This window comes from Pholcus phalangioides, unplaced genomic scaffold (genome assembly GCF_987345545.1).
Source record: "Pholcus phalangioides strain wild (caught in Gottingen) unplaced genomic scaffold, Ppha-v1.0 ptg000014l_1, whole genome shotgun sequence".
NCBI classification, from domain to species: Eukaryota; Metazoa; Arthropoda; class Arachnida; order Araneae; family Pholcidae; genus Pholcus; species Pholcus phalangioides.
In genome coordinates this window covers 11,630,121-11,774,299 of record NW_028301607.1, presented here as the reverse complement: position 1 = coordinate 11,774,299, position 144,179 = coordinate 11,630,121, and the positions used below count along the sequence as shown (strand labels likewise).

The window sequence follows — 144,179 nt, the reverse complement described above, 5'->3', positions numbered from 1 at the left end:
TTATAAAACTTACAACATAAATTTTTCGAAAAGAAGAGATAAACATACTATACTTATTTAATATGCATCAATTCAGAAATTAATGTTTAGGCCAACAACAGAGAGCGCTAGTGTTTTCTTAGCACGCGGAATCAATGGAATCAATACGTTTTTGATCGCTTTTCCAATTTCTTAACGAAATTTTAGCATAATTTTTACATATGGTTACTGGTTACTTAGATACAGTAAAACCTCTATTTTGCGCATACCGGCGTAAAAGAAGGGTGGCTGTTGATCAGGGGCTTGAAACGCATACTTTTTGTTATAAAAGGCAAAATTAATATTTGGCCGTAAAAGAGGGGTGATCGCATCCGAGGGGTGTCCGTTAAGAGGGGTTTTACTGTAACTTGTGTGAGAAGTTTCGAAATCCCTTCCCATCAACTACAATGATGAGCATCAAGATGAGGACGTTGAAAATTCAAGCCCTTTCATTTTAAGGGCAATTGCAATCACACTTTCACCGCCATCTACACCCTCCTTTCATACTATCTTCAAAATATCTTCCGAGGTCAAAATAGTTGTTCTCTTATAATTATTTTACTCATTTCCACTGAAATTTTCGCTCATTAATACTTATGAGTTTCTGGCACTCACGACCGTGCTACAAACTAGCTACGGTCAACGCTCGTTACAAAGACCTCGTTGCTCAACTATCGGTAAATATTCCTGTCGGTTAATTTTCTTATCGGTGAATTGCGTGGCCGTGAATTTATCGCATAAATCACTTACGTCAGAGTAAATTTTCATTCTTAGACCCTGCGCATACCCTTCAAATGCTAAGAAACTGGAATTTTTTGAAATGCCGATTCTTATTCTTACGTTCATTGCTACTTACGATTCTTCCCTCATATTGACTATTGGGGAAAAATAATAATCGTAAAATTGCTTCCGGGATCTGATCTTCTTCGAGAAATGCAAATAACAATAACTCACCAGCATTTTTAGGTGAAATGGGACAAAAAAGAAAGAAAATCACTAATTTGCATTCAAGGATTGTTTTAACAACGAATCATGGTCAAGGGGTCATACAACCGTACAACCCCTTGTTGTTATTATTATTTCATTGTTGATGCACCCACTCACAAAGTCAATGATCGTCAATACACACACACACAACATGCGTCATGTCTGAACGCTCAGCAAAATAACTTCATTATAATAACAAGAAAGAAGTTGCTATTCAACTCGAAAACGGTAGAGAAAAAAACAGCAAAAAATATATTATATGGTTGTGCTCTCCTGCCCCCGAGGGTGCCACCGGCCACGGTCGACGACCCTTAGTGCGTTTGGGCGACGCCAGATGGCGAGTCGAACCCGAACATGGGCGTGACGTCACATTCTACAAAAAACCACATCGCGAGAGGTCGGTCGATTTTCGGGGCCCTCAACAACTTAATAGTATGAACAGGTGACCCGGCGGCAACACAAAATAGTACGACGTCTTTTACAGGCAATGGAAAGAGAGGTCAGGCAGTGCAAGGTATGTACGGTCGCTTTCTTCTTTTTATGCTAATTAGGCACATCGGGTACAATCCAACTGGTAATTATGGAATATAATCAATAGCGGGGGGAAAATAAATATCATTCATAACAATCGTTAAGAATTAGATAAAATGATTGCCAGTTGAACATCTATAACAGCAAAAGGCGATTACGCTTAGGATTATTCATTCCCCCTCGGTATTATGATACAGTAAAACTCCTCTTAACAGACACTCCCCTCTTTTACGGCCAAATAATAATTTCCCGCTTATATAATAAAAGAATGAATTTCAAACCCCCTGATTAACGGTCACTCCTCTTTCACGGGCGAATGTTTTTGTTCCACAGGTGTCCGCATCAGGAGGACGCGATTACTTCATCAGGGGGACGCGACGGGCCCCCAGCCCTTATGGGGATAGATGGCCCGCACAAAGGCAGTTAATCTCCGAAAATTTTCTATTCTGGTTCTGGTGTCCGCAAAAGTGAGGTTTTACTGTAATTTGCCAATTTTATTTGTCCCTAATTTGATTATAAACACAGGGCCGTCTTAAGAGCATCATAGACCCCTCCCGGGAAAAGAGAATTTTCCTGAGGGGGGGCCCCTTCCTGGCAAGAAAAATACCTGCCTACAAATTCACATGCATGCATACTGTCGAAAATTGTAACCAGATCTGATTATCACGACGGCCCGCTCTGCACTTGAGTTCCCTGAGGCGTGCCCGGGTGCCCCCAAAATGCGTTAAGACGGCACTGACAGGGCCGAGTACCAGGAATTCGCGGGCCTCTACAATATAGTAAAAATCACTGTTAATGGTCACCCATCTTTTACGGGCGAATAATAATTTCCCCGTGCATAATAAAAGTATGCATTTCAAACCCCTGATTATAACTGCCACGCCTCTTTAGCGGAAATTTTTTTTTTGTGCCGCTGGTGTCCGTAAAAGACAGATTTCACTGTATCATCGATACATACGATAAATTAAATTTTTTTGCAGTATGAAAAATCGATGCAGAGGGCCTCTCTAGAAATCATGGCTGCAGGGCCCTGTCAGTACGCGTACGGTTATTAATAAGGCACAAGAGCCGTCTAAATAGCACCATGGGCAGCCGGGAAAAGTGGTAACATGGGCAACATCACCCATTGGAGTTGCGATGGAAGGGTCCAAGGGGGGCGATAAAAGAATTGGGTTCAGGATAGGATCCTATGGGTTGGCTTGATTTGGGGGCGACGAGAAGAAAAATAAATTCAATGAAGTGGACGAGATGGAACAAAATGTTTGGGAAACTATGGGATAGAAACGTAGATTTTTCTTACAAAAAAATTTAGTACAAACTTTTCTTCCCAAGTTGGCCTCGGCTTAATATCCGGAAAGCCTCGATTTTTTGTATGTCGCCAATGAATGTTTACGGTTTTGAAGGAAGCAAGTTCTCCAAGGGCTGTTTACGGTTCGAGAGACAGCACGCTCTCTAAAAGCAGTTTACAGTTTTGAAAGTAAATTGCCCGCTCCACAATAATTTATGAATACTGTTTACAATGCTGGACCCCCCCCCCCATCCTTCACATGCGACACACACACTGCTTACAATCTCGAATATAAAAGACATCTGGGAGCTCTAATCCAGTGATTCTGGCCCGGATTCATTTATTTTTGTAAGTGGAAGGTCCGGTCAAATGCACAACTAATGGAAAATGAAACGGCAGGTCAGTCGTGACCCGGTGTCCCGTATTTTATTTTCCGGGACAGTCCCGGTTATTTCTGTTCTTTTGGCCGTCCCGACTTTTTAGCGAAAGTGTCCCGGTTTTTCCCCGTTTTTTGAGCGAAGCTTACTTGAATTTTTATTCTTCATTGAAGTCAAAGAATGAAATTATTTTCCCACTCATAAATTATATTTTGATAATTACAATTATAAATAAGAATATTAATCTCTGACATTTGTCTTGGTGAACGTTTTATTTCATGGAATTCATTTAAATACACTGCAATTTGCAGTAATGCTGTATTTCCCGCCATTTTGATTTTTTACAAAATCCGTCAATATTTGGCAGCTTTGTTTATTTTTGGCGTCATTTTTGGCAATAATTGGCGATGTACCGTATTTCCCCGTATTTGGAATCCCAATTTCCCGTATTTCTTTCGAGGAAATATGGTCAGCCTAGTTATGAATGATGTAACGGCCCAGTACCGGGCGGGGGACCGGCGGTTGAGAAACACTGCCCGAGGCCCCTATGTTTTCTTTGTATAAGCCCCCTCCAATTAATATGCATTGATTTCTTCACAGATTTCTCGCTGTTTATCAGTTGATGGGTGGTACTTAGGGTGGTGCAAAGTCGACTATTCATCGGACCCCGATGGAATAATTTAGATACGCATTGTGTGATGAATGGATATACGGAAGTGGGTGTGGCATTGGAAAAAAATTATTGGAGCAAAATTTTGTTTTTTGTTTCGATGGTCGTGGGTGACCGATTGAAGTTTCTTGGAACCGAACTTGGACTCTCTTGGAACCTAGTCTCTCCCAGCGACTGGAATAGAAATTCGTTGATTTTCATGTCTGTCAAATTGTAATTTGCTCGTGCATTTTGAAAGGCTCGAGTTTTGAAAGGCTAAATTTTTATTACTACAGTCGAATCCCGTTTTAACGAATACCGTTATAGCGAAAATCTCGTTTTAACAAACTCCGAATAAGCTTACAAGTTAAAGTTAAATGCTAGGTAAGCTGGAATTCCTTTATAACGAAGTGATTCCTCCGGTATCTTGGCGTTCGTTATAACGGGATTCGACTGTATTGGGATTTTAAGGGTTTTCCTATCTTTCAACATGGTAATAAAACTTTCTTATGTAGAAATATTAATAAATATATTATTTTCATTGATTTATTTCAAATTTTTACCACATATATTTGATTGTATATGCTATGCTATGCGAGTAAAAAAATTTACATATCTCTAATTTCAAATTTTCACAAATTTTCAAAAAAAACAATGCATTAAATACAGCTTGGACGCATGATAAAATTCCATGAAATCAATGAAATTTAATAAAAAAAACTCAAAATAAAGGAAACTTGAAAATTTTTAAAAAGTATTAGAGATATTATATGTGAAATTTTGTACCGGCATAGGATAGCACACACACAATCACATATACAGTGTGTGGTAAAAATTTGAAATAAAGCGATGGATAAATAATTTTTCTACATAAGAAAGTTTTCTACCATGTTAAAAAGCCGGAAACCCTTTAACGTAGACGAGAGGTAGTCGCGAACACTGCCTGTATCCATCATCAAAAGAAGAGCACACTTATGGCAAGTTTGGCATACAAATGCATGAAATCAGGATGATTTCAATCTTTCAAGGCAATTTTTACGAGGTGTTTGACTTGGGACGTTGATCATAGTGCTCGCGAGCACGAAATTGGCACTCTAGGTGCTTAGTGCGAGCAACGGGTTGGAGATGCCTGACATAGACCATTTTAGGAAGATGCTAGTGAGAATCGATATTTTTACTTTTCAACTAGTTCTAGGAATAACGCTATGTTGACGTGTGTCAAACTCTTATGGGGTCATTTAAGTATTACGTCAGCATCGAGGAGGACAGGGATTTCGGATTTGCTGACTTTTGATGACAAGGGGGAGGAGGGCGTGGATTTGAAGGTTTCTGACGTCATCAACCACCCTTTTTGAAAATATGAAATACTCTAAGCTGCTGACGAAATTTTGCTGACAAGGGGGGGAGGGTGGTCAGTCTTTTGCTGACAGAGGGGGGGGGGGTCAAAAATGGCTAAAAATCTGCTTACGTAATACTTGAATGGCCCCTACCGAATTCGAAGTGTTGAAAAATAACATTGATCCGAGCACTGAAATTTTTTTTACTGAAATTTTGAGCTCTCAAATAAGAAATTTAAAAGTTTTTATAGAACAATTTTTTTCTCTTTAACTTTTCACCCAAATTTTCTTTTTTTTTATCTGAAAAATCAGACTTTTCACCAAAAAAATTCTATCGTTCCTTGCTCCCCCCCGAAAAAAAAATTCGTCAGCTTTCATCCTAAAAAAAATTTTTAAATGGGTTGGTGCACGCAAATTTTTCAAACAAAAACCACATTTAGGAATTTTTCATATTTTAAATACTACAAACATTTCTGCGTCTAACTGCGTTCGAGTTTCTGTTCTAAACTGCACTAGAAGTATTTTTAAAATATTTTAATACACATATATGCATATACAGTCAAACCTCGTTAATGAGTCACTCTTGGGAGAGCTAAAATATGACTTAGTAAGCGGAGTGAATCGTTAAACGGAGTAAGCCACAGCTGTGCCAATTCCTGCCTAAGGACAATTGGGACTTCCAAAAAGTGACCCGGTAAGCGGAGTGACGTGTTAACCGGGTGACGCACTAACGAGGTTTGACTGTACACATATATGCACACATATAATGCCTCCCATGTGCTAAGGATTTCCATTGAAATGCTTTTTTCTCAAAACTATGTATGTATGTCTCTTTGCATGCCTCTCAGCAATGAAATTTTACATTTCTTAATGAGAAGATTTCTCATTAAAACGATTTAAAAACAAATTATGGTGCAAAATATAGAAAAATGTTGGTGATGTTTGAAAAAGTTTCATGTTTTTGAAGTTAAAATTCGGGAAAGAAAGCATTAATTAAAATCCTAAAAGCTCCCGTTATTTGAGAAGAAAAAGTGAAACTTTAAAGTGGATAGAAAATTTGTAATTGTAGGCAGGGGAATAGGAAAACATGGGAAGCCAAGATCGTGCACTAACTCCCCTTGATCACCCAAAAATTTCAAACTCCCACCTCCTCGAAATTTCAAAACTTTTCAGCCCCAAAATGTTCCAAAAATTTCACGTTCACTGTCGCGAATGTGAATTTCCAATTGGTTTGAGAAATATTAATTGGTTGATTTTTCTTTTATTAATGTATGAAATGTGTCGTGCACTTTTCACCCACCCTGTATGTATATCATAGCATGTTGTTACTCGGACTGAATACCCATAATTCGTCTCATAAAATGTAGACTGTGGGTCAAATGCATGGAGAGATATGGGTTTAAGGCCACCTTGACATATATAAAGAGAAGAATTTACGGTTGCTATTCACAAGCTAAATGCTAAATAGGCAGACGGACAGAGAGAGAGAGAGACGTCATTAAATTCATATTTTGACAGGTATCCAAAGAAGCAGGGCGCTGCAATATCCAATACTGTGTCATATTTGTGGATTGTCACGTCGGACGATGTGAACATACGATGCATTTCACTTCAATGTCATCCGAATGCCACCTCATTTCGATTTCGTGCATTACACACAGGACGGGATTGGAGGACCCCCATCTTGCATATCGTCCCTGTGCATTCGAATATTTTGCAGGCCTACAACACGATACTCACAAAACATGAAAATTCAAGCATTTCCATCCTTACTTCAGAAAATGAAAGCCAGGTGGCAGCATGAACACGAAACAAGTGCAACTCGACAACATAAATACGTTAGGGCCAAGCATACACTCAGAACACACATTCCGGCATGTGCCGATTCGTTAGGAATGTGTACGAGGTACATGTTCGGTTAAGTAGTAGTAGTAGTCGAATATTTTACGTCCCCCATGCCCAGCAGAACTTTAAAAGGATTTAGACTGCACATGCCTGAATACAGTCATGCATACGAACAGTACATGCATGAATAATGATGTCTCGATGATGCATGAATGATGTGATGGAGAAATAAAAAACTTATCGGAGTTAATGAAAATTCCTATTCAATGAAAGAAATAATTTCAGAATAGATAATATTCTTCAGAAATTCCGGATGATCTCGCCGATCCGTTGAAGACACCACTCCACGTTACATCAAGTCCTGGCGAATCTGGCATTCCCTCTATCTGAAAGTTCTAAATATGCTTCATGTAATGTTTTAATTTGGTCTACAATATATCGAAAATGCTGGTGACCCCTGCTCCCAGCCAGTGGCGTATGAAGAATCGACCTTTAGTGGAGGCACAAAGGGCTTGGTGGGATAGCACAAAAATTTTCTTCCCGAGAAATTTTGACTCTTACCACCCTGCAAAAAGTATTTAAATTAATATAAATTGGTTAAAATGGCATATAAACGGTATTTTTTTTTCAATGTATCAATTTTCTCACCAAGACATTAATTTTTTTCCTAATTTTCAGTTGGGTTTGTGCGGGGGGGGGGAGGCATGGCCCACCTGTGCCCCTTCCCGCTTACGCCTCTGATTCCAGCTCATACGTGCTCATGACTAGAAAAAAAGAGTCGAAGACATCAAGCTTTTGATATACACGTGCTCATGATTGGAAATGTGTAAAACACTTGCTCTTCGTACATACGTGGTTATCACTCGAAAAATGTTGAAAAAAAACCTGCTCTTGGAACATACGTGCTCATAACCCAAAAAGTTGGAAACCCCCTGCTGTTGGTATATACGTGTTCATGGTTCACAAAAACTTGAAGAGCCCCCCCCCCTCCCCCCTGTCTTAAAACATGCTCATGATTCGGAAAAAAGTTAAATATTTTCTGCCCTTGGCGTAAGCATGCTCATGACTCGAAAAAGATTGAAGACCACCACCCCCCCCCCCGTATAGTTGGTATTATTCCATATTTTAAATCAGTTCAATGAATAGATAAATAAATATTCAATTTTCTTCAACCCTCCAACTGGCATTGACGAGATATCTCGCCTTCTCAAAAAAGCCTTTTATTTTAGCAATGAGAAGCCCAGATTTTTGTAAAGTAAATTTCTCAAAAACAAAAATTTCCAATGAAAATATTGAACAAAGTTATCACTTTAAAACCGATTAACTAATGGTATTGGTTCATTAATAAAACTAATTAGATAATTGATTATGAATTTGACAATCAATGCGTGTAAACGATGATTTCGTCACTGTGTATTAATATTCTACTCGGAGGGTTTCACTGCCGAGGAAACATTAATACTAGGTAAAGCGTCATCATAAAAGTTGCCGCATATTTTCTCGCATACTCATGATGAATGACATGACGCGTTTATGGGGGGGGGGGTGGAAGTTAGGTGATAGTTAGTGAAGGCAGGGTGAATATATATGCGAAAAGTGAGCGGGAAACTCGGAAGAGCTTTCACTAGAACGTTCAACAGTATCAATCATCCTGGAGGAAAACTCCTCCGGCTGCATGAGATCTTCTGGAGCAAGAGACCGACCACCACCACGTAACACTTACAAACTCTTACACCAAGAAGATTACGTTTCGTCCCGTCTTTTAGGGGAAAAAGAGTTATTGAGTTGTATGAGAGTTGTTTTCCGAATGCGAGAAAGAGACATTCCAGACCAACGTTCAATGACACGTGGTGTGATGGATCTCGATCGATCAAAAGAGTCATCATGTGTCGACAGTTCTACATATTCTCACGTTTCGAAATAGATACGTTACGGTAAATCGATTATTATACATCATAGCCGGTTATTATGCACATTGCTTACTTACCAATCGTCCTGGTTAGTTTGATAAATTTATCACTTTTACCGGCGATTGTGCATGAAAACCAAGTTTCGTTGGTAAACTTTGATAAATACTCGAAATTTATAGCTTTTATCTGTGATTATGCATTAGCTTTTGCTTTTATCTGTGATTATGCATTGGCTTTTGCTTTTATCTGTGATTATGCATTGGCTTTTGCTTTTATCTGTGATTGCAACACCCTGGTGCAATTGGTGAATTTGATAAATATGAAAACAATTCCAAATGATTCTAGTAATAGTCTAACTGTAAGTCATAGATTCCCAAACTTTTTGTTCCATCGCCCCCTTCATCAGAATTTTTTTTGTCTCATCGCACCCCAACTCAAGTGAACCCATGGGATCCCGTGTTAAATCCGTATCTTCTATCGCCCCCCCCCCCTGGGCCATGCCATCGCCCCCGGGGATGATATTGCCCACTTTGAGAAACACTGGTATAAGCAATAAGTATGTATGGTGAATATAGTAATCGGACCCCAATATAATGATAACAAATTTTACGATCGTAACACGATATAATGATACAATACATGTATGAATTAACATGTATATTATTTCCTATCATATTATAAAATATCATATTGTACGATTCATCATGTTTACCACACAAAGACGCGACTCTTGGGTATTATGCATAATTGCCGGTAAAAGTGATAATTTTTTAGCACTTATTAAATTTGCCCACGACGCTTGGGTGCTATGCATAATTGCCGTAAAAGTCATAATTTTTTTAGTAATGATTGAATTAATTTACCAACGAGCTTGATTACTATGCATAATCACCTGTAAAAGTGATTAATTTGTGGAAATTTATCAAATTTACCCACCACCCTAGGGAGCTATGAATAATCGCCGGTGATTAATTTAGGGAAATTCATCAAATTTATCACAACGCTTGGGTAAGCCGGTGAAAGTGATAAATCCAGGGTATTTATCAAACCCACCAAAATGCTCGGTGATTATGCATAATAAACGGTTATTATGTATAACAGCTAGAATTACTACATTTTACGTAACAGATGCATTCTTACTAAATTTCTCATAGTAGAGTCACTTCGGAAAAAATTTATAATGTTTGAAATTGAAATTTAATTTAATGTTTGAAATTGAAATTTAATTTAATGTTTGAAATTGAAATTTAATTTAATGTTGCAGAAGGGACATATAATTGATGCACTTCGTATTATCAATTATGAGTAATAATGGCTGATATATGTTTCCAAGACTTCATGTTACTGGTTGTCATCAGTAACGTCATATTTTCTCGAAATGGTCGGCGGGCCACAACAAATAGCTCCTAGGACCGCATCCGACTCGCGGCCCATGTGTTCAAGACCCCGTGTGTAGTATTTAATCAGTGTTACAGTAGAACCTCTCGATAATGAACCCCAAAAATGTTGTCCGCTAACGGGGAGTGTCCGGTAACGTGGAGGTACGATATCCAGTCGAACCTTGTTTAGACAACAATTGGTTCCAATGTATTTTAATGTCAAAATGTATATGTTACTGTGTGCGTGTGTAAAAGTATGCATATAATCGCCAGTCGTTTCGATGGAGAAAGTTTGATTAAATATCACTACATTTAACCACTTTTACCGTCGATTATGCGTAATTCCAAGTACAATTGAAAAGTCCGATAAATAGAAGCATTTATAACCTTCCTTCTCTTTATTAATTACTTTTACCCGTAAGAATTGAAAAAAACTAATGAAAGTTGTATATAAGTTAGTTTAGATATTTAGGTTCACGCAAAAAATATTATTTTGACTGTATTTCGATTAGTTTTGTTGGAAAAAATATTTTCCCACAACCCTACCAAGTGGCCATTTTGCCCGACGTAAAAAACAACTGTTTGATTGCATTTTAAAGGATATTAATGCGTATTCTCTCCCATGAAAGCAATATTATCATTCAATACAAAGGTTGTGAAACTTTTTAGTATATTTTAAACTCATTTTATATAACTGAAATTGTTTAATTCATTTAAAAATTATTGGCGTTTAAAAATTATTTCACACAACATTTTGCTAGCTATCGTATTTTATTAATTTATTTACAAAAATCACAGAAGACGAGATTCCTCGCAACCTGCACAAGCCTCGTGTGCCCAATGTAGACAGCTTGAGTATCTGATCCACCCTTCATTTTGTTTGGACTTTGAAAAACGGTCTCCACAGAAGAGGCAATCAGCATCACAGAGTCCTCAAAGGAAGCACGATTAGCCACTTTGGATTTCTGTTTCCCCTTAACTTTCTCCTTCTTTACCTCGTTTTTCCTTTTACACATCTTTTCCTTTTTTAATTCCAGTTTGAGTTTCTCCCGTCTTTCATTTTCTCCCTTTCCTTCCTTCGCTATTATGAGATCATTTTTATAAGGGCTTGATGTCAAAACTGCTGCTGATCCCTTTTTTCGTTTGGTGATATTTGTTTCAGGGATTGGGACAATATCATGAGGGCTTACAGCAAATGCTGTAGGACTACTGGGCTTGGTGAATGGGCTTACAGCAGATGAGGTGCTAGGCTTGGTGAGTAGGCTTATAGCAGATGAGGTGCTAGGCTTGGTGAGTAGGCTTACAGCAGATGAGGTACTGGGCCTTGATGAGTCTCTAGACATGAAAAGAAATGCATTGCTGGAATCTCCCGAACCTACTGTGAATTCTGTGCTGTTGTTACTAGAAAGTACAGGAAGTGCAGTATTGGGTTGAAGGTCTGTAGATCCGAAATCCGTCAGAACAGATGGAGTTTCCTCTTTACCTGGGGCCCGTGCCACCTGATGATCTTCAGCTGGTAGGCAGGCGACAGAGAGATCATGGATGTCTGTGGTAGCAGCTGTAGCGAAATCCACTTCAGTAAATACATCTCTGTTGATTGGGACTATACCACATCTTCGAAATCCTTTTACGGCAATGGTCGGAGTAGCTGCATTCAAAAAAGCCTCACCAAGAAGTCGCGACACCTGATATTGAGTAACTAGCCTACCAGGGTTATTTCACAAGAATCTCTCAATTGCTTGTACATAGTAAGTGTTGAATGGCCCCATGAAAGATACATCCAGGGGCTGCAGCTTGTGACTAGAATGAGGTGGAAGGAAAACTACAGTGATATGATTATTCCTAGCTTTTTCAATGAAGTGGAGGTTCCTCGTGTGTGTAGCGTGTCCATCAAGTATTAGCAATACTGGGTCTTCTTTGGATGGTTTGGCATATTTCAGGAAATGATCAAACCATTGGGAGAATATCTCAATTTGCATCCACCCTGAAGTGTGACAAACAAAATCTGTCCCGGGTGGAGCACCATCTTTAAGTTCTTCTTTCATCCGCTGCCTAGGAAATATGACAAAAGGAGGAATAAAAATTCCCCCCGCTGGCATACAAACTGCAAATGTACAGAGAACACCTCTTTCTGCAGATGTGAGAGAACCAACTTGACGTCTACCTTTAAGTGCAAAAATCTTTGAGGATCTTGACTGAACAGTTGAAAGTCCAGTTTCGTCGACGTTGTAGACCCTATGAGGAGGATACAAGTGACTTTTCTGCACATCCTCTAAAATGTCGAAGAATTTTGTGACATTTATTTTGTTAAAGGCTTGGGCTCTTGCTGCTGAGGTCGCCTCTGGTTGTCTCAAGACAATTTCAGGATGGCGCTTTCTAAAGCCGGTGACCCAATCTTTCCCAGCAATATTTTTGCCATGGTTGAAGTTATTAGAAATATTGTTCTGTTCTGACAGTTGGTAAGCAACGCTACGTAAGTCGGCTACTGTAATTCCAAAAAAAAACAAACCTCCATATCCAAAAGATGATTCACAAGCTGCTTTTCTTGTTCTTCATTAAAGACAGTTCGATAATGTCACAGATATTTTTTGTTGTCAGTAGCATACTGGCTTTTGTTTAAAACACGACGTTTCAGAGTGTTTCTTGGCACATTAAACCTTTTAGCAGCTGTTTGCCACGCCATACCATCTTTTTTCACGGCATCGATAGCTTGTTGCATTTCATTAGGGTCCCAGGACTGCCGCGGGCTCTTCCTTTGGTATTTATACACCATAACCGTGTCTGCAACCAAAACAAAATTTGTTATTGCTTGCCAAAATAAGCTTGGATTCGCAGAGATTAAATGAAACACATCGTTATGTTTGAAAACAACATAATGATTAAAATAAATCTCTATGATTAAAATAAATTTCGATAACTGGGAGTCTTTTTGTTTCTGTTATCAAGTCCAGGTTCTAGTTATCGAGATTTCGCTATACATATAGGCCTATATATATATATTTATTTATTTACCATCGTAAATGTATAAATATTTTTAGTTATTGAAATTTTGTATAAAAATGTAATTAGAACAACAATTTATTTACATATTTTGTAGTGACCATGATTGAGGGCAAAATGGCCACTGATGACCACTGCTGTGGCCATTTTGCCCTCTTCGGCGCCATTATATAAATGTGACTCCACAGCATAAACGACTAACCCTAACTCTTACTTCGACACATATATTTGTAGCTTAAATCTTGTTGTTTCAAGGGGTGAATACTAATCGCATGTATTAGGTACTTGTATTCAGTTAAAAATATAAATGAAGCATGCTTACCTTAGATCAGCACGGTGAAAAACAAGAAAATGTTGAATGATTTCCAAACAAATGGTCCGAACAGCTTCCAACTGCCGTATGACAATGATGGTGGGCAAGCGGAGCAGTTGAGGGGTTTGACGCTTTGTGGCAGCACCTCACGGGGAGAAAATAGCCAGTGGCAGTTTTGCCCGCCATGGCCATTATGCCCACCTTTCCCCTACATGATACGAGCCCTACACATATTTTGCAATAAAACATGTGTGAAGATAAAAACAATTAATGAGAACATTATCAGCATTATAATGTTGGCTTTCTTCACACGCTCAAAAAACAAAACCAACACATTACCATTCGAATTCACCATTTTGGACCATAGTTATATGCTCAGCTAATAAATTAAGTGATTAATTGACGATTTATCACGTTCACCAACACGATCTCTGGATTAAACAAAATATCAGTAGTATTTGGTAGGGGAAAAAACCCTAAAATAGATGTACGAAAAATTTATTTTCTCATTCAAGCTTTCGTATTTTGTTTTCGAATGAGTATTAAGAGCATCTTAAACTAAACTGCGACCCTTCGGAAAAAACTTACTTTCCTACATGTGGCTTACTTGTTATACGTACATCCCAGCGGATGCTTATTTATTTATTTATTTATTTTGCTTTTTTTGAAAATTATGGTAATTTTAATTTGGTGGGAAATCAATTGAAACTATATACACTGAAATGCCAAAAGTCATGGGATACCTCTTAATATCGTGTGGTGGGACCTCCTTTTATCCGGCGAAGTGCAGCAATATGACTTTTACAGACCCATGACTTTTGGCACTTCAGTGTAAGTATAAACATTAAGTTTAAATACGGAAGCCAATCATAAATCTGTTTCATTTCAAAATCAGTGCAAAATAATCAAATTAAGCGTAAATTTATTTTTTTTTGGAAGTTATCTAAAATTGATGAAATTTTATGAATGATGAAACAATAAATAAATTAGTTTTTCGTAATTTAATTTAATTAATATAACTGTATAAAAATCTCAATTTTATTTTAATCGTTAGTCAAAAGTAAAAGTTAATTTGAACATAAAAGTTAACTGAAAAATCAGAAACAGATTGTAAGTGGAAAATAAAAGTGAACCGCGCAATTTAAATAGATTATTAATTGTTAAAGTTAAGAAATTAATTTTGTAAAATTTTAATGAAAATTAATCATAACATTTAAGTAGAAAACTAATCGTAAAATTTTAATACAACATTAATTGTTGTATTATTATAAAACATTTTTGTATTACAAAAATAAATTAATATAATAGTTTAATAAATTACATAAATATAATATTAAATTACATAAATTAGGAAACTTTTTTTCGGCTGAATCACTACATCGGAAAAGCAGAAAAATCATAATTTAAAATTGAAACAACGTCTAAGAGAAACTGTGTGCTCAGATGGCCAAACGTTACGTCAAATTTTTATAAATTTTACGATGGCAAATTTGTGAATAATAATTTGCCAATATGCGATGATGTGGCTTTTGACTTATTATAATCGCCTCCGTTTGTTCCCTCGTAAACTGAAAGAGAAAGACAAAATTTTGCCACTTTCCCAAATTTTAATCAACGAGACTCCGGAACGTGAAAAGCTCAATTTATTTTAAGAAAAGTGGCTTATATATAACATTTTGCCATTTGAGCCCAGAATTAATTTACATAAAATCAATTTTAAGTATTTTACATATTATTTAATGCATAAATGAAATACTTACTAGTTTCACGTGATAATTGTTTATGTATCTACCAACACAGGTCTGCAAAAATATTCAAATGCATGGAATAGTTTTGGTGATTTGTATGTTTTTCGGGTTGCTAAAACCGAAAATAATCTTAGTTTTCGTCCCATCATGTACAGATTTCTGGCAAATTGGGGTTGGCTTTTTACACCGGTAAAGAAAGAAATGCGGAGAAAGGATACTTTTATTACGATAGATAGTGAAAATATCAAACAGTTTTGACATTTCTATTAGTTTGCAGTGTTGAACAGACGATCTGTGTTCATCTATTTTTCTCAAAAAGTAGAGCCAATATGACTAAACCAATAACAGATTCAGAATCAGCGCCCCAATATCACCCTGGAATCACTGAATTTGGCAATGATTTAACATATTTGTTTAAAGTGCACAGTTTCAATGTGATTGGAATGCTGCTTAGGGCGGTATTCACCGACATGGTTTAAACCAGTGATTCCCAACGTGGGCGTTAACGTCCCCTTGGGGGCGATGGAAAGTTCCAGGGGGCGGTAGAAGCTACGGGTATAACATAGGATCCTATGGGTTAGATTGCGTTAGGGGGCGATGGGAGAAAAAAATTTCTCAAGAAGGGGACGATGGGACAAAAAAGGTTGGGAACCATAGTTTCCCAACCTTCTTTCTCCCATCGCCCTCCAACGCAATCTGACCCATAGGATCCTATGTTATACTCGTAGCTTCTACCGTACCCCTGGAACTTTCCATCGCCCCCAAGGGGGCGTTAACGCCCACGTTGGGAATCACTGGTTTAAGCTATGGTCGACAATTTTTTGACAAGAGATCGACACGGATTGGTTAAATTCAGGTTTTTAACCAATCTATGTTTACCTCTTATCCAAAAATTGTGACTACTGTTTAAACCATGTCGGTGAATACGGCCCTTATGGTATTAGTATTAAAATTTGACTTCCACTTTTTCTCAAAAAGTAGAGAAGCCAATATGACAAAACCAATGACATATTCGGAATCAGCCCCCCAATATCACCCTGTAATCACTAAAGTATCTTTGGAAATGATTTACTGTATTTGTTTATAGCGCACAGTTTCAGTGCGATTGGTATGCTGCGTACGGTATTACCATTAAAATTTAATTTTCACTTTTTCTCAAAAAAGTACCGGTGCCAATATGACAAAACCAATGACAGATTCGAAATCAGCGCTCCAATATCACCCTGAAATCACTGGCAATGATTTAATATATTTGTTTAAAGCGCACAGTTTCAATGTTTTTTGCATGCTGCTTATGGTAAAGTAGAGCCAATATGACAAAACCAATACCGATTCGGAATCATCACCCTAAAATCACTGAAATATCTTTGCCAGTGATTTGCTGTATTTGTTTAAAGCGCACAGTTTCAATGTGATTTGTATGCTGCTTATGGTATTACTATTGAGAAATTTAGTATTCACTTTATCTCAAAAACTAGAAGAGTGATGGATATTTTTTGAAATCATTTTCCCAGTAATTAGAATCCCAAAATTTATATAAGAAACACCAATTAATTCCAAGAAAGTTTTTCCATCACAGAACTGTGTAATAATTAAATAAATTGTATTAAAAAAATTAAAACATTACGTATAAAAATTAAATTTCAAATTACTGTTATTTTAAATCAAGTTATGAGTTTTAAAAACTATTCCATTTCAATCGTAATAATAATTTACCTAAAAGCTCTTGAAAATAATATCGGTATTTTATTTGCTACGAAACAGTTAACTTTTTAGCATATTCAGCTCATAAAGTTTTATACTAACTCAAATTTATTTACTCGTCGTAAAGAGCATATCGAAGAGTTATAGCCGGTATAGAATTGCTATAAAAGTGGATTTTACTCGTATGTACGGGAAAAGTTTTTTTTTGCTCTAATGTCTCTACCAATCATTTCTCTTCTTTCGGAAATAAATATTTCAAAAAAACTTGCAGTTTTGTGAAAGTTTATGGCAGCAGCGAATTCACTCTCGGGTACTTGAGCCGTAATAAATTCCAGTTGTGAAAAGTACGGAATTGACGATATTGAGGCGCAATGTGTCTTGTTTTATGGCAGAACCAACGCTCGATCGGGGAAACGGTTTCTATAGTCACGTTCAGCGTCTGGTTGGTTATGTTTCTTAATGTACATGCCTCGTGGCGGATAAATCGAGGGATTCGTAACGTAAGAATTTATTTATGTATTTACGCTCGTTTTATTTGCGTAAATCTCTGTAATATTTATGGGAAAGATCTCTATTTTTTTTTTTTTTTTAATTAAGTAACCAATGCGTGGATGGATTTTATATCGTTTTTTTACCACGGAAGGGTATCGTTTCGGACACAGCGAATGATTAGTCGGATGAATATTCAGCCTTCATCGTTCGTGTCCGGATAATTCGCTGACAAACAAAATTCAGCAGAATTCCACGATATTCACCGATAGGAAAACTCACCGACAACAGTTCGACACGACACGAGCGAGTGAGCGATTGAGGGTTTTTTTTGAGTGAAGTAATGGGCATGAGCAAGAGCGACTAAGTGAGAAAATGAAAGAGTGAATGAACAATAAAGTGACCAGATGAACGAATTAGTGAGCGAGAAAGGAATGGCTGAATGAGCAAGGAAATGTTCGATCGAGCAAGTGAGGGATTGAATGGGCACTCGCTAGTTCACTCATTCCCTCATTCGGCCATTGCTCGCTCACTCGCTTGCTAAACCACTAGCTCACTCACTCGTGTCAAACAGTTGTCGGTGAATTTTCCTTGCGGTAAATTTTTCGTAAATCTTCATCGTTAACGCTGGATACTCATTCCAATATACAGTATAGCCAGTCGCTTTATTATAAAACATATCCTATGGATCTCCCTCAGTAAACCCTCTTTAGGATTTTGAAAACCACTGCTCAAAGCTAATCGGTTTAAACCATAGTTTCCCCAACATTTTGTTCCATCGCTCCCCTTCTTCAGAGAAATTTTTCTCTCATCACCCTCCAACTCGATTGACCCCATAGGATCCTATGATCGTTATACCCGTAGCTTCTACTGCCCTCTTAAGCCTTTCCATCGCCCACCGGGGGAAATATTGCCCAATTTGGGAAACACTGATTTAAACCAACTCTAATGATGGTTGGTATACAAGCCAATGGCTTGACTAAGTAGGATTCTCTAGTCCTGCCCATTTTTGTGTGACCAAAGGGCAACAATCCTATACTAAGAATTTTCAACTTGTTACCCATAAGGGGCCATTCAAGTATTACGTCAGCAGATTTTTGGCCATTTTTGATTCCCCCCCCCCCCTTGTCAACAAAATTTCGTCAGCTCCGCGTCTGACCTCCTAACGCATATTGGGATGAGAGACGTACGTGGTGGGGGGGGGGGCAAACTTTTTCCAGGGGGGCAGAGAACATATACTCAATGTATATATATATATATACACCATTTTTAGTGTATTTTCAAAAGCCGGGGGGGGCAACGGCCCTTCCCTGATCCCCCCCCCCCCAAATGACGGGCCTGGGGGGGGGAAGCAATAAAATATTTATTTTCGATGCTTGATGCAAACAAATATCTAAAAAATCTAAAAAGAATTAAAATAGCGAAGGAAAATACATTTTATACGATCCACCACCCCTAAGCCATTTTGTAGGGCTATTGATAGGGTGCGTAGGTTATTGATAGGGTTGACCCTATCAATAACCTATGCAGGCCGATTCTGCTTAAGCCCATTGTTTCATTACCCGTCGAGAATATACATGGGGGGAGAACAGTGCCGTAACTAAACAGGTGCACGCGCACAGGGCGCACCTGGAGGGAGGCCCAGAATGACCCGTTCAGGCCCATTCTGGGCACAAGAATGGGCCAGAAGGGGGGGGGGTATAAATAAAAATTCTTGCACTACTATGCACAGGGATGGCTAAATACTGCATTGATGGAGAATGACTACCTCCGTCTAACACTGCTGTAGCGAACTTCGCTATGTATGCACGGTGGGGATCTCTCTCTCTCTCTCTCTCTCTCTCTCTGTCTCTCGTGTAGATAGCGATTTTTAGCTCGCGTTTCAAGTTGTTTACTAATTACTGCTTTAAGTTAAGCATAAATTAAAGGAGATAGGTATAGATTGCCGTTGCTAGTTGGTGTGAAGCACCGAGCTTTGACAACACCATTTATAGCAGAGGACCTCCGCTCTAAGCTCGCTGAAGAAGTTATTTTACTTTAGCATTGGACATACGGCAAAAAAGGTAAAAAGATATCGCATGCGTCGGCCCGCTATATCCATTGGCTACAGGTGAGGTGAAATAACTTCTTCAGTGACGTCACGAGCTTCGCGCTGAGGCCTTCTGTTATGGATGGGGTTGGCTTTGAGCTCTCGTCTTCATCACGGTTTCCTCTACCACTCCTCTCCCATTCAGATGTATTTTTATCAAGGGTCCTTAACCTATGGGCCGCGATCGAAACTTGGTTCGCAGGGGTTTCCGAGATGAGTTCTGCGAATGGGAATGACCAAAAGAGGGATCAGGTCAGTGAGCACCAGAAGTTACTTTGAGAGTTTGCAAGCATATGAGTGATAGAAACAGTGTGCAAGCATGTTTGTGACGTGACCTAGACAGAGTGCCACTATGTGAATGACCAAAATAGTGACGTAGAGACACTTACAGACAGAGGTATTCTTGAAATATGACTGAAGACCCAAATTTGATTCGCAAGGGGCTAGACGAGTCCTACAAATCCACTTGATGCGTCACAGTTTTTACCAATTTCGAAAAACAAACACCACCATTACCACTAGTCGCGAATATTGGTCTTATAGTTGATTTTGGGTCGCGGCTGAAAACGTTCAAGAACCCCTGATGTATGGTATTTAGGCCTTTTTTCCAAAAAATTTGGGTTCGAATGCAGTTCAGTTATGCCTTTCTGGAAAAGGTTTTCAAGGCCCGAGATCTTCAAGTTATTAAGAAAATTACTCTGTGATAATTGGGTAATGTTTTAATTGGAGGTTGCTGAATTTTTGAAATATATGGACATCCATATTTATTTATGGGCATCTTTTTCTCAACCACCTCATTGGATATTTTGCCTGTTGTGGCGTTGTATTTGCTGAGCCAAAATTTTACTGGTCAACCGTTGATCCTAGAGGCATACTTCAGATGACGTCTTCAGACCTTAGATACATCATTTCAATGTTATATGCTTAATAATTAGTAATATTAATAGCTTACATTATTATAATTACTAATAATCAGTAGCCGCCCATTTACTTATTCGAATATGAGCGTTACGGTTTGGTTAAACAAATTTCAATTCGGGTACATAACTAATCCGTAATGGCACAAAATCGAAAACTAACAGTATGTACATACATTTTCGTACTCTTATACATGTTGTGAGATGTTGTCAGTCATGCTTTTTTTTCCCGTGGTCAAGTGGTGCTGCCATCTATTGTCCACAGTTATTTTTTGGGGAAGCTGCTGTTGCTGTTGCAGATTTTGAGAGCTTAGGAAAAGTGCGTACGAATTCCGAAAAAACCATAAAAACATTACTTCAGCAAAAAAATGCTTTAAAAAAACTGCTGCATTTGCTCAATCATTAACCTTCACATTAATTATCATTAAAAGAAATATGTGAATGAATTTTATGAAGATAGCCATCTATCTTTTAGCTAAAACTGACAGATTTCATTAGAAATCTCTCTCTCTCGCGGAATTCCATGCGTAAAAATGCGACCTGAACGCCAATCTTTCGCGTTAATTAATTCCAGACAGGAAAGTCTCTGCGACATCTGGGGGTGCTGATAGTCATCTTTGAAGATGATGCATTCTTTTGGTTGGTCGGAAGAAAAGAGATACCGCCTTTATGGAAGTATATCCCCCCCACCATAACGCTCTTTGATCTTTCTTGGAAATCACCAGAAGACATCGACCGACGGAGACACTTTGGCAGCCAGCTGTCGCTAGCTATAACGCTTTCCCACCTAAGCCGCTAATGGTATTAAGTGTCAACGTGTTGTTATAAGCAGTTGAGTCCAACAAAGAAGTGGAGGATTCGGGAATGTGGAGCGGCGAGAAAATGTCAAGGTTATTAATTTTCGATACTTACGAGTAGTTCACTGATTCGAATATGAGCGGCGGCACAAAATGGACGAAATAACAACAACAAAATACTTGTACTTCGGGTAGTCCCACATTCTTCTTGAGGCGGTAAACAATAAATTTCCGAATTTGTAAATGACATTTTTTGAAGCTTTGCAAGTCAAGTGTTTTGCTGATTTTCAGTTCTCCAGATATTTGAATTCTTCAACCAAATCCTGATTTGAAATTGCCAAAAACTTCTAGAATCAAATTTTCAGGATTTTCCTGACGCGGGTGTGCAATAGAAACGGGGACGACATGACCATAGAAAATATTGCTATCTCAGTGAGTCTCACACCGTTGGAAGCGGGGGTTATTAACAAAAAAGAAAAATGCCGAAACGCTGAAGTTCGGAATCGGGAATAAATTGTAATTTATACAAAAATTGTGACAATAAATTTTAAGTTTAAAAAGAGTTCAAAAATTTGATCCCGTTGACAGCAAAAAGTTCGTATTGACCAGGGATGTCAAACTCGTGGTCCCCGAAGGAACCAGCGAAGACACTTGACACCTCAACAAGATCCAATTTTTTTTAATTAAAAAAGAAACAAACTAATAAGTAATTTTGTTTTTAAAAAAGTGCGAATTTATAGATAAAATCAGCTAAATATTCGCGAAATATTTCAAACCGTTCAGTGACGGCTCCTTGGTTTAGGAATAGATCATAAATTCTACATAATTTTTTCCATCTCAAATATGTACATGAATGAATGAACGCAAGGGGCTCCGCCACTGGACTTATCCCGTTGCCGAGATCTCTTCCAGCTTCCGTGGCAGAGCCCGGAGCAAAGTGAGTGTACCTAACAGTCTGAGTGTGTAGCTAGTGTTGTATCTGATATTTCAGTGCTGCCATCTATGCTTCAAATTGTGAGTGAAGTGTAATGATTGAATATTTGTAATGTTGTAGGGCTGTTGCTCTCTGTGGCGAGACTTTTTAACGGGAAGATCGGATCGCATTTGCGCCTTGAAGTTGGGAACCACAGAAAACCAACTTCAGCCGACCACCACTGTGGCGCCGGTGGGGTTCGAACCCGGATGCTCGCGATGCGAGTCCGTCACTATGACCCTCAAATATGTACAAGCATTTCAGGATATTTTTGTATCGAAGCATATGTTGGAGGTCGGAAGAATAACAGCAATGGCTGATAATTCGCGTGAGCAGTTGGAAGTAATAATCTTAAATTGCATTGCCTTTCAATTGTGCTCGACGAAATTTCGAGTGGACGTGGAAGAACACTCGGAAAACGAACACACTCAAATGACTGCTTCTTCGATCTAATATGAACGTCACCGGAGAATCTTTAGAAATGTTTTCTATTTACGAAACCACAACAATGGATGATATTTCTGACATCGTGGCAAACCGTATCATATCATGCACTTAGGGAAAATATCAAGCTCTTATGAACAAATTCATAGAAGTTAGAAAGAGCGGTTCGCGCCAGCAATGGCCAACGAAAATGAAATTTTTGTTCAAAACTTACAGCGAAATTAAAGGAAATGTATTCAGATATTCTTAAACCGCAATCTTTCCATTGCGTCATTTATCATGCCCGAGTGGCATGGTGGTAAGATGTTCGTCTACCATCGTGAAGGTTGTTGTCAGGGTCCCGGGTTCGAACCCAAGGGAGGATATAGATAAGATGTTTTCCCGTTTAAGATGCGACCACCGATAGACAGTGCCTTCACTTCCAACCCATCTCACTAATGGCAGTAAATTGCGATATGGCCAGAGTTGGTGTTGGCGAAGATGGTTTAGATGCGTCATTTATCAGCAGATCCTTTGATGGAAAGAGTTCCAAAGTGATCGCCACAGGCTTCAGAGAGAATGCAACTTACTTCAAACTCTTTCCATCAAAGGATCTACTGATGAGAACTCTGTATATGCCTATCACTGCGAGCATTAAAGAAGTTGCAAACCATTGTAAAGGAGTAAACGTATCTGGAACGCATTGTTTGGGAACCACGGTAACCAAAGTAAACGTTCGGAAAGTGATTGTTGAGGCCGAGAAAGCATTGTTGCCCGACAGTTTTCTGCCAATTTCGGGCATTTTCCCAGCTCGACGAGCTTTTAAGGTAGCCCTTAAATCGTTCAAGTCGGGGGCCCTGTTTGTTATATATGCAAAAATTGGCGACGATCGGTCAAAATTTAGATTTGTAAGAGAACACACACATAGCAAATTAATTTCATACATATATACAAACTATAATACCCGACGCTACTCGGGTTTACCCCATGCACTAAGGTGCGTATCTAGGGCGATGTATCGGCGGGCTGGCTTATTGTATAGGTTTGTGAGATTGTAACATATTTTACGTAAAAAGACAATTTTTCCCCATATTATTTGAACTCTTGGGAGGGGTGATCAGCCCCCCCCCCCGCCCCATCTACTCCTGCGGATATACCATCTACTCACGGATCTACTCCTGCACGTACTACTGGCAGCATTAAATAAGTGGCAAACCATTAAAAAGGAATATACATGTCTGAAACGCATTGTTAGGAAACCACAGTAACCAAAGTAAACATTCCAAAAGTCATTGAGGAGGCCCAAGAACCTTTGTTTTCCGACCGATTTTTCACCCATTTCGGGAATTTTCCCAGTGCGGAGGAACATTTAAAGTAGCCTATCGTTCAAGTCTGACCCAGTTTCATATATATGCAAAATTTGGCGGCGATCGGTCTGAAATTGTAGATTTGTATAGAGAATATAAGTTTTATATACATTGATATACCAAGTTTTTCATCAAAATACCTCCATCAGAATGGACGCCACATACGTTTGATTAATGTCAGTTTATTTATACATATATATATATAACCATCATGTATACAAAATATATATTCAAAGATGGGTCTGTGAGAGACCCAACCCGTACGCTCACGTACATTTTCACACCCATACACTCACGGGTAAAACCACAGCATCATCTGAGTAAGCCTTGCTCTCTAGCAAGCCTTACAAAGATAAGAACTGAAGGAGATGTTCAATATTTGTCGTTCGAATAATGAAATTAGCGAATGGAACAATAACGAGTGGATTTTTCCCCCTCAGAGGTAGACGAATTCAAGAACTTATTTTCATCCCACGCCATTTCTGAAACGACAAAGGACTTCAGTTTCAGACAATTCACGTCCCAATAATCCAAATTCGACAACAAAGGAAGACGCCTCCCCACCCTCGAAGCATCTTTCGAATTCATTGCAGCGATAAAATTGAATTACCAACTTCAATTCTAGAGGGAAAAAACAATTCGAATTGAAGTTTTTCCGAAAAATTCCGAATCGGAAAGTGAAGAGAATCTAATCTTCGAAAGACGTGGAATCAAAATATTCTCCATCCAATAGGAGACGCCATCTATAGAGAAGCCACACTAACGATAATATTTTTCTTAGATAAACATTACAAAGGTTCTGTACGAGAATATCCTCGGGCCGGAACTTCACTAGATTAAAACGATGATAATTATACGATTTTTCTCCTCATTGGGTATTGAATCAAGGGGGATTTCGATCGAGTTATTAACATCCGCCATATTTATTCAAGTCTCTGTCTAGAGTAGTCATGATTTTTAGAGTTTTATATCATTTTTACGTCGTTTTTCCCGTCGACTACATATTTGACTAACTTTCAAATTAAAACCTTGTACATAAGGTTTTCCAAGTTAAATATTTATGTACGAATAATTAGGGTATTTTCTCCTACCTTTCTTGGTTACTTTTTTCTATGAAATGGTACTAGATGGTACTTTTGGTACTTTTTTTGGGTATGGTACTTTTTTTTTTGATGGAAAATGTTTCGAAATCGTGTAGAAAATAATTAATTCTGGACTGCGGAAGGTAATTTTTTATGAAAAAGTCGTTTTAATGTCAAATTTTGAGTGAAATCCATGATTGCGAAAAATTCTATTGATATATATATTTTCACATTAGATTTAGCTAGTGATGATGAAGGTTTGATACTAAGATTTAAAGGGTATGCTCGTTGGTAGAGCCCGACGTTTAGGCACTAAAAATGGTCGTAATAGGCAGGCCCAAAAATACTTAAAAAATGCATTTATAGTTAATGGGAAGAAGGAAAAATGATTTAAAGGCTAAGGTAGTTAGGGTCCGAAAACTAGCCAAAAAAATCGGTTGCACTTACTCTGTGTCTACTTTTTAAATATCAGTTTATAGTAACTGCATTATTATATAAGTTGAATTGATTAAATGCCTAAAATAAAATATTAGTTGTTCCTCAAAATTAAATTAATCTTCCAGGGCCATCATTACCAAACGCGGAGCCCGTAGAGAAAGTGATCTGGTGGGGCTGCTTCGAGCTACGAATATTTCCCGTTAATTTCTTGTATTATTTGGAATAATCATTTTTATAGCTGAAACACAAATAACTTGTTTTGTTGTAAAAAATTTAACTTTTTCTTATATATTTATATTACCACTTATGCAGGACTTTTTTAAGCGCGGGGCCACACCTGTCACACACACCCCTGAGGGCGGTTCTGTTCAGTTCGATCGAATACTAAATATGTATGCAAAATAATTTGCCACGGTTGTTTGTATACAAATACAAATACAACGCCACAACAGGCAAATTGCCCAACGAGGTGGCTGACTCAAGAACATTATGGATCCCCGAGCAATTTTTTGGAGTCCCTACCTACTACTGCTACACCACACATGCACCCCCCCCCCGCGGAACCCCCCAACGAACCCCTAACGAATCGGTACATGCGGGAATGTGCGTGTGCGTGTAGTGCAACCTGACGTAAAGTTTGTTTCTGTGTAATGCTTGTTATGTGTAGTGCTGTCATCTGCCCCCAGTTTTTCTAACTATGAGTGAAGTGTTATGGTTGAATTATTTTACCGTTGTAGGACTGTTGCTCTCTGTGGCGAGACTTTTTAACGGGGAGATCGGCTCGCATTTGCGCCTTGAAGTTGGGAACCACAGAAAACCAACTTCAGCCGACCACCACTGTGGGGTTCGAACCCGGATCCTCGCATCACGAGTCCGGCACTATAACCACTCGACCACCACAGCGGCATTTATAGTGCATTTATAGTGTAGAAACAAAATCAAAACAACATGGGCCGCCCCCCAGAGCCCTGTCTGCTTTTACCCCCGCCTTGTGTGAGCCATGACGTCAACTGATAACCTCTTGAGAAAGTCATCGGTCAGCTATGCATATACAATGCAGTCCAATGTATGAGCAAGCCATGTTATGTGGAGCATATGGAGAAACAAACTTGTAACGGTCCGCGTTCGTCTGAAACGAAAACATTCATGTCTAACGCCATCCGGTCAAAGCGAAGTTAATGCATGGCAACAACAAGTTTCCTATCCCTCAGGCTAAGAGTTGGACACCTTTTTAAAAAGATCAATTCTTTTGCTTTCAATGCTCAAAATATCCAATTTCTACGGAATATGGCCTCCGAAATTTACGCATTAAGGAAAAATTCAAAAAAAGGCATTTTTACAAGAAAGTTTAATAATAGCCAAAAAAGGGCATTTATGGCATTTTGCCTGAACTTCCGGGCTCTACTCACTAGTTACACTCAAATCTGTTGATGTACGCGTGAATTTTTCAAAATTTCATTCCACATATCGTGCATTAAACACTGCAATTACGCATATATATATGTGATAGACGTCAGATTTGGATTCATAATCTTAAGCAATGTATAGAAGGATATCAAATTAAAATTTTATAATGATGCAATCAATAGATTTTTGAGAAATCATGTTTCTCAAACTCAAGTGAAATGTCAAAAATAGCATTCTTCGTAAAAATCGTGTTTTTAAAAAGTTTTTAATTCACATATTACTTGTAAAGACGCAACACTAAAGTGGATGTAACTTCGGTTCTAAGAGCCATATAAACAAAACAAGGCCTGTTTTGGATTCACAATCAATGGGGCTCTTTCATAAAAATGAAGATGAAAGAATCGATATACATTTTCTTCCGAAATGATGTTTTAAACACACAACACACACACGCGTAGTCGGATAACTTGAAAGAATTTCATTATGAAAGTAAACTCCTGATAGGTGTATTGGAAATTTTTGCGATTTCTGTCTTGAGAAGGTATTTCAGCGGGCTTGATAAATACACTCGTATGCAGTTGGGGAAGGGGGTCTTCGATACGTGGCCCTTGGAGCATTCTGCCTTGGCCCACCGAACATTTTTTTTAAATGACTAAAAAGTAATGTTGAAAAACGATTAAATTAAAAAATAATTGGTTTACTCAGAGCCACTCACGCTTATACTTCGTTATTTATTAATTCTGAGATACTTTCCAGATTCCAAAAAAACGCTGTGAATTTGATACGCTACCGGGGCCGGGCCGTCTTCACAAGTTGGGGGACCCCTAAGCCAAGAAATGTTTTTTGGAACCACTTATATACACTGTGTCCCATAAATCCTTAAATAGTTGGAAAATTCATAAAAATTGAAGGAATTGGTATATTTGAATACGGTTTGCGAAAAAGTGATTCTCACGGAATAGCGATGAACTCTCACTGATTTTTTCTTTTTTTGGATACAAAAAAAAGTTTTTGTTGGTACAAGTCCAGGGAAACGAAAATCTTGCTGGAGTGATCAGACTTGTACCTTCCTTCTATCTCTTCTGTGTCCGAAACGTATGTTTACCTTAAGCCGGCAATGCGTGGCTGAGGTAAAACATCCTCACTAATTGTGCTTTATCCACCAATGTCAACATCGTAACGGAAACCTTATGTATAAGTGGCAGTAACAGAAAAATTCAGAAATGAGCTCTTAATCATGCACCCTGCATTTTATAGGTAATCTCCGATCTGCATATTTCCAGTGATTTGCTTTTCATCGAGAAACGCTCTCTACCTACAAAAATTTGAACTAATTTTGTTTTTTCTACCAAAAATAAAAGTATTTTGACGTGAAAGTAAACTCTTGAGTCTTTCTTGAGAATTTTTAAGCGGCTTAATAATTATAATTGAGTGTGTGCTTATTGTTATTTTACTTCACGTCGGAATTAAGTCGTATCTACAGTAAATGGATTAATTAAATTATGGCTGTTGCTTACAGCTCATAAGCCGGGTTTTCTTCCCAGGAGCAGTTTTCCTGCGCCGCGCGCAACGTGATTGATCTAGCGCGACACGCCATCCACCCACCAATTAATAAGATCAGTACGACTGTTTTCCTACGGAGCTTAATACGGCGCTTTACGTCGGGGCGTGATTGGCGGACTGCTTCTGGAGTAGTCAAATCAGCACCTGCTAGAGATATAAGGCCTCGGCACTGTTTGCCATAAACGTCAATCAGACTACCGAGCGAGTTTTCCACATTTTGAAACACGGCATCCTATTTCGTTTCTTCTTATTTTGGCGTAGAATCTTCCTGATTGGCTCACAAATACCGCATAGTGATTGGATGTGGGGTATAGAAATCACCAATTCTGAGCCCGACCATTTCTTTTCCTCACAACGATGATATTGGCACGAGCAGGGAATTTTTCCCCCTGAATATTCTGAGGGAAAATTGACTACTTATTGGCGTCACACAACAAGCAGACTGCTTCTATCTCTAGGAGGTGCTGGTCAAATGCGCCGCGCGTTTTGCCGATGTTCTCTTCACTCTCGTGTGTGTTTTCTTTCCTTTCCCTTCAAACTGGAGCATGCAGACGGCAAAGTAGCTGATGCTTTTCCTGTGACACAGGGGTACAACAAGAAACGGCGACTTGACCGTAGCAAAAAAATTGCTACCGCAGAGAGTCCCCCATCGAGGGGTTAGCGCACCAACCTCTCGATGAATACAAAAAGCAAGCCTGCCGTTCGGAACCGGCAATAAATTGTACGTCCCGGTCTAATTAGCCCTCGTGTTCAAAAAATGGCTGTGGTGCGACAAAAATGATCAGAGTAGCTGATGCCAAGGCCATATACTATAATATAGCAGCCCTGATCTAATGCGCCACGCTAGGAAAACACAAACGCGTAGCGTGATTATGTAACACGTTTCCTGCCGACGCGAAATTATACAGGAAAACCAGCTTTAGGACAATACATTTTTAGGACGCTCTTTCTGCTTTGCAAATTGATTTTATAAAAACAAGGTGATTGTAATTGGACGGACACAACTCGGAACCATCCGTAGCTCGAACAAGCAAACAGGATGACACCAGAGATTGTTTTTTCGGCCCGAAATATACTGAGAAATTGGATTTTCTGTATGTTGTGCCGAAACGAATATTTGGAAAGAAAAGTGATTTGTCTCCACCGGGAATCGAACCCAGGTCAACTTGCATACCGGGAAAGAGCGCTAGCCAATACACCAGAGACCGATTTTTCAATTTCTTCTAACACGCATTATTAGCGTGAAACGCTGAGTGAAAACTGGTTAGCCCACTTGCCCGGTATGCAAGGGGAACCGGGTTCGGTTCCCGGAGGAAGCAAATCACTTTTCTTTCCAAATGTTTGTTTCCGCACAACATCCAGGAAATACAAATTCGCGGATGGGGGGAGGGGGGGCGCTGCTAATGACGACCTGAAAAGAATGATTCCGCGAAAAAAAAATGTTCAGTCCCAAATGTAACCAACAGGGGGGTGGGGGATGTGGGGTCAGTGCGACAAAAGAATGGTCTAGAGCAGCGGTTCTCAACCTTTTTTTGACCCACTGAGCACTTTCCGCTATGTAATTTCTATGACGGAGCTACGCCTGGGCTTCGCGAAGCGCCGGTTGAGAACCACTGATCTAGAACATGTGCAAACAAGTGAATGGCAAAAAGAGTTACCTAAAAAATGTCGGAATGTGGGAGTGACCAAGAGGGTGATACAGGGAGCGAGGTCAATGAGTGTTCTAGAAGGTTTGCATGAGAGTGACAAAAAAAAAGGAAGTGACGGAAGAGTGAGGAACCATCGGAGTGAACGACCAAACGAGTGACTTAGAGAGTGTGTGAACATTTGAAAAGCCCAAAGAGTGACACATATGAAGTAAGAGACTGGTCAGTGAGTGATAGCATGTGAGAGTGACCAAAAGAGTGGAAAATCTACACGGTTTAAGTGAGCTCTCTGTACTCCAGAGATAGTGACAAATTTGAGAATTTGAGTGGTCAACAATGGGAGAACGGTCACACATAACTTTGTGCAGCCCACAGATGACGAAACCATAAACCCGCCTCTGTTACAAGTGCATCTATCGCACACCGTTAAGGGTTGCTCTGCAGTAATCATATAATTTTGAAGCGAGGAATTAGTAAATGAGACAAACGAGAATTCAATAAATGAATAAACTTCTGGAAGGACATGTGTGGGTCTACCGCAAAACCATTTGTGGGTCTACCCTAAGAATGCAAAGTAGAGCTTTTTTGAACAACCTGAAGCCAAATAGATGACCTTCAAATTGTAAAAATGAGAAAAGTTCTAAATTTCTGGCGGCAAAAAGCCCTTGAAATCTATCTCAAACTAAAACTGAAAAAGTATCAAAATTCTGCGTTTTTTCCATGTTGAATTTCCATGATTTTAATAATTTTCACAAAAATAAAAATTCCCACAAAATTCTTTTAATTAACTCTCAAAAAACAATTTTTTTTTCAATTTTCTTTACATACTTTTTCTCCTATTTCTTTTTCCCACACAAGTTCTATAAGAAATTTTTTTTTCGCTCACTGTACAGCGAGTCTCATATTAATAAATGCATATAAAGACGAATGAAAAGGTGAGCAAAAATATTCTCGAACATAAATATCTTCTCAAATTTTCTAAAAGTGAGATAAAATTCACAAAAAATAATCTAAAAATAATAATTTACCTCATTTTCTTCTTTTCTTTAAAAATAAAAATTGGCTCGAATTCAAAGAAAAATCCCCATTTTTCACTATAGCGAGATATCTACATTATAAAAGGAATTTAAAGTCTTCTTTTTTTTAGTTTCAATTTACTTCAAAAAACAACAAAATAAATTTATTCAAAGGAATTTATGGATTTCCTTCATATTTTTATGAATATTTTTCAGATTCAGTTGTAAATGATCTTAAGATTACGATTCTATGTATATTTTCATTTTATAAAATATTTATATATATTTTTGTGGAAATTCCCATTTATCCATAAAAACTATTTGCTCTGAAATGCAAATCATGTTTTTGTGACTTTTTTTGTGTGTACTTTTTTGTTTAAAATGGATTTCGTTCACTATTTTTCTTAATTCTTATCCTTTTGTATGAAGTGAAATTCGAGTTTTTCGAAAGAAATATCATTTCTAGGTATTTTTCTCTGACTTTTTCCTCGTCGTAATCGACAAAGGGAGGATTTTTATGTACGTTTATATTTAAATAACTTTATTTTGTGTGCGTTCGTATACAAGTAAGCATGTCGGTGACGTTTTTGAGACGGCGCAACAATGCGAATCGACATTGGGGGGTCTTTTGTAGGGGTCTGCAATTGAGCAAACTTCAACTACTGTGTTTTCAATTTTATCGCCATTATTATTGTTACAAAACATATAAATCAAACAAAAATATAATAATCTATCAAGGGATCCTATAGTATTATACTAGCGGACACACCAATTTCATAAGGGTACAGTCATTTTCAATAGTGGAATCGAGTATGTAATTTATGTGTATAATACATCCATTAAAATGAAAAACTAACGGGAAAATAGAATAATTCTGTGGTGTTTGGTCAGAACATGATAATCAGAACATAACTCCAAAATCACATTTTTGAGATATATATAGCATTTTCATTGTCATTTAAAAATCAGAAATAAATCATACGCACAAATGAAAATGTCATACGTCAGAATGTGTTATACGCACGTATTTGTGCATTTATCTCACTTCTAATTATAGTTATGGTTAACAAGACCTACTACTAGATCAAAAAGACATTTTTTGGAAATATCACGTTCTGACCAAACGCCACAGAATTATGAACACAGAAGCAAAAGGGGGGAGGGGGGAGAAGAAAACAGAGTAAATATCTATAAGCATAATAGGTTGTTATATAAATCATGATTTGCACAAATATTGCTATTTATTAGTGAATCTGGCGTATGCAATGAAATTAGTGTGCAATCATTATAAAAATGAAAAAAATAGTAATCATAACAGTAATAGCATTTTATTATTTACATTAATTTTATTTACAATAATAATAATAATAATAATAATAACCCCAGAAGGCATGAAATGCACTTAACTGGAAGGAAAGGAAAAAAAAAATAATAAATAATAATAATAATAATAGTCAGTACGGGAAGCACTTCGCATACGGAGCCAGGTCGAAATCCCCAATATTGGAAGCAAATCTTGCGTAGGAGGCACATACAAGTTCTGATGGAAGACTGTTCCATATTCTTGCCACACGGCATCTATATCCGTGGAAAAAACAATCCCTTCTAGCCATTGGTACTCTTATTTGGAAGCGATGCCTACGTAGGTTAACTCGCCTGTCTATGATCTCAAAGAAAGGCTCTCTCGATGGTAGATAAACATTTTGGTGAACTAGTTTGTAGCACATCTTCAGATCCGCAGCGATTCTACGCCATTCCAGCGAGTGTAAACCCAGAAATTGAAGTCTCTGGCAATAAGATAGACCGCTCATGCCAGGTATTCGTTTAGTAAACGACCTCTGTGGCTTTTCGAGGAGCTGTATGTCCTTGATTTTGTAAGGGCTCCATACTTGCGAACAGAACTCCAGGGTCGAGCGAACGTACACACAGAAAGCATATGACAACGTATGCGCATCACACTTACGGTATGCCGTACGTAACATATATGAAATTCTATTAGCTTTGCAGACTATGCCATGATAATGATCAGTGAAATCCAGAATGCGGCTCATTGCAATACCTAAATCCACGCATGTATCCAATTGCTGTAACGTTTCATTACCTAGTTGGTAATATTCAGGATCGGTGCGTCTACAATTAATGTAATTATATTTTATCTGTAGCTCGCGAAAAGAGCGTATGTATACTTCTGTATATATATATCTATTCTATAATATAAAATCACAAACAAACTCGAAAAGGGCCTGTTGCTAAGCAACCGAGTGACGGAAGTGGGTGAAATTTTTGAGTGACGGAAGTGGGTTCGATTCATATATCGATATTCACATTCATATATTCATATATCGATATTCACATTCATATATTCATATATCGATATGATACATATCATATATCGATATTGGGTCGATATTCACATATCGGGACCCATTTGACCCATGCTATGTGCATGTACCAAGAGGCTCCTACATCCTACAGCAGAGCCCTTAGGCTGGAATTCGTTGTGGCCCCTGTCAGCCCTTCCTTTGTGGGGGGGGGGGGTCCATGCCGAGAGGTATATATATGTATAATATACACACACAACAGCAGTGCTCCCAACACAGGGTCGGGGTACCCGGGGAAGATTTCACGTATAAGTAAAAAGTTTTCATTTCCAGGGGCCCTTGATGGATCTCATTGTTTTCTTGCTGCTTTAACGTTGAAAAATTTCGATAGCGGAAGCAAAAGATATATCCAGTCTGGGGCCCCACCAAAAGTATGCGAATTGGTGTCCCGGGTAATTGGTTGGGGGGTCCTGGATTTTATTCGTTGGTAAAACGAATACAAATGGAAATTTTTCATGGCACTCGCTCCGTGGGATGGCCGACAAGCTTCCAAGTCGGGGCCCATGTTTACAGGTTTCATTTTGGGTGCCCTGGATTTTATTTGTTGGTAAAACGAATACAAATGAAAATTTTTCATAGCACTCGCACCGGGGGATGACCGACAAGCTTCCAAGTCGGGGGCCCCATGTTTACAGGTTTCATTTTGGGGGCCCTGGATTTTATTCGTTGGTAAAACGAATACAAATGAAAATTTTTCATAGCACTCGCTCCGGGGGATGACCGACAAGCTTCCAAGTCGGGGGGCCTATGTTTACAGGTTTCATTTTGGGGGCCCTGGATGAATCTCATTCTTTTCTGTTGTAGAATTTGCAACAGCCGAAGCCCGAGATAAAGCCAGTCTGGGGCCCACCAAAAGTACGCGAATTGGTGTCCCGGGTAATTGGTTGGGGGCCCTGGATTTTATTCGTTGGTAAAACGAATACAAATGAAAATTTTTCATGGCACTCGCTCCGGGGGATGACCGACAATCTTCCAAGTCGGGGGCCCATGTTTACAGGTTTCATTATGGGGGCCCTGGATTTTATTCGTTGGTAAAACGAATACAAATGAAAATTTTTCATGGCACTCGCTCCGGGGGATGACCGACAAGCTTCCAAGTCGGGGGTCCTATGTTTACAGGTTTCATTTTGGGGGCCCTGGATTTTATTCGTTGGTAAAACGAATACAAATGAAAATTTTTCATGGCACTCGCTCCGGGGGATGACCGACAAGCTTCCAAGTCGGGGGCCCCATGTTTACAGGTTTCATTTTGGGGGCCCTGGATTTTATTCGTTGGTAAAACGAATACAAATGAAAATTTTTCATGGTACTCGCTCCGGGGGATGACCGACAAGCTTCCAAGTCGGGGGCCCTATGTTTACAGGTTTCATTTTGGGGGCCCTGGATTTTATTCGTTGGTAAAACGAATACAAATGAAAATTTTTCATAGCACTCGCTCCGGGGGATGACCGACAAGCTTCCAAGTCGGGGGCCCTATGTTTACAGGTTTCATTTTGGGGGCCCTGGATGAATCTCATTCTTTTCTGTTGTAGAATTTGCAACAGCCGAAGCCCGAGATAAAGCCAGTCTGGGGCCCCACCAAAAGTACGCGAATTGGTGTCCCGGGTAATTGGTTGGGGGCCCTGGATTTTATTCGTTGGTAAAACGAATACAAATGAAAATTTTTCATGGCACTCGCTCCGGGGGATGACCGACAATCTTCCAAGTCGGGGGCCCATGTTTACAGGTTTCATTATGGGGGCCCTGGATTTTATTCGTTGGTAAAACGAATACAAATGAAAATTTTTCATGGCACTCGCTCCGGGGGATGACCGACAAGCTTCCAAGTCGGGGGCCCCATGTTTACAGGTTTCATTTTGGGGGCCCTGGATTTTATTCGTTGGTAAAGCGAATACAAATGAAAATTTTTCATGGCACTCGCTCCGGGGGATGACCGACAATCTTCCAAGTCGGGGGCCCATGTTTACAGGTTTCATTATGGGGGCCCTGGATTTTATTCGTTGGTAAAACGAATACAAATGAAAATTTTTCATGGCACTCGCTCCGGGGGATGACCGACAAGCTTCCAAGTCGGGGGTCCTATGTTTACAGGTTTCATTTTGGGGGCCCTGGATTTTATTCGTTGGTAAAACGAATACAAATGAAAATTTTTCATGGCACTCGCTCCGGGGGATGACCGACAAGCTTCCAAGTCGGGGGCCCCATGTTTACAGGTTTCATTTTGGGGGCCCTGGATTTTATTCGTTGGTAAAACGAATACAAATGAAAATTTTTCATGGCACTCGCTCCGGGGGATGACCGACAAGCTTCCAAGTCGGGGGCCCTATGTTTACAGGTTTCATTTTGGGGGCCCTGGATTTTATTCGTTGGTAAAACGAATACAAATGAAAATTTTTCATAGCACTCGCTCCGGGGGATGACCGACAAGCTTCCAAGTCGGGGGCCCTATGTTTACAGGTTTCATTTTGGGGGCCCTGGATTTTATTCGTTGGTAAAACGAATACAAATGAAAATTTTTCATGGCACTCGCTCCGGGGGATGACCGACAAGCTTCCAAGTCGGGGGCCCCATGTTTACAGGTTTCATTTTGGGGGCCCTGGATTTTATTCGTTGGTAAAACGAATACAAATGAAAATTTTTCATGGCACTCGCTCCGGGGGATGACCGACAATCTTCCAAGTCGGGGGCCCATGTTTACAGGTTTCATTATGGGGGCCCTGGATTTTATTCGTTGGTAAAACGAATACAAATGAAAATTTTTCATGGCACTCGCTCCGGGGGATGACCGACAAGCTTCCAAGTCGGGGGTCCTATGTTTACAGGTTTCATTTTGGGGGCCCTGGATTTTATTCGTTGGTAAAACGAATACAAATGAAAATTTTTCATGGCACTCGCTCCGGGGGATGACCGACAAGCTTCCAAGTCGGGGGCCCCATGTTTACAGGTTTCATTTTGGGGGCCCTGGATTTTATTCGTTGGTAAAACGAATACAAATGAAAATTTTTCATGGCACTCGCTCCGGGGGATGACCGACAAGCTTCCAAGTCGGGGGCCCTATGTTTACAGGTTTCATTTTGGGGGCCCTGGATTTTATTCGTTGGTAAAACGAATACAAATGAAAATTTTTCATAGCACTCGCTCCGGGGGATGACCGACAAGCTTCCAAGTCGGGGGCCCTATGTTTACAGGTTTCATTTTGGGGGCCCTGGATGAATCTCATTCTTTTCTGTTGTAGAATTTGCAACAGCCGAAGCCCGAGATAAAGCCAGTCTGGGGCCCCACCAAAAGTACGCGAATTGGTGTCCCGGGTAATTGGTTGGGGGCCCTGGATTTTATTCGTTGGTAAAACGAATACAAATGAAAATTTTTCATGGCACTCGCTCCGGGGGATGACCGACAATCTTCCAAGTCGGGGGCCCATGTTTACAGGTTTCATTATGGGGGCCCTGGATTTTATTCGTTGGTAAAACGAATACAAATGAAAATTTTTCATGGCACTCGCTCCGGGGGATGACCGACAAGCTTCCAAGTCGGGGGTCCTATGTTTACAGGTTTCATTTTGGGGGCCCTGGATTTTATTCGTTGGTAAAACGAATACAAATGAAAATTTTTCATGGCACTCGCTCCGGGGGATGACCGACAAGCTTCCAAGTCGGGGGCCCCATGTTTACAGGTTTCATTTTGGGGGCCCTGGATTTTATTCGTTGGTAAAACGAATACAAATGAAAATTTTTCATGGCACTCGCTCCGGGGGATGACCGACAAGCTTCCAAGTCGGGGGCCCTATGTTTACAGGTTTCATTTTGGGGGCCCTGGATTTTATTCGTTGGTAAAACGAATACAAATGAAAATTTTTCATGGCACTCGCTCCGGGGGATGACCGACAAGCTTCCAAGTCGGGGGCCCATGTTTACAGGTTTCATTATGGGGGCCCTGGATGAATCTCATTCTTTTCTGTTGTAGAATTTGCCACAGCCGAAACCCGAGATATAGCCCGTCTGGGGCCCCACTAAAAATCTGCGTATTGTGTCCCCGCTACTGGATGTGGGGCCCTGGATTTTATTCGTTGTAAAATTGATAAAAATGAAAAATTCTCACAGGGGGGTGTCCGACAAGCTTGCAGGTCAAGGCTTCATGGAAATGTTGGCAGGTTGTAATTCGGTGCCCCTGAATGTATCTCATTGATTTTTGTGGTTTAACATTGTAAAATTTGCAACACATCGGTAGCCCAAGATATATCCAGTGTGGGGCCCCACTGAAATTCAGCGAATTGAATCTGGGGACCCCCATGGGGAAGTTTTCTGGGGATACTTGATGAATCTCATTTGTTTTTTGTTGCTTTATTATTATTTTCATTAAAATTCGCTTCTTCAGTAGGCTGGTGCTTTCACACGTCCCTTTCCCCCTTTCCATAGCACGCTGATGAAGTGGGACGAAATAAACAAGATATGTCCGGGAGAGAAGAGGGGGGGGGGTTGGCCGCCAAAGGCGGCAGGGGGGCAGAGCCCCCCTAGTATATATATATATTTGATATAGAGCTGAGGAAGTCGTTTGGGAGATTGTTATAAAATTTTGGAATGAGATAAGTCAAATAGTTTTTCTTTACTGTTTTGTGTATCAGAGGAATTTGCAGGGCATTGTTGAACCTGGCTGATGATCTCGATGTATTTAATGGTAGGCAAATATGATTTTGTTTTTTTTAAGAATTACAGATTAATAGGCTTGAGGTCACAAGGCACATTACGTGAGTCCGACGGTCACATTTGGTACGCGGGCCATGGGTCCTGGAATCTTGGCTGACCCATTGTAGTCCCATTTCCTCTGAAGAGAAGAGAGGAATATAGGAGAACTATACCAAATTATTTTGACTCAATAATTTGGGGGCTAATTAGTCCCGTATTGCTACAAAAACACAATTTTAAATATTTTTAAGAAATTGTTATTTATTTCAAATATCTATAGCCTTGTTTATTTTTCTCCCTCCAGACAGTGCGTCTGTATATCATAGGGCTCTTGTTGCTGCTCTTCACCGTATCCAGCGAGGCCGGCAAAGATGAATCCGACGGCTATTACGCTTTCGAAGAGGCCTCGTCCAGATACCAAAGACCGCCAAAAGTTCGGAAACCGCCTTATATGAGAGTCAATTTTCCTTGTCCATCTGGTGGTGGGGCTGCTGGTGGTGGAGTCGGTGGCGCCACCGCCGCCGCCTCTTGGAGGTCGTCGCCGAAATTCACACTTTGTGGTGATCTGAACAAAGGATTCATTCCTCTTAATCCATTGGGACAAGATTTCGAAGGTGAACCTTACCCTTTGTAAGTGAACTTTTTTTATTTTATTTTTGTCGTAATTCATGACTGGCTTTACTCAAAACTATTATGCACTCAGAAATTCCTGAAGGGTTTTAAGAATTTTGTGGCGATACGTCATTCAAAAATAAGGGAAGTCCCATTTTATAAGACGTAGAGTAGGCAAAATTCGTATATATCATGCCCAGGTAGTCTTCAACAAGTGGCCCGTGGGCCAAATGTAACTTGATGTTCGGGGTGTTGATGTTTGTCCTTCCCTTTGTAAGCTGTACTCAAATGAGTACAGTGTCTACGTAACCAGGATTATTGTGCTCTTTTGCCGAATGGAGCAAACGTGATTTAGCTGCCCCCCACTACTTTAAAATTCGATAATTTTAGAGCCTTTTGTAGTGCCCACCTCTCCCCTAAATTTTGCTGCCCGGAGCAGTTACCCCCCCCCCCCCCAATCCGTATTTCCGGACTTGTAGGTACAAATTGGTTAATAAAATATTTTGTCTTCATTAACTTCCCTTCTGTTGAATAATCATTAGTAACATCGATTATTTTTTCGTCCGAGGCATTGAAGGAAATGTATTTGCGATTTTGATGACAACATCTTTAATAATTTATTATCTGAAGATTTACTACTAGAATTATTTGACTAGAATAATAATAATATTTCCAAAGCAACAACTCGAAAATTTATGAAATGCCCCCGCCAACCCGTCGCTGCTGATCGCCACTACGCCAAATCAAATCGAAATGTCTCATTTGGAGAGTGAAAATCCCAAGGATAAGTCGCCATCTGGTGGCAGTGTCAACAATTGTGAGCTTTGGCTTGAGTTTGGTCTGACTGTCCGTGTACGCAGGGCCATCTTAAGAATATCATGGGCCCCCGGGCCAAGTGGGTTTTCGGAGGCCCTACCTGATAAATCCTAGAAAATTTCAACCGGATCTCATTTTTGTGAGGCCCCCCTCATCTCTTTAGGCCCCCGGGTGGGCCCATGCGTTAAGACGGATCGCAAAAGGCAGTTGAACTTCCGTTCTTGAATTCATTTTCGCATCAGCCCAGCTGTTGAAATCTTCGTAAAAAAAGCAAGAAAAACAACTAACAAACAACATTGCAAACAACTATGGTACTATGGTTTGCTTGCAATGAAGTCACCAAACTGTGAATTGAACCTTTTCTCCCATTTGGTTTAAATTTCATTTTTCTGATAAGCCGAACTTCTACAATTACCAAAATGTGATGAAACCACGGAAGGGGATCACTGGAGCGATTTAGCCGTACGAGCTCTTGGCGTTAAAAAAATAACTTACGGCGCCAAAAACGAACCACATTTCAACTAATTTTGGAATTTATTCATTCCATTTAATTAAAGTTTGAATAAAAGTAATTTGAAAAGTAAATCCAAATTTTTAGGGAATCATGTTAAAGATGATTTATGATCTCGCGGACAAGCGAATATACATCGTTATCGTGTTGTTATGATGTTTGCATTTTGCTTAAATCATAATTACCGAGAGGAAAAAAATGATGGATTTACCGAAAGTTTTCGATCGGATGAACAAGAAAACTTTTAATTAAACTCACTTATTTTCGGTCGATATTTCTTATTCTGATTGGCAATAAATCATCGCCGCAATAAACAAAAAAATTCATGTTTCCAGAACTTTCGATGAAACCTTGATCTATAGAATGTTTTGTTCTCCGAGGATTCCCAAGAAAAGAAATTCTTTCATTCATATGCCTGGAGAGAAATATGAACTGAAGAGCCAAAAAAACTGGCACAGGCATGCGTATGCAAATAAAGAGATATGGAACCAATCAGAGTACGGCGCTGCGGTCAGCAACGCCTATATAACACAACAAGTGTCTGGCATAGTTGTTAGATCGGCTACTGCCGCTACAATGGCAGGTTAGCGAGATTTGAGTTTGAACGTGGTGTTATAGTCGGTGCACGAGAGATGGGACATAGCATCTCCGAGGTAGCGATGAAATTTGGATTTTCACGTACGACCATTTCACGAGTGTACCGTGAATACCGGGAATCCGGTAAAAAATTAAATCTGCGACATCACTGCGGCCGGAAAAAGACCATGCAAGAACGGGACTGACGAGAATCATTAAACGTGACAGACATGCAACCCTTCCGCAAATTGCTGCAGATTTCAATGCTGGGCCATCAACAAGTGTCAGCGTGCGAACCATTTAACGAAACATCGATATGGGCTTTCGGAGCCGAAGGCTCCGAAAGTGTACCCTTGATGACTGCACGACACAAAGCTTTACGCCTCGCCTGGGCCCGACAACACCGACATTGGACCGTTGAGGACTGGAAACACGTTGCCTGGTCTGACGAGTCTCGGTTCCAGTTGTTTCGAGCTGATGGACGTGTACGGGTATGGAGACAACCTCATGAATCCATGGACCCTACATGTCAACAGGGGACTGTTCCAGCTAGTGGAGGCTCTGTAATGGTATGGGGCGTGTGCAGTTGGCGTGATATGGGATCCCTGATACATCTAGATACGACTCTGACAGGTGACAGGTAGTAAGCATCCTGTCTGATCACCTGCACCCATTCATGTCCATTGTGCATTCCGACGGACAATTTCAGCAGGACCATGTGACACTCCACACGTCCAGAATTGCTACAAAGTGGCTCCAGGTACACTCTTCTGACTTTAGACACTTCCGCTGGCCACCTAAATCCCCAGACATGAACATTATTGAACATATCTGGGATGCCTTGCAACGTGCTGTTCAGAAGAGATCTCCACCCCCTCTTACTCCTACGGATTTATGGACAGCCCTGCAGGATTCATGGTGTCAATTACCTCCAGCACTACTTCAGACATTAGTCGAGTCCATGCCACGTCGTGTTGCGGCACTTCTGCGTGCTCGCGGGGGCCCTACACGATATTAGGCAGGTCAACAGTTTTTTTTGGCTCTTCAGTGTATATCACACACTATTTTTAAATACAATCAATTAATCAAGTATTTTAACTATTTCATGCAATATAAATATTGTAATTGCAGTAATCTTTTCCTCCTAGCTTGGAATATACTTGTGAGTCCTTTTAATGCAGGGAGCTCTTAATCTTCGTTCAAATCCACTTGCAGTCAAGGGTTCTTGACCTTATGTGTCAGGTTACGACCTAAACTTGATTCACAATCAGGCTTTCCGAATAGACGTCATAATCATCATCAGCATCACTCCTGAGGGACATATACTGGGGTGATCCCCCATAGAGATCAATGTTAAAATTGCCGATTTTAGCGTAGAAATGCGAAAATTTAGTGGGGTTTTCCGCCCCATCAGTAATTTTAAAAATTGAATTGAATCTTTGGTTTTCGAAATATTGAGCTCGCTTAGACATACGAAGCCTAGAAAATTAAATATAAAATAATGAGACAGACCCACTTTTGAGGTGGATATTCATGCAATAACATTTATTTCAAATTTTTATTTATATCTTTTCAAGTGCTAAAAGGAGAATTAATTTCCCCGTATTGTCTTATATTATCCAATTGCGTCAATTCATACAGTTCAGAATGTTTTGAAACTAATAATTGGCCCATATAAATTACATTGAAGAAATTCCGCAGCTTTAATCAAGCATTTTTTGAAGGAAAAACAGGCAGATCGATAACTTGAAGATAACTCTGCTTCCGAGATGGGTCGTACAAATTCACTAACAGCCAGAGATTCTTGAGCGTTGGGCCACGATCCAAAGTCGATTCGCGGGGACTTCCGAGAAGGGTCGTAAAAATTAACTTACAGCCAGGGATTCTTGAGCTATTTGTCATGATCCAAATTTGATTCGCAGGGGGCTTCTGCGATGGGTCGTTCAAATCCACTTATAGCCAGAGAGTCTTGAGTTATGCCCGAACCCCGCAAGACATCGTACACTGCTCAAAACAATTAGGGGAGCAAGCAAAAAAGTGAAGAAAACCGTGCGAGACAGCCACGTATTGGCATACAATGGATAGTACACGCGTATCAATGCGCAATACAGAAAAAAGACGCAAAAAAAAATTTGGAATTAAGCTTTAATTCTTTGAAAATATGGAAAAAACATGAAAAGATGATTTAGGGCAACAATTTGGTTACATGTAAACGATAAAAAAAAGTACTGTTTAGACATGATGCATGAGTTTTAATAGGGCGTGTGGTCTCCTCGAACAGCTAAGACTGCTGCACACCTGTTTGCCATGGATGCGATGAGGTTATCGATCAGAATTTGGGGAATACTGTTCCACTCCTCAAGAAGTGCAATCTGCAAGTCTCGAACAGTAACAGGCGGCCTTGGTCGCGCAGCAATGCGTCGTCCGAGCATATCCCAAACATGCTCGATTGGATTCAGGTCAGGAGAGCACGCTGGCCATTCCATACGCTGTATTGTTTCAGTTTCAAGCATGTTCTCCACCAGACGAGCTCTATGCGGTCGGGCATTATCATCCTGGAAAACAAAGGAATCTCCAATGGCTCCAGCGTAAGGGATGACATGAGGTCGCAGTATCTCGTCTGCATACCTTCGGGCCGTCAAAGTGCCATTCCGAATGATATGCAGGTCCGTACGTCCGCCTATGCTGATTCCACCCCATACCATCCAACCAGCTCGTCTGTATTGTGACCTTTCACGAACGAACGCGGGGTTATTTCGAGTGCCCCTGTCCCTCCATACCAGAACACGTCGGGTGTCACACTCCAGACTGAATCGGGACTCGTCTGTAAACAGCACTTGGCTCCAATCATGTTGCTCGTAATCTCGATGTTCAGCAGCCCATCTTCTTCGGGCCGCACGGTGGCGTGAGGTGAATGGAATGCAGACCATTGGCCTACGTGCATAGAGCCCTCCCTCATGCAGCCGATTAAGTACTGTTTGGCTGGACACCCTTCGTCCTGTTGCCAAGAGCAACCGTCTTTGCAGCTGCGTAGCATTCTTTGTTCTGTTTCGACGGGCTGTTAACCGTATATACCGATCATCAGTTGCTGTAGTGGCGCGTGGCCGACCTTGCCCTATTCGACGTCTAACATTTCCTGTTTCTTGGAATAGATTCCACAGCCTTGCAACAACACTTCTGGCGACTCCAACAGCGTCCGCGACACTACGTTGTGTTTGCCCGGATTCCAGTCTGCCTATAACACGCCATGCCATGGATTCTGGTAAATCACGTTGTTGAGATATCCTCAAGTCACCTTGTCTCAAAAAAAAATACTGCGCAATCGAATTTCACAGTTACGGCAGTAAAACAGACGTTTCTGCAACATCCCGATTTCTGCCCTTATCTCCTTTTTCTGGTTTTTGACGTCGTGAACTTTGATTTGCATATGAAGTTTTCTTCTTCCGTTTCCTGCTAGGCTTTAAATTATGGATGATTCATTTTATGTTACTTATCGGTATACATCTTTGCGTAATTTTGTTAAAACCATGTGCTTCCCCTAATTGTTTTGAGCAGTGTAGATGAATCGCAAGGCATAGTAGGGCCGCCGCTACGCACCCTGACCAGCAGGGTCATCGTAGATGAATGGTAAAACTTCATTTACGGTCCTCTTATAAATGAACTTATTGGGTCACTGGTTTCATTAATTTTTCGAAAAACACAAAGCCGTCGTGAACCTGTTTCTGTTGTTGGTTTTGAGTCATGGATGAAAAAGGTTAAGAACCCGAGTTCTATAAAATGCAAGACGTACGATTACCAGCTCATATCTGAACTTTCTTGTTACTGGCGCTTGCATGTGGTTTTGATTGCGATTGACAAAGGTGGATAAAATGCTACTGGTGAAGTTGTTTTTCCTCAGCCATCAAATCGTCGGTTGCAGCTTCCCAAACGTTTTGGACATAAAAAAGAATGGAGAAAGGTTCATGTCAAGAATTGTCTCGTGCAGCGCCTTCTGTCGACAGAAACCTAATCTCATCTACTTTTCTGTGCTAAAAAAAAATCCCCCTTCGTGAGAGTAACTTTTTGGTAACCGCAATCGATCAATTCCTTCAATTTTAATGAATTTTTAAACTATTTAGGAATAATTAAAATATTCTTCTTAATTTCCTAAATAGACAAAAACATTTCTCAACTAACCAATATCGATTTCAAAAAATTAAAATACAGGCATGGCGATTCTTGATCTGACTAACTATTTAAACAATTGATTCAACAATAATAAATATTCCATAACTGTTTCTAGATTTAAAAAGAGCGTTTGATTTTGTGGATTTGAACATTTTAACAAATAAACTATTTCAAATAGAAGTCAGAGGAAACATACTTGAATGGTTTAAATCAAACTATTGCAACAGGAAACACGCAGTTATAATTCAAAAATAAGTTAGTGCTTTTTCAAGAAGTGAAAAAAGGTGTACCTCAAGGTTTTGTTCTTTGTCCTATATTATTTTTAATACATATAAATGATTTATGTAACTTCTGATCACATGGAAAACTGATAACCTTTGCAGATGATAGAATGCTTTATGTAGAAAATACTGTTACAGAAAATTTAATTAAAAAAGTGGAAGATGATCTAACAAATATATACAGTCGACGTTCCTTATAATGACAACCCCCGCTACCATTCCATTGCAACAACCAGTGGGATAATTCCAAAAAGTTTTCATAGGTCGACTATCATATATGCTTAACTTTTGATTTAACGACCCTCCCAATATAACGCCCGTTTTTGACGAGACGAAGTTGTATCGTTATATCGAACGTCGACTGTATTAATATCTAGTTAATTTAACATAAATTAGAACTCAAAAAACAAAATTTACCCATATGAAGACAAGAGAAACATAGATCATAACACAAACATACATCTAAGAATGCATAATCATTGTCGGTGCGTGGAGAACAATGCCATTTCCAAAAAATAGATACTGTTTTACAATTATTTGGGTACCACAATACAGAATGACCTTAAACGGAACTGGCACTGTGGTATTTTAATAAAAAATGATCAGAAAATATGCAGTGATTGTTTCCAAAAATGAAAAATTTGATCGATCAATTTTTTAAAAAATTTATTTTACGCATGGATATGTTAAATTTTCAATTATGCAATCATTGCCTGGAGCAGATTACGACAATATTCGGAAATTGATAATATAGATAATAGAATAAGACCTCAAATATTAGTAGATAGTTCAAAATACAATGCCATACTCTACCTTTGAGACAAAACTTTTTGTACAGAGTTAACAATTTTTTACAATTAAATGAAAATTAATTAACGAAAAATCAAAATAGAACTACAAATAGATATAATGGAGTTTATCAAGTGCTAAAACCGAATAAAACATTATATAAGAAGAGCTTATCCTACATTTATCCTAAAATATTAAACCTTTTTCACACTGAAAATCAACTTAATAATAATATAAACATAAATCATGTAATATTTGACTTCGTTAGAAACACAGATTATACGAAACAATTTTGATGAATGTATTCTAAGAGTATATAAAAACGATATTGAACAGAGTACTAGTAAAAAGTGCAGTAATGAAAAATAGAAATGATGTATGGTAATTATATTATAGTGGCTTCATTCTGAACTTTATTCGAAAATATACATAAACGAAAATACATTTGAACACATATCTAATAATAAATATAATAGCTGCAATAAATAAATATATATATACCGTATATACTCGTGTATAAGCCGACTCCAAACCGCAATAAATTGAAAACCCGTGTATAAGCCAATCCCGAAAAATCAGTGCATTTCAGAGAAAACAATTTTTTATATTTTCATGCAAAATTGATAGCTTACGGAAATTTACAATAGAAAATGATTCAAACTTTTTAATCCGTTTCTTTTGAGTCTCCAAGCTTATGGTAATCCAACAATTTCGTTTTTATCTTCAGTCTCATCGCCACTGTCGCTTTCAAATAGGATATCATCTTCAGTTCCGTCCATCGCATTGCTGATGCAACGTTTTTTGAAGGATCGGATGATAATTTCGGTGGAAACAGAATTCCTCGCCTCATGTACCCATTGGCACACTACGCCAATGTCAGGTTTCTTCAAGGCACCACTTTTTTTTTTAGTTTCTTTGTTATCGGAACTCATCCATGCGATCCACAAATTCCTCGAATAGTCTCTGAGAGGCTTGTTGATGCTCACAATGTACAATCAACGTTAGCCACACACACACCACCAACCAATGATGTTTTCGATTTCTTTGCCTTGGATTTGACATTATCAGTTCTGTGGGGTTTGAACATATCCCATACCAATAATGCCGGTGCCAACACTGCTACAAAATTGACAATTGATGGCGTGATTGCGGGGGTTGACATTTTCTCATTAAAAACTGACCCGAGTATAAGCCGACCCCCCCCCCCCTTGGAGAACGAGTTTTTCCACAAAAAAACTCGGCTTATTCACGAGTATATACGGTATATTTATTTATTTAATAACAATTCCTTTAGGCCTATTTGAAGGACTTTTTAGTCCCTTGAGGCTACATAGTGTTTGTTTGTATCATGTGATGGATATGTATGTGGTGTATATGGATATGTTTGTATTATTTTATGTATGTATTTCGTTTGTTATATATTGGTATTTGTGTAACATATGTCTAAATTTGTGTATTATATGTTTGTATTTGTAGAATAAATAAATAAAAGTAGCACTAATAATATTGTGAGATCAGAATTGATGGAAATCTGAAATGGAATAATTCCAGAATTGATGAAAGAAATACGTAATTCCAAAATCAATGGAAACTATTTTCAGAATTAGGGGAAAATAATTCCAGACTTTATGGCAGTAGTAATTTCAGAATTCACAAAAATCCAGAATTTATGGAAAATAATTTTAGAAGCAGTGACACGAGATAATGATTTCTCGATGCAATGTGCAAAAGAAACACTTTTTTCCGATTTTTGTATTTTTAGAAGCTGTTAGTTTGCTTCTTTGCATATTTGACGATCTTAAGGAAAAACAAACATTACATCTCAGCATTTCTAAAATGCAGTTTAGGAAAAATTCTTCAAGCTATTTATGATCTAAAAATCCAAGATCAATTTGATAAGACATAAATGTAAATAAATCTAAATCTTGAAGACTGTTTTGAAAACCAAAATATTTCGAAATTCTTTATTAGAAAAATAATCATGAATTTTTTTTTTTATACCAAAAAAATTTGAAAAAATATTTTCACATTAAACATTTTCTAACTTTTTTATTTTAGAACAAAACATTTTCAGAATTTTTCGAATGAAAACTAAAACCCTAGAAAAAATGAAAAAAAAAAAAATTTTTGAACCAAATTTATAACTTGTGGCATCATAAATTTTAAAAATACTAACTATACGAAAAATACTAAAACTTTTTAAATCAAAAATCGTAGAACTTTTTGGAATCAAAAAAATGTAGGATATTTTTTATTAAAAATAACAATTTCCAAACATTTTTTAACAAAACTTTAAAACTTTCTGAAACCATATAATTAACTTTTTTTTCAAATCAAAAATTTTAGAAAATTTCTGTTAAAGATGAAAATTTTAGAAATATTTTTCGAAGTAAGTTTTTGAATTTTTTTTAAGTGAATTTTTTTTTTAAATTTTGAAATAATTCTGAAGAAAAAGTTTAGAACTTTTTTGAAATAAAAATATTTGAATAAATATTTTGATTTTTTTTTAACGAAAGATTTTCAAATATTTTTTAAACAAAGGGAATTTGTTAAACCAAAAGCCATAAAACTATTTGGAAAATGAAAAGTTTTGAAAAAGTTCTAGAGGTACAAATGTTTTGCAAACTTTTAAATTTTAAACTTTTTCAAACCGACAATCAAACTTTTGGAAATGAAAAATTTGAGAAAATTTTTTAGAACACTTTCTCAAAAACAGGAGAAATAAAAAACTTAGAACTTTTTTCCTTAAAACAAATATTTTAGAGCATTTTTCTCAAAAATAAATATTTTAAAACATTTCTTTGAAACCAAAAATTTTAGAAACATTTTTGAAACCAAAAATTTTAGAAACATTTTTGAAACCAAAAAATTTTAATTTTTTTCTCGAAACCAAGAAATTTAAAACACTTCAACGCATCCAAAAGTTGAATCAATGAAATATCATGTTCAATATAATATCCATGCAACTGATGCTTAATAAAAAAAATTGTTAGATCCCGAATGCCATACGCGTCCAATTAAACTGGATTTCTCCGGTTGAGGCGGCCTAAATCTCATTAAGAGCAATTGATTTCATGTCACTCATTGTTCTCCGAAGCGAGGAAAGGCATTCTCCGACATGGTTGCTAACGACATGGTTCTACATTCCGATAACGCTTTTGTTTCCGGAGACCGATTTCATCTACCATGTTGAATTGAATATTCGCTTACGTATGTATTAATAATAATCAGATTTTGTGAAAGAAAATTATTTAAAAATACTCAAGTAAATAGTTTATATTAGTATTTCCCTCTTTGATCATTTCAATACAGCTCTGGAAATGTTTTTTCATGAATTATGAAGATATTTCTTTTAATTATTTGAAATTAATTTCTTTTTAATGAATATCTTTTGCCGCGCGACATATTTCTTTATGTTCTCATACATTTTTGTGGAGTCTAATCGGGTGTTCCAACGAGCCCTAGAGTCGCAAAAACAAGGGCACGAAATTAGTTAACGCTCATCTCAATTAGGAAATTCTTAATTTCATTAATTCTGGATTTTCAATTATTCTGAGAGATTCGGGCGCGGTAGCCCAGGTCAATAAGATACTCGCCTAAAGTACCAAAGGATGTTTAGAGGTGTCGCGAGTTCGATACCCGGTTCGTCCTTGTCAGAAAACTTTCCTGACACAGGGGCACAGCAGAAACGGCGGCATGACCACAGAAAAAATTGCTACCGCAGGGAGGACCCTACCGAGGGGTTAGCGCGCCAACCTCTCGATGAGTATAAAAAACAAGCCTGCCGTTCTGAATCGGCAATAAATTGTAGGTCCCGGTCTAATTAGCCCTCGTGTGCAGAAAATGACCGTGGTGCGACAAAAATGATCAAATGATCTGAGAGATAATTACTATCTTTAATTATGAAATTTTAATAATGCTAAAAAGTTGATAATTCTGATGATTCTAAAGCTTTAATAATTTTTAAACTCTAATAATTCTAAAACAAATTCTAATTTTTAAGAATTTTGAAATTTTAATTCCTATGATATGCAGTTATAAAATTGTAAAATTTTTATGGTTCTGAATTTTGAATAATTCTGACATGATTACTTCCATTAGTTCTGACATAATTACTACCATTAATTCTGACATAATTACTACCATTAATTCTGACATGGTTATTTCCATTAATTCTGACATGATTACTTCCATTAATTCTGGATTTTGGATATTTCTGAAATTATTCATTTCATTTATTCTGGATTTTGGATATTTCTGAAATAATAATCATTCTGAAATTATGATAATTCAAAAATTATGACTTCCATTAATTTTAGATTTTGACAGTAATTGTGAAATTATTGCCAAAAATAATCCTGAATTTTCAAGAGTTCTGAAATAATTACTTCCATTAATTCGGGGTTCCCATTAATTATGAAATTTTTTACTTGATTAATTCAGAATTTCCAATAATTCTAGCACTTTCGTTGGGCCTTGATTTTCAATAATTCTGAAATTATTTCTCTCTATAATTCTAAAATTATGTTTGCCTTTCCCCTCCCTCCCTCCCCCCCTAATTTTTCTATTAAATTGGGTCACAAGGGGTTCCCAAAGGAATCCTCGCTACCAACTGCCCATGAAATCATCAAAAGGGCCCTGTTCTTACGATCGTGTGAAGCTAGTGAAATACAAATTGCGTAATTTCTATCCAGTCTCCTGGGTTTTCAAATTTTCCTAGTTGCGCCGTGTGAAGGAGAAGGGGTAACTCCAGTCTCCTGGTCTCCAAGCTACTGGAGATAGATTTGAGTGCCTCCGTGTGAAGAAGGCATAAATTTGAAGTGAGCATAACTCATTAATGAGAAATCTGATGAGTACTGTCTTGACTGTTGAAAATTAGATGCTGTATTTTCACTGGTGACTCTAATGTGCTCTCATTTTTTATTTCAGTGACCTCATCAAGAACAAGACACTCGTTTTCTTCTCGAAAGCCCTACCGTACCTAACTAAAGACACGCTCCTACCAAAAGTGGCAAAATACGGTTCGAACCCGGTCCAACAGTATTCGTACCTCGGAGATTACGGTAGCCAGACCCCTACGTCATACTACCACTACCGATTGAAGAGAGACGTCAACTCGTCATCCGAAATTCCAGGTGACCATCACGTGGACAAAGCCAACAGGTTACTGGATGCTTTCCAGTTCAACAATGCGAGGCAGGCCTGCGACCAAGGAGGTGCTGGTGGCCTGTAAGTATGGTGACAACAGATTTTTTTTCTTCCGGTTTCCAGTTGATTTACGGAAAATTCATCGACAACAATTCGACGCTGGAAAATTTACCGAAAACAATTCCCAACCACACAATTTATCGATTGGAAAACACACCGCTGGGAAAATTCCCCAACAAACAATTCACTGCCACGCAATGCCGTAACAAACAATTGACTGCCACACAATTTAGCGATAAACAATTCACTGCCATGCAATTCAGGGACAAACATTTCACTACCACGTAATTCAGCGACAAGCAATTCATTGCCACACAATTTACCAATACAAAAACTCACCGATGGGAAAATTCCGTGACAAACAATTCACTGCCACGCAATTCCGTGACAAACAATTCACCGCTACGCAATTCAATGACAAACAATTCACTGCCAAGCGATTTACCGATAGAAAAACCCACCGATAGTAAAATTCTCCGAGAAACAATTCAGTGACAAACAATTCACCGCTACGCAATTTGCTGATACAAAAACTCACCGATGGGAAAATTCCCCGACACAATTTACTGCCACGAAATTCAACTCCACAAACACTGCCATGCAACTCAGTTACAAACAATTCACTGCTATGCAATTCAATGACAAACAATTTACCGATACAAAATACAAAAACTCACCGATGAGAAAATTTCCCGACAAACAATTTACTGTCATTTAGCCGCAAAAAATTCACTGCCATGAATTTCAGTTACGAGCAATTCAATGCCACTCAATTCAGCGACAAACAATTCATCACCACGCTGTTTACCGATAGGAAAACTCATTGCTAGGAAAATTCATCGACGGAAAAATAACCGACAGCGATTCACCGATAGGAAAATTTGCCGTCAGGCAAATTCACCGCATGGGAAAATTTCCCGACAAACAATTCCTCGATGAAAAAATCACCGCTGAAGAAGGAAAATTATCCGCTAAGGAATTCATCGACAATAGTTAGTCATCAGTGAGGGTATGACCGAGTGATTGAGGAAGGGAATTAATATGTGAGCGAGTAAGTGATCGAATGAACTAATGCATGAGCTTAATGAAATATTTATTGTGTGAGTGAATGACCATATGAGTGACCCAGTGAACGAGAGAATAAGTAACCGTATGAGCGACCGAGTGAATGTGAGGATAAGTAACCGTATGAGTGACAGATTGAGTAACCGTATTAATGATCGAGTGAGTGAGTGAGATACCGAATGAGCTTGATTGAGTAAGTCACCATACGAGTGACCAAGTGATTAAGTGATAATATGAATGACTGAGTGAATAAGTGACAGTATGAATGACCGAGTAAGTGAGTGACGGTATGAATGACTGACTCACTCACTCATCCGATCACTCATTTGCTCTCTCTCACTAACAACCCCCGACTCACTTGATCAATCACTAACTTGCTCACTGGCTCACTCACTATGTCACTTTGTCGTTGAATTGCTTGTCGGTAAATTTTCCTAGCGGTGAGTTGTCGTGTCAATGACTATGTGGTGGCGAATTTTACCAGTGGTAAATTTTCCTTCCGGTCAGTTGCGTAGCGGTGAATTTTCGGCGATGAATTTTCTGTACATGTTTTTCACTTTTAGTGTAGCATCATTGTAAAAGCTAAATATTTGTTGTATGAATTTCTAGGTTATGCACGCTGCAATCTCTGATGTCCAACCGGAAAGTCCAGACAGCACTCGTCAATGCCGTGGCACAAGGAATATCAACCATAAGCGGTTCCGGTGGAGGCTCAGCGGCACCCCTGTCACCACCGTCTTCATCCGGTTCGTCACTGTCCAGCGACTACCCTGAATCCAGTTCGTCCATGACCGAATCGCTCATCAACTTGGTCGGGACGTTGGCCAGTATGGGTCTCTCGGGCTCGGTCAAGAACGACGGCAACTCCTTGGGCAACAGCGACGAGGAACCGTCGTCTCTGGCGCACGTGATGTCCGTCCTGACCGGCGCTTCGCCTGGCAGCCACAACGCGCTGTCCCTGGTTCTGAAGCTCATGGCCAGCGAGGCGTCGCCCTTGAAGGCCATCGTCGGCGGGTTCCAGAGGAGGAGGCCAGCCGCCGAGGACAACGAGCCCTCGGTCAGGAGGCCCAACGACGCTGAGTACGACCTACCTCCGACTCCGTGCCCGTCTTCAGAGGAATACGTGACTCCGGCCTTCGCGAGGAACTACCAGGGAGTCTGGAAGTACGTCGTGCAGATACCTCAGGAAGGTTACTTCACTCAGACTGTCCAGCAAACGAAATGCTTGTAAGTATGTTGTAATGCAGCGTTTCTCAACCCTTTCCAGCCCATGGTCAACGTGGTACTCCTTTATACAAGGCCCCCCAACCTTCATCCAAGAGTGAGACCCAAAGGCCCTTTCCAATTGTCGAATTTTATCGAAACTAAATTTATGAAGAACAAAAATTAAATAAATAAGATCGATTTTCGGAAACCTTGGCTAGTCACGGATACAGAGAAGGTGAATATCCCTCCGAAGAGCCGGGGGGAATACGGGAAAATATGCAAAATACGGGACAATCCAACGAACCAAGCGTAATAAATCGACCCTCTTGACAACACATCGTCCTAGTTCCGTGCCTATCCTGAGCTAGTATTTAGTGAGCTCAGGGCCGTCTTAAGAGTATCATGGGTCCCCGGGCCAATTGATTTTTCTGAGGCCTTACCAAACAAATTCTTGAAAATTTCAATCAGAACTCAATTTTGTGAGGCCCCTCTTCACGTGAGGAGCCCGGGTGGGCCCATGCCTTAAGACGGCACTGAGTGAGCTTCCTTTTTTTTTGGGTGGGGGGGGGGGTTATGCATGGCCGTCTAAACATCGTGGGTCCCCGAGCAAAGCGATGCTCTGTAGCCCCACAGTTTTAGCTAGAAGTAACAACTTATATGTTTACATTCTTACATCTAAGAATCCTAGTACCAAATCTTGTTGTGTAGGCACCTTATTGATATGAAACTCCGGATCATGCCCACTAGTTTTATGTACAGCTCTTCTCTGGATTCTGAAAGTAGTCACCATTTTTTCTCACCATATTTCAATTTGAAAGCTTCATTTCTGTCACAGCCCCGTGAGGACCGCGAGGCCTGGGATATTCTAAGCGACGCCCTTATAGCCCAGGTTGAAAAACACTGTTAGGCTGGGATTACACTGTAAAAGTTTTATAAAAGATCATTTATAAAACTCGAAAAATGCAACCAATAAGGTGATCGATTGCATTTGCTAGAATGTTACCAACGCTCTTATTGGTTGCATTTTTCAACTTTTATAAAAGCACTTTTATCAAACTTTCATAGCGTAATCCCGGCCTTACAGCGAACAAACTTTGAATTGGCAGTCACTCATTTATTAGGTAGTTAAAGCAACCCAATCGACCTGAGTTGACTTTAACGCCTTCCCAAACTAAAATGATTTAGTGACTGTGTGATTGACCAAGTGAGTGACCGTATGAATGACCATTTGGTTTACCTTATGAGTGAATTGGACATTTCCCCCCCCCTCCGGATATTTCACCTGCCTTGAACGTATGAGTGACCGTTTAGAGACTGTATGGATTACCCTGTGATGACCAAGTGCGTGATTACCGTACGAATGACCAAGTGAGTTACAGTATGAGTGACCGCAGAGGAATGTGGACGAGGTATATGTGGGGTTTAGGAGTAAGAGTGACTAAGTACGTGACGTATGATTGACCAAATGAGTGATCGTCATTCACTTGGTCACTGATGCGGTCACTCACTCCTATAGTCACTCACTTGATCATTCATATGGTCATTTCCCAAGCATGCAGTCACGAACTCTCACTTACTCAAGCGGTCACTCACTTGGTGACTAATATGGTCTTTCACTTGATCACTCACTTGGTCACTAATATGGTCTTTCACTTGATCACTCACTTGGTCACTAATATGGTCTTTCACTTGATCACTCATTTGGTCAATCATACAGTCACTTACTCCCTCACCCACTTATATGGTCATTCATACGGTAACTCACGCAATCATATAGTCACTCAGATAGTCTGTCACTCACTCGGCCATTCATATGATCAAGACAGGCAAAATGTCAGGGGTGAAATTTCCGGACCCCACTTTATGGGGCATAAAGTATTGGTCAGATGGTGAATATGGACATAAATGTGGTCCATACTTTATGGACGAATGTTAGGCAGGGTGAATGATCACCAGTGCATGAAAGCCACGGATATGTGACCTTCATGATAACCCGCCACCCGGCAGCGTCGTGGATACGTTATGACTTAGCTCAGGTAAATGATCGTCAGGGAAAAGAAGCCATAGATATGGGATTTTCATGGCAATTAAGTCATATGAGAGCGTTTCTGATATAAGACTGTCAAGAAAGATAAATCATCACCAGGGCAAAGAAGCCACGAATGCGCTAATTTCAGGGAGAACGAGTCATGTGAGAGAGGCGGGATGTACGAATTTAAAGCAAGGTAAATGATCATCTGGCAAAGCCATGGATATGTCACCTTCATGGCTAATGAGTCACGTAAGAGCATCGTAGGTATAAGACTGTTAGACAAGGTAAATGAAGCCATCAAAAATGGAATTGTCATCAGCGCAAAGAAGCCACGGATATGAAAACTTCATGAAAATGAGCCACGTGAGAGCGTTTCAGCGTTGATATGACGGTTATGTCAGGTGAAGTAAATGATCACCAGGGCAAGAAAGTCACGGACATGTGACGTTCGTGCTACATGAACGACGTGAGAGCGTCACAAACATACGAATGTTAGGAACTTACTATACATTAGATCATAACATACATACTATACATTAGATCAGTCAACTTCACCTTTAACGCTGGGGGAGCCCTCACGCCCCCCCCTCCCCTCCCCTGTATCTCCGCCCTTGTATTTCCCGTATTTGAGTATAATTCTGGTATCTCCCTCATGTTAAAATTTTAACACCCTTCGTTGCTGTTGTTGTTGTTACAGGCGAAACAGGTGCGAGTTCATGGACGGGATCTGCCACGAGTCTCCACGTTGGGTGAGCCTACTCGTTGCCGAGACCTATTATCCGGACACTTTCTTCCCGACGGTGTCTCCGGTTCCGGCAACGCAAGCGCCTCCGCCGATCGAGGACTTCTACAACTTCCAGCAGTACCTGAAGAGGCGGGTCGGTCAAGCCGACGCTGAGCCCGAATACGCCTACAGGTCGAGGAACTATCCTCACGAACAACAGAAACAACAGCAGCAGCAATGCGACGGCGTCGACCACATCGGATGCTACGTGGTCAGGCTTTATTACGATTGGTTCCTGATCAACGGGTCATGCAAATGTTGGAAACCATCGCCGAAGAGGATATTCACGGGCCGGTAATTCTTTGAATGGGGGGAAAAATCGTAAATTTTTCAGGACATTCGCAAAAAATGGGTATTTATTTTTGATCTGATTATTTTTCTGTTGATCGGAAATTTAAATTTTAGTCGATTTACTTTTTTTTTTGTATTTATTTTACACTTTTCATCCACAATCGCACGCATTTTTTTTTCCCTTGTGTTAAGATGTCTCGTAATCCATGTACAGTGATTGTCATTAAAATTCATGTTCATTTGGTCATGCTTAAATAAATGACTCTTGTTGTATTCAATGATCACATTTTCCAGATCCACCAGAACCGTTACCTGATTCATATCTCGCCGGTAGTCAGGACTGCTACAGAATGGTTCTTGAAGTGTTTGACGCGGCTCCCAGGAGCATCGGCAAAACACTGTCAAAGGGTGATATTGATGTGTGCCTACATGCTCACCAATAGGACCCCTACCAGCATCTCCTAGAAATAGCAGGCCTCCATACGCTGCTCTTGACGTCACTCAAGTAGTCAATCCTCACTCAAAATATTCAGAGGGAAAAAAAATCCGCTGCACGTGCTATATAGCATTATCGTTGTGCGGAAAAGGAAACGGCACAGAGTTGGCGATTTTTATGCCCCACATCCAATCACCGTGCGGTGTTTGTGAGCCAACCCGGAAGATTCTACGCCAAAGTAAGACGAAACGAAATAGGATGTTGTGGTTCAAAATGTGACAAACTTGATAGGAACGCTCATGACGTTCAGATGAACTTGGCAATCTGTGCGGAGGCTTTCTATCTCTAGGAGGTGCTGACTCTACCCCGACACGAAAACGTCACTCATACATGTCTGTAAGTCAAGGTAAATTATGACCTTGGCAAGGGAGCCACGGATATTTGACCGTCAGTACAGGATAGTTACGGGTTAAATGACAACCATGACAAGTGAGAAACGGGAAAATGTTGCGGACATATCGCTGCTAGGTAAGGTAAATCATTTTTGTCGCACCACGGTCAGGGGCACCACATGACCCGGGCGCCCCACTGTCATTTTCTGCACACGAGGGTTAGTTACACCGAAACATACAATTTATTGCCGATTCCGAATGGCAGGCTTGTTTTTCATACTCATCCAGAGTTTGGTGCGCTAACCCCTCGATGGGGACTCCCTGCAGTAGCAATTTTTGCTGCGGTCAAGTCGCCGTTTTTTGTTGTACCCCTGTGTCAGGAAAGTTTTCTTAAAAGGACCACCCGGGTATCGTACTCGCGACACCTCTAAACACCCTTTGGTACTTTAGGCGAACATCTTATCGACCGGGTTACCGTGCCCAGGTAAGGCAAATGGTCACCATGGAAAAGAAGCCATTTATATGTGACCGTTAGGACAAGATACCTACTGGTTAAATGATAACCATAACAAGTGAAAAAAGGTAAAAGTGTTGCGGGCATATAGTTGTTAAGCAAGATAAATGATCACTAGAGCCAGCAAGCCATAGACACATGGTCCCCACAAAGGGGGAGCTGACAGGGCTCTAGCCCTAGAGCCCGGAACAGTTCTCATCATCTTTTGCTTTTTTCACGATATAAATTAACTACAGATGGGGCCCGTGAAAAGTCTAACCGGGGCCCCGCTCCAGGAGGGGGGGGGGGCGCTATGCATAGACATGTGACCTTCAAAGTAAATGAGTCACGTGAGAGCGGCGTGGATATACGACCATTAGGCAGGGGAGCCACGGATATTTGAGTGTTAGTACAAGATAGCTACAGGTAAAATAATAACCATGACAGGCGAGAAATGGGAAGGTGTTGCAGACATATAGTTGTTGGGCAAGGTGATCCCCAAGGTCATAGAAGCCATGGATATGTGACCGTTAGGGAGAGAGAGCTACGGGTTAAATGACAACCATGGCAAGTAAGAAACGGGAAAGTGTTGCGGACATATCGCTGTTATGTAAGGTAAATGATCACCTTGGCAAAGAAGCCATTTATATGTGACCGTTAGGACAAGATGCCTATGGGTTAATTAAGGACCATGACAAGTGAAAAAAGGTGAAAGTGTTGCGGGCATATGGTTGTTAAGCAAGGTAAATGATCACCACGGCCAGCAAGCCATAGACTTGTGACCTTCAAGGCAAATGAGTCACGGAGTCACGTGAGAGCGCGTGGATATACGACCGTTAGGCAAGGTAAATGATCACCAGGGCAAGGAATAGATAGATATGGGACAGTTAGGGCTACATAGCTGTGAGTTAAATAATATGATGATCACCATGATTACTGAACTGCGAGAAAGCGTCTCTGATATATGGCTTTTAGGAAAGGTAAATGATCGCCTAGTCATGGAAAGAATATATAATATATATCTGTTCACCAGGTCAAGAAATATATGCATATATCCATATGTGACCAATGAAGCATCACAGTTATTTACAGGACTGTTAGCAACATAAATGATCAACAGAGCCATCAAACCACGGTCGGAGATAGTCGAATATTTATAAGTCGGTTGGGCAAGATAAGTGTTCATAAGGGCGAGGGAGCCGCGGATATGTTACCGATCAGGCAAGATAGCCACTGCTGAAACGATCACTAGAGCAAGTGTCACAGGTACACGATTAATAACGCCAGAAAACCGCGGGTATATGCCAATTTGGGGCAAAGAGGTGAAAGTTAAATGGTCACTTAAGCAAAGGGCCACCGTAGATTATGACTAGGGCAAGAGAGCCACAAGTTATATGATACTTTGGGCATGGGAATTACGGGTGAATAATCACTCATGTAAAAAGACAGCAATTATTAAATGATCACTCAGACAGAAAGAGAGGCGTCGTGTGCAAATGATGACTCGGAAGTAGCAGCTACGAGTGAATAGAGCCACGGATATGGACGATCACTGAGGAAAGCGAGCCCTGGATTTGAAAAAATGGAGCCGTTTTTAAATGGTAGTGAAGAAAGGTTTTCCTGGGAGCAGGTTACTACAGCACGTGCAGCGTGAAAACGCTGATTGGTCGAAAAACCTGAATTTCAGGCTTTTAATCAATTAGCATTTTCACGCTGCACATGGCGCAGAAATTCGATTCCTAGGGAAACCCGGCTTTAGGACAAAAAAGCCGTGGTTGCCGAAAATTTTTGAAAACTACTGGTGTTATAATCTTACAAAGTTATTTTCTGCACTGAACCACGCGTACTTCTGTGGTTTCAGTTCGTTTTGAACCCGTTTAGCACTTCGCTCGCTGCGTTTTTTTTTTTTTTGTTTTTTTTTTGGCAACACTACATGGACCTTTCAATATATATAGCCGACAAGGAGAGAGAGAGAGAGAAAGATTCCAAGGGGGTCGTAACCCGACCTCGAAAGACGATTGCTTCTGGGTTTAGGACATAGTTTCCCAACCTTTTCTGTCCCATCGCCCCCTTCAGAAATTTTTTCTCCCATCGCCCCCCAACGCAATCTAACCCATAGGGTCGTATGTTATATCCGTAGCTTCTACCGCCCCCCCCCCGGAACATTCCATCTCCCCCAAGGGGGCGTTAACGCCCACGTTGGGAATCACTGGTTTAGGGCATAGTTTCCCAACCTTTTTTGTCCCATCGCCCCCCAACGCAATCTAGCCCATAGGATCCTATGTTACACCCGTAGCTTCCCCCCCCCAGGGGCGTCCACGTTAGGAATCACTGGTTTAAGGCGATACTTGGCGTGTTGTGTGTTCCAGAACTGCTGTCATCTGGCTTCTGCATTCAGAGGTAAAAACTCAAGAGTTATATCAACTGTACGCAATGTGAGCGCAGTAAGCCCAGGTGGAAAAGATCCTTAAGTTCCAAAGGGTGTTTAGAGGTGTGGCGATTTCCATCAACACTATCTATAGCAGAAGGCCTCCGCGCGAAGCCTCTGACGTCACAGAAGAATATCATCCTACCTATAGCTATTAGATATAGCAGGCCGACGCATGTGCACTCTTTACCCTTTTTTCTAGTACATCCAATGGCTATAGGTGAAATGACCTTCTTCAATGACGTCACGAGCTTCGCGCTTAGGCCTTCTGATATAGATGGTGCTGGTGTTCGATGCCCGGTTCACCTTTGTCTGAAAGTTTCCTGACCCAGGGGTACAACAGAAACAGCGGCATATGTCCGAAAAAAATTGCGACCGCAAGAAAGTCCCCACACCGAGGAGTTAGCTCACCAACCTCTCGGTGAGTATAAAAAAGGCTGCCGTTCGGCAGTAAATCGTAGGTCCCGATCTAATTAGCCCTCGTGTGCAGAAAATGGCAAAGGTGCGGCAAAATGATCAATGATCAATTTTGAATTCTTGATTGCTCTGACGCTAGAGATCCAAAACTATAGGATCTTTCCTATGATGTGGGAGGCTCTGCTTCCCGAATTGGGTGATACTACATTTATTTACGCATAGTGCTCTGTAGATTCTAAAACCACTCCTTGTTGGGGGCGGGGAGATTGTAGAATCTACAGAGACAACATGGGATCCCCATGGGTTGCGTTGAATGGTACGGGGAGAGGGGCCGGGCCCGCTGGGATGCGGAATTTTTTTTCTGAAATGAGGGCATGATACAAATAATTTTTCAAGACTGCCACAGACGTTCTTCCATCCCTCACAAATCAATAAAATACTTTCACGGTCACGAATACCTTCAAGTCATGGGGGAACAAAAGAAGAAGAAGAAGAAGGAAACACGACTGTATATCGATCACATACATTCACATTAAGACATGAAAGTGAAGTGAAGACACTACTTGGCAACGCGTAAACGCTACGTTGCCGTTCCCGGATGTAAACAAAAGAAAACAACTTTTACACTGTTTTCTCTTCGCTTTCTCTCTCGTCCTGGGTATTTATATTAAAGTCTTTGAGCTGTTTCAGAGGGAGAAAAACACAAATTCGTATCAACGTTAGAATAATCCTGATAATTCAATCATTTCACGTTTCCTCTGCTGAGAAATATTCCTGATTTTACAACATTCCCGATGTGAGTATTTTTTACTTATAATGAGGTGGAACCTCCCATAACGAACACTCCCCGTTAGCGGACACCTCCAGTTGAGGGACACATTTTTTTTTTTAAATTCCGTCAAAACGGGTCTCTCAATGTATTTCACCACCTGTTAACGGTCACTCCCCATTAGCGGACAAAATTTTCGGTATAAAAGGGTGTCCGTTATCAAGAGGTTCCACTCTATGTCTCATTTCAGTGATTCTCAAAGTGTGCGTCGCGGCTTGCCGGAAATATTGATGAGTTCTTGCTCTTAGTGCTTTGAAGTGCTTCTTTTATGGATGAAGAATATGTACTGGACTATTTGGGGGAGCATCGGATGAACTATGACTTTGGCAAGGAAGCGAAGGGTCCCAAAAGTTTTCGAAGCACTGTCTTATTTCGTTAGTACAATACATTCATATCATGAATTTCTTGTCCTCTAAAAGCCTTGTTTAGACCTGAAGTGTCACGAAATTGTGTGTAGGTAGACTAAAGCCTTCTACATTACTGCTATCTCCATCTAGGAGGCTTTGAGGCAACAGCATCAAATCTGGTGCTTAAGTATCCGGAACCTGAGCCAAAACGCCACTTTTGGCTCAGGAAAACTTAATCTCGTATTCACAGGCGGAATTAACGGCAGACGCATCGGGCGAAAGCCCTCGCCCCCGACTTCTGAAAGGCCGTGAAAAACCCAACTTTACATTTTTTTTTTTTTTTTTGCAATTTCAGGGGCCTAACACTTTCTTCTGCGCCCGGGGCTCAACCGCACTTAATCCGCTGCTCCTCGTATCTTTTCTCGTACGTGTATACAAGGTGGTAACTATCGATCGATCAATAATCATATGCGTGATTCCTTGTGGAAAAACTAATATATAGACATGTTTTACATTTTTTAGGATAGGATGAATATTAAGGGAGTTATAACGTTTTGAAATTTTGTGACGAGCCATTTTTCTGACGGTCAGTTTCACGCCAAACACCGAATGAAAGTAAATTTCTGCCTTAGCAGGGCAAGGGGGATTGTCACTTCCCGAAAAATTGCACTGAAATATTCAAAACCCGTTAATGACCAAGTTCGGTCTTCTGTGGCGATTGACGCTTTTTCTCTTAGTGTAGTGTGACGTTGTAACCTTGTTATTACGTAGTACCTTCGTTCACTATATTGGCAAATTTGTCTCCAGATTTGCAAAGTGTTAGCCAAATGAGATCTGTTTGAAAAATTGTTCTCCCAAAACCAGCTTTAGGTTGTGAAAACGTGGCGAAGGTGTATACAGTGAATTGTATTTTACTGCGTGATCTTTTTTTTTCACCCTGTCTTACGAATTAGATCGCATGTTGATCAATAGAACAAGGCAATATTTTTTGAGCAGTTTTAAAATTTCATTTGGCCCATATCAAAGCATACAAAAAGACCCCAGCTCGCATGAACTTAACACGGGTCAAGTCAGCCATTAAATCTTGTCAGATTCTATCTCAAACCATGAAAAAAGCTCTCACCCCATCGGTTGCGTTTTGCGCCAGGTTTTACACACTGCCCAAAGTCCACAAACCCGACACTCCACACCGACCCATAGTCTCAAATATCGGCACTTCCTCTTACAAGCTTGCGAAACACCTCGTCTCAATATTTTCTCACCCATCTCTTGCAATAACACGCACACTACGAGAAAAATTCAATTGAATTCGCACAGAAACTCCATACCTTCAACCCCGTCAACACAAAAATGGCCTCTTTTTACGTCGTCTCTTTTTACGAATATCCCTGTAGAAGGCGCTCTTCGAGGTCTGGAGACCAGACTTACCGAATTCCATTTTTCCCAATTTGAAATCTCTGAACCTTACTCGGGTCTGTCTCAACCAAAATACGTTCTCTTTCAACAAACAATAATATCGCATGACTGAAGGCCTTGCCATGGGAAACCCTCTCAGTCCTGGGTATAGTGTATATCTTAGTGACATCTACATGCACTTTTTTGAAACAAAACTCTTCCGTGAAATTCGTTTTCCTTTTTATGTCAAATATGTTGATGATTGCTTCGTTCTTCTAGACCGTAACGCTAACATTGACCATATTCTAAATACTCTCAATTCCATTGACCCCTGCATTCAATTCACTATAGAGGAAGAAAACAATAACCAAATTGCATTCCTGGACGTATTGGTCACTCGCCACGAACAAACTTTCTCTACCACTGTCTTTCGCAAATCGTTTGCTGTTTCTCTACCCCCTCACAACCTCTCTGCACATCCTCCGGCACAAAAGTATGTTAGTTCTACACATACGTGAAGCGAGTCATTAATATTTGCTCTTTGCCGACGTTACTCGATGCTGAACTGAATATCCTTATAGCAATAGCAGTCGGTCGTGGCTACCGTAGCTCTCTCATTGATAATCTACACAGCAAACTGATTAAAAACACTTCCAAAACCAAGCCTAAACTTGAGCACAAAAACTTGATCATTTTGCCTTTCTTCCCAAAAACCAGCCAACGCATCGCTAAAATCTCTCAACAAAAAGATCCCATTGACACACTCAACAACTGGGGCATCTACAGCATTTCATGCCAATGCGGTTTATCATATAGGCCAAACTAAACGTGTCCTAAAATACCGTTTAAATGAGCATAGAAGATACGTAATCAACCAAGACATTAACCGCTCATCCATAGCCCAACACTGCTGGTCCTTTGACCATAAATTTGACTTCTCTTCTGCCAAAATCATCCAAAAAATGCCCCTCACGATTTCTTCGAATCATTCCACATCAACAAAAACACAAACCAGTTGGTCAATGACCTATCTGGCACACCACCCTTCTCAAAAATCTGGCAACAGTTTCTACAATAATTATTCTTCTCCATCAGCATCACTATCACGTTCTCGGTTGCGATTGGCTCCGCCATTTTTCTTTTCCCGTCCTCCTCCTCTACTCTTTTGTTGCCGGTTCATTTTGAATTTGACTCTTGTCTACAACAGCGAGTAACTCCCGCTATAAGGAGTTTTTTCAATACGTTCTTTCTTCGTTTTTCCTGCTACTGATGAAGGAACTTCATATAGTTCCGAAACGCGTATAGCCGTGTTCTTTTTGGAATTTTGGGTCAATCTAACCTCGATTATTCAATTGTATAACTTTAAGGGATTTTGTGCGCCTAAAATTTCCTAAAAAACGCATTTTCTCTCTCGAATTTTTCCATTTTCAAATACTATAAAATTTTCTTCGTGTAACTGTGTTGAAGTTTTTGTAATACCCTACTGCACCAGAAGTATTTATGAAATATTTTAATACAAACTTCTGGCAGGTATTGCATATGCTAATGTTTTCCGCTAAAATGCTCTTTTCTCAAAACTAAGTTTTTCTTAGATAAGGAATATTTTTTCGAACACCATTCATTCAAATGTCTTGAAATGTCTCTCAAAACTACAGTGTTAGATTTTTTTTTCTAAACTTATTTTACAAAAAATTTTTATGGCACAAAATTTGGTGAATTTTGAAAACTTTACATGTTGTTGAAGTTAAAGTTTGAGAAAATAAAAATCATTAATGGTCACGTTAAATTGCATAAAAATATCCATAGTATTTGAGAAAAAAAAATTGAGCATCTATATATATACTGAATAGAAAATTTTGTAATGTTCCTTCAAGGAAGATTTTTCGCTTTGGAAAGCATGGGAAGCCAAGATCGTGCTCCACAACCCCCTTAATAAATATTTCATTCAATTGAAAATTCAAATGCGAAAATTTTTGCGTCCATTGGGTTTATTTGATTTTACAAAATAAAACATTAGCGAATTATAGTGTAAACCTAAACAAGAAAAAACACTTTGAACGCGATTGTCTCAAATTACAGTTTTTGAGCTCTCATCTGTTAGAAGATTAAAAAAAAACTACACCAAAACTTCTGAAATTTTGTAGAAATATTTACACGACATTCTGTTAGTAAAATGAGCTTCGAAGTTCGATATATCGATCCATACATTATAATTTTTAAAAATTTGTAAATTTCAGAAATTTTAATTCGGTATTTTTTTTTAAATACTTTGTTTCATTTCTAAATCTGAGGTTGGTTTTGCTAACACATGGTGAGTGAACATTTCTGGAGAATGAATTTCAAAAATTTTGGGGCAGTAGTTTCTTTTTTTTTTCTTTTTATCTCACAGATAAACTCGTAAACTGCAATGTGAGAAAATCTTAATATAGTCGAATCCCGTTTTAACGAATGCCGTTATAGCGAAAATCTCGTTTTAATGAACATGTTTCTAATCCCCCAGATAAGTTTACGTAAGAAGAAAGTGCAGAAAAAACCTGGAATTCCTTTATAATGAAATTTCGTTATAACGAAGTGATTTCTCCGATACCTTGGAGTTCGTTATAACGGCATTCGACTGTATAACAACCGCCTAAAAATTTAAAAAGTGCACACACACAAGCATTCACACGCCTACACGCACGCGTATACACTCTAGAGAAGAAAAAAACTGGATTTTGCCTTCTTAATTTTCTCTCACGGTTAATGGAACATTGACACCTTCAAAACCGCCAAGTTATACAGGGTGTTTCAGAAAGAATCATCCGATTTTAAAAAATTGTAACTACTCAGCTTTTAATCCGTTTTGATAGAATAATATATAGGTCGAAAGAGGGAAATCTCGAGTTTCACGCAGCTGCCGAGAGCTAACTCGCTTCCTTCGGCCTCCACTTCAGCGTTTGTCAAGATTGGCTTTTCTGAAAGTTCGAAACCGATTCGGATTAATACATTTTTCAGCAGGACGGGGCACCACCACCACACTGGAGCTTGCACGTTCGAGAAGTTTTGAACAATCGCATTTATAAACGATGGATCGGCCGTACGGGACCTGACGATTCAGTTAAGCATCACTGGCCTCCAAGATCCCCACGGACCTCAAAGTGCGATTTCTTCTTGCGTGGCTTTATAAGAGACTACTTTTTTGTGGCTTCCTTTCCAGCTACGTTAGCCGAACTGAAATACGCATAACAGCAACCGTGGATGCAAACATGCTCGCAAAAGTTTGGGACGAATTTGACTACCGTATATGCCGCGCATATCCCAAGGTGGACATATTGAATACCTTTAATTTGGTTTGTAAAAAAAACTTTATGATTAGCCATGCAAGATAAAATTAATCTTATGTGTCTGTGTTCACTATTGTTCGTAATATACGCATTTCAAATCGGGTGATTCTTTTTGAAACACCCTGTACGTTTGGTGTACGTCCGGTGAATTTCGCAGTATTATGAAGCGACGTAATCAATTTTTGTGAAGCGTTATAACTCCTTAATCATTGGTCAAATCAAAAGACACTGAAAACACTTTTCCCATATTAGTTTTTCACAAGGAATCACGTTCGTTATTATTGGGTGGTCGATAGTTACCGCTTGTACGGCCAGTGGCAGTAATACTAGCGGAATTGATAAAACCGGGGCCGCTAAACAGCATCACGGGCCTGATTAAGTAACGATGTGGCGTCCTTAGCACCAGCCTAACAAATTGGCACACGTCTGTGCATTCGAGAATCTCTGCACTGTATCTCATCACTCTTGGTCCTTTCATTTACGGCCAACGACGCGTGCCATGCATTATCACGGAACTGGGTAAAGTTCGTCATTCTGACTCCTTCGATAATGGCCTGCTGAAATGCTAAATGTTAAGTGGTGACGGTAGCGTAGTTGCATCTGACTCCATATGAATGGGACGTAATTGTAGATACATTATCTTTAATTATGATGCTATATAGAAGATATTATTTACATAGTACATATATTAAGAGAGAGAAAGACGACGTTGGTGCATCTCGTGTGAGAGCTGGAGCTGAACTGATGTTCTCACACACATGGCCCTTCGGACCCTCCGAAGGGGCATCCGGTCACGTGATCATCTCGTGTTTCAGTACAGAATGTACTGAGATTCTTTCACGTGACCAGAGCGTGCTTGTTAAGAGAGAGCCAATGTACAAAGTAAAGTAATAATAATAATACATATAAGAATATATATTGAGGCTCTACAGTACCCCCTCCCCAGTGTCAATGTTGGACACGATAAAAATCCGTGAACCGGACTCGACGTCCAGATCGTGTGGTCACTGGTGGTTTCGATTTCGTGGTCGAGTTCTCTGACGTAGAGTCGTTAGTTTGCGTTTTCGCCACCAGCGGCGTTGTATTTTCCGAGAGGGAGAATGCTGGTTTTAAGCGGTCGATGGAAACCGAAACTGTTTTGCCATTGATGTCAAGTTTGAACACTTTTTCATTTTTGTTAATGACAAGAAAGGGACCATCATACGGTCTCTGGAGGGGTCGACGGACACTATCACGACGTAGTAATACGCGAGTAGCATTCATCAGTTCTGGATACACAAATGTAGCACGTTTTCCATGATGTTTTGTTGGCGTTGGACGGAGCTGCTGCATGTGGCTCCGTAACTTATTTACGTAGTCACAAGGGTCAATGTTGACATTCGTTGAGTCGAAAAATTGGCCGGGAAGACGCAAGGGTGCACCAAACACGAGTTCGGCTGGCGTACACTGCAGGTCGGCTTTTAGAGCGGCTCGGTAGCCCAGAAGTATAGTTGGTAATACTTCGGTCCAACGTTCGGTGTTATGGCATTTAATGGCCGTTTTTAGTGGTCGATGAAATTCCTCAATCAAACCATTCGCTTGAGGATGGAAAGCGGTAGTTCTAGCTCGTTCGGTGCCTAGAAGTTGTAGGAGAGAGCGGAAAAGGTGGGACTCAAATTGTCGACCTTGATCAGTTGTTATAACTGATGGAGCACCATAACGGGATACCCAACAATTGTGGTGGAAGCAATCGCTGACGGCGGAACGACACTAATTTCACTGCCCGTGTCAACGAGATATTTTATTCCCGTTTTACGATCGTGGATGAACAACCTGCTGGTCTCTGAGCTCATGTTCGCCATGCCAGCTATGACGGAGCTCCTTCGTTTTTTGGTGCGCTGAAGTTGCACGGTGTAGTGCAGCGCCGAGCATTTTTACCGAAGCGATGATGGTAGTAGCACATTCCGGAGGAATTTTTCCTGTTTCTGGAACTGGAACTCCTGTTGAAGAAGTTGTTTCGTCCGCGATGGGGTGAACGTCCACGTTGTTGAGAGGAAAGTTCATCCAATTTTCTGGTGAGCATTGCGATTTGTGCACGCAAGTCATCTTGATCCGGCGGTGGAGAAACAGCACAAACGGATGTATTTTGGCTTATTTCCGCGATTTTGTCAGCCAGTTCCGCGAGTTTATCCAGTCCATCACTCGATATTGAGAGGACAGTTTGGATTTGAGTGGGAAGACGTTGCAGCCACAATGTCTTTAAGAAATCATCGGTTAGTCGAGATCCCGAGAGTTGGCGCATTTTTCGTAGCAGCTGTGATGGTTTATCATCTCCGAGTTGAATTTCTGTGAGCAACTTCTTGATTTTAGCAGATTCAGTTTCTTCAAACTCCTGTATCAGCCGGTCCGAAAGAGCCTGGAATTTCCCGGTCTCAGGAGGATTGACGACAATATCGGCAACCGCATGTAGTGTTTCTGAGTCGATATTAGCGACGAGAGCGGCGAATTTGGTATCATCACTTGTAATGCGGCTGAGGAGGAAAGCTTGCTCGCATTGCTTCACCCAGAGAGAAACGTTTGTCTTCCAAAATGGGGGAAGGCGGAGAGTGACACTGGAAACTTGGGGAACGGTATTGTCCCCTTCTGCTGCGATCATCCTGTTGCTTGAGAGAGAAGAGAGCCAAGAGGTCAAGCGGAAGTGACCTTACGAGGGAGGATGCTCCGTGGTCCACTGTTGCTGGGAGAAAAATCCTCTGCTGCTGCTCTCACCGTAATGGCGTCTTTTGAAGAATATTCAGAAGGCATCATTATTTGCGTTCAAACGTCTGCGGTCACCAATGCTGAAATGCTAAATGTTAAGTGGTGACGGTAGCGTAGTTGCATCTGACTCCATATGAATGGGACGTAATTGTAGATACATTATCTTTAATTATGATGCTATATAGAAGATATTATTTACATAGTACATATATTAAGAGAGAGAAAGACGACGTTGGTGCATCTCGTGTGAGAGCTGGAGCTGAACTGATGTTCTCACACACATGGCCCTTCGGACCCTCCGAAGGGGCATCCGGTCACGTGATCATCTCGTGTTTCAGTACAGAATGTACTGAGATTCTTTCACGTGACCAGAGCGTGCTTGTTAAGAGAGAGCCAATGTACAAAGTAAAGTAATAATAATAATACATATAAGAATATATATTGAGGCTCTACAGGCCAAACGATAGGTGGTGGTGACTAAAAACATCCAATATCAAAAATCTTTGGAGTCTAGGGTTTTCAGAGTATAGCGAGGATGCATGGATGTGTTTCGAAATGAATAAAGCTATTTGGCAAACTGCAAGGGGGGCAAAGATGGCTCAGCCATATCGTACAATAAATGCACCATCGGAGCAGGAGTCACTCCAGAAAAAAAAAGTGATGGGGGGGGGGGGGAACGAACAAAAAGTAATGGTTATATCCAGTAAAATATAGAACGTATGGTAACCAAGTTACCTTTGATCTCCCTAATCATCCCCACTCCGTGAATCTGCGCTTACATCGGAGCTTGATATTAGCTGTGATTTCTACTCTGCTGAATTGGGGTGGAGATATACGCCTCTGGTTCTTGTTACTAGTAGCCAGGTACCCTAATTCAGTGGCACCCCCCCCCCCCCAGGTTCACTAATGAAGAAATTGCTTCAGATTTCTAAAATTTTGAAACTTAATGTCCTATTTTATGTTAAAATATTTTGGAAATAGATTCGCTGAAGTCCATGAATTGAAAATTCCATGCAATTTCTAAATTTTACTGGGATTTCTAATTTTTTTTTTCTTTAAATTTGGATTTCTGAAATTGCTTGTCCTCTCTCTCGCTCTCTCTGTCAAGCTTGAAGACTACGAGATGACTCATCATTACAATCCCAATTTAACGAATCCCAAGACCATCGATGCCACGGGATATATGCCGTACCTCCTCAGGAGGGTAAGTGCAGTACAGTTTTTCCCTTTTGTTTGTTTACGCCAATCGTCACCAAAATCAATTTCGAACTTCGAAAAAAGTGTTCATTATCTTCCTCGTTTAGCAAAAGAGGGCGGAGAAGGAGAACAAGGACTCGAAAGCCAGCAAAGCCTTCACGGACCTGACGATGCACTACGTCAAGCAGAAAATGCACGACGCTTTCGTGGGGTACGTTCACGAACACAACAAGGACCTGTTCCGTAGCAAGTGGGAGTGCGAGGCCGACAAGAGATGTCTCCACGAGAGAGTCAAGTTCGAGATGGACAAGATCATGGAGGACAATTCGTCCAAGCTCAGGGACCGCAAGCTCAGGTGGAAACTCATTTCAAACAGCATCCATTTCCATATGTGTATGTACGTACATTAGGGCAGTGGCCAGAAATTGGTTTTTGGGGAGGGGGGACGTGTGATGGAATAATATGCTTAACCATGTTGTTTTTTTAGGCACCAGTCATTTTCTGATATTTCGGGGGGATGCTCCACATCCTGGAACAGGACTCCTAGGCCAAGAACTTAGCGGTCCCGCAGACACAGGCGGATTTATGGTTCTGTCGCTCTCCTCCCATTCTAGTCTTGGTTTCTTGACCGCTCAATCCTCCAACTCACCGCCCTGTGCTAATACGCTTAACCTCCCCCCCCCCCACCCTTAATAATAAGCCGGTGTATAAATCACTCTCTTTTAGTTACCTTGCGTAGGATTTTGGTCACTTTCTATGCTCACACACACTCTAGATCACTCTTTTGGTCAGTTCTATGCTCATACATTCCGTAGGTTACTTTTGATCGCACACCGACTTACACTTGAGGTTAGTCGATTTCTGTCACTCTTTTGATCATTCACATCCTTGCACACTCTCTATGTCACTCTTTTGTTCACACACAGATTGCACACTCTTTTGTTCACACACAGATTGCACACTCTTTTGTTCACACACAGATTGCACACTCTTTTGTTCACACACGGCCTGCACACTCTTTTGTTCACACACAGATTGCACACTCTTTTGTTCACACACAGATTGCACACTCTTTTGTTCACACACGGCCTGCACACTCTTTTTTCCACTCATGCTTACACACTCTCTTGATCAGTGGTTCTCAAACCTTTCGAAGTCCGCGGCCGGAAAATCATCCGGGCCGCGGACTTCGAAAGGTTTGAGAACCACTGATCAAGAGAATTTTTGTTAAGTTGAAGGCCTTTTCACACAAACAAATAACGGGAAGCAAATGGGGAAATTAAACGTCAAATCACTCACAACTCTGACTCGTACTAGGGCACGGCAGTAGAGAAACATTGCTCTAGATCAGTGTTTCTTAATCTTTTCCTGCCTATGGCCCCTATGGACCATATTTTTTTTCTTGTGACCCTCTTGTCTTAGCCAGGGCCCCCCTCCACATAAAAGAGCGAGACCCTTCTTATTGAATGATTTTTTGATAAAATTGATATTAACGAAGAACAGCTTAAGTATTTACTTATTTTCGCAAATCATGGTACCACAGCTTAACAGTAGAACCCCCTCTCCCCCCCCCCTGATATCAGGGCCATACCAATATTGGTCTGTTTTAAGATGGCCCTGCTTATATGCAGGGCCGTTTCAGTAGTATCATTGGTCCCTACTTTCCTGGGAATACTTGTGTACAAATTTACAAACTTATTCTAGAAAAAATATGGTATCAAATCTCATTACAGTGGGGCCCCTCCTACGCACTCAACAAAGCTACGGGTTGTGAATGAGTGGGAGCATGTGTTAAGACGACCGTTACTCTATGAGCAGTTCTGCTTCACTTGAAAGCAGTCACTCTTTTTTCCTCACCGTACTTCACTCGAAGCTCAATTTCTTTATCTGATTTTTTTTAAAGCTAAGCAGCCCGTCATGGCTCATTCCCCTCCACTTGATGACCCATGGCCCCCTCGGAGTATCTCAGGACCGCAAGGGGGCCATATAGCCCCAGGTTGAGAAACGACTCCTCTAAATAACTCGTTTGGTAACTTGGGCAATTCCATCGCTCTTCCAGAAAAAATGATTATTTATGGAGGGCAATATACATTTTCGTGCCCTTCGCTCATCCTATTAATTTTTTTTTACTTTTCATTCCTTGCATCTGCCGTCCCTCCGAAATGGGCTGCCCTGGGCTATATAGCCCGCTAAACCCCCACTCACCGGTAAACGCGCGAGATTTCTGGATTTTTTTCTGAAAAAAGAAAACCTCACAATAGTAAAATTAGTCCTTAGACCTCCGGACGGAGCCCTGTCATCCTTACCCCCTATATGGGGTTCATGATCACTCTCAATTCAGTGGTCATTCGAATTTTTAAAAAAAACAAAAAGCGTACACATGAATTAAAAAATTTCAATGTTTTTCCCCTTCAATGGCTGCTTTTTCTTTCCCCTGGTACAGATCACATCGAAGGTGGTGCTGCCATCTATATTTCATTCGCCTCCTTACGAATAATAGGACGGCAGAAATGCTAAAATAATATAATTAAAATACTGTATTGTCACCACACGCGTTCGGAAAATTCGCCCATTTGTCTACATCTTCGGATTCCGGAATTATTCTTTTCTTTGCTGGGGGAGAATTTTTTTCCCCACTCTGAAGCAAACATCTCTTCATTGATATGAGATTTTTGTGTTCCCCCCCCCCCCGTTTAGACCAAAGCCGCCCTTAGGGGTGTGCGACGGTTCCGCGGTTCGAGGGGGTTCCCGCATTTAACAGAAGAACATTAATAAAAGTGAAAAAATACGATGTGCTATCAAATACATTTTTTGCCGAAGTGAAACGTAAGGTGTCCGATATCTTTAACTGATTAGATTCTGGAGTTATTTCTTTCACGGAATTCTGGAATTATTTCTGAATTTCGATCAATACTGGAATTGCTTCTCTCACTAATTCTGAATTTTCATCAATTCTGTGATTTTTTCCTCTGTCATTAATTCTGGATTTTCATAGATTCTGGACTTATTTCTCCCATGAATACCATTTCTTCCATTTTCATACACTCTGGAATTTCTTTCTCTCATTAATTCTGAACTGCCATCAATTCCGTGATCTTTTCTCTCACTAATTCTGAATTTTCATCTCATTTCTGGGTTATATTTTTCATTGATTCTAAGATTTCCTTTCTCTTTCATTAATTCTCTGCTTTCATTGGTAAGTAGGTATTTTTCATCATTCCTCTATACTCTGTGATAATTCATGAATCTTTGGATGTCCGATTCCTCTCTCTCCCACAGCATATACACAATCGGAATAAAGGAGCCCCGAAATTATTTTCGCACCGGACCCCGCGTACGATAAGTTCGGCCCTCGTTTAGACCCTTTGACAAATCACCCTCAAAATTCCCAGAATACAAGTTGCCTCCAAGCAGGGCAGATGCTATTCTAACGATGGCTCAGCTTGCCTTAGGAAAATGTAAAAAAACAGTCCGAAAAAGGGAGAAATCTGGGGGAAGAAAACCGCGTAACATCTATTTCGGGAATACCGTTGTTTGCTCACCAACAGCTAATCCAGTAAACTGGAGTGGGAAGAGAGGGAGGGGAGGTTACATCATCCATTCAGAAATAAAACAAAATAGGATGTGCAAACATCACTCACTGCTCATTCCTGTGGCGAATTGCCTCTGGAAAAATAAAAAAAGCAACTCTCCCGAAAGAGAAAAAAACCTTCTGAGGGCATAGCTTAAAGGCTATGGAAGTTATCAGAAATGCCAATAGGTGCAACTGAAAAGGGCCAGAAAAAAAAAAAATTCGCCATGCTCTAGGCAGAAGTCGCAAAACAATAAAACTAACCTCGACGGATGAAAAACATTATTCAGCAAAGAGAACCGCGTATCGTTGTTTGTTTTATTCCCCCCGGTGCAACTTTGTTTTTGTTGTGAATAATTAATGACCGGTTTTTTAAGTTTAGTAGCGCCATCTTTTGCAATAATTTTAAAATACTTTAGTAATAGAATGTAAGCAGACATTCTTGTTTTTTTTCAGTTTATTAATTCAATGATTTTAAATTAAAGTAATATTTAATTAATTTAGAATAATAAATTTAACATGCGATATTGATTGAATGTATGTTATTTGTATAATTTTGTTTTTCATCATAGTGATGTTAAACCCATTTGGTGGCGTTTATTAGTCTTGGATCAGGGTGGCGTTAGTGGTGCAATTTCGGTATCTACGCCGCTCCTCTACCTAATTGAATTAGATAGTTATGAAATTAATTTCGTCACTAGAAATAAGCAGTTTTTTAACCAAGAACTCTACTGTTGGAACCGATAGTTCAAATGATCACAAATTTAATTTTTTTTTCACGGTACTTTTATGTTGTCGCGGGCCGCACAAAATCACTTCACGAGCCGTATGCGGCCAGCTGTTGGCCACCCCAATCTTAGATTACATGAGGAACGCTTAAAATGAATTCTTAAATCACGTTCGTAAGTTCACTTAACATCAAATCGTACGGAGACGCTTAAATGAAATCTTGAATTGTATGGCGACACTTAAAATAATATCAGAAATGGGGACATGTCTCATAAATGAGTGGGTGAGTTAATCCCACGCTTGGGATCCGGAAAAAAAAATAATTCGGGAAACCGGAAAATATGAGGACAAAAGCGTGAAATCTGAGGGGAAAAAAAGCACAAGGACACCTAAAATTAGATTTCAAACGCTTGTGGACACTTCTTTGGTATACCAAAATGCTTGGAGGCACTTGAAATCAAAAATGGGGACATGTTTCCTCATAAAAATGAGTGTGTCAGTACCCTACACACTTGAGATCCGAATAAAAACAGAAAAAACAATTCGGGAAACTTCAAAATGAGAACAAAAGGATGAAATCTAAAAAACGTAGGAGAACGCCTAAATTATTAAATCAGAAATTAGAACATGTTCTCATGAATGAGTTCATCTAGTAACTCTGTACACTTGGGTTTCCCTAGACCAGCGGTTCTCAACCGGTGCTCCGCGGAGCCCCAGCTCGAGAAAAATACAAAAAGCAGTAAATTCGGAAAAAATAATTATAAGTATTTTTGAATAATAATATTAAATCAGTTTGATGAATGAATGAAAAATAGGGGCTCCTCCACAGAAATTATATACCAGAAAGGGCTCCGCTAGTCAAAAAGGTTGAGAACCGATTCCCTAGACCAAGCATTAAGGCAGCACTGGAGTTCTCAGACTGCACAGATCATTATTTCTGCAAATATCAAGGTAACTTTTCCTATTATACATATTAGATTGAAAGACATCCTGGAAAAGGAGTCGGACAAGTTCGAGGGTGAAGTGAAAGCCCTGGAGGAACCGGCTGTCAAAACCAGGCAAGACATGCTCGAGCGCTACCAGGAGATCATGACCAAGAAAGAGTTTGAACGCAGGAAGCTTGCCGAAGCCAAGAAAGAGCAACAGTTCAGGTGACCATCAAACGGCCCTTTTTTATCTTTTACAAAATTGGTGTAGATTGAGGGTCTCTCAATATGTGCTCCACGGAACCCTTAGAACCACGTAAGCACATCCCATAAGGGATCCGCGGCCGCTCAGGACAATAGAATAAATGAGTAATTTTGTGAATAAATGAAAAAAGGACCTGTACGGCTCTGTCATAGAAATTGTAGGCTTATAATGACTCCACGAGTCAAAAAAACGTTTTTAAACGGCGGTGTAGACAGACCAGAGCCGTAACTTTCTTTTAAACCGTACACAGCCCCCGCCGCCACCCCTAGATTAACGCCCACGGTGACTGCACTACCATTTCACCATCGGAGCGCCGAAGCTATGTCTCGCACGGGTTATGACTACAGGCCCGTTTACACGAGACAAGTGCTTTAGTTGGTAACTTAATTTTAACTTACCGATTCTTCTTGAAAGTGTCCACACGATAAGTGGTAAGTAGACGCTCATTGGATAATTTTTACGGAGGTAAGCAGGAGTTAGCGCATGCGCGCTTCAGTCTACTCAAATCCACGGAGAGAGAGAGAGAGAGACGCAACGCGCGGGAGAATAATAGTAATAATTTTTTATTTATCTGGCATTCAGAGAGGTGCTTTTTTTTAAATATATAAATCCTCCCCACCTGATATATATTTTTGAATCTTCAAATTTTTTCAACTCATGAAATCACGTCGACAGAATATTCCATAGCTTTTTCCAACATCGAATAATTTTTAGCTTGTTTGTTAAGGTAATTTTCATTTCAATAGTTCAACAAACATTCATGGCGAAGATATTTTTCAACAAACTCTTGAAGGTTGTGTCCTCTGGCCACCTCACCATCCAATATTTCCACGGAATTCTAGCGAAACTTCAGGAGACGACGGAGTATGAACAGGTTCACGCTTGAGATCAAAATAAACCCCTCCGTGAGAGAGCAAAAAGACCCCTCCAAGAGAGCGGCAGATCACGCCCACTGGCGCATGCGCATAGGTCTACTTAACCGGAAAAAATAGATCTGTTCGTATTCACTTACCAACTAAAGCCGTGTAAACGGCCCTTATCGTCTGCATACATTGTATCCAAGTTGGCCGCGCATCGATGGAGACTCGAGCACGTTCTGGCAGGCCCTTCAACATCCAGAAATGAGATCGTTATTGACCAATGAGGACCGTGGTAATGAAGAATCAACGATTCAAGATCAAGAACTTGCAGACGAAGCGGGCCATTAGATCCGTTCATTCTACTTTGACTGACGGTTTAGCGTTCAGGAGATGTGATGTCAAAGTCATGCTCACCGTTTTCTATGACTCCAGCAGGATGATTCATCACGAGTACGCACCGCATGGCACAACTGTCACCAAGCAGTACTTCCAAGAGGTTCTGCGTCGCAATTTGCAGCTCCATAACGATTAATGCAGGTTTTTTTCTGCCATTTTGTCAAAAACAAAAACGGAACACACGTGGCGTTCACTTATACTTCCTTTCTCATCGGCAGTTTGCGGCAATCGCAAGCTTCTGCGAGTAGGAAAAACTTCAAGCACGCGCAATAGGATCGCGCACATATTTGCACCCAACCACGCTTCCCTAGCTTCATTGGTTCGCACATGAAAAATTATGGTCGGATTCTTTTTGAACAAACCCAGTAAATCCACCCCTGCATCACCTTAGCAGAAAAAATTTGAATGAGGGGAATTCTCGTTGCTTATGAAGTTCAAAACTTTTGCAAAAAGATTTTAAAATTTGAAAAACCGAAATTTCTATTATCAAAAATGCAAAAACGTTTTGAAAACTCCAAACAATGAATGACCTTGTCTGAAATAGTTATGCGACTAGCGGCGCTGACCCATATCACAAAAGAGGCTCGCGATACATTTCTATACCAATGAAGTGACTCTTGACCCCGTTTCTATACTAATGAAGTGACTCTTGACCCCGTTTCTATACCAATGAAGTGACTCTTGACCCCGTTTCTATACCAATGAAGTGACTTTTGACCCCGTTTCTATACTAATGAAGTGACTCTTGACCCCGTTTCTATACCAATGAAGTGACTCTTGACCCCGTTTCTATACCAATGAAGTGACTCTTGACCCCGTTTCTATACCAATGAAGTGACTTTTGACCCCGTTTCTATACTAATGAAGTGACTCTTGACCCCGTTTCTATACCAATGAAGTGACTCTTGACCCCGTTTCTATACTAATGAAGTGACTCTTGACCCCGTTTCTATACCAATGAAGTGACTCTTGACCCCGTTTCTATACCAATGAAGTGACTTTTGACCCCGTTTCTATACTAATGAAGTGACTCTTGACCCCGTTTCTATACCAATGAAGTGACTCTTGACCCCGTTTCTATACCAATGAAGTGACTTTTGACCCCGTTTCTATACTAATGAAGTGACTCTTGACCCCGTTTCTATACCAATGAAGTGACTCTTGAGTGAAATTTGACCCTTGTCCCCCCCCCCCCCTGGTTTACAGGAACAACTGTCCCGAGCTGCGTGCACTGATAAGCGAGAAAATCTGCAAGATCGTCGCGGAAGAAGGCAAGAACCTGAACGAAGAAAGAACCATATTCACCCAGCAAAAGCTGGACGAAGATAAGATGTACGCCGAAGCCTGGAGGCTGGACGCGGAAGCCAAGGAGAGAAGGGAATTCGAACAGGATCGCTTGAGGAAGGAGAAGAACGTCCAGTTCAGCAAGAGCCTCTTCGAGCAATTCCAGCACGATCGCTCTTCCAAGTCCGGTAGTCTGAAGTCCCAAGAAGACGAAGCTCAATTGGTGGTAAGTAACTCATCACCTATCTGATTAGCATTGTCTAATGTCACTGGTGATGTACCAACTCGTCTTCCTTAAGCAAATTACAGTCTTAGAAGCGTAGCGGCCAAGTGGCGTAGTGATAAGATGTCTACTACCGTGAAGGTTGTCGTCACGATGCCAGGTTCAAACCTGAGGGAGGATATAGATAAAATATTTCCCTAACGAGCTTGAGGTGACCACCGATGGATGGCGCCTTCATTTACAACCCAACTCATTAATGGCAGCAAACTGCAATATAGCGATATGGATTGGATATATATATATAGATAGATTGCAATATAGCTTTGTTGTTGACTGTAGTCTTAGAAGCGTGTGGTGCAGTGATATGGGATGTTCTACCGTCAGGTCCGTATGGTCGGTTTCAGGAATTGTCTAAGAAATGTTCTTCATCAATCGTACCTGGCGTGACCAGCGATAGACGGAACCTTCCCGATATGCCCTCGTTCAAAGTCCCCCACCATTCTCAAGACGAGGATGAAAGTAAAACGTGACATTTTGTCAGTTAAAGTACCTACCAAACTATCGTGGGGAGTAGCAGATGAATGATGAATTGGGGAAGAGTCACGCGTGACAGAAGTTTGAGAACCACTGGACCATGGTTTTACATCCTGTGAGTTATGACCCGAACTTGATTCGTAAGGGCTTCCTAGACAAATCGTACAAATCCACTTACAGCCAGGGATTCTTGAGGTATGGGTCACACGGTCCAAACATTCCAAACTTGATTCGGAAAGATTTCCTAGACGATCGTATGAATCCAGTTGCAATTTATTGGCAGGGGCTTCCTAAATGAGCGTTCTAATCCTCTAACTGCCAGTGATTCTTGAACTGTGAGCCATGACCCAAACTTGATTCGCAGAAACTTCCTAGATGAGTCCACTCACAGTACGAATCCACTCACAGTCCTGTGATAAAAAGCGCTTTTTGCGTCATTGGTTTCATTAATTTTGAAAAGCAAACAGTCCCGTGGGTCGTTAAGCTGATTTTGTCGTTGATTTTGGGTCAAAGGTCAAGAACCCCCTGGCTGAGACATTTTACGTACCGTTCCTACTTTCTGATAAGCGCTGTTTGAGGCGCGGATCCGAGGCGATGGGGGTGGGTCGGGGGGGGGGGGCAACTAAGTGTTTAGATTTCGTAGTATCGTCCTGTATTGTATGGAACAGACCAATGTTTCTCGTACTACCCGGATCTGCGGAAGGGGATGGTCTCCTTCTTCTGTATCCGCACCTGCTCTGAAGATTAAAAAGTAGTTCTCACTTTTTGGACAGTTAAATTGGCAAAAATACCCCTTAACTTATTAATTTGTATTCAATTCCTGCTCTTTGATTGGCTGATTGACTTTTTTCCCCCTTTTCGTCTGGACCAAAGAAAGAACAGCAACGTCTGTTTGAGCTTGAGAAAGAATGGGAGCTGGCAGAGAAGAGAATGAAGCAAGAGAGGCAAAAGAAAGACCTGGACAAATGCCTGAAGAGCAAGCTGAAGAGAAGAGCCAGGGAGGTCCAGGAAGACTTGATGCTGGACTTGTACTTCTTGGATAAGATCCTGAACGATGACAGTGAGGCGCAGAAGTTGCTGGACAAGAAGGTATGTGTGCAATTAGAGGCGGATTTATATGGTTTTTCCGCCTGTGGGCTGCACAAAGTTTACCGCCCTTCTCGTTTAATTGATGCGATTATTTTCGTCTAATTTTGTTGACCATTCATTCCCCGAATTCTCCTCCCTGTGCCCACCCAGCCTCCAACCTTGTAATTACTCCAATGTCTCTAAGTCACTTTTCGTCACATATGCTTGCGTACTCTTTTGATCATTCCCATAATGCTCAGGTACTCTCAAAATCACTCTTTTGGTCATTCACATTCTTGCACACTGTTTTGGCCACTCAGATGCTTGCACATGCTTTGGGTCACTCCTCTGTTCGCTCACTGACCTGGTTCCTCGCTTTCTTGGTCATTCTTTTGTTGATTCACATGCTTGACACATTCCCTACATCACTCTTTTTGTCACTCTCATGCTTCGCACTGTTTCGGTCACTCACGTGCTTGCAAACTCTCTCTAGGTTTGGTGACTCACTCACTTAGTCACTAATTCTCTCGGCAGAGGCGGATTTTTCGTGAGCAATATAAGTTTTCTCACCCGTCTCCCATTCTACTGATTTTCTTCAGCCCTCATTCCTCAAATTTTGCCGCCCTGGGCTATATCCCGCCTGTAAATACACCACCGTGTACGTCGCTATGACCACTCGACCACCATAGCGGAAAAAATATGAGTCAGCAAACCACTTATTTTGAGATACATTATATGCGTTGTGCATCGTGTTGGACTCTCATCGTGAGAGTACAGGTTCGAGCTTCGTTGGCGATCGGTTAAAGTTGGTTTTCTGCAGTTTCTCAACTTCGAAGCGCAAAAGTGATCCTGTCTCTAATTTGAAAAAAAAAAAAATCTCTGCGGGGAGAGCAGAAGCAGAGTCCTCCAACACTATTCTTGAATGACAAAAAAATTCGAACATCTGCCCTTTTCACTTCAAAATATGACGGCAGCACTGGAACACGAAACACGCATAATTCTGACAACTAAATACCTTAAGGCACACATACACTCAGAGCACACGTTCTGCCACGTACCAATTCCTTATAAATTCCGCAAATGAATCAGGGAATTAGAGCTTTTCTAGATATTGTACCGAGACGAACTCGGAAAAAATAGGCATCTGGTATCCACCGGGAAACGGACAGAACACTTCTTGCAAACCAGGCAAGTTCACTACCATATGCACCACTGGAGACAGGACCTGAGCTTTCTTAACAGCCTCCCGTCCCCCGGGCAAACTGATTTTTCTGAGGCCCCCATCCCTAGAAATTCCTGCTTACCAATTTGCATGCTTACTCTCGAAAAATCTCGAAAATTTCAATCAGATCTCATTATAATTGGGCCCCTCTGCACCTGGGGTCCAAAGGCCCTGTCCGGATGCGCCAATGCGTTAAGACGGCACTCTGGACACGACCCTGCCTCACACTTAATTCCCCGAGGAAATGTTTACAAGGTGCATGTATAGTTACGTAGTAGCACTGGTAGATTCTCTGGAATTGTCAACAACACGCTGTCACTGTGTGTGTGTGTGTGTGTGTGATGTGTACTTCATTTTCTTTTCTATAAAAATCTTCTTAAATTGTGGGTTTCTTTACACTGGTAAATGTCTCATTTGAACAACCCTTACAATAATCTCTGTCAAATGGTCTCCTTTTACAGTGTTAAGTTCTCATGAAATCGCCAGAAGAAGCCAATCTTCCTCTTAACGTGTACAAAAAAGCATCTTTCCCCCCCCCCCTTATTTCCCTTTAGAAAGCCCTGAAGAAGGAGCAAGACGAATACCTGGCATACCTCGCGTCTCAGGTCCAAAGCGAATTGGACTTCGAGAAGGCCGTAGACCGGTTGCAGGAGCAGGAAACCAACAGGATGTGGGAGAAACGCGAGAAAGAATGGGAAGCCGAGAGGAAGAGGAGAGACGTTCTCAACAGGAAGAACATCAGGCAGCTGCACGAACAGATACGCAACAAAAGTAAGCAACGGCATTAGCCGATGAACAACGTTATTCATGACATTCGTAATATACAGCGAAGTGTGACGTCAGTGTCATAGCTGTAGCCAATAACTGTTCCCAACGGTAAGGCCAGTCGTCCAATGCAAGCTACTGCGAGCGAAAACAAGTCGCGTGTATGCGCAAACCACTTGTGAGTCTCACGCATAAACGTGACTTGTTATCGCTCTTAGTAGCTTCCAGTGGACGACCAGTCTCTTGGACGTCACATGGAGTGGCAAAACCAGTTTTTTCTTCAATGATGGATGAGTCCACTTTCAAGGGCGGGGGGGGGGGGTGCCTTAGTTCAAACCAAGGGTGTTGTACCTTTAGGAGAGGGCGGACCACTTTACTGATTTGAGAGTATGTCGTGGTCCACTTGATTCAGTGGTCCGGAACAACGCCGTTATTTTAGTGATCTGTAAATGTGCCGCAGGTCACTCAAGTGTTCCAGAACTGTGCCGCATGAACTGTAAATATGCTGCGGAACACATGAATCTGAAACTGGGACGTGTGATCACTTAAGTGATCGATAAATGTGCCGCGGATCCCTCAAGTGTTCTGTAATTGTGCCGCAGTGATCTATTAATACGTGCGGATCGATTAAATGAATTCTGGCAATGTGTCGCGGGCCACATTTACGATCTAGAACTGCAACGCGGTTCACTTGAGTAATCGGGAAATGTGCCGCGTACCACTTGAGTGATCTGGCAATATGTCACGGGTCACGCAAATGATTTGGAACTGCCCATGTGTATTACTACAATAATAATACCATTAGGCTGGTCGTCCACTGGAAGCGACAACACGCAGCTAGAAACGCGGCCGCCATGGATATTTTTTAGAAATATATCCAGAGGACCTGTATTTATCAAGTCCATAGCATGAGGCATCTGCTACAACTACTTAACCATACGATGCATCTCGTACAAATTCCTTCTCTGGGAGGGTTTTTCAAACTGTGCGCCGCCAGTCTTTGTCAGGGGTGCAGTGAAACGGCGGCCCAGCGAAGGTTTTTCGAAGAGATTCTTTGGTAAACTGCCCTGGACAGTCACAGATAAGCCTTGAACATCACAACCCCTGAACGGCAATTATCAAACCTTGCAGCTTCCATGTTTAGGCGGAAAGGAGGGAGGGGAAGAGAGAGATAGAGAGAGACCAAAGGAGAAAAAAACGACGCGAGTGGTGTGGAGAAAAAAAAGTAATCGCACTGCACCTGCGCAAAAGACGGAAAGACGCGCAAAATGCCATTTCAGCGGGATCGGTCGATCGTCTGCTGCAGTCAACTTAAGTTACTCACTCAAGATGCTTCTAGTGTGGACGACGTTCTCCTACTTTCTGTTCAGAGGGCTCTTGTTTTGCGAATACAGGCAATTGCATGAGACTTATTTATCGGTTGAAGTCGCTTCCAGTGGACAACCGACCAGACAAAACGAGTTTTTTGTTTTTTTTCAAAGATGGAGGACGACGAGCTACTAGTTTACTACTAGTTACTACTTTCTAGTGTTTTCATTAGTGTAGTAAGTTCACTCATTTACTAGGTGCCTTAGTTCGAACAATCCATCGAGAGAGTCACATTCATTTTCTTATCATGTAAATAACCAGCTTGTGTCCACTCAACATACACTAACACGCCCTCTATACCACGATAGAGAAATTTGTAAGAAAGACCAAACGACCTCCTCGGAAGACAATGTTCTACTGGCGCTTTGGCTGAAGAGGCGGCCGAATCTGTATCGCCATTGTGACGTATCGGTGTTGGTATGACGTGGCAGATTTTTGATTGGGTAGATGGGGATCGGAGTCTTCAAATGTGAATAAGATATTCTGCCGGCTCTTCAGGCGAGGCGGCGGTAGATCATGGGTTTTCTAAGAAATTGCCTCTTCCTACTCGATGTCCACCACAGTAATGGATGTGGCTGATGAAAAGCCTCGAACACGGCATAACATCCCGAAAATTATGGATACACACTCCGTCTGCGAAAGCCTGCCTTCTCTTGAAAAAGCCTATCCACAACAGGCAAAATAACCATGTTGAATCGTTACTTCCGAATTCGGAAAACAGATGGCACTACTTTCGAACACATACTGTATCGTGCATTTTTTCAGAAACGGACATTAAGTTAGAGATGCATTCGTGGCGTGCACCAATTCGTTAGAAATCCCTCGAAGGAATGTTTGTGAGGTTCATGTACGGTAAAGTAGTAGTAGACTCATTTCCGACTTTTGAAAGTGTCACTTTTTGCTCACAAAAACTGCCATGCACCGAAAAAGTTCAGTGCCTGCTTTACCGTATGATCACCGAAGCTTTTCCCAATTCACCAGACGGCAACCTCTTCCGTATCCAACCAATAAATTGCCATCGGGAAGGGGGGGGGGTGATCAAGTTGGGGATGACTAGAGTGAATGCGTCTAAGATACAAAACAACAACTTTTGATATTATTATTCATGTACGAGTCACTAAAACTCGAATGAAATGACATTTCAGGGGAAATGTGCCGACTCGTCGAAGAGAGGAAGATACAGTACGACGAAGAGATCAAGAAGCAGGTCGAGTTCGACAGGAAGCATCTCGATGAAGAAAAGCAACTCGCCAAGGAAGAGAGGCTCAGGAGTGGGCACGAGCTGATGGTATACCTCACGTTTGCATACGCCATGTTTTTCCCCCACGTCTGTGCATTTCATAGCTGCGAACCTTGAAGAATGAGAATTAGGGAGACTTTTTTCTCGCTTCCAAACCAAAATTGTACGGAAATTAAAAAATAAAAGGGATTTTTTTTGTAAACACAGTAGGGATTTTTCCTAAAAGTAAAATAAGAGGGACTTTTCATAAATGAAGTAAAATAAGAGGAATTTATTATTAACAAAAGCCAAATAGGATTTCTCATAAATGAAAGTACAATATTATGATTTCTTTCGTAAGGGGCCATTCAAGTAGCACGTAAGCAGATTTTCAGCCATTTTTGAACCCCCCCCCCTTCCCCTTGTCAGCAAAAGTCAGCAAAACACTGATCCCCTCTTCCCGTCAGCAAAATTTCGTCAGCAGCTTAGAATGTTTCATATCTTCAAAAAGGAGTAGTCGTTGATGACGTAAGACCTTGTCATCGAAAGTCAGCAAATCCGAAACCCCTCCCCCCCCCCCGATGCTGACGTAATACTTTAATGACCCCTAACTGAAAATAAAATAGTTGTGATTTTTCAAAAATGAAAGTAAAATACAGTCGAATCCCGTTTTCATGAATACCATTATAGCAAAAAAATTTCGTTTTAACGAACACTTTTTCTAATCTCCTAAATAAGTTCACATAAGAATAATGCAAAATCCAGTAATTCTTTTATAACGAAATTTCATTATCACGAAGTGATTTCTTCGGTCTCTCGAAGTTCGTTATAACGGGATTCGACTGTATTAGGAGTTTTATAGATAGAAGTAAAAGTATAGTAATTGAAGTAAAAGGAAGTAGGCTTTTCATAATAAAAGTAAAAATATTAAGGTTTTTTTATAAATGAAAGTAAAATATGAGGGACTTTTCATGAATGAAAGCAAGGTAGCGGGGATTTTCCATAAGTAAAAGTAAAAATAGTAGGGATTTTTCTTAATTAAAAGTAAAGATCTAGTAGGGATTTTTCTTAATTAAAAGTAAAGATCTAGTAGGGATTTTTCAAAAATAAAGCTGTGTATTAGGGTTTTTTTATTACAAGTAAAGTACGCAATGGTAGGGATTTTTCATAAATAAACACGCTAGATATCGTATTGAGCATGTGTCCATTGGTCTAATTGCAGAACCAGATAAAACAAAAAGAATCCTTCGTCAAGGAGCTGAAACGCAAAGAGGTCGAGGAGCTCCAGAAGCTGAAGGACCTACAAGAAGAGTACGACGAGAAGATCGAGAAGATCATCGCCGACGCCAAAATACCAAACCTCCATCCTTACAGGTCCTCTCGCATGTGAAATGCATCCACGACTTTCATTTTGTCTTCTCTTTTTTTGTTTGTCATAATCATTAGTGATTTAGGTCCATTATATGCCGTTAATAAATATGTGTGTGTGTCATGCCATTTTGTTTTTCTATTTCGGTCATTCATTAGGACTGAACTGCGGAATAGGCTCCATCTTTGTCGCCATGGGTTATTTTTTAACGCCAATGCAGACTATCCCAAATTGTTTGCACAGCGGATCCGCAGCCTTTGCGTTTAGAACCATACTTTCAATTACGAAAAGTTTTCAAATGACGTGTGGTTACTCAAAATGTGTCAAATTTCAAAAAGAGTAGTATATGTGAGAAATAGAAAATTAAACTTTTCATACAAACCGTGTGCGCTGAAACTTCTAATTAATGAACCGTAAATGCGGCTATGAGAAGCCATTTCCAAAGAAATGCGTATTTTTAAATGCAATATGAACTGTGACATATAAGACTCTATCGTCAACCATTGAGGGGTGGGTGTGGTTCACAAATTGCGAAACGTATAAACTTGGTTCAAAGTTGTGAAAATTCTGTAACTATCTAAAGAATTGTCAAAAATGTAATTGCGATTGGTATTTATTGTGAATCAAAAAAATAAAATAACTGAGTTCATTCCATTCGTGTATACGGTCCCTAAAAATGGCAACTCTTGAGCCAATGAAAACTTGCCGACACAGTGATAAATTGTCAAAACATACGTTCAGAGCACGGATCTATATTTTGGTAATTGGAAGTTATAGAGAGCACGCGGGTACTGTATGAAAAGTTAATTTCTTTATTTTTTCTCATGTATACGACCCCTCAAACAAATTTTGAGGTTTTAAGTAATAGTATCCTTACTTAAAATCCTATCCACTTCCTGTGTGAGTGAGGGATTGACCATATGAGTGATCAAGTGTGTGGGCGAGTAACCATATGAGTGAGTGTGACTATAGTTGAGTGAATGACCATATATGAGTGAGTGTGACTATAGTTAAGTGGATGATCATATATGAGTGATGTGACTATAGTTGAGTGAATGACCATATATGAGTGAGTGTGACTATAGTTGAGTGAATGACCATATATGAGTGAGTGTGACTATAGTTGAGGGAATGACCATATATGAGTGAGTGTGACTATAGTTGAGTGAATGACCATATTAGTGATCAAGTGTGTGGGCAAGGGACCATATGAGTGAGTGTGATTCTACATTCAAGTTAACGGCCGTATGAGTAATTAGTGACCGCCTGGCAACCTCAGTAACCCGTCATTGTTTTGCCTTATCAGAGCCACTGAATGATCAAGTAACTGTTTTCTGTGTTAGTGACCGTATTAGTGATCAAGTTAGTGACCGTATTAGTGATCAAGTTAGTGACCGTATTAGTGATCAAGTTAGTCACTTACTTGGTCACGCATACTGTCACTTACTTGGTCACGCATACTGTCACTTACTTGGTCACGCATACTGTCACTTACTTGTTCACTCTCACACGGTAACTTACTTGGTCACTCCACACTTGGTAACTCATACAGTAACTTACTTGGTCACTCATAGTCATTTTCGGAGTTACTCACACGGTCAGGGCAGACGAAATTTCCGTAAATCATTATCGTCACTGCGCAATGCATGGCAAAGCATGGCCTTTGCGGTAATGTCCTTTTTTCTGCAGGCCTCCCTTTCATTTGATTTAGAACCATTTTAACGCAACGAAGGGTTCCCAGAAAAATAAAATTGACTCCCCGTATAGACCGAGTGTAAAAAATCAAACTCACTAATGATTTTTTTTTACAAAAAAATTTTAATTTTAATGTTTTCTTACGAACATGCACACAAAAATGATAAGTGACTCGCACACATGAAAAGTATAGAGATGGGTGGTTTTTTATACGTGTAAATAACAATGGATGAATTTTCGAAGACGGCAGTTTCGAAGGTGGAATCTTCGTCATGGAATTGCCATGATCTCTTCAGATCCAGTAGTGATTTCCGTTGGAACGCGTGGATGCAACCATTGATGGTGGTTTTTTTCGGGAGTATCCACTGTTCCGCCAACTTTGGTGATGCAGAAAAGACATTACGTCGCTATGATCTTCATCATGCACACCATCATCCTTGCTTTTGCTCTCCTGTTCACTTTCTGCAAAATATATGATTAAAAACATTATAGTTCGTTATAGTTGAAGTAAAAGTCGTAGTTGATCTAACATTTGAAACGATATGTGATTTTGTATCCTGCGCTGTCATCCATTCGTTTTGAAAATTAGATTAGCAAACAGGCTAATCTCCTACACCGACTTAGGAAGTGGCCAGTATTCAGAGAAGGAGGAAGAGGAGGATGTAATAGGGTAGAAGGTGGCTGAATGGCCCGGCCGGCCCTAACGGGAAAAGAGGTAACTCAACCCACCGGACAACCTCCGGGATAGTAGTGTAAGAATAAGTATTCTGACCTTTGATACAGAAGGGAAAGAAGCTACGTAGGGCTGGTCTTTTTGGAAAAAGGCTAATATGCTCACCGGCATATCCTTAGATCTTACCTTGACGATGAACAAGAGGGAAAATAAGATATTTAGCTCGGCCGGCCCAATAAAGGGAAAAGGCCCATAAGACCACCGGTTTCCACTCGAGGATTTATTAGGATGAGGACCCTACAAGTGGAGAAGTTGGATACCCGTGTAGTCAGGCCAATGGGGCCCTGCACGTGAAAGAGTCCCGCGTGGACTGGCCACAGGGGCCCTGCACGTGAAGAAGACGGATAACTGTGTAGCCACGCCATAAGGGCCCTACACGCAATGCAATGAATTTCTGAGGAGCTGTTGAGAACTGACGTTATAACGAAACGGATGCGTCGTAAGGCCAGTGTTGTGAAGCATCCAGATGTCTGCAAATATGTTTTGTGTGTAACTATTTATTGTTTTGACTTACAATGAAGCTCCGGAAGGGGCGGGATGGTTCTGGGGGCGGGAAAATTCGGTCGTGGGGAGTGATGTGGGCTTTTGGGTGGTCGGGTGGCGGCTGTTGGGGCTGAGGATGTTTAGTTGGGATTGGGGGCGCAAACGTCCTGGTGGTGCCGGGCGGAGATGCAGGGCTATTGTTGGGTTGGGAATGTGAGGGCGGCAGGGTGACGAGAGAGTTGGTGAGAGGCGGCAGGGTGACGAGAGAGTTGGTGAGGGGCGCCCTGGGGGTCGGATTTTCTTGGGGTGGCTTCGCTTGGCTGAAACACCAGTAGGTTTTCCCGGTGCGTCCGCGGTCTTATGACCACTGTGCTTAAATTTCAATAGCGATAGAGCCTGGACGTGCTCGGTTCATTCTGTATTCTGTTTTGAAAATTGATGCTAAATCTAGCTGTTGAACCTGCTCAATAACTCCCAGGTAGGGATATAAGATTTCGGGCTAAAGATCCGTTGTCCAGGTGAATTACGGTCGAATCCCGTTTTAACGAATACTGTTATAGAGTAAATCTCGTTTTAACGAACACTTTTCTGTTCTCCCAGATAAGTTTACATAAGGACAATGCAAAAACCTGGAATTCCTTTAAAACGAAGTTTCGTTATAAGGAAGTGATTTCTCCGGCCTCTTGGAGTTCGTTATAATGGAATTCGACTGTATTACCAAATGTTTCGCTCACTTCTCGGGCGATCAGTGATGACGGGAGCAGATTCGATGACATCTTTTCGGCCTCCGGGTGTGCCTAAGGGGGATAGACAAGGTCTTTTCGGCTGTCTGGAGTTGACTAAGAGAGTCAGCGAGATCTTCCAGACAGTCTAGAGATGACCTAGGGAGTCAACGAGATCTTCTCAGCTGTCCGGGATAGACTGAGGGACAACCAGATCTTCCAGACTACCTGGAGATGACCTACGGCAGGGGTCTCCAACCTTTTTCTAGTCATGAGCGCCACTTCTACCCATCATCAAAAGAAGAGCACCCTTACGGCAAGTTTGACATAAGAATGCAGGAAATCAGGATAATTCCACTCCTCGAATACGATTTCTACAAGGTGTTTAGTTGAAACGTTGATCAAGTGCTCGCGAGCACGAAATCAGACATGAGCATTGGGCGCTCTTTGTGCTTCTGGGAGCACCATGGTGCTCGTAAGCAACGGGTTGAAGATGTCTGACCCAATGAGTCAACAAACTCTTCCCGGCTGTCTGGGGTTGGCTAAGGGAGTCAACAAAATCTTCTCGGCTTTCCAGAGTTGACAGGCAGTCAACAAGATTTCTGGATGTCCGGAGTTGACTGAGGAGAAAGAAGGAGTGTTAAAAAGATTTCTCCGGCTGTTTGGAGTTGACTGAGGGAGTCAAAAAGATCTTCTGTCTAGGGTAAACTGAGAGGCTCAATGAATTCTCGATTACCAGGAGATCACCGAGGAGCCAATAAAATCTTCTCAAACCGGTTTCACATCAGCAGAACTCTACAGAATTTCGCAGCGCAAAAAAAAAACTATTTTGTGGTGTGGCTACGCAAAATCGACCATTTAAATCACCCGCACTGCTTCAGTCATACCTCAAAACCGGTTTTTTTCTCTTTAGAATTCAGAAGAGTTGATCCGGCTTTAACTTTCTGGAGTTGACGACCGGGGGTATCGATTAGTTCTTTTCTGCTGTCGGGAGATAGTTGAGTCGCCCCCACTGAATATGTTCCCCACGAAATTAAACGAAATATCTTCTTGATTAACAATGAGCTGGAATAACAGCTCTTCAACCCAAAAATCTTTCAACGCTGACACCTGAGTGAAAACCTTCATTCTCCTATCGTCTCTATCATTGGTGGTGGGGGATCCTTGAAAGGTCCTTCTGACGCTGGTTCTTACCAGCGTCAGAAAATTTAGGGAATCACAAGAAACGAATTTTAGTCACCAGCTGCGTGTGCCATCATTCAGCGTATCAGCTTGTGGCATTTCAACTCCTTTTACGGGTCTGGGATGTGACGTCCTCGTCATCAGAACTCAGGAGAATAAAGCTGTTTTATTCTTCTGATCTTCTCAGGGAAGATGAAGGAACCGAAGCAATAACTAAAGACTCGCAAGACACCCTCCCATCCTGATCACCGAGTGCGTTACTCCATCATATACATAGGATTTTAACATGGGTTTACGCTCATTGGCCGAGATCACTATAACGTCACTAGAAGGGGAGCGGGGCTAAAGCGGCAAAGGGCTGAAAATGTATTATGTTACAGCAAAAATGTACTTAATCGGTTATAATGCATAACTAATCGATTTATTTGCTGATCGTCTCCATAAAGCATGATAATTTTTTTTTGCGGTGATTATGCATAATACTCAAGTGTCGTTGGTAAATTTCATAAATACTTAAAAAAATTACATAATTTCTACCGGAGATGCATAATACCCAAGCGTACCTGGCTAATTTGATAAATACTAGAAATTTTTTAAATGCGATAAATTTAGAAGGATCTATCACGTTTATGAATCCCGTATACTCGGGTATTAAGCATAATCCGCGGAAAAGTGATAAATTTAGACAAATTTATAAAATTTAACAAAATGGCTGACGATTATGCTTTATTATGATTTAAATTGATTTGTTATGATTTATTATCACATTTAAAAAATATATATATATCATGTGATAAACTTAATAAATTCGGTGATTATGCATAATCACCGGATTTATATTAGCTTACTAGTAACAAAGAAAAGTTCTGCTGGGCAATTTTTCCAATCTCTATTTGAATGCGGTAGTCAGAACCCATATTTCAAGAACTTGCACGTTATAACTATAATAGTATAAGTAGGTAATAGAGGAGCGCCAATCCAGACGACGCTATAATCATAAACAAAAACCACAGTTTGCCTCACTTTTTCGTGACGTAATTACGATCTTAGCCAATGAGCGTAACCTCATGTTTGAATCCTACGTATAACATGGAATAACGCCACCGCGGTCGAAATTAGACCAAAATGCTGACACGGTCACGTTTTATGGCTGCATTTGCATCTCAAAACTAAAAAATACGCGGTATTAAGAGTCACTCACCTTGCCAGTTTTCTTCATGCAGTCTTCCATCTATGGTGCGGAGAAAGAAACAATTTTTTTTAAGAATTTGAATTCATGTAAATGATATGCATTTGAAAAGTTTTATAAAAAAACAATAAATATACAAATAATATACATGTAAATAGGGTGACCATATGTTCTGTTTTTCAGAGGACATTCCCGTATTTTCACGTCATTTTTTGGACATTACACTTACCTCCTTTTTTCTCCTCCCAATTTCAATGGATTCAAGATTTGGCCGTCCCGACTTTTTTGTAAAAATGTCCCATTTTTTCACGAATTTTGAACAAAAAACAGTTTGAATTTCTGTTCTGCACTGAAATCAATGATAAAAAATTACCTTCCGAACTCATAAATTACAGTCAGGGCCGTCTATGGCGACATTTTTTATGGCAGATTTATTACGACGATGCTTTCTTTCACTCGGAAATTTTTACACTTCGAAATAATTTTGAAAGAAAAGCGCGAGTAGATAAATAAGAACCAAGTAAATGAAACACCTTTTTTCAGTGTTGAAATGCTCTATCAAACTCTTTGCTATTCAATGCTTAATTCATCTCAACACACCTCCTTCCTTGCACTTCCAAAAAGTGTCACCTATCTCTAGAGCAATGGTTCTCAACCTTTGGAAGCCCGCGGCCCGGTTTCATTTATTTTTGTAAGTGGAAGGCCCGGTCAAACACGTGATTTAACAGAGCATGAATGGGGGGGGGGGGGAGGAAACGGTAGATCAGTCGCGGCCCGGTAAGAATGATGTTACGGCCCAGTACCGGACCGCGGCCCGGCGGTTGAGAAACACTGCTCTAGAGAAGCTGGTTCCTGAAGAAGAAAAAAATTATGTTCCTCCTCATTCTCTCGTTAAAGATCTTTATCAACATTTTTCCGAATCACTTTCCTTTCGTTAGCCGATTTTCCCCAGCACAAATTTGGATTCCCTGTTCATCTCCCGACAGATGTCGCTTTCAGCAAACACCATAATAGAATAATCTCTAGTGTCGCGCTGTTTGGCTCGGAAAGTTTTCTGACTGCCCATTTCTATGTATATACCTATATATCTGTTCTCTTTACCAGAGTAAAGTTTCTCGTGGAACCCTTGACTCTTTACCAGAGTAAAGTTTCTCGTGGAACCCTTGATAGTCATAAGTCTGTTCCGTGGAACCCTTAATGATAATGAGGCTCGGATTCATGTGATATGTGAATGTGTATCTACAGTGTGATAATTACAATGTAAAATATAATACTTAAGTGAAGCAATTATTATAAACCTCAGGGACACTAAATTGCTGCTCGCGAGTTGTTAATGGTTGCTCCCTGGGGTAAGATGTAAAGTTGATGATTTTTTTTTTTTTTTTTGTGGAGAAAATTATATGCTCCCTTCGGGGAACCCCGTATGGCGAACTATGTTTGCCGAGCCGGGGGTTAGTATATCTTAATGAGGCTGTTCTACAGAACGAAAACAAAAAAAGCGTGTTTCTACTGCTTTCCCAACAAAGTCGTAGCCCCAGGGTAAAATGAATATAGGCAGCACCTCTTCATTTACATATTTATTTTCATGAATCATTGTGCCCTCCAAAGAAGAATCATTACATTGATTTGATATATTTAACCCATCAGAACGTTTTTATTTAGGGAATTCTCTTGTGATATCTCAACTCATCAAATCCACTGCAATTTTTAGTAGTGCTTCATATCCCGCCATTTGCAATTTTTCAGTGGTTCTAGCGATAGCTGGCAACTTTGCTTACTCTTGACGTCATTTTTGGCGATAATGTCCCGTATTTAGATTCCCAATATACCGTATTTTTCTAGGGGATTTATGGTCAGCCTTCACTTGAGAATCAAAACTAATCGATAAAATATGTAACGCCGCAATTAGATCAATGATTCCCCCAAAAAAAGCGCAGGTCGGGAACCCTAGGATAACTAGTGATTTTCAAAAGGTACTCCGTAAGTGAAACTCGGTTATAACGACACATCGGTTATAACGTCAATAAATTGTAGTCTTCACCGATTCCCCCATAAAGAAATGATGGCAAAGGAATTTGCTTATAACGTCGATGAAAACGCATCGACCTCGGATATAACGATGAATTTTTCGTCTTCTTTGCTTCATCAATACATTGAAGTTATGTTTGTTCCATTGATACTTAAACGTTGCGGGAAACATTCGTTTACATGTATGACCCTTCCTACTTGCTCATTGGCATAATCTATACATGGGACATTCTGCATTCTGAGTTCCTTTTCTCGACATTTTTTCCACATAAAAATGTCCCGTTATCCCCACAGTCTGCCACAAGGGTGCGGACTGGCAGGGAACCCTTGCCCTGGAACCCGGGAAAACTATCACCATTTTTTGTTGTTTTTTTTTTCATTCTATAAATTTACTATAGAATGGCCCGTGAAAAGTCTGGCTTGGGGGCCTGTCAATGATCCCAACCTAGGGGTCTTGCTGCATGATTAGATAGAGCTATGGTTTTCCCACAAATGCCTAATTTCATTCATGATCTTCACTAGGATATAGACCTCTTAACGGATGGGCCTACCTGGGGTCCTCAGGTGCGTAGCAAACCTCCCTGATAATGAAACCTGGTTGTGTACTATAATTTTTGAAAGTGTCTATGTAAATATGGCAAGCTGATACATCCATCAAGTTGGAGAGGAATCCACCCCTCCCATATCATCATTTTGCCCATAATGATGCTTAGAGGGTCCTGATCGGGGATGAAGGGCCGGATTAAAAATTAATAGATTGCGTTACGTAATTTATTATCTGACTATATATTCATTATCGTGAGTGAAATGCATTTTGAACACTGAAAACTTGTTTAGAGAGCCGGCAACAAATAGACAACATTTTTTGGCGAGGAATGTCCCGTATTTATGGCGCCGATTTCCCGCGTCTTTTTCGATCAAATATGGTCACCCCAATCATCGTAAGATAAGAACTTCATGCGTAGTATGTATTTGATTGGATCTGATATTTTTCGTCGAAAAAAGTCTTTAAAAAAAAACGTCAGCCTCGGTTAGACCCTGCATTTTATGACTCGGATTTGCATATTTCCCAGTGATTCGCTTCCGTTGCAGCGTCATCTACCGACGAAAATGTGAATTATTTTTTTCTGTACCAAAATAAATAAACGCCGTGAACAGCTTTTTCGCAAACGACATTAAAATTTACCAAATCTTTTAATTTTTATGAATTTGTGAACTGTTTACGAATTTATGGGACACCCTGTACAGCCGGGTTTGTCTGTAATTTTGACCGATTTTATTATAATCACTTGCAACATGATTTCTGAAGCCAAAATTGGAATTATCACCGGGATTAATGATGGGGGAAAATGATGACAACATCAAATGTGCTTAGTTTGGGAATCATACTCACCACTTTGGTCTTGTTGTACTGGCACATGTACATGATGGCCTCGGTGTCACTGAAGTTATTCTTCTTGGCGTTCAATATGTCGTCTTTGCACGTGCTCCAGCCATTCGAAGCCTAGAAAATTGATTATTTATCACTAATTATTATAAAGCGTCACTGATGGAAAACGTTTCCACCTATATGAGAAAACATTATATCTGACAACAGGCGAGATTATTCATCCACGTAAACCCTATATGATCAACCAGCGGGCCTAATGTGGCCTTTGCAATCATCCGATGTGGGGCAGCGACATCAAACATAATTTTATAGAAATGAACTATGTGACACATTTCCAGATCACTTAAGTGACTCCCGGCATAGTTCCAGAGCACTAAAATTAACACCGCACACTCCCATATCATTCAAGTAACCAATGGCATATTCACAGATCACTAAGTCACTGTTTTAGAGCCCTTTACTGACCCGCCACTTTCGTCACCCCCCGGCACTGTTGTAGGTCACTCAAGTGTCCCACGGGCCCTTCCTAAATCGCTTAATCGACCCACGGCATAGTAACAGATCACTTGAGCGGCCTGAGAAGCAGTTCCAGAGCATTTACGTTACCTGCGGCACATTTTCAGATCATTTACGTGGTCCGCGGAATCACGATCGGTCCGAGATCACTTAAGTGACCCCCGGCATAGTTAAAGATCACTTAAGTGCCCCACGGCATGTTCACAGATCAGTAAGGCGCAGTTCCACAGCGCTTAAGCGACCCACCATTTACGTGACCCTTGGCATAGTTGCGGATCACTCAAGTGTCCCACGGACCCTTCCCAAATTGCTTGAGCGGCCCACGGCATATTCACTTGCGTGACATGCGGCACAGTCCCAGACCACCCAAGTTTCCCGTGGCACATTCATTCAAATCGATCACAATTCCGGTCTATCTCCATGGGCAATTCACTACCGATTGAGTTGTGTCGAAGCATGTGTGTGTGTGTGTATAGTCCACTGATCACGAGAAGAACACTGGCTACGTCACGTTACGTCACGTCGGACGATTCTATTATTTACTTTCAGGTAAAGCAACTGCCCATCGAGAATAGCGCATTAGCAACGGCGCTTTCCCGTTTGGCGTCTTTAGCGCTATTTTGGCCTCCTAGAAATTTCACTAAAAGCGCCACGGCAGTGCTTTCGATAACGTCGTCATCGCAGTGTTTTTGTTGCGTAAATACTGGCTGTTCGACAGTGTCGTCTTAAGGAATTGTCGCATTAGATTCACAAAAATAAGACCTGGTTGAAATTTTCCAGAATTTACGTGGTAGGGCCTCAGAAAAATCACTTGGCCCGGGAAAGCCCGCGATGCTCATAAGACGGCCCGGCTGCTCGAGCACTTATTTTAATACAAAAAATATATTTTTTATTCCGCAGAAGGGATCGAAAACTCTAGCCTTTTTTCAATAATCAGTTCCATGCATCAAGCTGAAGCCGAACACTTCTCGTATAAAACATTTTCGACCATGGCCCCCAGAAGAATGGGCTACTACACCAACTCCGGTCATATATCGCCATACGGCAATTTCCAACCAGTGGAGTTGGGTGGGAAATGAAGGCTCCATCCATCGGTGGTCGCCTTACGCTCGGTAGGAAAAGAACTTGCTTCGAATGTTCTATGCCCGGATTCGAACCCATGGACCTCGATGGTAACCTTCGTAGGGGAAGACGAGCATCTTTACCACTGCTGAAGACGAAGGATGGGCTAACAAAATCCAGCCTATAGGAGAATTCTTATAATTTTCTTCTTTTTTTTTTCTTTCACTAAATTCAGAATGGACGGCCGGTGAGAGATCCTAGGATCCCTGCTGCACCATGAGAGGACCATTCTTCCGATGCCCTTAAGCATGGCCCCCCACATCTTGCAGCCGGGCTCTCAGATTGGAATCTTCGACGGGTCACTCTAAAATGAATTTATAGTTTTAAATGTGATTAGAATCATCCAGGGCCCCAGGACTGGATCCCTGTCAGCCCTGCCCTTAAGGGCATAAGGTTGCTACAGACGTAACTGCAAACTTGACAAGCAGGCATGCTCAATCTTTTTATTTGTCACCTATTTAAAAAGCCCATATGAGCAGCTTCTGTCAAAAAACGAAAAAAGACTATGTCCCGAGTTCAAGACCGCTGAAATAACCCATGGCACAGGTCAAGACCGCTGAAATATCCCACGGCACAGATCAAGACCGCTGAAATATCCCACGGCACATTCACAGATCTCTTAAATGGCCCGTGGCGCGCTCTTCCACATCGCTTAATCAAGCGATCCGCGATACGTTTTCAAATCAATGAAGTGTGACCCCCGCACTCTCCTTGAAAAGGTTGAACACCCCCTTGATGTTAAACAGTTTAAAACGATACGTACACACATAATCTCTTCCTGTACATCATTAATTTGAATTTGATGGCTTTCCTGTTAAATAGCCGAAATCGGGGTCGAGGACTAACTCCATTCGCCCTTAAATGTGGAGCAACGTGAGCAGTTGCAAGCATGATTATTTCCTGTAGCGCATGCCACGGAAAATTCCATTACGTGACGTTCTATTGTGTGACACATGCTTCAAAATAAATCGTGGACCCAGAAAAATCGATCAAGTTCTTCGCTATGAAAGTGGATATCAAGCATCATTACCGGGAAGGGTAATTATGAAGGCTGCTGTTATGGGGAGTATTCATCGTAATGGAAAGTAATGGTGGTGTCGTGACATTCTGCCTTTTTTCTGCGGTCAGCTGGCCTTAATGACGCACGCGGTTGCGTTGCCTGGGACTGTGACGCCTTTAATTGCCCTGTCACACACACCTTTGATGACAAGATGACACTTTGTGGTTCGTCGTGGGCTTTTACAGTTTAGTCAAATGAGCTGTCGCAGTGAAATATTGCAGTCTGTGGAAGAAGCATTATGTGATGTGACCATGACATGTTCAAGGAGATATGACTGTGTATTCACGAAATATTGAGCTAACGAAAGTGTTTCGAGGGCAAGAATGTGGGAAGGAATGGAAATTTGCACGTGACGGCGTCCTTGGGGGGATATTACGGTGTGTTGTGCCTTTGAGCCGTCTTGGACTGAGTTCGAACTACTTGTGTGTGTTGTTGAATTTCGTGTCGTTTGTTTCGATCGTGTTTTACTGACCTATAACTTGTGTATTTTGGTATGATTCCCTGTTGTAAAAATCCCGGTTTTTTGGGAATCTTGGTCAGAGAGCTAAAATTTGTGCGCGATGGAATTTTTCTTTGCTCAAGTTACGGTTACGAGTTTTGGCCTGCTTGGGCTGAACTAAAATTTTTGTATGGTGGTGAATTTCTTGGCACTAGTTACGGTTGCGCGTTTTGGCATTCTCGGGCTGAACTAAAAGCTGCGTGCGATGGTGAATATCTCTGATTTCAGTTACAGTTGAGAGTTTCGGCGTTCTTGAGCTCAGCTAAAACTTATACGTGCGAAGGTAAATTTCTTGGCAGTTTGTGTGAACTTGACTAGTGTGAATTTCTTGGCACTGGTTGCCGTTTCAAGTTTTGTCTATCTTGAGCTGAACAAAAATCTGTTCACGATAGTGAATTTTTTGGCACTGGTTACTCTTGCGTGTTTTGGCTTTCTTAGGCTAAGCTAAAATTTGTGTGTGAGGGTGAATTGCTGGCTAAAGTTTTTTACGGTTGATAGTTTCAGCTTTCTTGGGCTGAGCTCAAATTTTTGTATGATGGTGAATTACTTGGCACTAATTACGGTTTCTAGTTTTCACCTTCTCGGGTTGAACTAAAAGTTTTGTGCGATGGTGAATATTTTATTGACATAAGTAGCGTTTGTGTGGGTTTTGACTTTCTTAGGCGTTTATGATGGTGGAAGTTTTTTAATTATTACAGGTACTGTTACAAGTTTTGGCATTCTTAGACTGAATTAAAATTTGTGTGTGCGGTGAAATGATTTCTTAGAGAGAGCTGAAGTTACAGTTGCATGTTTTGGTCTTCTCTGGGGTTGAGCTAAAACTTGTCTATGGTTGAATTTCTTAGTACTGGTGCGGTTTTCGGCTACCTTCATTGTGGATCAGATTTATAATAATTTCTTGTTAAGAAATACATTACAAAACACTGGCCGGTTACAAAACTTCCAACCTAATCCTAGATAGTAGAGAACAACTCATTCATGTCCTGTAAGGATCTTTTGAATGGCACGCGGTTCTGTCTTTTTCCCCCATCACCATCATCGCTGTTTCTTCAAACTCCTCGGCATTGTTTTTTTTGAAATCTCCGAAATCCATTTCATATTCATGAATCCACTATCTTGTATTATTATTAGTTATCTCTAGGAGCGGTACATAGACAACCGCTCGAAAAAACATCGTAAAAATATGTTTTAGAATATTTAAGGAGAGGAAGCCATTCTCACACAAACGGATGTTGTGTATCACCATCGTCATCATGCCGCGATACGGTCATAAAAGAGGCATCTAATTTGCATATCGTAGCCTTTGACCGACACCCTTAGGGGGGGGGGGGATGCCTAGTTTTATATCAAAACAATAGCTTCATCTGCATCTGCGGGGGGAATTGAAGGCCAAATCGGCGTTCGGCATTTTTATGGATACTGATTGTTTTGACGTCTCCACGACTATTCCCGGGTAGTAATTTATTTATATTTCGTCATTTTTTAACGTCAATAAAAGCCACGGATCGTGTTCCTGGTTATTTTCAAGAAGATAACGTGTTTTATTGTTATGTCTGATAGCGGAATATCATTGCACATACTTCGAAAGTCATTTTCTGAGACTGACAACAATCATGTGCATAAAATTCACCGCCACGCAATTCACTGACAAAGTGATATAGAGATTGATCAAATTAGACGGGAAGTTGTGAGTTAGCAAGTGAGCGAGTGAACAAATGAGTGAATTACTCATACGGTCACCCAACTAACTCGGTAACTCATTCACTCATTCTGTCATTCGTAGTGTCACTCTCACTCACTCGCTCACTTACCCATTAACCGGTTCACTAATACGGTGACTCATTCCCTAACTTACCCACTCACTTGCTCACTAAGCGCGGTATTCGTAACATAACATAACGGTGACTCATTCCCTAACTTAATTTCCCTAACCTAATTCAGGTTTTTCACCAATCTATGTTGATCTCTTATCCAAAAATTGTGATTACAGTTCAAACCATAGTTTCCCAACCTTTTTTGTCCCATCGCCCCCTTCTTCAAAATTTTTTTTTCTCTCATCGCCCCCCAATGCAATCTAACCCATAGAATCCGATGCTATACCCGTAGCTTCTACCGCCCCCCTGGAATATTCCATCGCTTCCCAGGGGGCGTTAACGCCCACGTTGGGAATCACTGGTTTAAAACATGTCGGTGAATACGGCCCTGATATAGCCATTCGCTAAATCACTGATTCAATTGGTAAATCTGCCACACACTTACTCGATCACTAATACGACTGCTGACTTACTCGGTCACTCACCCAATCACTTGTTCGCTCATACGGTCATTCACTTGGCCATTCATACGGAAACTCACTCGGTCATTCATACGGAAACTCACTCGGTCATTCATACGGTCACATTCATTCGCTTGCTTAATCGGTCGCTCACTCACTGCTGACGAACTGTTGCCGGCGAATTTTCCCAGCTGTTACTTCCCCGTTGGTGAGTTGTATGGCGGGGTGAATTTTCCGTAAATCGGCAACGATGGGCGAAGCCTCCCAGCATTCACGAATAACAGCTGCTATTTTCACTCAAATATACGGAAGACAGATGGCAGCGCGAGTGTAAGACGAAACAAGAATACGTTAAGGCCCCACACACACACATACACAAATTCGTTCGAAATTCTGCAGAGGAAAATGTTACAATCACTCATCTTCACTTATCTCAATCAAAATTTCGGTCGCGAAAAAATATGCAGGGCTTAAGTCACACACATTTGAATTGCATCAGCACAAATTGCAAAGTTCTTTTACAGGCTGGTTTAACATGCAACAGAGAAATAAATTTTCTTTCATTAATCTCAAATTTCTTTCATAAAATAAAAATTGAGACATTCAATTTTTAAAGTTCGGGTGCCCTTTTTCGGACACCCTGTACATGTATCTAGGAAACTTGTAAGACCGTGACTTGTGGGGGAGGGGGGGGGGGAACCTGGAGAAAAGCAAATATTAAGCCGGGTTTTCCTAGGAGTGGAGTTTCTGCTCTGTGAGCAACGTGAAAACGCTGATTAGTCAGAAAACTTGAATTTCAGGTTTTTAACCAGAGTTTTCACGCTGCACACGGCGCGAAAGTTGTACTCCTAGGAAACCCCGGCTTTAGAGAGCTTCGAACGATGAGCTGTCGAGACACTTCAAAAGAAAGAAAGTGTTTCGAGGGCAATTATGTGGGAAGGAATGGAAATTTGCATGTGTGATGGCATCCTTGGGGGGAGGGGGATATTACGGTTGTGCCTTGGAGCCGTCTTGGACTGAGTTCGAACGACTTGTGTGTGTTGTTGAATTTCGTGTCGTTTGTTTCGATCGTGTTTTACTGACCTATAACTTGTGTATTTTGGTTTGATTCCCTGTTGTAAAAATCCCGGTTTTTTGGGAATCTTGGACAGGGCTAAAATTTGTGCGCGATGGAATTTCTTTGCTCGACTTATGCGGTTACGAGTTTTGGCCTGCTTGGGCTGAACTATTCAGAGATGTCCATCAGCCATCTCTAAAACGGCCATCTCGGAGGAGACATCCCAAGACTCTCCGAGTTTGTGTGTGAATCCCAATTTTTTCATGTTTTTTAAATATGTATACAGGGCGTCCTTAAGTGCTAGCAGGTCCTTTATCTCACTTACCGTCCGTCATAAATGCATGATTTCAGTTAAGAAAATGCTCAACAGGCGTTCAATATTCACAGATATTCGAATTCGAAAAACGGAGGAAATGTAGGGAAGAACAGCATTAAATGCCGAAAAACCGTTGCTCACTCTGTTACATACTCAATCACATGATCACTCACTCTGTTACACACTCAATCACATGGTCACTCACTCTGTTACGCACTCAATCACATGGTCACTCACTCTGTTACACACTCAATCACATGGTCACTCACTCTGTTACACACTCAATGACATGGTCACTCACTCTGTTATACACGCAATGACATGGTCACTCACTCTGTTACTCCCTGACTAGGTCACTCATTCTCTCACTCAGTAGATTGCTCAGTCCACCACTCGGTCACTCATTCTGTCACTCACTCACTTTCTTTCAAACCGAGCACAATTCCGATCTATCGCCACGGGTAATTTACTACCGATTGAGTTGTGCCGGAAATATGTGGGTGCAGGTACCTAACAGTCTGAGGTCGTATATTGTGTTGTGGCTGATTTTCAGTGCTGCCTATAAGTAGCAAAAAGCCTTCAACAGTACAAATATTCAATCATTACACATGGCAGCATTGAAAAATCAGACGCAATACTATATATGCAATCCGACTGTTAAGTACACACAACTTCCGACACAACTCAATCGGTAGTAAGTTGCCCGTGGCGAGATAGACCAGATTTGTGCTCCGTTTGAATGAAAGAAAGAAAGAAAAGAAAGTGCATACAAGCTCTAAGAGAAGAGGTTCATTGTCTCTATAGCGTAGTGGTCTAACGCACTCATCCGGCGTGTGAGAGGGGACGTGGGCTCAATTTCCCGGAGGAGAGGGGGGAGGCAGTTTGATTTTCTTTCCTGAATTGGCCAGTTGGTAAAAAACCTTCGTATAAATAGCGGAGAACGACATCATCCTCAGAATTCGTCATTTTCCCTTCAAAATATGGAAGACAGATCGACAGTTTCGCACGAAATAAGCATAATCCTGACAACGGAAATACGTTAAGCAGACGCGTATGCACGGCGTACCTAAACCGATGGTCAGAACTGTAAGGGGTGATAGAACTCGCCAAAACAAACAACTTTCGCCGTACAATGTGGGGTCGGAAAGCAAGTGGCGAGCCGCGAGAGGGCGCCTGCGTGATGAAAATGCAGAATTCACTAAGGACGAATAATAAAAGGACAAAGCTAATTATTATCGAAAACGACAAAACGTTCTACTAAGCGACCATCAGCTGCAGTACAGACCTCACATCGGCGACGGAGTGCGACGCTAATTCGGGCTACAAGGCTCTCTGGCGAATCGATGGGCGTCTTGTAAACGATGCTTTTTAGCTGTCCCCAGAGAAAAAAAATGATCGGAAAAACAGATCGGAAAATCTGGGTGGATAAGCGACGGCCTCACCGTGGCCAATCCATCTGTTTGGAAAGGGCAATATCCGGGTAGTTCCGCACAATCCTGAGGAAATGTGCTGGCACTCCATCATCCTGGAACCATATAATCACTCGAAGATTTGCTAGTACATTTCATTGTAAACCCGGCAGCACCTGCTGAAGGACGAATAGCAACTGAATGATAGGTTCATGCAGCACCACCTAACGGCTCACCGCTTGCTTTCCGACCCCACATTGTATGGTGAAAGTTTATTTTGGCGAGTTCTGACCATCAGTTCAGTTAGCATATACACCCACAACTCGTCCCGGCATGTACCAGTTCGTTAGAAACCCCCCAGAGGAATGTTAACGAGGTGCATGTACCCGGTTGAGTAGTAGTTGACTCTGCTTATGCTTCCCATAAACTAAACTAGCTACAAATAAAGTAAAGAACATTTTCGCCAATATGAGAAATAATGTTGCCAGTATGGAATTCAATAATTTCTAGCCAGTCGTAGGACTAAAGTGCAGTAATACAATTTAAAGTAGATGAAGTAATTGATCTAATCCGTTTTATTAGAGTTGTTTATTCCACAATACTGACAGGCGTGGATGCTCGAAGCACTCTAGCGTGTTAATGACGTGTATAATATGCTTTTCTTTAACAAAGAGAGAAAAGCCACTTATATTTCTTCTGTAAGGCGTTCACCTCATATTGTTTTTTTTTACTCTCGTGAGATGACGACGGCGTGTCATATTGAAATTGGCTCTTATCCTCGACACCTCCAGACTGCCTAATGAAGAGAGCTACCTTGTAGTTACGTACTCCAACCCTCGGTCTGTTTACTTTACGAGAGCTCCGTTCGTCTTTGGTAAAGTGAGTAAACCTCCATCTATACACGCTTGAAATAACCTCGTAACCGAATCGGGAACAATGACCGATTTTCGAGAAATTTCTCCATTCTGCGTTTAAATTACAAGTGTTGCTGCTGTTGTTATTTTTTTTTTTTTTTTTTCCCTAACTTACGCCCATGTATTCACGACGCCTACAACGAACAGCGTTATTATTAAGAAGACGTCTGCGTTACGCTTAAAGTGATCTGAAGTTGTACTACATGGGTGACTGACTGCTCAGCGTGAAAAATCCTCTTTAGAATGGGGGTTGGGGGGGGGGGAATTATAGCGTAATCTTAGAAATGCTTTCACTGTTGCGAAAGATATATCGTTGATAATTGTTTTTTATTGTTTCGATTGGGTAAACGGTTATATTTATACAGCTTAAATGCGGTTGTGTACAGTGAATTGTATACGCATATGGTTCTTACCTCAGCTGAGAAGCCTTCCTTTCCGCAATCCATGAAGTGCTCCAACTGCTGCTGCGTGAGCTCTGCAAAGGGAAAACATTTAGGAAATCAAATACCGTTACGTACACACCATAATATTTGAACTATACTCCTGAATGATTAAAATAATAGTTACTGATGTATGTGTGTGTAGCACAGGCAGGTACAACCCTCCCAAAAAAAATTGCATTATCAGCATAGGCGGGATGATGGAGGTAGAAAATCCCTCTTCCTCAGTTCGGAGATCATGTACCCGCTTATAGTGTGCAGGTGTGTTCCTTTGGTCTTCTAGTTACTCGGGATGAGAATTTCTAGCTTGAAGATTTGAAAATCTGTACTGTCACTATAAAGTTTGATAAAAGATCTTTTGCGAAACTTGAAAAAAAAAAAGACCAATAAGCCTATTGGTACGGCTTATTGGTTACATTTTCGAGTTTTATAAAGGAACTTTTCTAAAACTCTTATAGGCCTTATATATCTGCATCATTAAAAACATTGAAAGATTTCTCTCGAAATAGGTCCACGTGGTCTCTCAAAATTGATCGTCCCTGGTGGAAATTCTCGTTGGGTCTTTCAAAATTAATCCTGTCTTTGGAGATGCATTTTCGTGGTCTCTCAGAATTTTGCCCGATTTTTCTGAAAACAGGTTCACGTGGTCCCTCAAAATTTATTGACTGCACTCTTTCTGTTATCTCTCAAGCTGTCTCAGATATGGATACCACGGTTTATAGCCTACGAATTAAGAACGATGTCTCTGAATTTCATTATATTGACTCTATACGATTTCATCCCTGGGACTCCGGTGACCTTGCCGTAACTAGTTGTTATTTTCAACCTTACATGTTGAGACATGGAAAAAACACAATTACACATTTCTTGAGGGTGCTTCGAACCGTTATTTTGATTTTTAGCAGCCACGTTAGCTTTTCCCATAAAGCAATTAAGTTATTATTATTATTTCAAATAATAAAAAATGGGACCAACCAAAGTTCGAAATTCTCAAAGACCTTCAATTTGTAAGGTCTTCCAAAAATCCTATCGAAGGTCGAATATCGGACATTGCAACAGAAAATTAGTTGTTCGTGTGAAGAGGACTGTTTCTTTAAGTTCTGTTTGGCAATGTCATTTCTAAAAGTTCATATTTTTGCACATGCGCAGTGTCTACCGGCATCCCTTGCAAGTAAACAAACTCTATTTTGAATCAAATCGGCAAAATGTGGGTTTGGTTCGCGTGATTGTTTAAGATTGATCGAATGATCTGTCCTGTGAACCCGTGTGGAATAAGGCTCTTTATTCGCTTACTGACAGCAAGATATACAACATCCATGGAGATTCGTCACTACATCGGTAAAATGGATGTTTCGATCCAAACGGGGCGCGGTAGCCCGGTCGATAAGGTACTCGCCTAAAGTACCAAAGGATGTTTAGAGGTGTCGCGAGTTCGATACCCGGTTCGTCCTTGTCAGAAAACTTTCCTGGCACAGTTGTACAACAAAAACGGCGACTTGACCGCAGCAAAAAATTGCTACCGCAGGGGACCCCCATCGAGGAGTTAGCGTACCAACCTCTCGATGAGTATAAGAAACAAGCCTGCCGTTCGGAATCGGCAATAAATTGTAGGTCCCGGTCTAATTAGCCCTCGTGTGCAGAAAATGACCGTGGTGCGACAAAAATGATCAAATGATCGATCCAAACGTCAAGGGTGGTTCGTGCTCATTTGCCGCCCGCGTGAAAAGTCTAATGTGGGGCCGCTCCTAAAGACGACCGGGGTTCGAAGCTGAAAGGGCTTCGGCTTAGGGGAGGACTCTGGATATCCTTGATTTTTGTTATCCGTTCAAAGCCACGCACGCACACACAAAATACACCAACCAAGTTTAATGACCGTGGTGTGAAAAAAATGATCAATGACCAACCAAGGTTCTCCAACAAAATACACTTGACCATACTCCCCGGTTTCAAAAAATATCCTTTTTTTTTTTTTTTGTCCACAGTTGTTTTACCCCTCATAATTACGCTAGATAACTTTCTTCACATTACAGCTCTCACTGATGAGCCATTATATTTCCATTCCGCTTGGGGTAGAATTTTTCAATTAGGTAATCTCAAATTTTCCAAAATGAAATTGAACCTTTTAAACACCAAAATACCTAGTCCAAAAGGTTTCCTAGGCAGAAACTAGGGGAGTGAGAGACCATTCTGGTGCTTCAGACCTGGACAAGAAAAAACCCGAATTCTTTCTTTGCCTCTATTTGACCGCTCCTAAAGGCACTAAAATGCAAACTTGTCCCTTATAGAGTCCATTCTTGTTTCTGGTATTACGGTCCCGAGTCCTATCTCGTTTCCCTCAAGTTTTGACAACATCTTCGTTGTCAAGGTAAGGCTCATAAGAGAATGACAGCGTTGGTGTCTTGTGAATTTGTATATTCCAAATTTCAAAAATATATATCCATCTAAACAAAATCCTAAGTTGTCCGTCTTACAACCTGCCTCACCGGGTGCATAGCACTCCCTTGCTTAAACCACTTCCGAATGTCATGAGTTATAATAAATTTCGCATATAACCGAGAGTGCTAGAGTAAAGAGCTCCCGAGTAGCATGGTGGTAAGATGCTCGTCTACCACCGTGAAGGTTGCCGTCACGGTCCCAGGTTCAAACCTGGGGAAGGATATAGATAAGCTATTTTCCCTGACGAGCTTGAGGCGACCACCGATAGATAGCGCATTCATTTCCACAACCCATCTCATTAATGGTAGTAAACTGCAATATGGCAGCATGGCCAGAGTTGGTGTTTGGTGAAGTAGTGCTAAAGTAAAACCCCGCGTAAAAATATGTGAGAAGCTAGATAATGGTGTATGACGCACGTACATGATCCTAGGTGAATACGGACGGCTGGCTCGAATATTCATCGTGTGGGTTCTATCGGTCTTCCTAAAACAGTCTCGCACATTATTTATATATATATAACGAACCTTCACATCACCCATGGAATGCTCACTGGTGATGAATTTCGGAATGTGTCAGAATTCTTGCTGTCAGGAAGCGAAACTTCAAGTCACAGATGGCAAGCAACTCAATCTTCTTAATCATTTCTATCGCATACACTACCACCGTAATTCAAAATGGCGTCTGTTTAGTGGACATAACTGTCTTTAACGAGTTTTACATTCATGCGGTTAATTTTCATTCGTATTTTCCCTGAAAATATCTCGTAAAAATTATTACTTAACTTCCTCGTAAATGACAATGTATCATCACTCACTCGCTCGACAGTTGTAAGTTTTATGGAGAGTCTGTGAACTTTCCCAATCAAGGGGGGAAAAAAAAGTTGCGTCACGTCAAAGAAAAATCATCTCGTTTATCACGTGAGTCCACGTCTTATTCAGGTTAACGCCGACAATAATTATCATTTTGGCCGGTACTTGTGCAACGCTATCTGCTATCTCCACACCGTTTCCAATCGCGTGAGGAAGAAAGAAATTACCTAACTTCGGGGTAAAAGCCATACACTGCGGGGTCAAGTATCGCCCATTTATTAAATCTGCACACGCGTGTATATATACAAACATGTTGCATCAAGAGTAGGGGAAAAGTGATTCAGATTTCCCTTTGATGATGGAATACTTAGAAGACCATCACGTGACATGCACACATGCCAATCAGAGCCACCAGAACTCACTGTTGACGTCACGAAACCTCCAATAGTGCAATCTCGTGACGTCACGTAAGCCTTAGGGTTCAAAGTCGCCCTCTAGGAGACTCTCGTGGAAACTTCCCTCGGGGTGCAGGTCAAACTTTCGATCTCTCTTTCTGTTTTAGACTGTATTCGACGCACACTATGCTATATTAGGCACAAAAAGAAAACCAACTAAATTTCTATCAAGAGCATCCTCTTTTTTCCCCCCTTTATTAGCAGGCAATGTTGATGGCACAGCCGTGAGTTACGTTTTCCATTTCCTCATCGATGACCCATTTTTCTAAAAAAAGGCACAGTCCTATTATAAGGGGCCCCGCAATCAAGGAAGGAAGAGATTTCTAAAAAGAAAGTGAAATTAGAATGTATTTGGAGAAAACAAACTCGTTGGAGAAACAGGAAATGGATTCTTAACTAATCTAAAAGCATTTCATGAAAGAAGTAAACTGTAAAAATACTCTGTGGGCAGTTCTTTGTGGGCGAATTCACAATTTTTGATAAGTTCAAAAATTAACTAAACTATTTGTTGCTTAAACGTGTATTACTGTAATGATTAGATAATTTGCAATGGAAATCTTAAGTACATGCAAAAATCTAAACGCATGAAATCGATTGTATTATGTCTGTTTATGTTCTCAATACAAATCTATAATATTGGAATGAATTTCACATGTATAACCGAACAAAAATCCACCATGAATGATAGGCTACTTCAAAAAAATGTATCAAGAATTAGAGAAACGGTAGAATTGATCAAGAAAAACTATCCAATAACAATGGTTTCTCTGCTTTAAACAATGACTTATGGGATGTTTACTTAGGTTTCGATGCTCCTGTGCGAGTACAAAGGAAATCAGGGCAGTATTGCTGCTAGTAATTACAAGCCGCTGTGGTGGTCGAGTGGTCATAGTGACGGATTCGCATCGCGAGGATCCGGGTTCGAACCCCACCGGCGCCACAGTGGTGGTCGGCTGAAGTTGGTTTCCTGTGGTTCCCAACTTCAAGGCGTGAATGCGAGCCGATCTCCCCGTTAAAAAGTCTCGCCACAGAGAGCAACAGGCCTACAACGTTACGAATATTCAATCATTGCACTTCACTCACAAATTGAAGTATAGATGGCAGCACTGAAATATCAGAGACAACACTAGCTACACACTCAGACTGTTAGGTGCACACTCACTTTGTTCCAGACTCTGCCACGAAGCTGGGCTGGAAGAGATCTCGGCAACGGGATAAGTCCGGTAGCAGAGACCCTGGCGTTCATTCATTCATGCTAGTAATTGCAGTAGAACTTGGTTAATTCGAACTTTTACGAGCTCCGCTGTGAGTTTTTTTATGTGATTTAATGTCAAAATTTCTTGTTTAATTTGATTTTTTTTCGAATTTTTTGGATAGTTCGAAGTTGGAGGAAAAAAATCATGATTTTTGTGTAAGCAAATTTAGTTTTAAAAAATTCTACAAGAAGTGTACATTCTCGACTAATTTGTTGAACAACAAACTTTTAATGACAAGTAACAGTTTGAAAATTCTGTTTTTCTCTACTCTCCTTTGTTTTGATAATTCAATGCGCATGTTAACATTGTTCAACTGGAGTACGTCGAGACTGTGTACCACTTAACACCGATTATGCTTTTCAACCTAGAGATCAAGATGTAACATTCAAAGTCTGAATATTTTTATCCTCGTTAAGAGCATGGAAAATATCGGAAATTCATATTGTATTACGTTAATGAACGTATATCTCCTTGATAGCATAACAATGATAAGCAAAATTTGGGAAATACAGTCAAGTATACGTAGTAACATACCCTAGGGATATAACATACGGTTTTGTAATCCCCGAATTTTGGCCAGTTCACTTCTATGTATTTTTACCTCTGTTATTACATACCCCCGCTTAAAACATGCACTGTTGATATAACATACCTCAAATACTCTCTTAACCTAGAAAATGATTCGGATATAACGCACTGCAAACAAAAATCTGGAAAAATGAAGCCAAAAACTGACTTATTCATTCAACGTGTTTGTATTCAAGTGATATTTGAATTTTTTTCACAGAAAGTCGTGGAAATTTTTAGAATAATCAAAACTATTGCCCAATAATTACATAGGACAGATGACTTGATAATGTAAATAATAAATGTGTGCATAAATGGTCTACGCCTCTCTACGGCTAAAAAGTGCCACCTATTAATAACAAATATAACTGTTCTAACAGTAAAAAATATGTTATTCAAAATATAATTCAATCTCTCTATGAAAATTGAAAATATGCCGTTAAAGTTATTGAATGTCCACTTTTTCTGTTACTTTTGAATCATTTACTAGATGGCAGTGATAAACGATTGTTGTGTTCGGTAAAAGCAAAAACTCGCACCGTTTTAAAAGCATCAAATGAAAGACTGTAAAAGCCCATTGATTGGTGACAAGAAAAATTCACGAACATTAATTGCTTTTTTTTAATTGCTTTTAATGTTCGTGAACTTTGAATGAAAACCATTATCATGAACTCAAATAATACCAGTTAAATCAATTCAGTTAAGCAGAAAATATATGCCTGTTCTACGTATCACTGTATATACTATGCTCTACAATGAATTTTAAAAATTCCTCAGGAGATATCAATTCAAAGCGATATTCATGCTATACTAAATTTAAAATTGCGTATATCTTATTTTGTCCGAGACAATGCCAATAATGCATTTTATGCATAAAAACAACTGCTATATAAGCTAATTTTAAGACCTTGCTTACATAAACACGTCGGCTATAACATACGCTTCCCGAATCACCATGGGGCTATCTTATAAGCGAACTCGACTGTGGTTTCGTAACAGATGATCATAAACTGTTTCCGTTAATAAGGCTTTGATTAATTAATTCTGCAATGATGCTGAATCCAGAACAGGGGAATAATGCAGCAGAGCTAAGATCAATTCTAAATGACTAAAATTTTTGGAAAATTTTCGTAAAACTGATGATAAAATCTTAATAACTGATGATTATTCGACGTATTCCATATCATTTTTGAAAATGTCTATTATTTAATTTACAAAGAGCTGTACTTCTGAAATCGTGTATTTTCCCCACTCCCAACAGACAAAACTTTATATCCAAAATAAAGTACCTATCTGAGCATCCCCAATTGGAAACGATGTTTTCGACAATTTTCTAACGATGTTTTGAGGTTTTTGAATTTTTTATGTTAATGCTATTTGAGTTGTATATTAAGAATTTGTAACCTGTTAACTTGTATATTTCATCTTTGTATATCATCCTTGAATGGGTCTGGCCTCATAGGCAAATGAAGTTTATTATTATTATTGGAATTGATTATTACGTGAATGTTGGCAATTAAGTTGCAGTTTGTAGTCGTTCTACGGATCCGGGATAGATTAATTCGATAATTCGAATTTTGGGTTATACGAACTTTTTCCAGTGACTTTGGACTTCCAATTAACCAAGTTCTACTGTACATGAAACTGAAAATGTGTACTTTCTTTCTCTTAGCAGTAAATTTGTTTGGACATTAACTGTACCAGTTCACACTCTTCATTATAGAGCTACTTTTCCTGAGTGTTTGATATCGTGCGCTCTTTTGGACAGCGTATATCAGAAATGCTTTTCTGCAGAATGTTCCGCATCTTCTCAACGGGATTCGAGTGGAAAGAACTTTACATTTTCCAATCAAAAGTATTAATTTTGTTTTTCAACTTGAAATTTTTTTACGATTTTCGAATTTTTACATGCAATTGAGTCTTGCCGGTCTGAGTCCTAGCAATACTATACTTAATAAAAAAAAAATTGATAGTTGAACATGTGAATTTCGATGAGTTCATCATCCCAGTGCCACCTGTTGTGAAAAATTTCCATAGTATTTTTCAAGCGTATTTTACAGATAATAACCAAAAAACCTCACTTGTCCCAATTAATACACACATACACTCTCACTCTATTGCAGTGTTCTTCAACCTTTTCCTACTTATGAAACGGTGAGATTAAGCGAACAATTTCGTGGATCGGCATAAATGGGAGACATAATTTGTGATCCGGCGAAAAAACAAAAAGGAGGAATTTTCTAATTTATTGTATTTTATCATGCGAGAAACATTGTTGAACTGGGACCCCTTGTGCCACCTATCAAAGAAAAATGAAACCAACTGTAGAAATCCTAAACTAAAATTGATTGTTGGTTTTAAATAGTATAAATAGAATATGGTATATACATACATACATATATATATTTTTTTTTTTTCATGATGCACAACAGTGTAAATATTATATGCATCATAATACTGGTTTCTACGTTTTCATGCAGACATTTTTTGCACATAGCATAATTACTGTGGGACCTCTGACGCCCCCTATCAAATAAAACAAACTATTATAATTCTTCAAGTGAAATTGGTTGTTGGTTTTAAACAGCATGCAATTAAATTGTACACGGTATGATAACGTATGTTATGTTTTTTTTTATTCTCTTGCTATTATATCGGTGTAAATTTTATTTCTCAGAAACACTGGTTACTATGTTTACGTACGAAGTACGAAAGTGTTTCGTACTTCGTATGAAAAGCGGAGAGTGACATCGTTTCTCTCTACTATGTTTACGTGTTTACAAAAAAATAATTTTGTGGCAAATATAAAAAATATCGTGACCAGTATATTACGCCGCTGCCGCATAATTTACATCTCAGTGTGTAGCACGAAAATATACAATACAGGGCAGCGTTAGAATTAAACTGAAAATTAAAGTCACTGGTCCGTGAGAACCTACTGATCCGCAGACATCATGACTAGCCCAATAAGCCGCAACTGCTGATTTTGTGTTGTAACTTTATCGAGAAACAAGGTGTGGAGGTTTAAAGAAACATTCTTTTCCACATTACATTCTCGGAAAACATTCTGCAAAATATATTATCTTTCAACCGTATCAATATGTCTTTTCCTTCAACATATCTTTCAACAAGATATATGCTAAATGGTATGCTAAGATTCAAACGGCAACATTAAGAAATAATTAAAACAAATTATTTTCATAAATGCGCATGTCTATTTTTTAGCATATCAAACAATAAGAAATTTTCAGGTGTCAGGACTGCCAAGACAGACAAAAAAAAAATCTGAAATGTGCTGTCTATGGAACCTCAGGAATATAAGGGGCGACAGGAACAACCAACCCACATTTTTGTCAGACAGAAAAGACAAAAAAATTAGATCTTAAAGCAGTGTTTCTCAACCTGGAGCCATATGGTCCCCTTGTGGCCCTGGGATGTTTTAAGGGGGCCACGGGTGAAAATCAGATGAAAGGGGGAGCCACGACAAGTGCTGAAGTGACCACAAAACAGTGTGAAGAAATAAAACTTCCATATTAAATATGGTGGACAGAAATGTGACTTCTTTCAGAATCCAACGGAGCTGTCTTTGGTACCGACGGCAACTTTAATCCATGTGTCCATAGTCTGGGACTTCGTATCCATCGGGCCTACATTAGTGTTCCCAAAATGGGCAATATCAACCCCGGGCTGGGGGGGGGGGGGGATAGAAGTTATATAGAATACATAGAATCCCATCGATTCACTTGAGTTGGGGGAGGGGTGATCAGAGAAAAAAACTTCTGATGAAAGGGGTGATGGAACGAAAAGTTTGGGAAACCATGGCCTATATGATAAAATCTGGTGTTATGATTTTCGAGGGAAGTATGCAAATATGTAAGCTTTTACCCAGCTAAGTATGGGCCACCAGAACATCACTCTACCTGGGCATCCATGATATTGAGACTGCCATCCATAGAACCCCACATGAAGGATGCTCACTGAACTCTAGCCCTGGGTAGGCACGGATCCAGGCTGAGGACCCAACGGGTCGGGAAGATTGATTTATTGCGTAGGTTCGTTGGATCGTTCCGTATTTTAAATTTTAAAGATGCCTATTTTTTCCCATACAATTAGCCTATTGCTTGGGAGGAAAAGTGGATCCGTGCTTGGCCTAGGGTTCCAGAGATACTAATTTTACAAATTTTTTTGTCATTATAAATTCAGTTCCCTGATGGAATTCAATCCAATAAGTCGAAAAAAGTCTCATATAAAAGTAGGGGGGGGGGGTAGTAGATAAGACTAGGTGGGCCACGAGAAGAAAATATGGACCAAAGGGGCCACGGGCTGAAAAAGGTTGAGAAACACTGTCCTAAGGGATTGAGAATCAGCCGATATTCACAACTCAAAGTACTATTCTAGTCCAATGCTATTTTTTATAGATAAAAATTCAATAAAATTCCATTTTAATTTATGAGAGCATAAGAGGTTAGGATGGCATGCAAATGTCGGAAAAATATTGATTCATCAAATAGATGCAAAAGGATTGAGGCACCAGATGGCATATGCACTGTATGTATGTATCGTTTTTGATAAATCAAATAATCATTATGAAATTTTTAGTTCCTGACCTTATTAATTGTTGATAATTATAGATTATTTGAAATTAATCAATAATTGACTGATGAATTAATCAACACCATGAACTTATCAGTCCCTGATGCTAAGTGATAATTCTCGTGAAATTCGCATAAATTAATTGATTTAAAGTTCAACCTGCTCGGAGTAACATAATTAATCAATTTACTCCAAACATTAAAAGCCCGTTTTCAATGAATCAATTGACCCACATGAATTTAATAGTTAATGACGCTTATTAATTAATAATTTATGGTCAATTGATTAATTCTTTGTTTAAATTATAATTAATTAATAATCAACTAATGAATTAATCAACCGCCGTGAAATTATAATTCCCCGATGCTTAATTAGCGTCACAAACTGATAAATGAATGGTGGTTAATTCGCTTGTTTATTATTACTTAATTAAAATTTAAAAAAATATTCGTAATTATTTATTAATTACTAACCAACAGGAACTAATAATCTTATGATGATAAATTGATCCATTAAAAACGGGCTTTGACTTGGTAATAGTCCGAAATGAAAACGCTTTAAAGTGTATTTCGTGCATTTACTACTCGCCTTGGTAAAACTTAGGTTTAACCAGACTTCGGGCTTTTACCGCATCATATACACGCAGCATATCAAAAATCAGTTTGGCTCATAAATTTTTTGAATTTCGGCACAGGAGCGGTTTTCTAAATATTTTTTACCGCAGATAAACGATTATCATTCGAAATTTAAATGACTGAGGCAACATAAAACGATTGAGGATTGGCGATTCCTCCATAAGAGATTCTTCCGCAATCGGGGGAGGGGGCATTTTCAACTGTGGTCCCGCGGACCACAATTTTTTTCTCGGTGGTCCGATCAGTGGTCTCGGACAATCCACCAATGATATCGAATACTGATATGGTATCATAACCCATTTTTTCCTTTTTAGTGCTCTACACCGGTGTGAAACCAATAGTAAATATTTACTTGCGGAATTTATAACAAATATATATCTGGTTTTATTTGATATTTAATATGTGGCAGCAGCAAGGGTCATTGATTCTACAGTAAAGCTTCGCTGTTTCAAACTGTATTTATGAGCATTTCTCTTACATACAAAAATGTCGGAATGGGAAAGTGAATAGAATTCAAACTCATTCATCAATGTATTCTAGGCAACATAATTCAGCATTCTTGACAATGATTTATTACTTTCCCAAATACGAATCTTTTTTCCCCCATCAATTCTGAAAATATATTTTTTTTTCATTAATTCTGTATATATTTCTTTCAATAATTCTGTAAATATTGTTGAATTATTCTGGAAATATTTTTGAATAATTCTCGAAATATTTTTAAATAATTCTCGAAATATTTTTAAATAATTCTCGAAATATTTTTAAATAATTCTCGAAATATTTTTAAATAATTCTCGAAATATTTTTAAATAATTCTGAAAATATTTTTTGCACTAATTCTGGAAATATTTTTCATTAATTATGAATTTTTTCGAGAATCGTGAAACCCTTTTTCCTACAAAATCTGGAATTATTTCTTTCAAAAATTATGTATTTATTTCTCAATAATTTCGAAATTATTTCTCATTAATTTCCAAATTGTTTATCACCAATTTTTAAAATGTTTCTCATTAATTTTGAAATTATTTCTCGCATCAGTTCTGAAATGTTTTCTAGAAGTGAATTTGAAAAATTACTTCTTTCATCAATTATTGAATACATTTTTTTTTAATCGAGATTATTTATTTGCGTAACATAGGGCCACATATTTCCCGCGGGTCATGCGCTAAAAACCATCGCCTCAAGAAACACGACTGGCTATCGTACTCTCTAACAAATGCATCAACGATCTCATCTAAAAAAAAATTACTAATTTCAAAAAAAAAACAACAACAACTTACCACAGAATATGTCCATCTGAGCAGATGCGATACTCAACACAACGGCGATAACCGCTGCGGCCAAAACGATAGATAACTTAGTACTAGTAGCCATCGCGTATTATAACGAAATCTGACTAAAAAAAATATAAGCTTGTGATATTACTTTCACTAAAAAAAACTAGCAGTGTGGACGTCCCCGAACGCTGAAACTGGCAAGACTGAAAAAGCACCGCGAGAACCCAAAACGGACAGCAGCGACGAAAAGAAAACGAAACCGTTCCAGTATGCCAGTGGCTAAAACCCAACCAACCAGACACTAACTGGTCTTCCCAGTGATAGTAATAGGATAAAAATAATAATAACAATAATAAACTATACGTGCATGTACCGAGTATATATCGTAAAAAGGATAAAATGTTGGTCAAGGTTGTAGCTTTTTTGGATATTTCTCTTCTTTCATTTTCGGTTCTCTCTGTTTCTTTTAAGCTTATATCCTATCTATTCTAAAAGATTTATTTTTATTGTTCGCTTTCACACACACACACAAAATAAATAAGGAAAGTCATTTATATTTATTCCCGATGGGTCGTTGATCGCTAACTTTCAGTGCGAGAGAGTGAAAAAACAGAAGAAAAAGAGCGATTCTTTTGCTCGTGGAAGCGAAAAAAAATCTATATATTATACTCACATGCACACGTAAATGGGAAAAAATAAAATGGCTGTCAAGTTTGTAAACCGTAAAAGAAATAAGGAATATAAAAGAATATAATCACACTTAACCTAGTATAAGGAAGAAAAATAGACGCATTTTATATTGGTTGTGTTTTGTGTTTTCTATTATCTTATCTTAGTATATAAATGCAACTTAATGTTGTTATGGTATGGACTTTTTGTCTTTATCGAAAGAAATTTGGGGAGATTAGTATTTTTTTTTTTTTTTAATGGGACTCTCTCTCAAATCCGGACTCTTTGGGACTTGATTGGATTCCGGATCAGGGAATGAATCTTCCGGGTTATGGGCCCAGTTTTTCTGTATGTATTTCCCGAGTGTTTCTTATTCAAAGCAGTAATGTACCTTTTGAGCATTCATATTTCAATCTGAAGGGGAAAAAAAATAAGCAATACAGTCAAATCCCGTTATAACGAACTCCAAGGGACCGGAGTTATAAGAGACTTCGTTATAACGAAATTTCGTTATAAAGAAATTCCAGGTGTTTGCATTGTTCCTATGTAAAGTCACTTGAGGGATAAGAAAAGTGTTCGTTGAAACGAGATTTTTGCTATAAACGTATTCGTTATAATGGACTCTTTGGGACTTGATTGATTCCGGATCAGGGAATGAATCTTCCGGGTTATGGGTCCAGTTTTTCTGTATGTATTTCCCGAGTGTTTCTTATTCAAAGCAGTAATGTACCTTTTGAGCATTCATATTTCATGCTATCATATTCATTCAATTATAAAGAATTTCATTCAATCTGAAGGGAAAAAAAATAAGCAATACAGTCGAATCCCGTTATAACGAACTCCAAGGGACCGGAGTTATAAGAGACTTCGTTATAACGAAATTTCGTTATAAAGAAATTCCAGGTGTTTGCATTGTTCCTATGTAAAGTCACTTGCGGGATAAGAAAAGTGTTCGTTGAAACGAGATTTTCGCTATAACGGTATTCGTTAAAACGGACTCTTTGGGACTTGATTGATTCCGGATCAGGGAATGAATCTTCCGGGTTATGGATCCAGTTTTTCTTTATTTCCCAAGTGTTTTTTTTATTCCAAGCATTAATATACCTTTTTGAGTACTTTGATTCTTATTTGAATCTGAAGGGGCAAAATAAGCAATACAGTCGAATCCCGTTACAACGAACTCCAAGAGACCGGACAAACTACTTCGTTATAACGAAATTTCGTTGTAAAGGAATTCCAGGTGTTTGCATTGTTCCTATGTAAAGTTACTTGAGGGGATTAGAAAAAGTGTTCGTTGAAACGAGATTTTTTCCTATACAGCTCCAAAAATAATAAACTATTTCCATAGCATCAAAAATACAATTAATGTTACAAATTCCACAAAACACAGTCAAACCTCGTTAATGAGTCACTGTTGGGAGTGCAAAAATATGACTTGATAAGCGGAGTGACTCGTTAAACGGAGTAAGCCATAGCTGTGCCAATTCCTGTCTGAAGATAATTGGGACTTCCAAAAAGTGATCCGGTAAGCGGAGTGACGTGGTAACCGGGTGACGCACTAACGAGGTTTGACTGTATTATATTAACCAACCCACAGTAACAAACGCTGTTGCATTGCATATGTCTCATCTAGACCTGATGGAAGGATTGCAAAATCCCTGTAGGTCACAAAGTGTGTATTTTTTCCCCTCTTTTTTGTTTTATTTTCCCCTATATTGTAACTGTTTTGTGTTTTGACGTTTACTGTGTTTTTTGTATTTATGTCTGATTGTGAGTGTATTTGAAATAAAATAAAAATTCTAATTTACATACCGTTGCTAGTTAACTATAGGGAGGGAAAAAATTCCTTTTTCTTTAAAAAAAATTTTGCAGTCATTGCTCTGATCAGGGAAGAAAAACTGGAAAATCCCTTTTTCTTTGTTTTTGAAGATCACAAATGGTAGATTTTTCCGATTCCATGTTCTCCACTTAATATTCGTGTGCTGGTGTTCCGCGTTCTAGCTTTTCCAAAAAATTCAAATTTTTTCCCGTATACATAAAGCGCCATGTTTCCGTTTTCAGCTTGTACAGACAAAAACCTCGTTAGTGCGTCACCCGGATAACACGTCACTCCGCTTACCGGGTCACTTATTGGAAGTCCCAATTGTCCTCAGGCAGGAATTGGCACAGCTATGGCTTACTCCGTTTAACGAGTCACTCCGCTTACTAAGTCATATTTTTGCTCTCCCAAGAGTGACTCATTAACGAGGTTTGACTGTATATACATACCTGCCATATCATCTGACTTTTTCTGTATGTTGGGAAACTCACATAGATAATCACAGAAAAAAAATTGAGAGCTGGACAAGTTCTAAAACATTGATCCAATTTGTACAGTGCGGAGAGATATAAGATGAGGAAAGAAAACTCATTTTGTCAAAGCTGACTGACTGTCTCACCAAGGGCGTAGCCAGGGGGGGGGGGGGGGACTTGGGGGTCTGGTCCCCCCCTCCCGAAATGTGAGAAAATGACCGAAAAAAGGGAAAAAGATGTCCAAATCCATTGTTCTGTCACTTTGACCCCCCCCCCGAAATGAAAGTGGTCCCCCCCCCGAACGAAATTTCTGGCTACGCCCCTGTGTCTCACTAATCACACTCATTGGCACACAGTTGCTATCAGTGGCTAATTTATGGGGGGCTTACCGGGCTATAGCCCAAAGCAACAAATTCGCAGGGGTGGAAAAATTAGAGGAATGAGTGGTCAGAAAATTGTTAGAATGAGAAAAGGGCGGCCAAAATTTGTGTAGCCCACCATAGATCCGCCTCTGCCTTGAGAGCGAGGGACTAGATAATCGAATGACCAAAATAGTGCCCTAGAGCAGTGGTGCGCAAACTTTCCGAAGCGCGACCCCTCTTTTGACCAAAAAACATTTATCAGCGACTCCTACATAAGCTGACCATATGAGCCAGTTTTCCGGGACATATGGCAACATTGCTAATAAATGTGCTGTCCCAAAACTATTTTTCTAATTTTTAATTAGGCGCGATATTGACTTCCGTAGATATTAATTTTTTTTTTTTTTTCAATATCACATATACAAGGAGATTAAGAATCATCCGATTTCAAAATGATTCTTCTCTTGAAATCGACCATTAACAAAAATTGTTGATAAAACGTAGACACATTTACCCCTGTATATTCACATATTACTTCTCATTCTATATTCTGTTTTTAGTTTTTAATAAATGTACAATTTTGAAATCGGTTGATTTTCACTAAGTAGCGCCCACCTGTAAAGTACTTACTTGATATCGTTCGCCGCATGCCAGAAGCACGAATGCACAAATTTTCCTTTTTTTTTTATCAGCTGTTTGGATAGCTTGTTTTTCTACTGTATCTAACTTGCGCCTGAAACACGAATGTGTATCATTATTGAAACACACATTGCAAAAACATTTTAGGAAAATAACTTCCATGGAGTAACATGGGTACGTCATTTCCCACTTTTTTTTCTTTCTTTTTTTGCGAGGACATTGACATTGCACATTCGTGATACTGGCATGATGTAGCCGATATATTGATTACTGTATAATTTGATAAAATTACATTGTAAGAAAGGGTAGTTAGCTCAGCTCAGGGCCGGATTAAGATGTTTGAAGGCCCTAAGCACTTAAATGATTTTGGTTCCCCCTTTTATACGTATATTTTACACAATGTTGAATCTATCAATGGAAAAAAAAAAACATTGAATGAAACTTTGTATTTCAGAAGTAACTAATCTAAGACCAGCAGTGGATCCAGAAGTAGGATGGGGAGTAATAACCCTTCCCAAAATCCGGATAATATGGTAAAACTTGGCTTGCCCCGTAAAATACAGGACAATCCTACAATCTTGCACAATTAGCCACCACTCCTGACTCATCGTTGTGGATCCGTGACTGTGTCTAAGGTTGAATGTATGATCTGGATATTTCTGAGCACTCACTTTTATTTATCTAAAAGCTTTCTCCTACTGTTTTCTAGCTCAAAGTCTTTGATAACATCTTTAAAACTAATGCTACTTACCACATTTGTGTCTATACTTATTAGAGATATGAGCCATCATATATTTTTACATACTTTAATCGAGGAAATGAAATCAAAAAGGATTTTTTCCCACATTATTTGCTTCTTAACTCAACGCATCTTAAATTTTCCTTTCAGTGTTTTGATTCCAGCTTTGAAACTGACCATGGATTTACTCTTTCTATATAGGATGTCCCCTGTTAATTCGACCTTCATCTCATCAACTATTTGTCGTAGAGGTAAGGTTCAATTTGAAAAATGCTAAAAATGTGTCCAGAAAATACTATGTTTCAGTTTTGAGAATGAAAATACAGGGTGTCACAAAATAAAAACATTGATTTTACATGGACACCCTGTCCTAAAAACCCAATTAGAAAGTTGTTGCAAATACAAAAATCTGCGAAAAGTTGGGAAAGAACATGGAATGTAAGGGACAAGCCTCTTTCCCTCATTTATGCTGTTCTTTCCCAACTTCTCTCCGATCAGGACTGGACTTGAGGGGATGGATGTGCAATGCAGAGGATTTCTGCCTCCACTCATTTCGCAGTTTAAGATGTCTGTCTCAGCTTCTTCCCCAGCTGAATATTTCTGCCTCTGCTCCATTCGCAGCTGAAGATATTTACCTCCGATCCATTCGCAGCAGCTGAAGATGTCTGCCTTTGCTCAGGAATGGATCTAGGGGAGGGGGCAATAGGTAAGAACCGAATAATATTGGAAAATTTTCCTGTCCCGTAAAATGCAGGACGACCAACGAACTTACACAATTTGCTTCTCCCGACACATCGACCTGGATCCGCACCTGGCTGTACCCCATACATCCGCACAGGCCGCACGGCCAAACAACCGTCTCTAGTTAAGAACACCGATTATGGTTCCTTTTCTGAATTGTTTCCAACTTTGCTTCAACATTACAAGAGGGTGCCAAAATGCTTGTATGAAACAGCTGACTAAACCTCTAATCGTGGCCCCGGGTCTTAAGGTTGCCTTGATGTACAAATGGGTAGGGGCAGGAAAGAGAAAAGAATCTCTGCCCGTGCGGGATCTATTTTTGGTGCCCCCGATGACGTTCCTCTGCTAAACAAATTTTTTTTTACCTTCCAACTCGGATTTGGTACCTTTCCTAGAGAGCTGCCCCATGTGGCCGCACAGCTTCTGTGGGTGCTCAAAGGCTTCAGCCTAGTTTCTTATGTAATTTTTGTTTTTTCATTCTATAAATTCTTTATCGAGGGACCAGTGAAAAATCTGGCCTCTAAGGCCCCAACAAAGATCCCAGCCTAGCGACCCCTGCTACAGGACGTGGGTGCGATAAATGCATCCAATCTTCTTCAAGGCCAGTACGTCCTATAATATAATGAGTCCCGTTTATACCGACAAACCAGTCACGGCCCAGGCTCTGTCCCTCCAGGGATATTTACCCTTGCGGGTTGGGTCGCGCTGGGGAGCGTATATCCCGTATATGCCGGGTGACTTGGAACGTTACGCCGTCCGCCAATAGCATTTGTTTTTGCCTTGTAGCATTTGCAGCGAATTCACAATGACACTAACAATTTTATGGAATTAAAATTAATTTAACTTTCTAGAATACTTTAAGACATTCATTTTTAAAAATATTGTTGGTGCTGCTATCTACTTTCAAAATCAAAAGTGCCTTATGATGGTAATGTCGAAGCTCAGGTATAAAAAACTAAATTCTTCGTTCAGCTTTGCTCCTTATAAACAAAGCTTATAAACTGACCTGAAAGATCAAACTTCCAGTTCAGTAATTTTTTCAAAACCCAAAGAGACAACCAAAGCAAAGGACCTCCACGCAAGCAGACGACAGGTAAGATCATAAAAAGTGAATTTTTTCCACATTCCAATTTATAGTAATGTGCTGCCATCTAATGTCATATTTAAAAGTGACTCATTGGGTGATGATGAACTTTAAAGTAAAAGAACTATATTCTTTATTCCGTCCAGTTCCTTATAAACAAAGCTCATAAACTGAACTGGAAATTTAAACTGAAAGTTCAGTTATTTTATTTGAGCATAAGGAGACGTCCAGAACAAATAACCTCTTAATGAGCAGACGACAGACAAGAAGTCGGTTCCCTGCAATCTAAGCTCGCAAACAGAACTGGAAGTTCAAACTACCAGTTCAGTAAGAGCACAAGGAGACGTTAAAAATAAGTAACCTGGAGAGAAGCAGACGACAGAAATTCTGAGACTTGATTTATATACTGTTTGTGCTGCCATCTAATCTCGAAATTTCAGCTAACTTATGCGATGATGAAAAAAGAAAGTTTGTTATTTTTTAGCATAAAATTTTTTTATTAGACGAAAATTTCGGTAACAAAATTCGTAAATTTGTAATAATCGATTTTTTTATGTAGAAAAAATAATTATTTCTCTCTGCAAACGAATTCGGACAATATGGATGATCGAACAAATGTCAAAGTACGGTCTAGCTAGGGTTACCAGATTCAATACTGCAAAAGGAGGACGCCTGGTGCGAATCTTAGGCAGTGCCTTCTTAACGCAGGCCTCCCCCACCCCGGGCTGTGCTCGAAGGGCCTCAAGAGAAGAGGTACCTCAAAAAAACAAGACGTAGTTGAATTTTTCGAGAATTTGTCAGGTAGGGCCTCGAAATAGTTCTTTGGCTCGTAGGCCCACGATGCTATTAAAACGATCATACCTGTCAGCCCCACCCTTGTGGGGGTCATGGTCCTTGATTCCTTTACTTCTATTAATTTACATTAATTAAACAAAAACAGCAATAAAAAATTCGGAAAATTATCAGTTATCGAATTGCAACGTATATTTGATAAAGCTTTTAAAGTGAAGATCAAGATTTACTTTCGTAACTCGAAAAGGTTGTAAGTCTGGGAGCAACTACATAAATTTTTTTTTGGGGGGGGGGGGGGTGGAGCAGCAAAATTTTTTTTTGCATTGGGCCGCGAAATTCTACTACGCCCGGAGCTGTCTCCGAGTTTTAAATTTAAATATCTCAGGGAATAATGCAGTTAAAAACATGTAATTTTTTTCGGTTCAGAACAGAAACAACTGTCTAATTGGAAGTTAGAGGACGGGGTGGGGTTTGTATAAAAATTTTCATTTTTTTTTATTTTGTGTACACATTTTCATCTTCAGAACTCGTACAGGATGTTTTCTGGTCACATTTTAAGAATTTTTAAAATTAGAACAATACCACTACAACAAACGGCTGATGAGATAAAGGCTGTAACAACACTCCAAGGAGAACCCATTGAATTATGAATGGCCATAATATTACCAATAGGCAGGGTCGCAAGAAGTGGAGGGGGGAGCAGGTAGGTTCGGTGCATCACAAAAGGGGGCGTATTCTCCAGTATCTCCAGCATTACGAGCGGGGTGCCTAAATGAGTGGTTGCCCTGGCTAACCAAGTATCCAGCTGCGGCCCTGCCAGTAGGTATCTTATTTCTAACGAATCACAGTTATATTGGGTATTTTTTCTTTTAGATACAAATTCTCAAGTTTTTAATTTACATCTGTGGTAGCATTTCTTTTACTTCTACACATCAAACTACACAGTTGATCTACTAATGACCCACGAAAATCATGTCCTTATTCTGTAGAGCTTGGTTTACTGCATGGGCCCATCTGGGAACTTCTGGCACCGGGATGTCAAGTGACAATTAGATCTGGTTCCGATTTTCAAGAACAAATATGCAAATAGGTAGGTAGTAGTGCCTCCCTCAGAAAAATCGCTGTGTATGTGGATGCATGATAATGTTAAGACAGCCCTAGGCATACTTTATGAAAATTGTGAAAAGCTAATCGAAAAACTCAGCAAAATAATGTGAAGTCTAGTTTGCAATATTATTAGTTTCTCATCTTTTGTGCCATCCTTGTGATAATGATCTTCAACTATACATTCAAATGTTCTTAAAATTTAAAATTTTTGGATCTTCTATCGGATGATCGATGTTGAAAAAAAAAATTGTTCATTTAAAAAACAAATAAAATTTTATATCTTTTTTGTGGTGCCCCTTTTGTACTGATGCCCTAAGGATGTGCTTATTTTGCTTAATTGTTAATCCGGCCTTGGCTCAGCTGAATAAAGGCATTCTTTAGTTTTGACATATTTTTAAGTAAAAATTAATTTCATATTTGGAAGTTTTTGTTTTGAAGAATCTCTGGCGACCCCCTCCCCAGTTTATTGACGCGACCCTTCAGGAGGATCGCAACTCACAGTTTGAGCACCTCTGCCCTGGAGCGTGTACAAGTATGTGAATAACCAAACAAGAGTTACCTAGAATGTATTAGCATGGAAGTGACAGACAGCCAAAGTCCAGGTCACTGAGTGACCAGAAGAATGACCTAGAGAGCAAGGAAACAGGTTGGTGAGCCACCAAAAGAGTGACTTAGGGTGTGTGCAAGCATGTGAATGATCATAAGAGTGACTTAGAGAGAGGAGGAACGATGTCAGTGAGTGATCAAAAGAGTCATCTAAAGAATGTGTGAGAATGGAAGTGACCTGAAAAGTGGAAACTAAGTCAGTGAGTGACCTAGAGAGTGTGTTAGCATGTGAGTTAGTATGTGAGTAATCTCATTATTATGAGATGCTCTGATGGGATGATGTCTCCAGATGACCTTACCTACATAAAAATCTGACCAATAAATATACATACAGTCGAATCCCGTTATAACGAACTCCAAGAGACCGGAGATATCACTTCGCTATAACAAAATTTCGTTATAAAGGAATTCCAGGTTTATGCATTGTTCCTATGTAAGCTTATCTGGGGGATTAGAAAAGTGTTCATTAAAATGAGATTTTTGCTATATTGGTATTCGTTAAAATGGGATTCGACTGTATTTATTGGTCTTATAGACTAAAATTTAAGTACATGTACTTGAATTTTAGTCTAATAGTAAACATAAAAATGTGACAAGGCTTTGAAACCTTTCCAAATGATTGTAGCTGCCTGAGTACTTACTAAACCAGACATACACCTCATCCATATTCCTCTGAGGAACTTCCAACGAATTGGTACATGTTGGAATGTGTATCTGTGTGCGTGTAGTGAACCTTCCGTGAAGTTTGTTTCTGTGTAATGCTTGTTATGTATAATGCTGGCTAACTAATTTTTCTAACTATACATGAAGTATAATGATTGAATACTTATGGTGAGAAGCTGCTTAATAGACTATTGTAGGTCTGTTGCTCTCTACAGCGAGAAGCTGCTTGAGTACTAGTTTCATCAATGATAGCAACACTTGGTGGGCACAGCCATTCTAGTGTAGTAAATGGGTAAAGTAGCAGAAAAAATAATGGCACAACCAACAATCACCAAGAGACAAACTGTGAAGGTATACCAAAATGATACCCTTCAAATAACAAGGTTTCATACTTGAAACTTTAACAGTAATACAAATGAAACTCAACATCTATATCTAATTCATGGTAGTACAATACATCTAAGATGTCATATTATATACCAAAGGTAGAACAAACATGTTATTATGTAAGGCAGGGTCTTCAACACATGGCCAGCTGAGTTCTTCGGTAATATGTGTATATAGTATGATTCGTGAAGAATTAATTGACAACAATTCACTGATATAAAAACTTCTTGACAGAAAAATCAAACACTGCTGGGAAAATTAACTGACAACAGTTTGTCATCAGTGAATGAGTGACCGAATGAGTTTTTGGAAAATTCACTGGCAATGCACTGGCATGCAATTCACTGATAATAGAATTCACCAACAGTTTGTCACCAGTGACCAAATGATTGAGGGAGTGAATGAGCTAGCAAATAAGTTGATGAGTGAGTGAGTGGCTGTATGGGTGAATGACTGGGCAAGTCAGTGACTGTATGAGTAACAAGGTAAGTAACTGGATGAGTTACCAAGTGAATGAGTAAGTTACTGTGTGAGCAAGAATGAGTGACTCACTCATTTGCTCACCCACCAACTCTGTGACTCACTTGATCAATCACTCATTCTCTCACTTACTACATCACTTTATTGATGAATTTTCCTAGAAGTGAATTGCACGACTGTGAATTTTTCACACACAATATAGCATTTAGTTCACTAGACCTCAATTAATTATCAAATATGACCCGTGTTGATTGGTTGAAGAGGATTGACATAAGTGATCCAAATTGAGCAAGCACTCAATTTTATTTCTGATTGCATTATTTCAAATGAGCTCACCAATTTTTCTACTCACAAACATATTTTAATAATATTTTTAAATACAATGAGGAAAAACAAAATGTTTGTGTTTTTTTTTTCTCTATGTACATCAATCATTTATCTAATACAAACAATTCTAATCATAATTTTGTTACTTTCTGTACCACATCTGCAATGTGTTTATACGCTTGATTTTCTTCTGGAGCTGTAATACGCCATACAGCAGTGCCTCTGCAGTAGGAGGACAGCCTAGGACGTAGAAAGAAAAGTTTTCTCATATACTAGGAATTGAAATGCATATAATGAAAGCAGGTAGCAAAAAACAAAATTACAACAATAAGAAAAAATTTTAAATTAAAAATTTTTTTTAGTTTAAAATTTTCTTTGATGTATAATAAATACAGTCAAAACTCTATTATAGTGACCAGTAGGGTGAATGTGAAATGTTTTAATATAACGACTATCCTACATGTTTTCCCTTTCGATACAATACCACCCAATATAATGTCTGCTTTTGACAGGACAATGGGGGGAGTGTTATAACAAGTGTCGACTGTATAAATCCCGCAGAACTAGCAGAAATGTCCATCACTGTTTGGTAGAAATAGTTACTGTGCAAAGTTTAAACATAATACAGTCATTGCGCTCACTTTTGTACAAACTGACACATTTTCACAAACTAGTCTCCTGCTCTCAAACAAAATTTACGCAAAATGCACCGCTACACAATTCCTCGATAGGAAATTTCACAGACAGTAGTTCATCATTAGTGGGTGAGCGATTGAGCTAGTGACTGAATATGCAAGCAAGAGAGTGATCAAATGAGTTGGCGAATAACTGAATAACTGAGTCAGTAACTGTATGTGTGATTATATGAACGACAGAGTGAATGAGCTATTGAGTAAGTAACCACATGAGTGATCAAGTGAGTGAGTCACCAAAAGAGTGATTGAATGAATGGTCAAGTGAGTAAGCAATTGAGTGACTGATCAAATGAGTGAACAATCGAATGAGTGAGAACATGATCGATTGAGTTATTGCGTGAGTGAGCAAATGAATGAGTGACCATAAGAGTAATTCACCCACCTGGTCACATATTCACTCACTTGCTCATTCAACTACCCATTTCCCTACTTGCTGACTTGCTTACCTGCTGATTCTCTCATCTACTGGTGCACTAGCTTGCTCATTAGCTCACCTGTTCACTCATTTGCTCGTGTTCATTCATTTGCTCACCTGTACACTCACTGATTTGCTCACTTGCTTATTTGCTCACCTGCTCACTCTCTAACCTAAGCCGGTCAATTTGTCGCACTCAACTAAGCGCCTCAATTTGTCGCGGTACAAATTCGTTTCAGTGTCAATTCATCGTGGTACAAATTCGTCGCAATATGAATTTGTCGCAGTGTCAATCCGTCGCGGTACAAATTTGTTGCAGTGTCAATTCGTCGCGGTACAAATTTGTCGCAGTGTCAATTCGTCGCGGTACAAATTTGTCGCAGTGTCAATTCGTCGCGGTACAAATTCGTCGCAGCTCCAATTCGCAGCTGTACAAGTTTGCCGCCTTGTCAATTCGTCGTGACGTCAATTTATATATTACAGCGCAGAATCAATTCATCGAAGCGTCGATTCTTCATTGCACATGTTCCACGCGAGCTTGTATGTAGGTTTTTGTCTTACACGTGAAATAAAAACATGAACAAAAGTGTACACGCAGTTAACTGAAAATAATTAATTTTTGTCAATGCAGAAAGGTCATCGAAATTAAAATTACAATATCAATTACATTTAAAAATTTAACTGCATATAAAAGTTTAATTATATTTGAAAATTCGGTTATAAAAATTTGAAATGTTAAATAATTGATTTTTGCTGTGATAAAATTTCAATATCATGTGAAAAAATTTTGGTTTGTATGATATTCCCCAAATTACAGTGAGCCTATCTTTAACGATTAATTTTAATTTCGAGTGTCATGTACACGAAGTTACATACAATGGGCTAATTGAAAGTCTGATTTCATTCTTTTCACTCGAGAGTTGTTACTTTAGAGTTGAAAAAAAAAATATCAAAAATCGATTGACATTTGCAGTGGTGTCAGAGACAGAGATGCTGTTGGTGCCCAGGGTACTTTATGGAATGGGTATGAGCACCCAGAGAAATGATTCAGAAACCAAAATTTCCTACTTCAAGATCAAGACAAGAACCCACAAGTTTCAAACACTTCTGGCATCCTTGGCCAGTCAAAGGTGCCGACATGAAGGAAACATTGAAGGGGGGGGGGGCTGAAAACCGCCATTCATTCCGTTTATAAGGGACTCAAACCCGTACTCAGGGACTCAAATCCCGACAAAAAGTGGAAAATGCGGCTTATACGGTGGAAATTAAAATTTAAAAATTTATTTGATCTCAATTTCTTATTTGGGTGAGCTCTTCAACATCCCTCCCTGCGAGAAATGGAAGTCCCGACAGAAATGCGGCTTATATAGTAAAAATTAAATTTTAAAAATGTAATGACTTAAATGAATACTTTCCTTCATTTGTTAAAAATTAAAACAGATGGGAAGGGGGAACATTTCCAATAAATGAGAAAAAAAATTAGTTCCATTTTTTACGCCTAAAGCAACTACCCTATTTATAAGATCACAACAAACATATGAATTTTAAAGCAATTCAAATTTGTCACGATGAAATCAGTCTGCGACAAATTTGTACTGCGACAAAATGAGTGTGAGACAAATTTGTACCGCGGCGAAATGAGCCTGCGACAAATTTGTACCGTGACAAAATGAGTCTGCGACAAATTTGTACCGCGACGAGTTTGTAGCACGACGAATTGACGCTGCGACAAATTGAATGCGACGAATTGACCTAGACCCCTCTCTAACTCACTTGATCAATCACTCACCTACTCATTTACTCACTATCAATTTGTCTGTGAATTTTCCTTTTAGTGAATTGTGTAGTGGTGAATTATTGCCGAAAATTTTTCAGAGGTGAGTTATTGGCAATGAATTTTCAGCACGTGCTCAAACAATAACATTACAAAAACATTTACTCAACTTAAACATTCACAAAATTGTTCAAGTCTGTCTGAGTTTATAAAAACAAGCATCGACTGTATTTCCATTAAATGAAAGCAATAGATTAAAAGAATGATTAATAATTCATGGGACAAACATGAGGGGCGATATGAGACACCTAAACAAATGTTTTTGTTCAAAGAATGTGAGGCCAAATCACATTAGTGAAAACGATAAAATGTTCAAAACAAAAACAAAATTAAAAATAACAATGTATTATCACCTGGTACATAGATGTCAACAGGTATAATTCTATCACAACCTCTGACCACAGAATATGAATAATGGTAATACCCTCCTCCATTAGCACAGCTTCCCATCGATATAACCCACCTGGGTTCAGGCATCTGGTCATATATCTTGAAAAGAAAAAAGTGATATCAAAATTTGTAAAAAAAAGATGGATAAAAGAATGGAAACAGGGTAAAACAAGATTTTTCAAAAAGATAAATTGTTTTCAATACATTTTTAATGCATGCACTACAAATTTTCTATCTTTTTTGTTAAGAATTGTTGAAATGGGGAGGGGGAGGGGGAGGTGAATTGTGTGGGTAGGAGAGCAGGGATTACAGAATTAGGTCCTGGCATGGATGGGATACGGAAATTCCATCTTCAATATTTCACCCCCTGGTACATTTTGCACCCGAAAATTTTGTCTCATGACATTTGGTCTATCCTGACCATATCAGTGACCAAGTAAGTAGCTGACTGTGACTGACCAAGTGCCTGAACATATGATTGACTATTTTCGTGATCAAATTAGTGACTTATGAGTGACCACACTCACTTGGTCTCTTTTATGGTCACATACCCACTCACTTGTTCGCAGATACAGTCTCTCACCCCTTCAATTGGTCACTCATATGGTCACACAGCCACTCACTTTTCTACTCATATGGTAACTCACCCACTCACTTGGCGAGTCTTATTGTCACTCACTCACTTGGTCAGTCTTATGGTCATTCACTCATACAATCACTTACTTGGCCACTCACCCACTTTCTTCATCGTCAGGGCAGGCAAAATGTCAGGGCAGAATATCAGTGGCGAATTGTCAAAGGCAAAATTTCTGGAAATAAATTTACTGGGGACAAAACGTGCCAGGAACAAAATTTTGGGAAAGAAATTTTTGTAAACCTGCACGGATAGATTTTGTCTCCAGCGCCCCTAGATATTAGAATAAAAGTACAGTTTTAGGATTTATTGTTATAGGTGGAACGTAGCATTAACAGTGCTTCTCGACCTGGAACCATGTGGCCCCGGGATATTCAAAGGGAGCTACGAGTAAAAATGTGGTGGGAAAAACATGTGACTACTTTCAGAATCCACCAGAGCTGCCCATAGAAATAGGGTCATCTTAACCAGGCTCATGAGGGTATGACCATGGGGAGGCTTGCACAATGTGATCTGGTACTATGATTTTCAAATGTAAATATGTGAGCTGTTACTCCCAGCTCAATATGGGGTTTTTCTGAAACATTACTTTGCCAAGGACCCATGTTGTTGAGATGGCCATGTGCAGCCCCTCCCCTTTCCCAACAAGAAGGAAGATCCCTAAAATCTAGCTTAGGTATGGACCCTAATTTATTGTGCAGGTTTGTTGTATAGTCCCATATTTTACACAGACCTATTTTTCCTAAATAATTTGGCTCTTGGAAAGGATGATCACCCACTTTCTGGATCTGTGCCTGACCATGGTCAACTAACTCTATTCACGGCCAACAAAGCTAGAGATCATGTGGCTTTATCCGCCTGATTTTGGGTATGGCCAATTAAATGTGTTTGATCATGAGGCGCATTCTGGCAGACGCGATTGGAGGTTGAACATATGAAATATGCTTACTTTCGCTGGGAATATATTCAATCATAGGGAATGTATTTCCTAGGACCTTCAGATAAAGTCACGTGATCTCTACAGTCACTGTTTGCCTTGTGTTGAGTTGGCCATGGCCTGACCCAGGATTCCAGAGATCAATCTGATTTTTTTAAAAATCATTATAAATTTATTTTCGATGAAATTCAATTCGAGGATTTTGCCCTTAGATGATGGCAGGGTGAGGGCCTGGGGGAAAATGAAGAAGTCACAAAAATAAAACTTTGTCCAAAGGGGGGCCAGGGGCAGGAAAAGGTTGAGAAACAATGGGCGTAAAGTTATTGAAAATATTGCAAGGACTCAAGAATATTGGGAGGGGAGTCAGATAAAAGTTTAGGCCTATGGGATGAAATATACTAACTGTAGAATAATCACTTAGAACTTCTAATTGAACATTTAATTAACACAAAAACATAGAGGGATGGTTACACAACACAATGAGCGCCATTGCTATCCCGACATCAACTATCTATGTAATATGTAATACAAAGCACACCTTTCTTTGAGATTAATCTTGTGTTGCCTCTGTCAGTAACCTTTCTGAGTTATATTTACAACATTAAAAGTACATGGAATATGTTATTTACATGGGAGAGAGTAATATCAAGGACTTTGTAACAAATTTTCGCTCTTCATAAAAAAAATATTATAAAATATTTAAAAGTAATGTTTTCAAATCGCAAGTTTCAACCTTTGACTTCTCTTCTCTTCACTCTTTTTTTTCAATATGCATGCATATAAATCAAACAAGCTGGTAATATTAGTGTAATTACACGAATTTGGTCACAGTTTTGATCAATACAAATAAAAAAGTCTTTCCCAACCTTTCTAAGAGCCGGAGCCATCTTGTTGGTGAGAGTTCCCGCAACTATGATCACATCAGATTGCCTGGGACTTGCTCTGAATACAACGCCAAACCTGTCCATATCATATCTTGGAGCCGCCATATGCATCATTTCTACAGCGCAACATGCTAAACCAAACGTCATAGGCCACAAAGAACTCTGAAAATTTATAACAAAAAATCTATGTATGTTACAGTAAATGTGATGAATTGATTATTATGCATGATTGCCAATTGTCTACAAAGTTTGGTACAAATATAGACTGGGGGGGGGGGGGGGGGACATTGAGGGTCAAAGGAAGACGCACGTTTTAAGTCCCGGAAAAGTAAAAAAAAACATTATTTGAATTCTTTCTTGTGTAAAAAATGTAAAAAAAAAACCATGCTTGGCTCTTAAGAAATTTGGTTGACACTGTTGTGATCTGGTGACACTCCAATCATATCAAAAAAGAGTGCACAGCTAGTGCCCCACCAACCTTGCAAATATATATATATATATGCTACAGGGAATGTAATAAATCTGCTTATTATATGTAGTAACCGGATATTACGCATCGCCAAGAATTTCATTAAGTTTGATAAAATTCCCTAAATTTATCACCTTTTACCGGCAATTATGTATAGTACCTAAGTGTCATTGGTAAATTTGAGAAGTACTAAAAATTAGCACTTTTACCGGTAATTATGCAGTGGCTAAGCGTCATTGGTATACATGATAAATCATACTATATGACATGCTATGCATGATAGGTATAACTATATATGGGGTACAATCGTAAAATTTGTTATCATTATATCATCCGACTATATATTCATCACACATACTAGACTCATTTGGAATATTTTTTAATACTTATCAAATTCACCAATTACAAAAAGGTATAATCAGAGATAAAAGCGATAAATTTCAAGTATTTATCAAACTTACTAACGACACTTGGGGTACCATGCATATTTGCCAGTGAAAGTGATAAATTTATCAAACTTAAAAAAGATGATTGGTAAGCATACATGATAACAGGTTATTATGTATAATACCTGATATATCACATTTACTATATATACTTCAAAGTGGGTATGCCAACTTTGTTACAAGTTCACTGTGTATGATCACTACTACTACCTACCTGCTGCTACCATCTAACCTAACATACCTATGCTATCATTTTAATCTAATGTTAATCTCAAAATAAAATTTTAGTCAGTTTCCAGCATGGTCTCGCTGTGTTTCAATTCCTTCCCCCCCCCCTTCCTACAGGCATCTAAATATTTTGATTTGGCAAGTCTTGATATAGACATACATACTTTTCTTGCCCAGTCCAACAGATCATCTATTCGAGCAAGAGCATATTCAGCTTTGTTAGGTGTATTCTGGAAAGGTGAATAAGGCTTCTTTTTGGCGGGTAAATTTTCCGCTGGCTCTGTGGAAGCCGAACTTTGACATCTTGATGCAGTAATCGCCGGTATGAGAGACCTCTGGGGAAGGAAGCTCCTCCCAAGCTTTCCGCATAACACCAAACCTTAAAAACAAAAAATATAATGATTCAATTAGAAAATATCTGAATTTGCCAATATGAAAAATACTTTAATACAGGTGTCTTCAACTATCGGCACAGCATTGGTCACATTTGACATTTCATTGAGGCGCATAGGCAAGTAAGGTATATGCCTACTATGCCCACTTTACCAAAGAGCTCATTCATTGAAGACCCCTGCTTTAGCAAGTGCACAGTGAATTCCATAGTGAAAAATGCCAAATAAAAACTAATGTATAGCCTAAGCTTACTCGCCCACCCACCCCAACTTCAATGACCATCAAAATATCAGAAAACTTATGTTTAAACTGACCCTTTGAAATTAAACACAGAAATTAAAAGAAAAAACTTTTCGCTCTATTCATTTGGCCGACACTTAATGAGACAGCGATAATATATGTTCTTCGATCATGGGTAAGACATGCATGGTCCTCATAAGGGTGGGGGCTGACAAGGCTCTAGCCCTGAGAGCAGGGACAATTATAATCATTTTTTGTTCTTTCATGCTATAAATTTACTATAGAAAGGCCAGTGGAAAGTCTGGGTTAGGGGCCCACCAAAGGTCTCTTTCTAGGGGTTGCTGCTCCATGATATGGGAGGGGGCATGAAGATATGGTTCCAAGGCTCTGTATTAGTAGCTTGTAGGTTAGCACTCTTCCTGACGGAGCTCTGTAGTCACTGCCGTAAAAGAGCACAAATCAAGAGAAACTTCCATAACATAAATATGTTGGGGTCACACATACAAAACTCCGAATACACATTCTGACATGTATCGATTGGTAAGATATTCTGCAGAGGAATGTGTACGAAGTGGCTAAGATTCTATAAGCAGGGCTGTGCCAAATATGATGATTATTTTATGTCACCGACTGATTACCTTGGCACTGTGGCTCTTTCAAACTTCTCATTGGTGACAGTAATATTTTTCATGCTAACGTGCTACCTTTACCTATTCTTGCACCATTTTCATTTTTTATTGTCATTAGCATCTTAGGTCTCATTATATCATGTTCATCATGATTGAAATTTATTGAGCCGAATCCCTGTTTCTCATTGTGCATCCTTTGCTTGAGAATACTATATTTTGTTAAATATAAATGAGCATTCTTGAGTAAGACGAAAAACATTTCAGTTTTTGACAGAATTTGGCACGATACCAGCAAAAAAATTATAGTTTCTCGTCTAAAATGTGCCACTAGCATGGTTTCAAACAGCAATCACACTAAGAAAGTTGATTGGCATTGGATTTGCCAGAATAGGAATTTGAAGCCTAAATGTGATAGGTCGGTGAATCCTGTAGCCAATGCATACTTCGTTGGTTCTAGCTTGTCAAAAAAGGAGGGTCAAATTTTTTTTTGTTGGTCATCTTGATTTTCATGGTGTTAATGATGTTTTGCAAGCAAAAAAATCCAGGTCACCAAGAAAGAAAACTTTGGCGGAATTGGAAATCGCCAAATTTGGTGCAACCCTGCTTATGGAATCTTAGCCTAGGAGGTGCATGTATGGTTAAGTGGTAGTAGTCACTGCTGCACATATACTATCTACGTCACTCCCCTGTTCTTATACGCTCTCTTCTTTACATTCTCACACATCCTCATACTCTCTAGGTTATGCTTTCAATCACTCATTGACCTCTGGCCTCTCTCTCTCTTTCTAAGGGAACTCGCTGTTTTGGTCACTCACATGTTTGCACACTCCCTAGGCCAGCGTTTCCCAACCTGGGGAGGGGGTTTACGAGTACCATACAGAAGGCATGATAAAAAAAGTTTTTAAAATAGAGCGTTACAACCTAGCCTGGAGGCGATAGAGAAGGATGAGCCACAACTACTTTCGCTGAAAAGTAGCACAGAAATGAATAATTGTTTTAAAAGACACAGGGAAAACAAAGAAGGTTTGAGGTTAGTGCCTCTCCAGTCAGTGGTCATGGTGATGGACTCGCATCGCGGGGATCCGAGTTCGAGCCCCACCGTCACCACAGTGGTGGTCGGCTGAAGTTGGTTTTCTGTGGTTCCCAACTTCGAGGCGCAAATGCGAGCCGATCTCACCGTTAAAAAGTCTCGCCACAGAGAGCAGCAGTCCTACAAGCAGTACAAATATTCAGTCACTACACATCATTCACTTCACTTCTGAGATATAGATGGCAGCACTGAAAAATCATACACAACACCAGATACGCACCCAGACTGTTAGGCACACGCACTTACACTTCCGGCACAACTCACTAGGTAGTAAATTGCCTATGGCAATAGACCTGAGTTGTGCTCGGTTTGAAGAAAAAAAAAAAAAAAGAAGTCTCTCCAGTCAGCTGGACAAAAGCTGATGACAAAGGCAAACCTGTTTGAAAACCCCATAGAACTACAGCCACCTGCACACAGATAGCATGAAAGAAAGTTTTAGAAGACAGAGAGCAAACGGCAACTCAGTGCCAATACAGGACCGGAGAAAAAAGGCACACTTTCCAGTAAGGAGCTCGCTAAAAAAAATTTGCCAATCTCAGGATTATAGCTGTTCCAAACACTGCTCTAGGTCACTCGCTTGATCTCTCCATCACCAGGTGACTCTTATAAGCCACTCTAATGCTTAAAAACTCGCTAGGTAGGCCTATTTTTTTAGGTAGGTATCTCCTAGGTAGACCACTACCATTATCTAGTGGTCACTCACTGACCTAACCCTTCCCTGCCTAGATCGCTGTTTTGGTCACTCCCATGCTTAAAACTTTCTAAGTTGCTCCTTTTGTCACTTACATGCTTGCACATCCTCTACGTCAATCTTGTGATCACTCACTGACCTGATCCCTCTTAGTTACTCACATGCTCCCAACCCTCTAGGTCACTCGTTTGATCCCTCGCTCGCTAAGTGACCCTAATGGTCACTCCCATGTTTAATCACTCTCTTGTGGTCACTTACATGCTTGCACGCCTCTGTGATTCGCATATAAAACAATCCATGCAGCTCCAAATAATGTTTTTCATGGGATCCCAATTAATTATTAAATACTATAAACGCAACTCAATTACTATTATAAAGATTAATGACATATTGTAATTCATAATGAGATCATGCAAAACTTTAAATTTCATGAAGATCGTCACTAAAATGCATTGTAAACATACCAGACATTGCCATCGCACTTCAAGTTCACCAGTTCAGTTCACTCATGCACACAAGAGGAGATATAGAGTAACAAGCACAACAACACAGAAGAAAAGTTGCTTTTGCTGCCATCTACCCTGTATACTTGACATGCTACTATCGATGCAGGACCGGATTAAGATTTTTGAAGGCCCTAAAGCCGGGTTTTCCTAGGAATTGGTTTTTTGCGCCGCGTGAACCGAATTAGACCATTTTGCACCAGCAGAAACGTGTTAAGCCGGGTTTTCCTAGGAGCAGGTTTCCTGTGCCACGCGCAACGTGATTCGCCCAGCGCAACGCGCCGTCCACTCACCAATAAGAAAAGCTGTATGACTGTTTTCCTACAGAGCGCAATACGGCTCACGACAGTGCTTTACGTTGGGCGTTATTGGCCGACTGATTCTGGAGGAGTCAAATGCGTCGTGCGCCGCGGTTTTGCCGATATTCTCTTCACTCTTGTGTGTTTTCTTTCCCTTCTCTTCAAACCGGAGCATGCAGACGACAGAGTAGCTGATGCCTAGGCCATATACTATTGTGATAATTACGTCACAAAGAAAAAAGGAATATAGTCAACACACAGAGGTCTAAATACACATTAGGTTCTTTAATTCTTAATTCATATAACCAAAACAAAATACCAAAAAAAAAACAACGATGCTGAAATACCTTACTATACTTATCAAAAATTATTAATTATTTGGGTGCAAAACACAAAAAACTAAATATTGCTCCAGTTTGGTGTTTGCCCAACCACTCAACAAAATTTGAAAGAGAAAATTTACTCACTATCTCCCATATTATGGTCACTTCATTCTTGACAACCGGATTTCGATGAACAGTTCCCTTTAACTAGAACACTCAGTACGGACAGTTCGTTATGTCATGTCATCCTTAGACGGGCGAATCTGCTTGACCAATTGAACGATTAATGTTCTCTGTATCTGCTGAAGCGACGGTCCGTGCACATACTTTACGATGTCGGAGCATCAAAGTTCTCCATCTGTACTACCACTCGGGGTAGTGTGGACATGAATGAAGTAGCATCCTTAGACTGGACTGCAAGAGACAGCTGCTGGGCTTCATCTTATATGACATGGCAGTAAACCTTCCTTCCTGGATCAGTTTGGAGCAACTGATATGACGAGACGATGCTTCATACCGTTATTTTTATAGCTGTTTTTCTTGAACTTACATCTTCAAGTAAAATGTTACGACTTTTGGCAGTTCAGAACTACATAGGGGTTTTGAGTGACTTGACTTGGGATTTGAGTTTCAGGGGCTCTTCAAGTTACGTGGGGGGGGGGGGGGGATTCTTCAACGGCGGGACCGTTTTTCCTCGTGCAACTGGTCCCGATGAACTGCACGCCTCCAAAGTTTTTCAGTGATAATATGTAAATTGAGTGATGGGCGGGGCTTGAGAAAGCGCACCCTCTAATTCGTCGCGCAAACTGCGTCATCCAATATTTTATCCAATTGTATCACGAGGCGCGAACACAAACATGAAACCAAAAGAAAAACATCTCTCAATACGGGGTCGATTTAAGAAAATGAACGGCTTTCAGCAAAGTTTATAATTACAACAATAATTTTCAGTATAAGATTTCCGGATAAAATGCAGAAATATTCATCAAAATCAAAAAACATTAACATCATTGTGTGGAGAAAAAAATTAGCTTTCCAACGATATGCGACATCATATATAAATATTCTTGTTTCGCGACATGCCGAAAAATTTAAATCCAAACAAAGGAAATTCTTAAAAAAAATTCAAATTCAACACTTTCTCGATGACAGAGAATAATTTCAAGCATATAACATTATTTCAAAAGTTTCTCTCCCTCAAAATATTTTACAACACAAGCCTTTTTTTTTTTTCTTCAAAGCATTGGAAACAGTGGAGAGAAAAAGAAAAAAAATATATAAATTTTTAAAATTGAAAAACTCACACGGTCTCAAAATTATTTAACTCCCGGTTAACAAAAATGTTTGTTTCCCTTATTAAAAAAAAAACCATCGACTCAGAATATGCAAAAGGCGAAAAATCGGATTTTCACGTATAAAAAAAAATATACAACAGATTACGAACAAGTGAGAAAGAAAAAGGAATCTTATCTTCCTTTTACATGTACGGGAAGCATTCGCGTTCATGCGGGAACAAGAAAACTGACTCATCAAGATGGCGATAATATCTTTGATTATCAGTGGATCATTAGGTGTGTCTCTCTCACAAAAGAAAGAATATATTATTCAAAAGAACACACATTTTCTCGTTCAATTTAACTCGGAATTTCTCAAAATTTCACAGGAAGAATCAGAAAAATTCAAGGAATTTGTTGTTGAGCTCAAATGATTGAGATGTCAAAGCAAAGCATTTAATATTTAGGATTTTCCGACAAACACATACAGTGTGATGCATAAAGAGTGTGTGTCCACTCTATATGAACGATCTGTGGTTCAGATCTTGGGCATTTTATGAATATCAGACGGAATGATAACACAAGAAGAAAGGAACTAGACAACCACGAGATTCGGTTCAGCTTTCCACAATAATATGAAGACAGAAGCTCAAATATTTTCCATGCGACAAACACAATTATATTTACATTTAGCAAATTTCACTTATTTGACATGACAATTCTGGATTAAAATTATATCAGGCTTATTTGTCAAGGGGGGGAAAGTGTCCTACTTTTCCCACCGTGACACTATAATACAGTATAGCCGCCCTGATCTGATGCGCCCCGCTAGGAAAACACAAACGCGTAGCGGGATTATGTAACACGTTTCTGCCGACGCGAAATCATCCACTTCGGTTCACGTGGTGCAAGAAGCCTATTCCTAGGAAAACCTGGCTTTACATAATGGCACTACGCGTTTGTGTTTTTCCTAGCTTGGAGTATCAAATCTATTTTATAGGTCTTTTTTTTTTTTTTATACCGAGCACAACTCAGGTCTATCGCCATAGGCAATTTACTACCTAGCGAGTTGTGCCGGAATAGTAAGCGTGTGTACCTAACAGTCTGAGTGAGTATTTAGTATTGTGTATGATTTTCCAGTGCTGCCATCTATATCTCAGAAGTGAAGTGAGTGATGTGTAGTCACTGTATATTTGTACTGTTTATTGGAATGTTGCTCTCTGTGGCGAGACTTTTTAACGGGGAGATCGACTCGCATTTGCGCCTCGAAGTTCGGAACCGCAGAAAACCAACTTCAGCCGACCACCACTGTGGCGACGGTGGGGCTCGAACCCGGGTCCCCGCGATGCGAGTCCGTCACTATGACCACTCGACCACCACAGCGGCTATTTTATAGATCAACTACCCTGTCGTCTGCATGCTCCTGTTCGAAGGAAAGGGAAAGAAAACACACAAGATTGAAGAGAACATCGGCAAAACGCGTGGCGCACGACGCATTTGACTCCTCCAGAAGCAGTCGGCCAATCACGCCCGACGTAAAGCGCTGTCGTGAGCCGTATTGTGCTCTGTAGGAAAACAGTTATGCTGCTTTTCTTATTGGTGAGTGGACGGCGTGTCGCTCTGGACGAATCACGTAGGCACCGAATCTCTCAATCTTTCCTTGGAGCTCGTGTACACTGGAAGGGACCGTACATGGACGTCCGGACCGCACTCAGGCCAAGCTCACAACTGCTGACTCTGTAGTCTAGTGGTCTAGGGCGTTCACCCGGAAAGTGAAAGGACGTGGGTTCGATTCCCCGCAGGGGCAGTTTGAATTTTCTATCTTTCCAAAATATATCTTCGCAACAGCCAGTTGTTAAAACCTTGGTAATCCTACAATCTTACGCAATTAGCCACCCCTCCTAACTCATCGTCGTGGATCCGTGACTGATTGGCCCCCGGGCCAATTGGTTTTCCTGAGGTAAACCTACCTACCTCGTAAGTTCTAGAAAATTTCAACTGGATCTCATTTTTGTGAGGGCCCCCCCCCCCCCCCCCGGGCAGTGTTCGGGTGGACCCATGCGTTAAGACGGCACTGCTGGATAGTTGATGCTGGGGACAAAATTGTATATTTCAAAACAATGTAGGATTGCACATTAAAAAACAATGATTGGATAATTTTTGTGGTGCCCCTATTCTGCTGATGCCCTGAGTACGTGCTTATTCTGCTTAATGGTTAATCCGGCCTTGTTTGTGGGAAAACGCTTTAAACGGGAAATTTCAATAAGTGTTAGTAAAAGTTAAAAGATCACGAAAATAAGTCGTACTAAGCGAGAAAACTTTTTAAATGGGACCGTTAAGCGGTATATGCTGTAGCAATTTTAAATTAATCTACATTTCCAAATGCAGTTCTAACGTGTTTCAGAATGCTTTTCATTATTTTTGTGAATTCCACATCCCCCTCCCCACATCCTGGAGCAGAACCCCTAGGCCTATGGGGATAGTGTTTGTTTGCACCGTCACGCGGTATCCTTGCATTAGATGTAGACGACGTCGCGGCGGCTGGATGCTCCCTCCAGTAATATAGTCTCCATGCCCAAGAAAGATATCGAAAACAAAGGACCTCCACGCAAGCAGAAGACAGGTAAGATCATAAAAAGTGAATTTTTCCACATTCCACTTTATAGTAATGTGCTGCTATCTAATGTCATATTTAAAAGTGACTCATGTGGTGATGATGAAGTTTAAAGTAAAAAAACTATATTCTTTATTCCGCCCAGTTCCTTATAAACAAAGCTCATAAACTGAACTGGAAATTTGAACTGAAAGTTCAGTTATTTTATTTGAGCATAAGGAGACGTCCACAACAAATAACCTCTTAATGAGCAGACGACAGACAAGAAGTCGGTTCCCTGCAATCTAAGCTCACAAACAGAACTGGAAGTTCGAACTACCAGTTCAACAACTTTTTCAGAGCACAAGGAGACGTCCAAAACAAGTAACCTGGAGACTGGAAAGAAGCAGACGACAGAGATTCTAAAGGCTTGCATTGAGCTTATATAAACTGACCATATTTGTTCGAGAGAAATACGGGAAATTCATCTTCAAAATACGGGAAAATACGAAACATTGCAAATTATTGCCAAAAATAATACCAAAAGTGAGTAAAGTTGCCATTTCATGCGAAATCCACAGAAAAGTCGCTAATCGAAGAAATGAATCTCCATTTGACATTGCAGTGAATTAAAATAAAAACCTTATAAATACACGAGTTGAACATTGTAATTTGTTATCGTAATTGTAATAATATATTTTCTGAGTTGAGAAGATAATTTTGTTCGTTGAATTGATGAATGAAATGAAGAATATAAAAGCCAAGTTGGCTTCG

The 144,179-nt window shown here is 39.9% G+C and overlaps 5 protein-coding genes across 5 annotated transcripts; 2 read left to right on the top strand and 3 right to left on the bottom strand.

The window, feature by feature from the left end:
• Positions 1 to 1,392: 1,392 nt before the first annotated feature.
• spz6 (Spaetzle domain-containing protein 6) lies at positions 1,393 to 56,946 on the top strand. The gene is made up of 5 exons (XM_089241747.1): positions 1,393 to 1,519; positions 38,661 to 38,986; positions 51,038 to 51,337; positions 52,991 to 53,608; positions 56,317 to 56,946. The coding sequence occupies exons 1-5, from the start codon at positions 1,493 to 1,495 to the stop codon at positions 56,699 to 56,701; spliced, it is 1,656 nt and encodes a 551-aa protein (XP_089097873.1). The 5' UTR covers positions 1,393 to 1,492; the 3' UTR covers positions 56,702 to 56,946.
• An 11,654-nt stretch (positions 56,947 to 68,600) lies between these two features.
• On the bottom strand, positions 68,601 to 69,389 carry LOC149078157 (uncharacterized). The gene has a single exon (XM_089242106.1). It carries the CDS (start codon positions 69,387 to 69,389, stop codon positions 68,601 to 68,603), a length of 789 nt encoding a protein of 262 aa, XP_089098232.1.
• Positions 69,390 to 70,616: 1,227 nt separating this feature from the next.
• Positions 70,617 to 86,510, top strand: LOC149078156 (cilia- and flagella-associated protein 53-like). The gene is made up of 8 exons (XM_089242104.1): positions 70,617 to 70,697; positions 70,798 to 71,045; positions 75,968 to 76,141; positions 78,644 to 78,951; positions 80,356 to 80,567; positions 82,323 to 82,539; positions 85,047 to 85,189; positions 86,343 to 86,510. Exons 1-8 carry the CDS (start codon positions 70,617 to 70,619, stop codon positions 86,508 to 86,510), a joined length of 1,551 nt encoding a protein of 516 aa, XP_089098230.1.
• Positions 86,511 to 88,296: 1,786 nt separating this feature from the next.
• On the bottom strand, positions 88,297 to 118,009 carry LOC149078155 (uncharacterized). Its single transcript, XM_089241746.1, has 5 exons — positions 117,554 to 118,009; positions 105,493 to 105,554; positions 95,915 to 96,025; positions 92,506 to 92,535; positions 88,297 to 88,646 (listed from the first exon to the last, which is right to left on the bottom strand). The coding sequence occupies exons 1-5, from the start codon at positions 117,645 to 117,647 to the stop codon at positions 88,584 to 88,586; spliced, it is 360 nt and encodes a 119-aa protein (XP_089097872.1). The 5' UTR covers positions 117,648 to 118,009; the 3' UTR covers positions 88,297 to 88,583.
• A 10,388-nt stretch (positions 118,010 to 128,397) lies between these two features.
• LOC149078154 (uncharacterized) lies at positions 128,398 to 138,923 on the bottom strand. The gene is made up of 5 exons (XM_089241743.1): positions 138,878 to 138,923; positions 135,535 to 135,749; positions 134,210 to 134,389; positions 131,736 to 131,871; positions 128,398 to 128,678 (listed from the first exon to the last, which is right to left on the bottom strand). Exons 1-5 carry the CDS (start codon positions 138,888 to 138,890, stop codon positions 128,581 to 128,583), a joined length of 642 nt encoding a protein of 213 aa, XP_089097869.1. The 5' UTR covers positions 138,891 to 138,923; the 3' UTR covers positions 128,398 to 128,580.
• Positions 138,924 to 144,179: the final 5,256 nt, after the last annotated feature.

Bases quoted from the DNA above. Each gene is read 5' to 3' on its own strand.
- spz6 (XM_089241747.1), top strand. From the start codon at position 1,493: ATGGAAAGAGAGGTCAGGCAGTGCAAG. The intron at 1,520-38,660 runs GTATGTACGGTC...TTCTCCCTCCAG, and splicing joins GAGAGGTCAGGCAGTGCAAG to ACAGTGCGTCTGTATATCAT. The intron at 53,609-56,316 runs GTAAGTATGTTG...TTGTTGTTACAG, and splicing joins GTCCAGCAAACGAAATGCTT to GCGAAACAGGTGCGAGTTCA.
- LOC149078157 (XM_089242106.1), bottom strand. From the start codon at position 69,389: ATGATCGCAGCAGAAGGGGACAATACCGTTCCCCAAGTTTCCAGTGTC.
- LOC149078156 (XM_089242104.1), top strand. From the start codon at position 70,617: ATGACTCATCATTACAATCCCAATTTAACGAATCCCAAGACCATCGAT. The intron at 78,952-80,355 runs GTAACTCATCAC...GACCAAAGAAAG, and splicing joins CGAAGCTCAATTGGTGGTAA to AACAGCAACGTCTGTTTGAG. The intron at 85,190-86,342 runs GTATACCTCACG...GTCTAATTGCAG, and splicing joins GGAGTGGGCACGAGCTGATG to AACCAGATAAAACAAAAAGA.
- LOC149078155 (XM_089241746.1), bottom strand. From the start codon at position 117,647: ATGGCTACTAGTACTAAGTTATCTATCGTTTTGGCCGCAGCGGTTATC. The intron at 96,026-105,492 runs GTAAGAACCATA...TCAATTTTCTAG, and splicing joins AGGAAGGCTTCTCAGCTGAG to GCTTCGAATGGCTGGAGCAC. The intron at 88,647-92,505 runs GTGAGTGACTCT...TATATTTTGCAG, and splicing joins GCATGAAGAAAACTGGCAAG to AAAGTGAACAGGAGAGCAAA.
- LOC149078154 (XM_089241743.1), bottom strand. The intron at 134,390-135,534 runs GTATGTATGTCT...ATAAATTTTCAG, and splicing joins TGTTGGACTGGGCAAGAAAA to AGTTCTTTGTGGCCTATGAC. The intron at 128,679-131,735 runs GTGATAATACAT...TCTACGTCCTAG, and splicing joins TGTTGACATCTATGTACCAG to GCTGTCCTCCTACTGCAGAG.